Below are 144,179 nucleotides of genomic sequence, written 5' to 3' on the forward strand. Positions count from 1 at the left end.
GTTGTCCGGGATAGGGGAGGGTTTGGCCGGCCGGGATGTCCATGTCCCATTGCACTCTAGGGACTCCTGTGGCAGGCCAGGCGCATGGACACTGACACGGTTGCCAGTTGTACGGTGTTTCCTCCAACACATTGGTGCAGCTGGCTTCCGGGTTAAGCGAGCAGTGTGTCAAGAACCAGTGCGGCTTGGCAGGGTCGTGTTTGATAGGACGCATGGCTCTCGAATTTCGGCTCTCCCAAGTCCGTACAGGAGTTCCAGCGATGGGACAAGACTGTAACTACCAATTGGGGAGGAAAGGGGTCATTTAAAAAAATGGACAGGATGCAAATTGCGGCTTACGATGAAGGTTTCCAGTTTAATCCAACTCAAACTCTGAATTTAATTAAACTAATCCTGATTTTGAACTTCTTGCCTAAACTTAACCCATAAATTTGTTGAAGTTGGAGTTTGGCCTAGACATTGATCGTGAGTAATGGTTAAGGTCAGGATTGAGGGAGAGGAAGCTGATCCAAGATCTTTATTGTACCTCGGGGAAACTTCACCCCACAGTGTCTTTTAGGCCTATGTAAAACATGGCAGCCACAATCAACAAATGAGCGGACCGTAGTCAAATATTTCTACAGCCATTTGCATCAGAGGCTAATTTAACAGTTCCATGGTACTGTCTGTAAATAGTTAGAGAAACTACTCTTGCTTTTTTTTTATCTGACATTTTTTTCTTATCTGTCGTGTCACAGGCTCTACAGTTCTCGATTACGATGGCAAACTACACCTTTTATCTGTTACGTAGTTTAGCTGTGCAAATAAGCTCACCCTTTTTCTGTGTAGGTCCGGGGTGACGTTTCCCCTAGGTACAGATCTATGATCAGCTTCCCCTCCCCAATCCTAACCTTAACCATTGAAGTGGGGAAAATGCTAAACGGACTCATGATTAGCGTCTAGGGATAACTTCACCCCTACCCTTTCTGATTCAGTAAAACATGGCAGCCATGGTCAACAAGGAGAGGAACATAGTAAAATGCTCTGCTCTCACCTCAGCGACTGGGTGTGTGGAGTGGACAACGATGAAAATAAGTCTACTGTCTACCGTTATTCATTTTTATCCTTGATAGTTTTTAATATGTGTATTGTTGATTTCAATTGGCTATAGCAACTGTATAAGCTTTTCAAATGCATCTTCTATTCTGTTTATTGATTGACTTTTTCCCTCTTTTTTAAAAGTATGTCGTATGTTTGTTGGATAGAGAGAGATAGAGGTGAAAGGAGAGTGCTGAAAGAGCAGTCGAACTCATGCTGACAGCGACACATACTAGTACTGTACATGTGCTCCAGAGGCAGCAACTTGGACCGCCAGACCACCCCGGGCCACTGGACTGCTTTTATAGCATTAGGACACGTGGCACAGTTGGTAAGAGCCTGGCACTAGCAACTTCAAAGTTGTTGGTTTGATTCGAACTAGGTTTCTCTTATACTGAAAATAAAATGTATGCACTCACTATAATATAAGCTGCTTTGGATAAAAGCATCTACTTTATGGCATCAATTATATTATGACTGGTAAACTGTGTTCTAGAGGTGAACTCTCTTTAAATCAGGCTGTCTTTCCAACCTTGCACAATACAGCTTTTCTGATGAGTTTTTATGCTCTGTGTCAGAAACAGACTGGTCATAGTTCGGATCAATGCCAGATGGGCCGGTCCATCTTTAGCCCAGTGGGCCTGTTTAAATTGGGGGGTTTTGCACAGAATTATCATTATTATGGCTAATAATGTTGGAAAATGGGCTGGTATGGGGGCCTCAAGGACAAAGAATGGGCTAGTGTATTAGAAATGCCTGGGATGATCTCTGTGTTAATACTCTAATCCCTTCTGAACCCCTTCATTTCAATAGACTTGACCCCATAGAGTTCATTGAATGATATGATCTCTATGGTTAACCTTACTTTTCAGTAAACATGGACAGTAAAAATATGAATTTTGTATAACTACATAGAATTAAAATGTCAGAGTATCTCATAAGAGAAATACCTAAAGTCATGTTTTGATCTCTCACAAAAGAACAACACTACTATTTAAAAAATAATACCCAGAACAATGATTTTCATGGGCCTCTATGAAACACCGTCATATGCAAATGTCAGAGATGGGGTGTAGACAAGAGATGGGGTGTTTGCGTCCCAAATAGCACCCTACTCCCTATGGGTGCTGGCCAAATGTAGTGCACTATACAAGGGAAAGGATGCCATTTGGGACAGATTCCTAATATAATTCATTAATTTTATGCAGTTGCAAATTATGATCAATTATTATGTTGCAAATGCTTATGATAAATGATGGTGATGAATCTACTGTTGGTGGTGATGGTGATGATTGTACTGATGAAGGTGATGACTGTACAGATGATGGTGAGGATTCTACTGTTGATGGTGATGTTGATGGTTCTACTGTTGATGATTCTACTGTTGATGTTGATGATTCTACTGATGATGGGGATGTTGATGATTCTACTGTTGGTGGTGATGGTGATGATTCTACTGTTGGTGGTGATGGTGATGACTCTACTGCTGATGGTGATGTTGATCATTCTACTGCTGGTGGTGATGACTCTACTGCTGATGGAGATGTTGATGATTCTACTGTTGGTGGTGATGGTGATGACTCTACTCCTGATGGTGATGTTGATCATTCTACTGCTGGTGGTGATGACTCTACTGCTGATGGAGATGTTGATGATTCTACTGTTGGTGGTGATGGTGATGACTCTACTCCTGATGGTGATGTTGATCATTCTACTGCTGGTGGTGATGACTCTACTGCTGATGGAGATGTTGATGATTCTACTGTTGGTGGTGATGGTGATGACTCTACTGCTGATGGTGATGTTGATCATTCTACTGCTGGTGGTGGTGATGTTGATCATTCTACTGCTGATGGTGATGACTCTACTCCTGATGGTGATGTTGATCATTCTACTGCTGGTGGTGATGACTCTACTGCTGATGGAGATGTTGATGATTCTACTGTTGGTGGTGATGGTGATGACTCTACTCCTGATGGTGATGTTGATCATTCTACTGCTGGTGGTGATGACTCTACTGCTGATGGAGATGTTGATGATTCTACTGTTGGTGGTGATGGTGATGACTCTACTCCTGATGGTGATGTTGATCATTCTACTGCTGGTGGTGATGACTCTACTGCTGATGGAGATGTTGATGATTCTACTGTTGGTGGTGATGGTGATGACTCTACTGCTGATGGAGATGTTGATGATTCTACTGTTGGTGGTGATGGTGATGACTCTACTCCTGATGGTGATGTTGATCATTCTACTGCTGGTGGTGATGACTCTACTGCTGATGGAGATGTTGATGATTCTACTGTTGGTGGTGATGGTGATGACTCTACTCCTGATGGTGATGTTGATCATTCTACTGCTGGTGGTGATGACTCTACTGCTGATGGAGATGTTGATGATTCTACTGTTGGTGCTGATGGTGATGATTCTACTGCTGATGGTGATGATTCTACTGCCGATGGTGATGATTCTACTGCTGATGGTGATGTTGATGATTCTACTGCTGGTGGTGATGATTCTTCTGCTGATGGTGATGATTCTACTGCTGGTGGTGATGATTCTACTGCCGATGGTGATGATTCTACTGCTGATGGTGAGGATTCCACTGCTGATGTTTGTGATTCTACTGCTGATGGTGATGATTCTACTGCTGATGGTGAGGATTCCACTGCTGATGTTTGTGATTCTACTGGTGATGATTCTACTGTTTGTGGTGATGGTAATGATTCCACTGCTGGTGATGATGTTGATGATTCTACTGTTGGTGGTGATGGTGATTACTCTACTGCTGATGGAGATGTTGATGATTCCACTGCTGGTGGTGATGGTGATGATTCTACTGTTGGTGGTGATGGTGATGATTCCACTGCTGATGGTGATGATTCTTCTGCTGATGGTGATGATTCTACTGCTGGTGGTGATGTTTGTGATTCTACTGCTGATGGTGATGATTCTACTGCTGATGGTGAGGATTCCACTGCTGATGTTTGTGATTCTACTGCTGATGGTGATGATTCTACTCTTTGTGGTGATGGTGATGATTCCACTGCTGGTGATGATGATTCCACTGCTGATGTTTGTGATTCGACTGCTGATGGTGATGATTCTACTCTTTGTGGTGATGGTGATGATTCCACTGCTGGTGATGATGATTCCACTGCTGATGTTTGTGATTCGTCTGCTGATGGTGATGATTCTACTGCTGGTGGTGATGTTTCTGATTCTACTGCTGATGGTCATGATTCTACTGCTGGTGGTGATGGTGAGGATTCCACTGCTGATGGTGATGTTGATGATTCTACTGCTGATGGTGATTCCACTGCACGTATACACCGATATGACCAAATGCCTTTCTCACATCGATGTCAACCATATCAATATCAAATCGAATTATCGATATTGGTGCTCACCACTAGTGATAATGATGATGACGATGAGAATGACAACAATTCTAGTATCATGTCTAAATCTATTTACCTTTGGTCTGTAGGTACAAGAGGTCTGTCTTATTCACTACTCATTTGACTGTCTCTGTGTCCTTTAACACACTATAAAATATAATAAAGAAAGTGATGAATAGGTGTACTGTCAGCAACTTTATTCTGACCGGATTATAGACAGTGCTGCCTTCAGAGAGGTTCTGTTAGACCTCAGGATGAGACCCAGATGCAGACAGTTCGAAATAACAAATGTTTATTTACGAAATGGGGCAGGAAAACGACAGATCAAGGGCAAGCAGAGGTCGGTAATCCAGGGCAGAGTCCGTAATGTACAGAACAGCAGGGAGGCTCAGGGCAGGCGGGGGTCAGTAATCCAGGGTAGTCTCAAGAGGTACAGAATGGTGGGCAGGCAGAACTGTCAAAAACCAGGAGAACTAGAAAACAACACGAAACAGGCGTATGGGAAAAAACCCACTGGTAGGCTTGACGGGATAAGACGAACTGGCAACAGCCAAACAGAGAACACAGGTATAAATAATGGGGAAGATGGACAACACTTGGAGGGGGGTGGAGACAAGCACAAAGACAGGTGAAACAGATCAGGGTGTGAAAGGTTCAGATGAACAGAGAGACTCCACAGTACTACATCAGGTAAGGACATTTCACCAATACAGAGGAAAGCTAGCAGGTTCTCTTTACAAAAGTGATACCAACATAATTCATAAAATGTATCATATTTTAAGGGTGATGAGGATGACAACAATCATGTCTAAATGTATTCACCTTTGGTCTGTAGGTACAAGAGGTCTGTCTTATAAAGTCATGGACAAGAAGGCGCTGGTCCTGTTTCTCTCTGGTCAGTGTCTTCATTAAGGTTTTGTTTTGAAATCCATATTTTAGGTTTTAAGTTGACAACATTTGTCTGGCCGAATTTTCCATTTACAAGTATTTTCACATATTGAGCTGGAATGCTACAGTAGTTTTAGAAAATATCATAATTTGTTAGCTAAGAACATTTATATGTACATGTATGCTGGTCGAAATGTTACCAGCTTTTTTTGCTTGCGTCACACTCAGTGGCAATATTAGCATGCAAATCTTGGTGGGGCAAAAACAAAAAGTGGGATGAATGCCAGCAATGCCACTACACAACACTAAACAATACATGAATTGCACTATAACGGTGAAAAACGGTGCCCACAAACTGTTAGAGCCTTCATTAAGCTGTCCCAACAGCAGAGTCCCCACAGCAGTCCCAACCCCTTACCTCTGTTACACCTGGTGGAGCCAGCAGAGCTTGGCCTGGCAGCGAAACAGTTACTTCAGCCTCATTTACTGCCTTTTAAAAAAACATAGCTGATATGGCTGACTTGCTTAAACAAATGTGCTTTCTACTGACAATTGAGATGTACAAACTATAGCATAAGGGAAAGACAACCGGATAAGAGGCAATCCGTTATTTCGATTAAGATATTAACGAGCGATCGCCGACGGACGTAATCAATGTAACTATTTGTTCAGCACTTTTGAAATGTACAGCAACAGAATTCAGAACATCTGACGTTCTTACGGTTTACTCTCTGTACAACAAGTCAGAACTGTAGGATAAATAAAGGGGGTATATAAACAGACAATGAAAGCTCTTACAATATTCAATGATATCATTTCTTTAAAACAGGTTGTAGGCTACATGTGCACCACCAAGTCAGAACAGTAGGTGAAATTAAGAGGTGAAAATAGACCAAATTATTAGGGTGAGGCACATTGAACGTCGTTTGGGTCTTTGCGTGTCAGAAATAACACAATTCTATTATAGAATGTTGTGTGTGTGCTGAATTTGCACGTGCAAGCCAAGCGCCACTACTTCAAAGCTGTACAAAAAAAGTTGACAAACAAGCACACACCGGGCCACGAACGATGTGTTTACAATACCAAATTATTAGGGTGAGGCACATGGGCTACTAACAGCTTACTACACAACATACACTTAGTATTGCTTTCTTAGCTACAGTATACATATCTCCCTGGAATATTACATAATTTATGCAGCAGCATACAAGACATTTTTGGACTCACCTTGTGAAGGTGGCGCAGCGGTCCTTTTGTGGGCAAATTCTGTCATCAAACTTCGTCATTTTCTGGATTTATAGTGGGAACTCGGATAAAAACCACACAGCCACTCCATTGAATAGCAGGCTAACGTTAGTAGTTGCTTTGCAATGCTTGCAGTTAGCCACTGATTCCTTCCAAATGACTTATTGTTGAATTTACAATTTCCAACTTGTTGTGTAGTCTTTATGGCCGACGAGCACCGATACGTTTTATCTATAATTTCTCTTGATTATTTTCTAGATATGACAAGGATTAAAAAGGATTTGCCAGTAGATTGTCGACTTGATTCATGATGATGATTGCTAGCTAAGACTTTGAAAGTGTCACAAATACAGCCGTCGTGCTGAAGGGAGGACCAATACGCAGGCGGAATGTGGATGCTCATCTTTTAATTAATTAGGAAAATTAATTAGGATAATGCATACACAAAAAAAACAAGAAAACAACAACAACGACGAAGGACAGTTTCACAGGCTAAATGAACACTAGCAGTGCGAAATACAACTACCCACAAAACCCAAACCAAACACACACCTCATTATAGGACTCTCAATCAGAGGCAACTAGAAACACCTGCCTCTAATTGAGAGTCCAACACCCAAACCTAAACATAGAAAAACTAAACAGAATGTAGAAATACATACAAAAACACAAAACCTCTGCCACGTCCTGACCAAAACTAATACAATTACTCCCTCTGCTGGTCAGGACGTGACAGTACCCCCCCCCCCCTAAAGGTGCAGACCCCGACTGCACCTAAAAGAAAAGACAAAAACCCCAAACAACAAAAAATATCCCCCTAAACTAAAGGGAGGGAAGGGAGGGTGGCTGCCGTCAACGACGGCACTGTGCTACACCCCCCCTCCCCAACCCACCTATATAGGAGGCGGCTAGGGTGCGGGACGTAGACCTCGCTCCACCTTCTGCGTCACCCACTTAGGTGGCGCCCCTGGCTGCGCCCGGCTGGCAGGCGGCGATGGCTGCGCCGGGCAGACGGACCACTCTGGCTGGGCCGGAGGACAGGCGGGCCACTTTGGCTGGGCCGGAGGACCGGCGGGCCACTCTGGCTGGGCCGGAGGACCGGCGGGCCACTCTGGCTGGGCCGGAGGACCGGCGGGCCACTCTGGCAGCTCCGGGCAGACGGGCCACTCTGGCTGGGCCGGAGGACCGGCGGGCAGCTCTGGCGACTCCTGACTGGCGGGCAGCTCTGGCGACTCCTGACTGGCGGGCAGCTCTGGCGACTCCTGACTGGCGGGCAGCTCTGGTGGCTCCACACTGGCGAGGCTGGGCTGACGCACTAGATGCCTGATGCGTGGGGCTGGTACAGGACGTGCCAGCCTGGAGACACACACCTCAAGGCTAGTGCATGTAGAGGGAAACACTGGACCGTAGAGGCGCACTGGCGGTCTCGAGCGCAGGGTTGGCATCACCCCTTCAGGCTGGATGCCCACTCTCCCCTGGCACATGCGGGGCTCTGGTACTGCGCGTACCGGCCTGAAAATACCAGGCCTCACCACAGCACCTACCCCAAAGCACGGGACCTGTCCAGTCTGTTTCTGTCCAAAAAGGGTACGGGGAGCTGGCCTGGGTCTCCAATCTCGCCCCGCCAAACAGCCCTTGTGCCCCCCCCAAAAAAATTATTGGGGCTGCCTCTCGGGCTCCCTTACCCGCCGTGTTCCCCAGTCCTCGCCAGAATTCCTCCGCTGCTTGGTCCTGGTATGGTGGGTAGTTCTGTCACAAATACAGCCATCGTGCTGAAGGGAGGACCAATACGCAGGCGGAATGTGGATGCTCATCTTTTAATTAATTAGGATAACGCATACACAAAAAACAAGAAAACAACAAGAACGACGAAGGACAGTTTCACAGGCTAAATGAACACTAGCAGTGCGGAATACAACTACCCACAAAACCCAAACCAAACACACACCTAATTATAGGACTCTCAATCAGAGGCAACTAGAAACACCTGCCTCCAATTGAGAGTCCAACACCCAAAGCTAAACATAGAAAAACTAAACTAGACAGAACGTAGAAATACATACAAAAACACAAACCCTCTGCCACGTCCTGACCAAAACTAATACAATTACTCCCTCTGCTGGTCAGGACGTGTAAGATGTTGACATGATCAGTCCAATCAAAGCTACTGTACATATAACGTGATTTGAAGTAATTTCATCTGTGGTCAATGACCTTGAGTCTTCTTGTAAGGGCACTTGTAATATAACTCTATGGCAGGACACAAAGGGCTGACATTTGGGATGTCTACCCTTACTAAGCACTTAAACTTGGCGATGACGTACTGTCCCGATGAGTGACAGAACACTGAGCCAATCATGGCGCAATGCTTCTATTTTCTGCTGGCTCGCCCCACCATTGAGTTGAGGCTGAAAGCACTGAGCTAGGATGAAGCACCTGCATTTTGGAGCTGCCTTACTCAAGAAAGCAAAAGAGACCATGTGTGTATGCAGCTTTATTAACTGAATGATATATTATATTTTTTGTTACATTGTTTGCAAACTGATATGTGACACATTAATGCCAAAATAATATGCAAAACAGGCAAGCCCCCAATAAAAAATAAATATATAAAAATATTTATTTTTGCTAAAAATGTGGGGCTCAAAACAGGTGGGGCCCTGGCCTGAATGACGGATCGCCACAGGTCACACTGCATGTGTCACGTCCTGACCCTGGTAAGATGTCATTTTCTATAGTAGAGTAGGGCAGGGCATGACAGGGGATGTTTTTTTGTTCTATGTTTTCTATTTCTATGTTGGGATTGTTTGGGGTTGATCTCTAATTGGAGGCAGCTGATCCTCATTGCCTCTGATTAGAGATCATATTTAAGTAGGGGTTTTTCTCTTCCTGTTTGTGGGTGATTATATTTTCTGAGTGTGTTTGTTCTGCCTGCGTCACGGTTTGTTGTTTTGTCAGTAAGTTTATCATTGTGGTCGGACCGGATGCTGGAGTGAGTAGTCGTGCTGGACTTTGCTCCGCGGGTAATATTACATTTCACTACATTACAACGGAATGATTTGATTAGTGTAATGTTAGCTAGCTAGCTACATAGATGTCTTTGCATCAAGGATAAAGGTGTAGCTAAAGGTGTAGCTTTGAGAAACTAACTTTGAGAAACTAACAAGGTTAGCTAGCCAGCTGTATTCATTCGTTCGCGCCGTTTTCCAAACGGCGTCAACACCACAACCACTGCTAGCTAGCCAACTTTACCAACTAGCAGTACTGTAGAAACTAAATACATTACCACGGAACGATTTGATTAGTGTAATGTTGTCTCTGTATCAAAGATAAAGGTAAACGCAGCCACTGCTAGCTAGCCAACTCTACAGCTAGCAGTACTGTATCACTTTTAGTCAATAAGATTTTTGCAACGTAAGGTTAACTTTCTGAACTTTTGAGTTGTGTAGTCCACTTGTGTAGCTAGCAGGACTGACTTTGTTTTAGCTAGCCAATGTTTAATTACTTCTGCGTTATGAAAGGAACTAGACACGGACACGAATGATCCATTGGTAGTTTGTTGTAACCAAGTATTGGTGCTAACATTGTGTATTGGTGCTAACCGTGTGTTATTGGATGCTAGCATGCTAGTTAGCTACGGCGTCATAGGACACAGTGCACTGGGTGGGTTTCACGGAAGAATACTGTACCAAGTTATCTAGCTGAATAAACTAAGTTTGAGCCTATTCCTGGAAACATTGAACCACTGTAGTTTACATCAATTATAATTTCTAAAGTGGAAGTTGGAAAAGTTATATTTGAGTGTTTCAGTGAATGGTTAGTGAGGGAGGCCCTGCTCTCTCGCTTCCCCAGTTGTTTAGTTAATTTTCATTCCAATCTCCTTTGCATTAGCGTAGCCTCTCCTGTAGCCTGTCAACTATGTGTCTGTCTATCCCTGTTCTCTCCTCTCTGCACAGGCCACACAAACGCTTCACACCACATGGCCGCTGCCACTCTAACCTGGTGGTCCCAGCGCACACAACCCACGTGGAGTTCCAAGTCTCCGGCAGCCTCTGGAACTGCCGGTCTGCAGCCAACAAGGCAGAGTTCATCTCAGCCTATGCTACCCTCCAGTCCCTCGATTTCTTGGCGCTGACGGAAACATGGATTACCACAGAAAACACTGCTCCTCCTACTGCTCTCTCCTCGTCTGACCACGTGTTCTCGCATACCCCGAGAGCATCTGGTCAGCGGGGTGGTGGCACTGGAATCCTCATCTCTCCCAAGTGGACATTCTCTCTTTCTCCCCTGACCCATCTGTCTATGTCCTCCTTTGAATTCCATGCTGTCACAGTCACTAGCCCATTCAAGCTTAACATCCTTATTATTTATCGCCCTCCAGGTTCCCTTGGAGAGTTGATCAATGAGCTTGACGCCTTGATAAGTTCCTTTCCTGAGGATGGCTCACCCCTCACAATTCTGGGTGACTTTAACCTCCCTACGTCTACCTCATTTCTCTCTGCCTCCTTCTTTCCACTCCTCTCCTCTTTTGACCTCACCCTCTCACCGTCCCCCCCTACTCACAAGGCAGGCAATACTCTTGACCTCATCTTTACTAGATGCAGTGAGATTAGTAGAAGAACAGCAACTCCCCTCCAAGTCTTCGACCACTACCTTGTATCCTTTTCCCATCCTTTGACTCTCTATGTCCCCTATCCTCCCGGCCGGCTCGGTCCTCCCCTCCTGCTCCTTGGCTTGACGACTCATTGCGAGCTCACAGAACAGGGCTCCAGGCAGCCGAGCGGAAATGGAGGAAAACTATCCTCCCTGCGGACCTGGCATCTTTTCACTCCCTCCTCTCCACATTTTCTTCCTCTGTTTCTGCTTCTAAAGCCACTTTCTACCACTCTAAATTCCAAGCATCTGCCTCTAACCCTAGGAAGCTCTTTGCCACCTTCTCCTCCCTCCTGAATCCTCCCCCCCCTCCCCCCCTCCCTCTCTGCGGATGACTTTGTCAACCATTTTGAAAAGGTTGACGACATCCGATCCTCGTTTGTTAAGTCAAACGACACCGCTGGTCCTGCTCACATTGCCCTACCCTATGCTTTGACCTCTTTCTCCCCTCTCTCCAGATGAAATCTGCGACTTGTGACGGCTGGCCGCCCAAAAACCTGCCCGCTTGACCCTATCCCCTCTTCTCCAGACCATTTCTGGAGACCTTCTCCCTTACCTCACCTCGCTCATCAACTCATCCTTGACCGCTGGCTACGTCCCTTCCGTCTTCAAGAGAGCGAGAGTTGCACCCCTTCTCAAAAAACCTACACTCGATCCCTCCGATGTCAACAACTACAGACCAGTATCCCTTCTTTTCTCTCCAAATCTCTTGAGCGTGCCGTCCTTGGCCAGCTCTCTTGCCATCTCTCTCAGAATGACCTTCTTGATCCAAATCAGTCAGGTTTCAAGACTGGTCATTCAAATGAGACTGCTCTTCTCTGTGTCACGGAGGCTCTCCGCACTGCTAAAGTTAACTCTCTCTCCTCTGCTTTCATCCTTCTAGACCTATCTGCTGCCTTTGATACTGTGAACCATCAGATCCTCCTCTCCACCCTCTCTGAGTTGGGCATCTCCGGTGCGGCTCACTCTTGGATTGCATCCTACCTGACAGGTCACTCCTACCAGGTGGCGTGGCGAGAATCTGTCTCCGCACCACGTGATCTCACCACTGGTGTCCCCAGAGCTCAGTTCTAGGCCCTCTCCTATTCTCGCTATACACCAAGTCACTTGGCTCTGTCATATCCTCACATGGTCTCTCCTATCATTGCTACGCAGACAACACACAATTAATCTTCTCCTTTCCCCCTTCTGATAACCAGGTGGCGAATCGCATCTCTGCATGTCTGGCAGACATATCAGTGTGGATGACAGATCACCACCTCAAGCTGAACCTCGGCAAGACAGAGTTGCTCTTCCTCCCGGGGACGGACTGCCCGTTCCATGATCTCGCATCACAGTTGACCACTCCATTGTGTCCTCCTCCCAGAGTGCTAAGAGCCTTGGCGTGACCCTGGACAACACCCTGTCGTTCTCCGCTAACATCAAGGTGGTGACCCGATCCTGTAGGTACATGCTCTACAACATTCGCAGAGTACGTCCCTGCCTCACACAGGAAGCGGCGCAGGTCCTAATCCAGGCACTTGTCATCTCCCGTCTGGATTACTGCAACTCGCTGTTGGCGGGGCTCCCTGCCTGTGCCATTAAACCCCTACAACTCATCCAGAACGCCGCAGCCCGTCTGGTGTTCAACCTTCCCAAGTTCTCTCACGTCACCCCGCTCCTCCGCACACTCCACTGGCTTCCAGTTGAAGCTCGCTTCTGCTACAAGACCATGGTGCTTGCCTACGGAGCTGTGAGGGGAACGGCACCTCCGTACCTTCAGGCTCTGATCAGTCCCTACACCCAAAGAAGGGCATTGCGTTCATCCACCTCTGACCTGCTCGCCTCCCTACCTCTGCGGAAGCACAGTTCCCGCTCAGCCCAGTCAAAACTGTTCGCTGCTCTGGCACCCCAATGGTGGAACAAGCTCCCTCACGACGCCAGGACAGTGGAGTCAATCACCACCTTCCGGAGACACCTGAAACCCCACCTCTTTAAGGAATACCTGGGATAGGATTAAGTAATCCTTCTAACCCTCCCCCCTACCCTCCCACCCCAAAAAGATATAGATGTACTATTGTAAAGTGGTTGTTCCACTGGATATCATATGGTGAATGCACCAATTTGTAAGTCGCTCTGGATAAGGGCGTCTGCTAAATGACGTAAATGTAAGTTTCACTAACTAATAAATGTGGAACGAAACCGACGCTGCATTTTGGTCCGCTCCTTCCGTGACAGCCGTGACAGCATAGCGATCACACCGTGGCAGAAAGCACAATTGCAAGCTTAATTTTCTTGTAACATTGTAAGACAGTCAAGTGAGTTCCAAGATGCGAAGCGTAGACTTCGAGTATTTATCAAATTCGCATCGTGGACATAGCCGTGCACAGACCTTTGCGCAACATTAAAAAAGTGTGAGAAAGGACAACCCGGGTCACTCCCAAGGCTAACTGTTAAACCACTGTTACTGCAGGTTTAATTGTCCTCACTGGGTGAACCAACATGTAGATAATGTTCCTCACATAGACACTAAACTGAAAATATTAATGAGATAATGGCCTTCTCCACAGGGCTCTACACTCTCTCCTCATGCCTTGCTCATGAGTATCACTTTGTGAACATGAACAAGAACTGGACTGAAGCACAGAGATACTGCAGAGAGAAGTACACTGACCTGGCCACCATAGACAACATGGAGGATATGAACAGACTGATCAACACAGTAGACAGTGGTTATAATGGATCAGCCTGGGTAGGATTGTATAATGGTGTTAACAGCTGGAGGTGGTCTCTAGAAGATATGGACTACTATGGTGAGGGAGAGGCTGAGTTCAGGAACTGGGACAGTTCAGATGGTAAATACACTGATCAGCACTGTGTAGTGACAGGAGAGTATGGGACGTGGTGGGATGACCGTTGCATCATAAAATACCACTCGGTCTGCTACAATGGTGAGAACATGTTACTCTTTGTGTTTACAGCTCTATGTTTGTACAATCAGAACATTTAAAAATAGGAAATAACATGATCATAACTTAACAAATACTCTAACATGCATATGCAGTGACACCATATAAACATTATTGAAAACAAGTATAGATTTCTTGTGAAATATTTACCTGGATATCAAGAATGCATTCAATAATTGCAGGAAAGACAACCAACATTTCTGAGAGGTTCATCTTGTCAAATGAAAGTATGACATGGGATGAAGGGCAGAGCTACTGCAGACATCACTACACAGACTTGGCCAGTGTGAGGAACCTGGCTGAGAGCAGGAAGATAGGGAACATGGTACCGAAGGGAAACTGGGCGTGGATCGGCCTGTTCAGAGACTGGAGCTGGTCGGACCAGAGTAACTCTTCATTCAGATACTGGCATTCAGGAACACCCAATAATCGCTATGGGAACTGTGTTTCGGTGTTTGGTAAATCAGGCAAATGGGCAGACTACACATGTGAGACACAACTTCCCTTCTGCTGCTACAGTGGTGAGTTACATGATATAGTGTGTGTGTGTCACTGGCATAGCGCTGTTTCTCTGACCCCCCCCCCCCCCCCAAAAAAAACTGTAATGCATCAGCCACTCACAAAGTATAGCCTAGTGATCGCTGTCCATGCTTCTGAAATTGTGACGTCCACTCGGCTGCATATCAATAAGCTATTAAATGATGTGGTGCTAGTGCTTGTAGTTGGTGTGGATGAGTGGGCGTATAATACTAATGTCTTGAGTGTTCGAATCTCATCACAGACAACTTTTGCATTTTATTTAATTTAGAGACATACTACTTTTTAGCTACTCTGCAACTACTTAGCATGTTAGCTAACCCTTCCCCTAACCCTTTAACCTTTTAACCTAACCCTAACTTCAACCCTTAGCCTAGCTAACGTTAGCAACCAAGCGAATGTTAGAGTTAGCCACCTAGCTAAAGTTAGGCACAAGAAATTGTAACATTCGTATGGAATGGATGATGGACATCCACAAATGAATACATACCATACGAAATGTTACATATCACACTAATTAGTGTCCCAGATTTACATTTACTATGTTACGTTTACCCCTGAGTCCAGTTTGGTATTAGCCTATAGCTTTGCTTTAATGGATACATGTTTATTTTATTTCATTTTCTCATGTTAAGCCTAATGTTTGTTTCACAAAGCTATAGCCCTATGGTGTCGCAATATTGCTATTTAGAATGTTGGTTGACTGGCAATTACGTATTGGGAAATTCAAGCATTGCAGATTGTAAAATACATTTTCAATGAAACAGCATACTAATCACGAACCAATCTCTCTTTTTTTTTTTTTTAACTGTCCTGTAGGCCTATAGCCTACCTTAGCTGTCTTCTCGCTCTCTCGCAGCTTGGATAGAAAGTTTGTGCTGCATAAAACCCAATAATACAATCAGTCCACCATCAAAACAATAGCTTACTACAGATTGTTTCATTATGCAGATAGGCTCGACTGCATTATCTATAGCTACTGTCATTTCCCCTTTGACTCTACAAAAATTTTATCAACCCCTACAAAATGTAAATTCATTATAATCCAGATAATAATTCACATTTCCTGTTGCTGCAAGATTATTTTTCCTGCTGTAGCAAACTGGCTCAAATTAAGATCCTACATCTGTCTCTGTTAGTCTTAGTGAAGAAGACACAGCAGGTGGTGAGAGTGAAGCTGACCCCAAAGGACCAGAACATGGACCTGACTGATCCTGACATACAGGAAGCCATCTTGCAGCAGGTAAATCTCACCTTCTCTTCCTCTTTTGAGAGATTAGAGACACTTTAGTACAAGTGATAAGGGTTATTGCAGTATCTGGCCATAATATATACAATTTACTACACATTTACCTGTCATCTATAACGACCATTACAAGTACATCTTATGTAGTAGTTTATGTTTTTGACTACATATCACTGATGCTATGTATTATGGAGCTGTTATAAAGGCTTTATGAATGAGGAATACAGTAGTGTTAGCCAGTACTGGCTGCATAGTTGGTAGACTAGTCAGTAAACAAAATGCTGTTTATGTTCCAGATAAGGAAGGAGCTGAGGGAGAAGGGGATGTCTGATGACGTCAAACTGAGATGGAAGAAGCAGCCCGATGGAAAGAGCTTCCACAAGGAAGAAAATGAGAAGATGTAAGGAGGAGAAACTCAACCGAGTATGAAGCTGGAACTGTAAACACTATTACTGTAGACTATGGAGACTTTTCTGACCAAAATCCCATTTACAGCCCGACTAGCCAAAACCCTGAAAACAAACCCTTACTGTATCCGTTAACTGATCCCTTAACCCTAACTGTAACCCAACGTCACCTAATTTTAACCAATTTGAAAATTAAAAAATGGCTTGCACGTCAGTCAAGTCCCCTTAGTTTTTCCCTACTACTACATTAAAAAAATATATACAGTCAAAAGTTTGGACACACTGACACTCATTTCAGGGTTTTCTTTATTTTTACTATTTTCTACATTGTAGAATAATAGTGAAGACATCAAAACTATGAAATAACACATATATAGAATCATGTAGTAACCAAAAAGTGTTAAACAAATCAAAATATATTTTACATTTCACATTCTTCAGAGTAGCCACCCTTTGCCTTGATGACAGCTTTTTAATGGAAAGGCTGGAGCAACGAACCGCCCTTGCTGTCTCTGCCTTGCCGGTTCCCCTCTTTCCACTGGGATTCTCTGCCTCTAACCCTTTTACAGGGGCTGAGTCACTGGCTTACTGGTGTTCTTCCATGCCGTCCATGGGAGGGGTGCGTCACTTGAGTGGGTTGAGTCACTGACGTGGTCTTCCTGTCTGGGTTGGCGCCCCCCCTTGGGTTGTGCCATGGCGGAGATCGTTGTGGGCTATACTCGGCCTTGTCTTAGGACGGTAAGTTGGTGGTTGGAGACATCCCTCTAGTGGTGTGGGGGCTGTGCTTTGGCAAAGTGGGTGGGGTTATATCCTGCCTGTTTGGCCCTGTCCGGGGGTATCATCGGATGGGGCCACAGTGTCTCCTGACCCCTCCTGTCTCAGCCTCCAGTATTTATGCTGCAGTAGTTTATGTGTCGGGGGGCTAGGGTCAGTCTGTCACATCTGGAGTATTTCTCTTGTCTTTTCCGGTAACCTGTGTGAATTTAAATATGCTCTCTCTAATTCTCTCTTTCTCTTTCTTTCTCTCTCTCGGAGGACCTGAGCCCTAGGACCATGCCTCAGGACTACCTGGCTTGATGACTCCTTGCTGTCCCCAGTTCACCTGGCCGTGCTGCTGCTCCAGTTCCAACTGTTCTGCCTGCAGCTATGGAACCCTGACCTTTTCGCCGGATGTGCTACCTGTCCCAGACCTGTTGTCCCAGACCTGCTGGAACCCTGACCTATTCACCGGACGTGCTACCTGTCCCAGACCTGCTGTTTTCAACTCTCTAGAGACAGCAGGAGCGGTAGAGATACTCTCAAAGATCGGCTATGAAAAAGCCAACTGACACCTACTCTTGTGTTACTGACTTGTTGCACCCTCGACAACTACTATGATTATTATTATTTGACAATGCTGGTCATTTATGAACATTTGAACATCTAGGCCATGTGCTGTTATAATCTCCACCCGGCACAGCCAGAAGAGGACTGGCCACCCCTCATAGCCTGGTTCCTCTCTAGGTTTCTTCCTAGGTTTTGGCCTTTCTAGGGAGTTTTTCCTAGCCACCGTGCTTCTACACCTGCATTGCTTCCTGTTTGGGGTTTTAGGCTGGGTTTCTGTACAGCACTTTGTGATATCAGCTGATGTAAGAAGGGCTATATAAATACATTTGATTTGATTTACCCCACAAGCCATAAGACTCCTGAGCATCTAGTCAAATGGCTACCCAGACTATTCGCATTGCCCCCCCCCCCCACACCACGCTCTAAAGGCATCTATGCATAGTCACTTTAATTAACTCTACATCGTACATGCACATGCTACCTCAACTAACCGGTGCCCCCGCACATTGACTGTGTACCGGCACCCCCCGGGTGTATGTATGTATGTATGTATGTATGTATGTATGTATGTATGTATATACACACACACACACACACATATATATAAATACTTTTTTTTTACTGGTGCTCTTTAATTCCTTGCTACTTTTATCTCTTATTCTTATCCGTATTTTTTTTAACTGCACTGTCGATTAGGGGCTCGTAAGTAAGCATTTCACTGTAAGGTCTACACCTGCTGTATTCAACGCTTGTGACTAATACATTGTTTTTGATTTGTGTCTTCCTTTCCTGTGGTGGTCCTCATGAGAGCCAGTATCATTGCGCTTGGTTTTTGCGACTGAACTTGAAGAAACTTTCAAAGTTCTTAAAGTGATGATGGACTGTCGTTTCTCTTTGCTTATTTGAGTTGTTCTTGCCATAATATGGACTTGGTCTTTTACCAAATAGGGCCATCTTCTGTATACCACCCCTACCTTGTCACAATACAACTGATTGGCTCAAACGCATTAAGAAGGATAGAAATTCCACAAATTAACTTTTAACAAAGCACACCTGTTAATTGAACTGCATTCCAGGTGACTACCTCTTGAAGCTGGTTGAGAGAATGCCAATAGTGTGCAAAGCTGTCATCAAATCAAATCAAATTTTTCTGCGTCATTTTTGGACAGATTTTTGCAATGTTACGTAGATGGAAAAAAGCTGTCCTTGAAACAGTCTTGATATGTTCTTCAAAAGAGAGATCAGGGTCCAGAGTAACGCCGAGGTCCTTCACAGTTTTATTTGAGACGACTGTACAACCATCCAGATTAATTGTCAGATTCAAAAGAAGATCTCTTTGTTTCTTGGGACCTAGAACAAGCATCTCTGTTTTGTCCGAGTTTAAGAGTAGAAAGTTTTCCGCCATCCACTTCCTTATGTCTGAGACACAGGCTTCTAGCGAGGGCAATTTTGGGGCTTCACCATGTTTCATTGAAATGTACAGCTGTGTGTCATCCGCATAGCAGTGAAATTTAATATTATGTTTTCGACTGACATCCCCAAGAGGTAAAATATATAGTGAAAACAATACTGGTCCTAAAACGGAACGTTGAGGAGGACTGAAATTTACAGTTGATTTGTCAGAGGACAAACCATTCACAGAGACGAACTGATATCTTTCCGACAGATAAGACCTAAACCAGGCCAGAACTTGTCCATGTAGACCAATTTGGGTTTCCAATCTCTCCAAAAGAATGTGGTGATCGATGGTATCAAAAGCAGCACTAAGATCTAGGAGCACGAGGACAGACGCAGAACCTCGGTCTGACGTCATTAAAAGGTCATTTACCACCTTCACAAGTGCAGTCTCAGTGCTATGATGGGGTCTAAAACCAGACTGAAGTGTTTCGTATACATTGTTTGTCTTCAGGAAGGCAGTGAGTTGCTGCGCAACAGCTTTTTCAATTTTTTTTGAGAGGAATGAAAGATTCGATATAGGCCGATAGTTTTTTATAATTTCTGGGTCAAGATTTGGCTTTTTCAAGAGAGGCTTTATTACTGCCACTTTTAGTGAGTTTGGTACACATCCGGTGGATAGAGAGCCGTTTATTATGTTCAACATAGGAGGGCCAAGCACAGAAAGCAACTCTTTCAGTAGTTTAGTTGGAATAGGTTCCAGTATGCAGCTTGAAGGTTTAGAGGCCATGATTATTTTCATCATTGTGTCAAGAGATATAGTACTAAAACACTTTAGTGTCTCCCTTGATCCTAGGTCCTGGCAGGGTTGTGCAGACTCAGGACAACAGAGCTTTGGAGGAATACGCAGATTTAAAGAGGAGTCTGTAATTTGCTTTCTAATGGTCATGATCTTTTCCTCAAAGAAGTTAATGAATTCATCACTGCTGAAGTGAGAGCCATCCTCTCCTGGGGAATGCTGCTTATTAGTTAACTTTGCGACGGTATCAAAAATAAATTTCGGATTGTTCTTATTTTCCTCAATTAAGTTGGAAAAATAGGATGATCGAGCAGCAGTGAGGGCTCTTCGATACTGCACGGTACTGTCTTTCCAAGCTAGTCGGAAGACTTCCAGTTTGGTGTGGCGCCATTTCCATTCCAATTTTCTGGAAGCTTGCTACAGAGCTCGTGTATTTTCTGTATACCAGGGAGCTAGTTTCTTATGACAAATGTTTTTAGATTTTAGGGGTGCAACAGGGTAGAAGCTGTTGATAAGCCTCTTGGACCTAGACTTGGCGCTCCGGTACCGCTTGCCGTGTGGTAGCAGAGAGAACAGTCTATGACTAGGGTGGCTGGAATCTTTGACAATATTTAGGGCCTTCCTCTTAACCGCCTGGTATAGAGGTCCTGGATGGCAGGAAGCTTGGCCCCAGTGATGTACTGGGCTGTTCGCACTACCCTCTGTAGTGCCTTGCGGTCGGAGGCCGAGCAGTTGCCATACGAGGCAGAGATGCAACCAGTCAGGATGCTCTCGATGGTGCAGCTGTAGAACCTTTTGAGGATCTGAGGACCCATGACAAATTTTTTCGGTCTCCTGAGGGGGAATAGATTTTGTCATGCCCGCTTCACGACTGTCTTGGTGTGCTTGGACCATGTTAGTTTGTTGGTGATGTGGACACCAAGGACCTGCTCCACTGCAGCCCTGTCGATGAGAATGGGGGCGTGCTTGGTCTTCTTTTTCCTCTAGTTCACAATCATCTCCTTTGTCGTGATCACGTTGAGGGTGAGGTTGTTGTCCTGGCACCACATGGCCAGGTCTCTGACCTCCTCCCTATAGGCTGTCTCATTGTTGTCGGTGATCAGGCCTACCACTGTTGTGCCATTGGCAAATTTAATGATGGTGTTGGAGTCGTGCCTGGCCGTGCAGTCATGAGTGAACAGGGAGTACAGGAGGGGGATGGGCATGCACCCCTGGGGGGCACGTGTGTTGAGGATCAGCATGGCGGATGTGTTGTTGCCTACCCAATCCACACACTGACATTTCCCACCTGGACAAAAGCAACACCTGTGTGAGAATGCTATTCATTGACTACAGCTCAGCGTTCAACTCCATAGGGCCCTCAAAGCTCCTCAATAAACTACGGACTCTGGGATTAAACACCTCCCTCTGCAACTGGATCCTGGACTTCGACGGGCCACCCCCAGGTGGAAAGGTTAGTGCGGTATGCAAATTGGAGTGGGTCTAGGGTTTCTGGGATGATGATGGTGTTGATATGAGCCATGACCAGCCTTTCAAAGCACTTTATGGCTACAGATGTGAGTGCTACGGGTCAGTAGTCATTTAGGCAGGTTAACTTAGTGTTCTTGGGCACATGCACTATGGTGGTCTGTATTACAGACTCGGACAGGGAGAGGTTGAAAATGTCAGTAAAGACACTTGCTAGTTGGTCTGCGCATGCACGCAGTACACCTCCTGGTAATCCATCTGACCTTGCGGCCTTGTGAATGTTGACCTGTGTAAAGGTCTTACTCACATCGGCTGCGGAGAGCGTGATCACAGTCTTCTGGTACAGCTGGTGCTCTCATGCACGTTTTAGTGTTATTTGCCTCGAGGCGAGCATAGAAGTAGTTTAGCTCGTCCGGTAGGCTCGTGTCACTGGGCAGCTCTCGGCTGGGCTTCCCTTTGTAGTCTGAAATGGTTTGCAGGCCCTGCCACATCCGACGAGCGTCAGTGCCGATGTTTTACAACTCGATCTTAGTCCTGTATTGACACTTTGCTTGTTTGATGGTTCGTCGGAGGGCATAGCGGGATTTCTTATCAGCTTCCAGGTTAGAGTCCCGCTCCTTGAAAGCCGCAGCTCTAGCCTTTAGCTCAGTGCGGATGCTGCCTGTAATCCATGGAGTTACCTCTGCTGCAGAGGATAAGTTCATTAGAGTTAACAGCCTCAGAAATTGCAGCCCAAATAAATGCTTCACAGAGTTCAAGTAAGACACATCTCAACATCAACTGTTCATAGGAGGGTGCGTGAATCAGGCCCTCATGGTTGAATTGCTGCAAAGAAACCACTACTAAAGGAATAAGAAGAAGAGACTTGCTTGGGCCAAGAAACACGAGCAATGGACATTGTCTTTGTTGAGACGCAGAGTAGGTGAACGGATGATCTCCGTATGTGTGGTTCCGACCGTGAAGCATGAAGGAAGGAGGTGTGATGGTACTGGTGACACTGTCTGATTTTATTTAGAAATCAAGGCACACTTAACCAGCATGGCTACCACATTATTCTGCAGCGATACACCATCCCATCTGGTTTGTGCTTAGTGCATGCTATTCAATCGATCACTGCCCGCACCTGCTCGCCCATCCAGCATCACTACTCTGGACGGCTCTGACTTAGAATACATGGACAACTACAAATACCTAGGTGTCTGGTTAGACTGTAAACTCTCCTTCCAGACTCACATTAAGCATCTCCAATCCTAAATTAAATCTAGAATCAGCTTCATATATCGCAACAAAGCGTCCTTCACTCATGCTGCCAAACATACCCTCGTAAAACTGTCCATCCTACCGATCCTCGACTTCGGTGATGTCATCTATAAAATAGCCTCCAACACTCTACTCAACAAATTGGATGCAGTCTATCACAGTGCCATCCGTTTTGTCACCAAAACCCCATACACTACCCACCACTGCGGCCTGTACGCTCTCGTTGGTTGGCCTTCGCTTCATACTCGTCGCCAAACCCACTGGCTACAGGTCATCTACAAGTCTCTGCTAGGTAAAGCCCCGCCTAATCTCAGCTCACTGGTCACCATAGCAGCACCTACTCGTAGCACGCGCTCCAGCAGGTATATCTCACTGGTCACCCCCAAAGCCAATTCCTCCTTTGGTCGTCTTTCCTTCCAGTTCTCTGCTGCCAATGACTGGAACGAACTGCAAAAATCACTGAAGCTGGTGACTCATATCTCCCTCACTAGCTTCAAGCACCAGCTGTCAGAGCAACTCACAGATCACTGCACCTGTACATAGCCCATCTATAAACAGCCCATCTATCTACCTAACTCTTCCCTATACTGTATTTATTTATTTATCTTGCACCTTTGCAGCCGAGTATCTCTACTTGCACATTTATCATCTGCACTCCTACCGTTCCAGTCTTTAATTGCTATATTGTAATTACTTCGCCACCATGGCCTATTTATTGCCTTAACTCCCTTATCTTACCTCTTTTGCACTCACTGTATATAGACTTTTTGCTTTCTTTTGTTCTTCTGTATTGTTGACTCTATGTTTTGTTTATTCCATGTGTAACTCTGTATTGTTGTATGTGTGGAATTGCTATGCTTTATCTTGGCCAGGTCGCAGTTGCAAATGAGAACTTGTTCTCAACTAGCCTACCTGGTTAAATAAAGGTGAAATAAATAAAATAAAAGTGGGACCAAAAACACACCTCCAGGCTATGTAAGGGCTATTTGACCAAGAAGGAGAGTGATGGTGCTATATCAGGTGACCTGGCCTCCACAATCAGCCGATCTCAACCCAATTGAGATGGTTTGGGATGAGTTGGATTGCAGAGTGAAGGAAAGCAGCTAACAAATGCTCAGCATATGTGGGAACTCCTTCAAGACTGTTGGAAAAAGATTATTCATGAAGCTGGTTGAGAGAATGCCAAGAGTGTGCAAAGCTGTCATTAAGGCATAGGGTGTCTACTATAAAATATATACTGCTCAAAAAAATAAAGGGAACACTTAAACAACACATCCTAGATCTGAATGAATGAAATAATCTTATTAAATACTTTTTTCTTTACATAGTTGAATGTGCTGATAACAAAATCACACAAAAATAATCAATGGAAACCCAATTTATCAACCCATGGAGGTCTGGATTTGGAGTCACACTCAAAATTAAAGTGGAAAATCACACTACAGGCTGATCCAACTTTGATGTAATGTCCTTAAAACAAGTCAAAATGAGGCTCAGTAGTGTGTGTGGCCTCCACGTGCCTGTATGACCTCCCTACAACGCCTGGGCATGCTCCTGATGAGGTGGCGGATGGTCTCCTGAGGGATCTCCTCCCAGACCTGGACTAAAGCATCCGCCAACTCCTGGACAGTCTGTGGTGCAACGTGGCGCTGGTGGATGGAGCGAGACATGATGTCCCAGATGTGCTCAATTAGATTCAAGTCTGGGGAACGGGCGGGCCAGTCCATAGCATCAATGCCTTCCTCTTGCAGTAACTGCTGACACACTCCAGCCACATGAGGTCTAGCATTGTCTTGCATTAGGAGGAACCCAGGGCCAAACGCACCAGCATATGGTCTCACAAGGGGTCTGAGGATCTCATCTCGGTACCTAATGGCAGTCAGGCTACCTCTGGCGAGCACATGGAGGGCTGTGCGGCTCCCCAAAGAAATGCCACCCCACACCATGACTGACCCACCGCCAAATCGGTCATGCTGGAGGATGTTGCAGGCAGCAGAACGTTCTCCACGGCGTCTCCAGACTCTGTCACGTCTGTCACATGTGCTCAGTGTGAACCTGCTTTCATCTGTGAAGAGCACAGGGCGCCAGTGGCGAATTTGCCAATCTTGGTGTTCTCTGACAAATGCCAAACGTCCTGCACGGTGTTGGGCTGTAAGCACAACCCCCACCTGTGGACGTCGGGCCCTCATACCACCCTCATGGAGTCTGTTTCTGACCGTTTGAGCAGGCACATGCACATTTGTGGCCTGCTGGAGGTCATTTTGCAGGGCTTTGGCAGTGCTTCTCCTGCTCCTCCTTGCACAAAGGCGGAGATAGCGGTCCTGCTGCTGGGTTGTTGCCCTCCTACGGCCTCCTCCACGTCTCCTGATGTACTGGCCTGTCTCCTGGTAGCGCCTCCATGCTCTGGACACTACGCTGACAGACAGAGCAAACCTTCTTGCCACAGCTCGCATTGATGTGCCATCCTGGATGAGCTGCACTACCTGAGCCACTTGTGTGGGTTGTAGACTCCGTCTCATGCTACCACTAGAGTGAAAGCACCGCCAGCATTCAAAAGTGACCAAAACATCAGCCAGGAAGCATAGGAACTGAGAAGTGGTCTGTGGTCCCCACCTGCAGAACCACTCCTTTATTGGGGGTGTCTTGCTAATTGCCTATAATTTCCACCTGTTGTCTATTTCATTTGCACAACAGCATGTGAAATTTATTGTCAATCAGTGTTGCTTCCTAAGTGGACAGTTTGATTTCACAGAAGTGTGATTGACTTGGAGTTACATTGTGTTGTTTAAGTGTTCCCTTTATTTTTTGGAGCAGTGTATTTTGATTTGTTTAACACTTTCTTAGTTACTACATGATTCCATATGTGTTATTTCAAAGTTCATGTCTTTACTAATATTCTACAATGTAGAAAATAGTAAAAATAAAGAAAAATCCTTGAATGAGTAGGTGTGTTTAAACTTTTGACTGGTATTGTATATATTCTTTGTATCATCTTCTTTATACTCAGTAGCGAACAACAGTTAAATATTATTACTGACACATATCAAATTGCATCTGCATTGTTTTCACACTTATTGTTCAAACTAGAATTGCAATTAATGTCTAAATGTTTCAGCTTTCTTGTTATTGATTCAATCTATTTCTTTTTTTAGTTTTTTTTTCTCAGTTTCTAAATGTAAACTATCATAACATGAAAAGTGTGTGTTTTTATTTACATTCTGTGGGTTAAAGGGTAAATGGATGCATCTCTGTGTTACGCTCGTTGATGGAAGGATTGGACCAAGGTGCAGCGTGGTAGGTGTACATCTTAACTTATTAACAGAACAACGAAAAAAAAACAACAGAATACAAACAAAACGTAAAGTTCTGGGCTGCTTACAGGCAGCTAACCAAAAACAAGATACCACAAACAATAGGTGGGAAAAGGCTGCCTAAATATGATCCCCAATCAGAGACAACGATAGACAGCTGCCTCTGATTGGGAACAATATCAGGCCAACTTAGAAATAAAGAAACTAGAATGCCCACCCTAGTCACACCCCGACCTAACCAAAATAGAGAATAAAGGATCTCCAAGGTCAGGGCGTGACACTCGTGTTTATTCAAGTAGATTTAATGGGCACAGTCGGCATAGGGAGAAAATGCGTAACTTAATGATTTATATGTAATTTATCGATTCATTATGTCATTGATTGGTTGATTGTAATATTCCTAATATTATTCATGATTGATCCATTTCTTCATTATAATTTGAATTATGGTTAACTAAACCAATTCATTCTTACAATACTATTATTTTAGTTTTATTATATAAAACAGAGTTTTACTATAAAACATGTTAACAAATGTGTGTATGTACACTACATTACTGGCACTATGTGGACACTTTCTCAACAAATCTCTCATTCCAAAATCATGGCTATTAATATATTCCCCCCCTTTGCTGCTATAACAGCCTCCACTATGCTGGGAAGGCTTTCCACGAGATGTTGGAACATTGCTGTGGCGACTTGCTTCCATTCCGTCACGAGCATTAGTGAGGTCGGGCACTGATGTTGGTTTGCAGTTGAGCATTTCAATTCAGCCCAAAGGTGTTCGATGGGGTTGAGGTCAGGGCTCTGTGCAGGCCAGTCAAGTTCTTACACACCGATGTCAACAAACCATTTCTGTATGGACCTCACTTTGTGCATGGGGGTATTGTCATTCTGAAACACGAAAGGGCCTTCCCCAAACTGTTGCCACCATGTTGGAAGCACAGAATCGTCTAGAATGTCATTGTATGCTATAGCGTTAAGATTTCCCTTCACTGGAACTAAGGGGCCTGGCCTGAACCATGAAAAACAGCCCCAGACCATTATTCCTCCTCCACCAAACTTTACAGTTGGCACTATGCATTGGGGAAGGTAGCTTTCTCCTGGCATCTGCCAAACCCAGATTTGTCCGCTTGTGTGGCCTACCACTTCGCAGCTGTTGCTCCTAGATGTTTCCACTTCACGATAACAGCACTTACAGTTGACTGGGGCAGCTTTAACAGGGCAGAAATTTGACAAACTGACATGTTGGAAAGGTGGCATCCTATGACGGTGCCACGTTGAAAGTCACTGAGCTCTTCAGTAAGGGCATTCTACTTCCAATGTTTGTCTGGAGATCGCATGGCTGTGTGCTTGATTTTATACACCTGTCAGCAACAGGAGTGCCTGAAATAGACAAATCCACTCATTTGAAGAGGTGTCCACATACTTTTGTGTGTGTATATATAAACTCAGCAAAAAAAGAGACGTCCCTTTTTTAGGACCCTGTCTTTCAAAGACAAGTCGTAAAAATCGAAATAACTTCACAGATCTTCATTGTAAAGGGTTTAAACACTGTTTCTCATGCTTGTTCAATGAACCATAAACAATTAATGAACATGCATCTGTGGAATGGTTGTTAAGACACTAACAGCTTACTGACGGTAGGCAATTAAGGTCACAGTTATGAAAACTTAGGACACTAAAGAGGCCTTTCTACTGACTCTGTAAAATATCAAAACAAAGATGCCCAGGGTCCCTGCTCATCTGCATGAATGTGCCTTAGGCATGCTGCAAGAAGGCATGAGGACTGCAGATGTGGCCATGGCAATAAATTGCAATGTCCATACTGTGAGATGCCTAAGACAGCGCTGCAGGGATACAGGACGGACAGCTGATCGTCCTTGCAGTATCAGTACAGCCGAACATCACACCTGCGGGACAGGTACAGAATGGCAACAACTCCCCGAGTTACACCAGGAACACACAATCCCTCCATCAGTGCTCAGACTGTCCGCAATAGGCTGAGAGAGGCTGGACTGAGGGCTTGCAGGCTTGTTGTAAGGCAGGTCCTCACCAGACATCACCGGCAACAATGTCGCCTATGGGCACAAACCCACCGTTGCTGGACCAGACAGGACTGGCAAAATGTGCTCTTCACTGATGAGTCGCGGTTTTGTCTCACCAGGGGTGATGGTCAGATGTGTTTATCGTCGAAGGAATGAGCGTTACACCAAGGCCTGTACTCTGGAACGGGATCAATTTGGAGGTGGAGGGTTCATCATGGTCTGGGGTGGTGTGCCACAGCATCATTGGACTGAGCTTGTTGTCATTGCAGGCAATAACAATGCTGTCCCTCATGTGGTACCCTTCCTGCAGGCTCATCCTGACATGACCCTCCAGCATGACAATGCCACCAGCCATACTGCTCGTTCTGTTCGTGATTTCCTGCAAGACAGGAAAGTCAGTGTTCTGCCATGGCCAACAAAGAGCCCTGATCTCAATCCCATTGAAATGGCTAGGGCCATTCCCACCAGAAATGTCTGTGAACTTGCAGGTGCCTTGGTGGAAGAGTGTGGTAACATCTGGCAAATCTGGTGCATCCACGAGGAGGAGATGCACTCTAGTACTTAGTATCTGGTGTGGCCACCAGCTGCATTAACTGTTACTTTGATTTTGACCCATCCTTTTACCCCCCCCATGGCCCTTCTAGCCATATCTGTTTAGAACAACATAAAGTAAGCAAAAATGCCCAGTCATCAAGCTAGGTAAGAGATTGTTATTAAATATGTTTAAGTGATTGATAAGACTGAACTAGAACAATGATAATTAAATTATCAATATTGTGTTGCACCTTTAACCAATAGCCTAACAAATGAACAACTCTTACAAATAAACTATCAAGAGTTTGATTGTCTTCATTAAGACATCCTTTACATCAAATGTCAGCCAGACCGCCCAGCAAACCCGAGCCACCTACACATCCGACCCTCGCCAGTCTAGTAAATAACTCAACTTCCTTCCCATCTTTGTTTTTTATGTCCCAAGGAAAGGTTTGGAAAACAAAAAAGTTTGATAAAAACACACCTACACATTAACAATACATCCTTCATATAATTATTCTCATAGGTGTGTGTGGTGTAGCGGTCTAAGGCACTGCATCTCAGTGCAAGAGGTGTCACTATAGTACCTGGTTCAAATCCAGGTTACATCACATCTGGCTGTGATTTGGAGTCCCATAGGGTGTAGTCTGGGTTTGGCTGGAGTAAGCCGTCATTGTAAATATGAATTTGTTCTTAACTGACTTGCCTAGTTAAAAAAAAAAGGTCTAATAGTGATGAAGAGCTCTTTTTACTTGCACACAATATAGCTGGGTCACCCCGTCCTGCCCCTAGGGTCCACCATCCTGCTACGCCCCAAACCAACACACTCCACTCAGCTTTAGGAAACATTCATTATAGGTTTCAGCTATGTTAGTCCAAGGCCAGAGTGACAACCAACATTACGGCAGACCCCGAGGGCCAGGACTAAGCAGCCCAGCAGCTAGGGATCACTTAAATAGGTATCTCCCCTGACGTGGGCATGTTTCCAATACAGACTCCTTTTGTCGTACAGTATTCTATATAAGGAATCCAGACCTTATGAAAGTTGCACAGTATACACTTAATCTTTTAATAAATCCAATCTAGTGATACATAACTTGACATGTCTTCCATCCATTTTGGGATGATAACCAACCTTCCAATGAATGGCAAAGCGTTTCTTAACCACTATAAATGCCAGGTTACACAGTCTCCAGCATCAACATTTCCAAGCAAACAAAAACAAGGGGAAGGGAGAATCTGTAGACATGCTGAGATAAAAGAACATACTCTTTGCCAGATTTCAGCCAGCCTTCACAAGTCCATAACATAAGCAAATATGTCCCCTTTTGTGTTTTACACCTCCAGCAGAATAATTACATTTCTGAGTACATGATACTCAGTTTCATTGGCATATAGTACGTTCTACGGATGGTCTTAAAGTGCAGAAATGTATGTCTGAAATTAAATGAACATGACAGAGCATTGTAACATATCTGTATCCAGTCATCATCATCAATAGCGTCTCAAAGGCTTCCTCACATTTTTGTTTTACATGTTTTGTGTCATTGGGAAAAGCCTCTCAACACTTCATACAGTTTGGAAATCAACTTTAGAGGCTTGTCAGACGGTCTTAAAATATTTTCAATCTTTGAAGCGTCTTGCTTGTCCAGTGTTTCCTGCACAGAGAAAATAAAGTCCTGTATCTGCAAAAAATCACCTCAGCTCCATCACAGACTGGTCTTCCCTGGCTACCTGACCCTGATGAGACCCTTGTCACCATCTGATCCCGCTTAGATGAGGCATGACAAAGACTTACATTGGGGTACATTTATACATTTTATATATACCAGGAATAGAATCAACGGTTAAACAATTGAAATTACCATTATTCCCAGATCCCAGACTAGCCTACCCATCAACTCAAGATGGAACTGTATTTATTCACTGATTGTTGTAATATACTGCAAAATTCACCTGAGATCTCTAGACTAGTCTTCCATGGCTGTCTGACCCTGCAGGGACACCTGTCACCATCTGATCCTGCTAAGACATGATGAGCATAGTATTGTGTACTGACTGTGCACCATGACAGTGCAGCCTGTAGAGCTGTTTATACCGTGTCAGTGTGAAAAGTAGGGAATAACCTTCGGAAACTGACAGATCAATAACGTTACATTGCTGTACTGACTAATAAAAACATACAATGCGCTGAAAAAACATCACAATATCTGTCGTCAATCATTTGGCCACTGGTTTCATCGTTTCATTCAAGTCTACTGTGATTTAGACAAAAAAAGCTAGCTAGCTAACGTTAGCCAACTTTTGGCTAGCTCTGCTAACTAATGGTACATCATTTAATGTACTTCTGTTGACATGGGACATAACAAAAGCTACAAAACATTTTCAAACAAACAACAGCTGTTAGATACTGCTACCCTACAGATAGCTAGAGGCTAGCTAGAGCTGAACTGGCTGTGGTAGATAGTAGCTAGCTAACTAGCTGCTAGCAGTTCATTCACTTCAGTCAAGAGATGATGAAACATTAGCTAATGTAACATGCCAGTTACACTACTAGCCTCACTGAGAATATTATTATTTCTGTCAAACAGCAGTTACCTTGCCAGCTAGATCAGTCAACTAAGGAGTAGCCAGTTTCTGTTCTGTTTGTTTTTACGACTCTGAGAAAAAAGTGCAACACAGACAGAAGCTGCCTCTGTTCATCTCTCATTTGCTGCTCCTATATCCCAGCCTTTCAAAAGCTTTGCCTTCATACATGCTGTCTGCATGCTCTGTGTTGTCTGTGCGGACCGAAATCCAGCTAGCTGTTCCCAGAAAACAGCCTACCCAACCGCTCTGAGGCTTTTGCATGGTCGTAAAGCATACCGGAACCACGTTTTGTATCACACTGCAATGATAAAACAGTGCAATTATAAAAAACCCAGTGAAAATTGCGCCCCTGTCCATAAGATTAATATGGTTTGATTTTTGGTCCTGTTTTCAAACTTAATTCGATAAAAATACATTAAGAAACATCATTTTTAGCCCCATCGGTCTTTGAACTGAGGCTTATCAATCAAACATTTAAGTAAAATACATTAATACATGTTTTTTCTTTGGAACACACACACACACACACACACACACACACACACACACACACACACACACACACACACACACACACACACACACACACACACACACACACACACACACACACACACACACACACACACACACACACACACACACACACACACACACACACTACTCTCAGTCTACACCCCCCTGCTCCAGTATAAAGTGTGACAGTGAATTGATGTCAGTCACTGTAGGATTACACTGCAGCACCAGAGTAACCATGCTATCCTGTCCTGGGAACACCTGGGATAGGCTCTCCCTAATCCTGGAGGTCTCTTCGGCACTCCTCTTCACCCCCAGCCCCAGACCACCGGGTCCAGCCCTAGCCTGCCCATTCCCCCTGGCCTGGCTGGGCTCTGGCTCCACAACGACCCCTGGTGTCCAGTCACGGAACTGAATGACCTCTGTCTGGGCCCTTGGAGCTCGGGGAGAGTGGAAGGAGGATGACAAGCCTGCAAATGAGTGACTGCCTGGGACAAGAGGCCTGAGAAAAGAGAGAGACAGAGAGGAATGTATACCTACTAAAGGGTGATTGTGTTTCCTGATTTGGCATTGTTTTAGATGATTCATGCATAGTTCATGGTAGTACGAGTTGGGATGATGGTTCATTGTTTAGCTAGCTACATGTCTAAACAAAAGACTCCACTATGCAAGTAACCATCTCACGGTACCGTTTACACCTTCTGTATCCTGCACATTTGACAAATAAACTCAGATTTTATCTGATATAGTGTATGTTTACCATAGAGGGTAATGTGAAGAACAACATGACCTGCACCAAAATCAGATTAGGATATAGGCCAAGGACTAGATAAAGCGTATTTTTGCTACTACTTTCACCACTTTTAATCTTGATCTTTGGTTGTTTACTACACTGTAAGGCTTAACCTGTTGGGGGTAGGGGGCAGTATTGACACGGCCGGATAAAAAACGTACCCGATTTAATCTGGTTACTACTCCTGCCCAGTAACTAGAATATGCATATAATTATTGGCTTTGGATAGAAAACACCCTAAAGTTTCTAAAACTGTTTGAATGGTGTCTGTGAGTATAACAGAACTCATATGGCAGGCAAAAACCTGAGAGGATTCTATATGGGAAGTGGCCTGTCTGACAAGTTGTTGTTCATCTGGGCTCTTTTTATTGAAGACTGAGGATCTTTGCTCTAACGTGACACTTCCTACGGCTCCCATAGGCTCTCAGAGCCCGGGAAAAAGCTGAACGATATCGAGGCAGCCTCTGGCTGAAACACATTATCGCTTTTGGCAAGTGGCCGATCAGAGTACTATGGGCTTAGGCGCGTGCCCGAGTCGACCCCATGCTTTATTTTCTTTCGTCTGTTTACCTAAATGCAGATTCCCGGTCGGAATATTATCGCTTTTTTACGAGAAAAATTGCATAAAAATGGATTTTAAACAGCGGTTGACATGCTTCAAAGTACGGTAATGGAATATTTTGCATTTTTTTGTCACGAAATGCGCCATGCTCGTAACCCTTATTTACCCTTTCGGATAGTGTCTTGAACGCACGAACAAAACGCCGCTATTTGGATATAACTATGGATTATTTGGGACCAAACCAACATTTGTTATTGAAGTAGAAGTCCTGGTGAGTGCTAAACTTGCTGGGTGTCTAAATAGCTAGCCCTGTGATGCCGGGCTATCTACTGAGAATATTGCAAAATGGGCTTTCACCGAAAAGCTATTTTAAAATCGGACATATCGAGTGCATAGAGGAGTTCTGTATCTATAAATCTTAAAATAATTGTTATGCTTTTTGTGAACGTTTATCGTGAGTAATTTAGTAAATTCACCGGAAGTTTGCGGGGGGTATGCTAGTTCTGAACGTCACATGCTAATGTAAAAAGCTGTTTTTTGATATAAATATGAACTTGATTGAACAAAACATGCATGTATTGTATAACATAATGTCCTAGGTGTGTCATCTGATGAAGATCATCAAAGGTTAGTGCTGCATTTAGCTGTCTTCTGGGTTTTTGTGACATTATATGCTAGCTTGAAAAATGGGTGTCTGATTATTTCTGGCTGGGTACTCTGCTGACATAATCTAATGTTTTGCTTTCGTTGTAAAGCCTTTTTGAAATCGGACAGTGTGGTTAGATTAACGAGAGTCTTGTCTTTAAAATGGTGTAAAATAGTCATATGTTTGAGAAATTGAAGTAATAGCATTTCTAAGGTATTTGAATAACGCGCCACAGGATTCCACTGGCTGTTACGTAGGTGGGACGATTTCGTCCCGCCGGCCCTAGAGAAGTTAAGAGTATGTGCATGATGCTGAATGGGTGTAGACAAAGAAGAGCTCTCCAGTAGGTGTACCAAAAACATTCACAGGCCATTTTCTCAAAAGTGGTAGGGATATGGAATGTCAAACCAAATTGACCACGGGCATTACGATCAAGACGCATGCAGCTTTGCTCCGAACTGATGATTACTTGGAGCAGCCAGCTGTGGGCAGGATTAAAATAAACCCAACCCATGGAAAACTGTTACGGTACCCTTCATTCTGTTACGGTACCCTTCATTCTGTTACGGTACCCTTCATTCTGTTACGGTACCCTTCGTTCTGTTACGGTACCCTTCGTTCTGTTACGGTACCCTTCGTTCTGTTACGGTACCCTTCGTTCTGTTACGGTACGCTTCGTTCTGTTACGGTACGCTTCGTTCTGTTACGGCACCCTTCGTTCTGTTACGGTACCCTTCATTCTGTTACGGTACCCTTCATTCTGTTACGGTACCCTTCGTTCTGTTACGGTACCCTTCGTTCTGTTACGGTACCCTTCGTTCTGTGACATCCCATTTTTTCCTCTCATCTCGCAAATCTACATTTTGGTCAAGACTGACTTTACCACCAAAATTATTCTATTGACACATTGTAGTACATTTTAATACTAGAATGTTTCTGACAGATATAGATGCCAAATACACACATTTCAAAACGAGAAGTTGCTTTTTAGGAGCAGAAACTCTTTAATATGGGAGAAATTAAGAGAGTAAGAAAGAATCATGGTGTGTGTGTGCGTGTATGGGTTTGTGTGTGTATGAGTGTATGTGTGTGTATGGCTCTATGTGTGTTTGTTACCTGTGCTGGGAGTGTAGGAAGTCATCTAGGTGGGGTCCTCCTCGGCCCAGCGGATCATCCGGTACCATAAAGTGATCCCCCACAAACGTGTATTGGAGGAGTCTGGGTTATAAACAGAAACTGAGGTTACGGACGGATATGAGACCAATTTGACTAGATCAATTTCAAATCAAAGGGGTGTTGGTTCATACACAAGGTTTACCTTAGTGGTCAAATCCACTAAGGTAGTGACAAAGATATTGTTGCACTCTTACGTTAGGCAAAAATCTATCCAAAATGTATTTATGAAAATGTTTCTGATTTCTTTAGACAATTCCTAACATACTAAATTACAAAACATATTTCATGCCCATTGTATCTTCTCCTCCATCTCTTTCTTTCTTTCACCTTTTCTTGATGATTTCTCTCCAAACATGAGACTCATCCAGCAGGTCTCTGAGGTTGTCGTTTGTCACGATCACTCCATCCGTCTTCTGGGCCAGCTGCAGCATGAACCTGCAGAGAAGAGAGGGATGAACGAAGAGAGGGATGAAGGAAGAGAGGGATGAAGGAAGAGTATAAAGGGGAGGTCACTTCATCTGTTTAGATAATATTCACAAGCCTTCTACTGTAAATTTATAATTGTAACAAACTGAAATAACGTTAATTAGTCTCTTACTGCAGCTGTCTGGTGAATGTGACAATAACAATTTTCTTTTTTTAAATAATACTTTTTTATAAGCTGTTTATACACTGTTTTTTGCTGTTTATAAGTAGACCTTAAAGTTTATAAGCAGTTTATAAGCAGACATTCAGATAAAGTTTATAAGCTGTTCAAAGGTAGATATTTTCTGATAAAGTTTGTAAGCGGTTTACAAACAAGGTATATATATATATATATAAATAAATAAATAAGATCAGTTTACAAGCAGATCTATTGTATGACAGAGGAGAGCGACTAGAACAACCTGTCGTCGTATGAGTTGATCCTCTTCCCTTGGACTTCTCTGGAGGGGGTGTAGGAGAGCAGACCCAGGTTCTGGAGCTCACTAAGGTAGTGCTGCTCTGAAAACAACACAGACACACCAAACTCTCCTTTATGAACGTAGTTCACACAGTCACACACATTTACCACCATTAATCAATGACTTAGGGGCTAAACAGGGTTGGGGGTCTATTCTAAAGAAAAATACATATACATTCTTCCTGAAGTAACTTAATTGAAAACTGAATTGATAAAACTGATGACATGAAAGAGCTAGGTGGATGTGAAGTCTGGGCTTCCAGACAGACATATAGTGTTACCTTTGCCCCGGTGGTCTCTCTTCTGCCTCCACTGGGGCAGGAAGGTACTGATTCTGCGATGCCCGCGGTTCCAGAAGTGTTGCACGGCCAGGGCGATGCCTCGGCACGAAAAGAAATGGCCCAGCCCGTGACTATAGAGGGGGAGTGGGATAAAACGTAATTAAGTGAATCAGCCCATGACTATACAGCAGGAGTGGGATAAAACCTAATTAAATACGGTATAATGTTTGATACTTTGTATAGTTCAGTATGTGCTTTCAATCATGTAAACTATATCTAGCTGTCAGTTAGAGCATAGTATTACCACTAAATCAGTTGTGGATTCAAGTACTGCAGGGGCCACACAGGTATGTATGCTGCTGCTCTTTCTACACTGCTTTCAATGAAAGCGTTAACATTGTCATGACTGTCCTGATCAGGTCAGGGTACAGGAGACCACCACCCTACAGATTATCTCCCAAAACCCCAACAGACGAGGAGAGATCTAGGGGTCTGAAGATGTGGGGGTTTTATGACCCCTCACGCCATAATAAACCTTAGGCCACTGAGAAATTCCTTTGTCCTCTCACTATGGAGAACTGGCCTCAGAACATTAAAACATGCAATAAAGGGACTTTGGAACAATGGTTTCCGTCAGCCACAATGGTGGTCATAACGAGAGGTGGAATATGAAAATGTATGTAACTTTTGAATTGTTATTAAAGGTTAAGAGATGACGTTATTATGAAAACATTGTACCTTTAAGAGTTTTCCCAGTATATGCCTGATGTTTATACATTGTACGTTGTGTGGAAAATATCCAAATCAAAGAGAATGTTTTGGTAAAGATGAGATGTGAAGGTAGTGTCTAAAATAGGATTTTAGTCAAATCTAGGCCTTGCCCCTTTACTTGGTCCGCCCAGAGAATTGCCCTAAAGGCGGTTACGCCCACTTCTGACCCTAGGGTATAAGACAGGAGAGTGAAGAATTAACATAGGAGACTAAGTGACCCCAAGCTGCAGCTAAGGTCCAACAAAGTCAACGAACCCCAAAACGAAACACAAGGTTGAAGACAAAGAAATATTTTTCTACACGAGCTACGGACGAGTAGCTGTGTCTAAGCGGGTGAATTCAAGCCGAACCACACTCTCCATTGAATCGTGGTATATACACCGTTCGAGTCCGAAGCTGTGAGCTCTGAGCTACAGAGCTGTCTGTCCTCAGAAGACCCCTTTCAGATCAAGGGCGAGGGATCAGACCACTTAGCCAAGAAGGACACTGACATCGTAAGGACAACCAGAGAGTTGCGCCGGAGAAGTGCGTCATTGAGAAGCCTAAACGACACACGCGGAGCTTCCCACCTGAGACCTCCAACACGTAATTACATCATTATATTCTGACCCATAAGAGCGGCAGTTCGGGGCAAGGCTAGGTTTAAATAAGCATGGCTGACAAATGAACCCAAATGTATATTTCTCTCGTGTACTTTCTTGATTTCTCTCTCTTTTAAATCCCCATTTTGGGTAACACGCGCCATAGTGTGTTGGCCCGTTATACTAAGTCCTAATCAATATCTAGACTGTGTTTTGTGTATTTTTATCATAATTTTATCTTGCTAGTAAATAAATAATCAACTAAGATTGGTGTGGTAAACTCATTGGTGAAGCCCGGGTCCGTGCAGATTCCCGGATTATGCGACGTTCAGAATGAGACTGTAGAGGAAATTGATTAATTTAGCAACTGTTCTAAAATCGATATTCTGATATCCTTTGAGTTAATTTGGGAAATAGAAACTCAATCAAAATACTGTTCCCATGGTGCCCCAGGTTGATGAGTTAATAATTGCTTGATTCATCGCTTAATTCATTTAATCACGCAATTATAAACCGTTAATCATTCGATGAGCATCAGTCGTCACATTAACTAATACAACGTCACGACAACATAAATAACTAAATTAATGATTGAATGAATAACCGCAACATTTTGCCTGCTATTCTTGTCTGTGGTTACATTTTCTACATATTTTTTTAACCCTTCATCTGCTCACCTCTTGTTCTCACATTCCCTCGTACTCACCTCTCTTGTTCTCACATTCCCTCGCACTCACCTCTCTTGTTCTCACATTCCCTCGCACTCACCTCTCTTGTTCTCACATTCCCTCGTACTCACTTCTCTTGTTCTCACATTCCCTTGTACTCACCTCATGGCAACGTTGCTCCCATCGATAATGACCATCCTGAGTCCCGGGTCTCCTGGTTGGTCGGTCAGCTTGAGGTCAAATGGAGTCTGGAGGCCTTCCATGAAGCGCTGTTGCCCTGTCACCACAGCCCCTGCTGCCATGGTCGGGAGACCTCGTCTATCAACAGCCTCTGCTGTTAGAGCTGGGAGATCCCTTCCCTCTGCTGCTAGGGGAAAGAGACCACGTTTCTCCTTCGCTCTGGTTGCTGAGGAGTTATTCATGGTAAGGGTGGGGGGTATGGTGGTCTGGGGTTGATGGGGAAATAAGAGAGGGTAGGTGGGTTGTGCGAGTAATGTGTTGGGGTAGGTGGGTTGTGGGAGTAATGTGTTTGGGTAGGTGGGTTGTGGGAGTAATGTGTTGGGGTAGGTGGGTTGTGGGGGTAGTGTGTTGGGGTAGGTGGGCTGAGGCGGCCCTCTGACCAAAGGGGGGCTGGCTCGATGGGGGGTGTGTGTCTGTGTGGGATTCTTCTGGTGACTGTGGGTCAGGAACGGAACCTGGTTTGTAATGGCATTCCATTGAGCCAGATCTGGTTCAACCTTATTGGTACCATCGACGATTCGGTTCGGCACGGTCACTCCTCCTACCTCATCGGTCTTCCTTTCACTCTTTCCTTTCACACTCTTTCTTTCTTCTCCTCTCTTCTCAGTAACAGTGGACTGCGGTACTGGTGCCTCCATCTCTCTACCTCTCTCCTCCTCCCTGTCTCCTGCTCTGTCCTTTCTCTGTAGCTCTGAGACAACCTCATCCACCTCTCTTGGTTCATCTCGTACCTGGTCCTGGGAAGCAGCTTCTGTCTCTCTGGCTCCCTCCCTCTGTAGCTCCAGGAGTAGCTGGCGTGTGGACAGTTCAGGTAACATACTGTACACTTCTGCGACCTTCTCCTCTGTGTATCCACAACTGGCTGCGGCCCTCTTCACAACTCCCAGGACAAAATCCTCCTCGTTCCCCCCTTCGCCTCCCTCCATGCCGCCCTCACCCCTCTCCCTGCCTTCCTCCAGTGAATCCTCAGACAGGTTAATGGTAGACCCTCCACTCTCCCTGCCTTTTCTCCCCTCCTCTCTACTCCTCGCCCCTTCTTCCACACCTCCCTCCAGCTCCACTCCCATCCCTCCATCTATACGGCTTCTCTTTCCTCTCACTCCTTTACCTTCCCTCTCCTCCACTTCTGTGTGCTCCATCTCCACTGGGCAGTTCATGGCCAGACCGGTCCTGTCATGTTCTTGCTGGACCAGGTCCAGGATCTGGGATGCTTCTCTGGGTCCAGTCTGGGCCAGGACCCTCATTACCACATCTTCTGCATAGCCCATAGCCGTGAAGAACTTCAGCAAGAGCCCAAACTCCTCCCTACTCCCTACTGACAACAACATCTCCCCCTGTCCTTCCTCCCCCTGTTCCTCATCCTCTACCTCCTGTTGGGAACTTCCTTGCCCCTCCTCCTCGGTTTGAAGGAAAGAGTGGAAGATGGGAAGTTGAGGTGCTGCGTCTTTCCCTATCCCTCCCTGTGACCAATCTTTGCTCATCTCTCTTTCTTGTACATGTAAGGTAGTTAACGTCTTTTGTTGAGAAAGCTGCCCAATATTCCGGAGACCAGGGTCTTGGTTGTGGGTGGAATTTATGGGAGGTTTGCTCCTTGATGTGGAAATCCCCTGCATTCCCTCTATGTCCCTAGCCTCTCCAGCTCTGGTCCCTACTCTGGTATCCATAAGTGTTAGTATGTCCAAGCCTGACTGGCTGTCCCATCGTCTCTGGCTATCAGTGTCCATTAGACCCACTCTGTCTCTAGACCCCACAAGGCTGAGGTTCGAGCCCCCAGGACGGGGGTTGGATCCCAGCCCAGACTCCCTCACCAGATCCAGTAGAGTCTCCTTCACCACCCCTGGTAGCACCAGCAGATCCAGAGTGTGCCTGTCCTCCCATCTCTCCACCAGGGATTTGAAGGCCCGACGGGAATCCAGGGTCTCGCCTGATCCTCTGTCGCCAGGCTCGGTTCTTCGTCCCTGGGTGCCCTCGTAGTTCTTCACCAGGTCTGTGATGAGGGAATAGGCCCTGACCACTGGTTCTGCCAGTCCTGAGATGAGCAGGAAGCCTGGGGAACCCACCTGGAGGAAAGGAAATGGGAAGAAATGGAGATAATCTTAACTTTAGCCTTATTCTTGCCATCTCTCTAAAGAGACTTAGGGGCTCCCGAGTTGCGCTGCGGTCCAAGGCACTGCATCTCAGTGCTAGAGGCGTCAATACAGACCCTGGTTAGATTCCAGGCTGTTTCACAACCGGCCGTGATTGGGAGTCCCATAGGGCGACGCACAATTGGCCCAGCATTGTCCTGGTTAAGGTTTGGCCGGGGTAGGCCGTCATTGTAAATAAGAATTTGTTCTTAACCTGTTAGGGCTAGGGGGCAGTATTTGCACGGCTGGATAAAAAAAATGTACCCGATTTAATCTGGTTACTAATCCTACCCAGTAACTAGAATATGCATATACTTATTATATATGGATAGAAAACACTCTAAAGTTTCTAAAACTGTTTGAATGGTGTCTGTGAGTATAACAGAACTCATTTGGCAGGCAAAACCCTGAGACATTTTCTGACAGGAAGTGGATACCTGATGTGTTGTATTACCTTTAAACCTATGCCATTGAAAAACACAGGGGCTGAGGAATATTTTGGCACTTCCTATTGCTTCCACTAGATGTCACCAGCCTTTACAAAGTGTTTTGAGTCTTCTGGAGGGAGATCTGACCGAACAAGAGCCATGGAACGATGATGGCCCATTAGACACCTGGCGCGCGAGTTCATGTTGGGTACCCTCGTTCCAATACGTTATAAAAGAGAATGCATTCGTCCACCTTGAATATTATTCATGTTCTGGTTAAAAAAGGCCCTAATGATTTATGCTATACAACGTTTGACATGTTTGAACGAACGTAAATATATTTTTTCCCCTCGTTCATGACGAGAAGTCCGGCTGGCTTAGATCATGTGCTAACAAGACGGAGATTTTTGGACATAAATGATGAGCTTTTTTGAACAAAACTACATTCGTTATGGACCTGTGATACCTGGAAGTGACATCTGATGAAGAGAATCAAAGGTAATGGATTATTTACATAGTATTTTCGATTTTAGATCTCCCCAACATGACGTCTAGTCTGTATCGCAACGCGTATTTTTCTGGGCGCAGTGCTCAGATTATTGCAAAGTGTGATTTCCCAGTAAGGTTATTTTTAAATCTGGCAAGTTGATTGCGTTCAAGAGATGTAAATCTATAATTCTTTAAATGACAATATAATATTTTACCAATGTTTTCTAATTTTAATTATTTAATTTGTGGTACTGACTTGACTGCCGGTTATTGGAGGGAAACGATTTCCTCAACATCAATGCCATAGTAAAACGCTGTTTTTGGATATAAATATGAACTTGATAGAACTAAAAATGCATGCATTGTCTAACATAATGTCCTAGGAGTGTCATCTGATGGAGATTGTAAAAGGTTAGTGCATCATTTTAGCTGGTTTTATGGTTTTGGTGACCCTGTCTTTGAATTGACAAAACATTACACACAACTCTTGTAAATGTACTGTCCTAACATACTCTAAATTTATGCTTTCGCCGTAAAACCTTTTTGAAATCGTAAAACGTGGTTAGATTAAGGAGATGTTTATCTTTCAAAGGGTGTAAAATAGTTGTATGTTTGAAAAATGTGAATTTTGACATTTATTTGGATTCAAATTTGCCGCTCTTGAAATGCACCTGCTGTTGATGGAGTGCACCACGGGTGGGACGCTTGCGTCCCACCTAGCCCATAGAGGTTAAAACCTGTTGTGGATAGGGGGCAGAATTTTCACGGCCGGATGAAAAAAAACGTACCCGATTTAATCTGGTTACTACTCTTGCCCAGAAACTAGAATATGCATATAATTAGTAGATTTTGATAGAAAACACTCTACAGTTTCTAAAACTGTTTGAATGGTGTCTGTGAGTATAACAGAACTGATATCATAAGGTGAATGCACCAATTTGTAAGTCGCTCTGGATAAGAGCGTCTGCTAAATGACGTAAATGTAAATGTAAACTCATATGGCAGGCAAAAACATGAGAAGATTCCAAGCAGGAAGTGGCCTGTCTGCGAATTTGTAGTCCTTCTGTTGCATCTCTATCGAAACTACAGTATCTGAGCTGTTACGTGACACTTTCTAAGGCTTCCATTGGCTCTCTAAAGCCTTCAGAAACCGGATTGAGGCGTCTCCTGTCTCTGGGCAGATAACAGGAGCACAGTTTGTCAGTGGACTGCCTGGTGACAGAGAGATTGGAGATGCGCATTCATGAGATCACACCATTTTTTATTTTCCTCTTTGAATGAATACAACATTGTCCGGTTGGAATATTATCGCTATTTTACCAGAAAAATAGCATAAAAATAGATTTTAAACAGCGTTTGACATGCTTCTAAGTACGGTAATGGAACATTTGGATTTTTTTTGTCTCGAAATGCGCTCGCGCATTACCCTTTGGATAGTGACCTGAACGCACGAACAAAACTGAGGTATTTGCACATAACTCTGGTTTATTTGGAACAAAAACAACATTTGTTGTGGAAGTAGCAGTCCTGGGAATGCATTCTGACGAAGAACAGCAAAGGTAATCCAATTTTTCTAATACTAATTCTGAGTTTAGTGAGCCCCGAAGTTGGCGGGTGTCTGAATAGCTAGCCGTAAGGGCTGAGCTATGTACTCAGAATATTGCAAAATGTGCTTTTGCCGAAAAGCTATTTTAAAATCTGACATAGCAATTGCATAAAGGAGTTCTGTATCTATAATGCTTAAAATAATTGTTATGTATTTTGTCAACGTTTATCATGAGTAATTTAGTAAATTCACCGGAAGTTTTGGGTGGGAATGCTAGTTCTGAACATCACATGCTAATGTAAAAAGCTGTTTTTTGATATAAATATGAACTTGATTCAACAAAACATGCATGTATTGTATAACATAATGTCCTAGGAGTGTCATCTGATGAAGATCATCAAAGGTTAGTGCTGCATTTAGCTGTGTTTTGGGTTTTTGTGACATATATGCTTGCTTTGAAAATGGCTGTGTGATTATTTTTGGCTGGGTACTCTCCTAACATAATCTAATGTTTTGCTTTCGCTGTAAAGCCTTTTTGAAATCGGACAATGTGGTTGGATTAACGAGAGTCTTATCTTTCAAATGGTGTAAAATAGTCATATGTTTGAGAAATTGAAGTTACAGCATTTAAGGTTTTTTGTATTTCGCGCCACGCTCTACCATTGGATATTGGTGAGGCGTTCCGCTAGCTAAATAAAGGTTAAATAAAAAATAAAATAAAGATTCAAACCCACAACCTCCTTCCTCTCCTCTAATGTGCCTAGTCTTCCCTTACATCATCCATCTGATCAACTTAGTGTGTGTGTGTGTGTGTGTGTGTGTGCAGCCTGTATGTGTGTGTGTTGTCTATTTGTCTATTCTTACCAGTATGTAAGCAGAGGTGTTTCTGATCAGACACTCCATGAAAAGCCCTCGGGCTCCACAGAACACACAGTGAAGGACACCTGGATATGGAACCTCCTGCTGGGCCTCCTGGTTCACAACTCCCTTCACAAACAACTGGAGGAGAGAGAATGAGAGAGAGGAGGAAGTGGGGAGAGAGAGAGATTTAATACTATATTATGTTACAACATACAGTAAGTTTTGGAGTTTTCCCTGGTCAGATGACGTGATCAGAAAAACCGCATGGCCCAAGTTGTGACAGATATAGAAAATGACCACCTTGCATTACTGCAAAACACACAAGGTTAACCTCAACCTCAAAACATGTTAACATATTATTGTTGTTTTTAACTCCAAACAATGTTAAGAGCCATTTCTTACTTTGGCAGCCACAGCGTCCTTCCTCACTCCTTTTAGTCTGAGCCAGATCTGTCCATCATGGGGTAACACAGCATCTTCCTCTCTACCGATCGTAAAGGACACCCCAAATATCCTCTCCACTGAGGGATGGAAGGACCGCAGGGCACCACGGAGCGCTCCGGAACACGCAAACTCATCCTCCACCTGCTCCTCTCTTCTTCCATCATCACTCCATCCTTCTCTCATTCTTACAGACATTGGAGAGAGATGGCTTAGGGCAGAGGCCATGGTACTGGGTAGATGTCAGAACTCACTGAGATGGTGGGGAGGGTGGGAAAGAGAGAAAGAGAGGGGGGAGGGAGAGAGAGAACGAGAGACAATACACATGGAATTTTTTACATGCAAATAAAGCATTTTGATATTGAATTTTAAAATTGAGAGAGAAGACACCGAGAGAGTGAACCATGTCTGTTTATTTAAAATAAAATATGAATAACTTAATATATTTATTATTATTTTCTAGATTATGTGTGAAATTAGAAACACAAGCATTTCGCTGTGAATACATCTACAAATCTGTGAACCCGAACAATAAACTTTGATTTGCCCATGTCAGCCAATGACAACCATATCAGCATAGATCTATAGGTCAACGAGATGAGAGATTTGGAAGGATGGCCTCGCAAGACTCATCTATGTAATTAAGCAGTATTCATAACCCAAGTGGGACATTGGTATTTACCACATACGACTGGGAAAACCCCACTTGAACGCCCCTCCAACTGGTAATTACCAGTGATGACCCGTTATGCAGGGCAGGTGGCCCCACCTGTTTAGCTAAAATAATAATAAATTATATATATATATATATATATAATATATATATATATATATATATATATATATACACACACACACACATATTGTTGAACATATCGGAATCGGCTGATATTAGCTAAAAATGCCAGCATCGGCATCGACCCGCTGTCTAATTTAACGCCGATGTGCAGATAATGGAATTCATTGCCCTTGACAATCAACCGTTCTCTGTCGTGGGTGATGTTGGCTTTCGCAGACTGGTCGAGCACCAAGTGCGCTATTTTACAGATGTTGCCCTACCGGAGTTACACAGTAATAGCGTCACTGCTATTAGCTTCACGACTGACATTTGGACCAGCAATATCAGCCCCATGAGCATGCTGAGTCCGACAGCACAGTGGGTTGTCGAGGATTTCGTACTGAGGAAAGTCATATTGTATGCTCATGAATGTGCTGGTTGTCATACCACTGCTGCCATTTCAATGGCATTTGAGAACATGTTTGAAACTTGGAAACATGAACACACTAGCTGACTCCATTCAAACAACTGACTTGAGAAAAAAGCTCATCAACTGCGCCTGCAGCAGATGTGATACCCTCTGTCATGGCATTGAAACGCCTGCTCAACAAAACTGCTGACACAGGCTGTGAACAAGCGATTCGGTGGCATTCTCTACTGTGTCGCCACCATGCTCGATGCTATGTACAAGGACTGCAACTTCGATGCAGACAAGAAACAGGGTTTACGTGAAAATGTTACATACACAGCTGAACAAGATGGAAACGCACACAGTGACAGTGTGCACCGAGGAAGAGAGGCCACGGACAGACAGAGCTGAAACTTCACTGCTTGACATGTATGATGAAATCCTGGATGAGAATGAAACAAATGAACAAATGAACAACGAAACAGCACAGCAAGTAAGTGAAAGAAATAGGTTTTGATTATGTTTTACTGGTAATGGGGACATACGTAAATGCCAACAAAATAACATTTTGGTCAGTGTAATGTGTGTGTGTGTGTGTAACCTTTATTTAACAAGGCAAGTCAGTTAAGAACAAATTCTTATTTACAATGATGGCCTACCCCGGCCAACGCTGGGACAATTGTGCGCCGCCCTATGGGACTCCCAATGACGGCCGGATGTGATACAGCCTGGATTTGAACGAGGGACTGTAGTGACACCTCTTGCACTGAGATGCAGTGCCTTAACACACACACATGGACGCAGTGGTCTAACTATTTAACCAGAATGCTTAAAAGGCCGCTATAATTGTTTATATCGGTTATCGCTATTGGTATTGTTTTTTTTGGCAAGGAAAATATCACATATCGGTATCGGCCAAAAATGTCATATCGGTGCATCACTAATATATATATACAGTAACAGTCAAAAGTTTGGACACACCTACTCATTCCAGATTTTCTTTATTCTTTGTATTTTCTACATTGTAGAATTATAGTGAAGACACCAAAACTACAAAATAACTCATGTTGTAACCAAAAAAAGGGTTAAACAAATCAAAATATATTTTATATTTGAGAATCTTCAAAGTAGCCACCCTTTACCTTGATGACAGCTTTGCACACTCTTGGCATTCTCTCAACCAGCTTCAAGAGGTAGTCACCTGGAATGCATTTCAATTAACAGGTGTGCCTTGTTAAAGGTAAATTTGTGGAATTTCTATCCTTCTTAATGCGTTTGAGCCAATCAGTTGTGTTGTGACAAGGTAGGGGTGGTATACAGAAGATAGCCCTATTTGGTAAAAGACCAAGTCCATATTATGGCAATAACAGCTCAAATAAGCAAAGAAACTACAGTCCATCATTACTTTAAGACAGTCAATTCCGAAAACTTCAAGAACTTTGAAAGTTTCTTCAAGTGCAGTCGCAAAAACCATCAAGCACTATGATGAAACTGGCTCTCATGAGGACCGCCACAGGAAAGGAAGACCCCGAGTTACTGGGTGGCTAGGAACACATTTATTTGAGCTGCTGACACTCCTAGGACATCAGATGACACTCCTAGGACATTATGTTATACAATACATGCATGTTTTGTTCAATCAAGTTCATATTTATATCAAAAACCAGCTTTTTACATTAGCATGTGACGTTCAGAACTAGCATACCCCCCGCAAACTTCCGGTGAATTTATTAAATTACTCACGATAAACGTTCACAAAAAGCATAACAATTATTTTAAGATTTATAGATACAGAACTCCTCTATGCACTCGATATGTCCGATTTTAAAATAGCTTTTCGGTGAAAGCACATTTTGCAATATTCTAAGTAGATAGCCCGGCATCACAGGGATAGCTATTTAGACACGCAGCAAGTTTAGCACTCACCAAAGTCAGATTTACTATAAGAAAAATGTTATTACCTTTGCTGTTCTTCGTTAGAATTCACTCCCAGGACTGCTACTTCAATAACAAATGTTGGTTTGGTCCCAAATAATCCATAGTTATATCCAAACAGCGGAGTTTTATTTGTGCGTTCAAGACACTATCCGAAAGGGTAAAGAAGGGTGACGAGCACGACGCATTTCGTGACAAAAAAATTCTAAATATTCCATTACCGTACTTCGAAGCATGTCAACCGCTGTTTAAAATCAATTTTTATGCCATTTTTCTCGTAAAAAAAGTGATAATATTCCGACCGGGAATCTGCGTTTAGGTAAAAAGACGAAAGAAAATAAAGCATGGGGTCGACTCGTGCCTAAGCCCATTGTCCTCTGATCGGCCACTTGCCAAAAGCGATAATGTGTTTCAGCTTGGGGCTGCCTCGATATCATTCAGCTTTTTCCCGGGCTCTGAGAGCCTATGGGAGCCGTAGGAAGTGTCACGTTACAGCAAAGATCCTCAGTCTTCAAAAAACAGAGACAAGAAGAACAAGATCTTGACAGAGAGGGCACTTCCTGTAAGGAATCTTCTCAGGTTTTTGCCTGCCATATGAGTTCTGTTATACTCACAGACACCATTCAAACAGTTTTAGAAACTTTAGGGTGTTTTCTATCCAGAGCCAATAATTATATGCATATTCTAGTTACTGGGCAGGAGTAGTAACCAGATTAAATCGGGTACGTTTTTTATCCGGCCGTGTCAATACTGCCCCCTACCCCCAACAGGTTAAAGATCAGTGTGGCAGACGTGTTGCTGCCTACTCTTACTACCTGGGGGCAGCCCGTCAGGAAGTCCAGGATCCATTTGCAGAGGGAGGTGTTTAGTCCCAGAGTCCTTAGCTTAGTGATGAGCTTTGTGGGCACTATGGTGTTGAACACATAGGTGTTCCTTTTGTCCAGGTGGGAAAGGGCAGTGTGGAGTGCGATTGAATCATCTGTGGATCTGTTGGGGCGAATTGGAGTTGGTCTATGGTGTCCGGGAGGATGCTGTTGTGAGCCATGACCAGCCTTTCAAAGCACTTCATGGCTACTGACGTGAGTGCTACGGGGCAGTAATCATATAGGCAGCTTACCTTCGCTTCCTTGGGAACAGGGACTATGGTGGTCTGCATGAAACATGTAGGTATTACAGACTCGGTCAAGGAGAGGTTGACAATGTCAGTGAAGACACTTGACAATTGTTCCGCGCATGCTTTGAGTGCGCACCCTGGTAATCCGTCTGGCCCAGCGTCTTTGTGAATGTTGACCTGTTTAAAGGTTTTGTTCACATCGGCTACCGAGAGCATTATCACACAGTCATCCAGAACAGCTGGTGCTCTTGTGCATGCTTTAGTGTTGCTTGCCTCAAAGTGAGCATTAAAGGCATTTAGCTCGTCTGGTAGGCTTGCGTCACTGGGCAGCTCACGTCTGGGTTTCCCTTTGTAGTCCGTAATAGTTTTCAAGCCCTGCCACATCCGACGAGCGTCAGAGCCGGTGTAGTAGGATTCAATCATCATCCTGTATTGACACCTTGCTTGTTTGATGGTTCGTCTGAGGGCATAGCACTATTTCATATAAGTGTCCAGATTAGTCTCCCGTTCCTTGAAAGCGGCAGCTCTAGCCTTTAGCTCGATGTGGATGTTGCCTGTAATCCACGGCTTCTGGTTGGGATATGTACGTACAGTCACAGTGGGGACGTCGTCGTCAATGCACTTAGTGATGAAGCCGATGACTGAGGTGGTGTACTCCTCAATGCCATTGGATGAATCCCGGAACATATTCCAGTCTGTGCTAGCAATACAGTCCTGTAGTGTAGCGTCCGCGTCATCTGACCACTTCCGTATTGAGCGAGTCACAGCTTTACTTCCTGCTTTAGTTTTTGCTTGTAAGCAGGAATCAGGAGGATAGAATTATGGTCAGATTTGCCAAATGGAGGGCCGGGGAGAGCTTTGTATGCATCTCTGTGTGTGGAGTAAAGGTGGTCTAAGATTTTTTCTCCCTCTGGTTGCACATATGACATGCCGGTAAAAATTTGGTAAAACTATTTAAGATTGCGTGCATTAAAGTCCCCGGCCAATAGGAGCGCTGCTTCTGGGTGAGCATTTTCTTCTTCTCTACCAGACGTTGCGTCTCTGTTCTGCCGGTGCATGGAAAATCCCGCCAGCTCTATATTATCTGTATCTTCATTCAGCCACGTCTCGGTGAAACATAAGATATTACAGTTTTTAATGTCCCGTAGGTAAGATATTCTTAATCGTAGGTCGTCAATTATATTTTCCAATGTTTGCACATTAGCAAGAACAACGGATGGTAGTGGGAGTTTACCCGCTCGCCTACGGATTCTCAGAAGGCTGCCTGATCTGCCGGCCCCTTTTCCTGCATCATTTCTTCAAGCAAATGACGGGTATCAGGGCCTTTTCCAGTGAAAGCAGTATATCCTTTTCGTCGGACTCATTAAAGGAAAAAGTTTATTTTAGTCTGCAGTGAGTAATCGCTGTTCTGATGTCCAGAAGTTATTTTAGGTCATAAGAGATGGTAGCAGCAACATTATGTACAAAATAAGTAAAAAAATAAGTTACACAAAAAAGACTAACAAAATAGCACAATTGGTTGGGAGAATGTAAAATGTCAACCATGTTCTTCGGAGCCATCTATAACTCTAAGTGTAATACAAAGTGCATGTTGTGTAGTAAGCTGTTAGTAGCCCATGTGCCTCACCCTAATAATTTGGTCAATTTTTGTTTGCCCCACAAAGATTTACATGCTAACATCGCCACTGGTAATTACAAGTGGGAAAGTCATTCCTGAGCTCCTGGAATCAGGAGGATAGAATTATGGTCATATTTGCCAAATGGAGGGAGGGGGAGAGCTTTGTATGCATCTCTGTGTGTGGAGCAGTGATGCCAACTTCGCAATTTTGTTGCTAGATTTAGGACCTTTTCAGACTACCCTGGCAACTTTTTTTTCAAACAGCACCTAGCAACAAATGTAGCTACTTTAAAAAATGTATTTGGAACTTTTAGCAACTTTTGAAAAGTGACTCAAACGCTAAAATGCACGCATTTTCCCTCTAAATGACACAAAAAACATTTTTTTCTGTCACAACACATGTGCCTGGCTGCAAAAGTGCATTGTGAGTGACATCAACAGCAGGCGCTCAGCTCGTGCACAGGCAGCAGCAGGCCAGCAGCAATTTCAGCAAATTGCAAATCAGTAGCATGGGTTCGACGAGCCAAACCCAATGAATATAGTTGGTCACGAATGTTTGATCTTGAACAGAACTTACAACATCAATCAACCTTGTTTCAATCAAAATTGTACAGCCAGAAGTACAGAAAATAGTGGGAGTCTGTACCTGAACAAATGTCAAATCATATGTTTTGCATAGATGGCTAGTCAATTTGAGTAACGTTATTCTACGTAATGACGCAGTTTTACGTTATCACGCAATGACATCACAACGTCATTTAGCAACTTTTAGCAACAAATCAACCTGCCTCTAGCAACTTACCCTGAAAGTTAGTTGGCAACACTGGTGTGGAGTAAAGGTGGTCTAGGATTGTTTTCCCTCTGGTTGCACATGTGACATGCTGGTAAAAATTTGGTAAAACTGATTTAAGTTTGCCTGCATTAAAGTCCCCTGCATTAATCACAAGTGGGAAAGTCGTTTATCATTCCTGAGCTCCTGTTGGCTTCACGTTCATGAGGAAAAAGGGCATGATTGTGTGCAACATTATTGTGTTAAAGTGCTTTTGAAGTCGGAACAATTCATCAACCAATAAGATTTTAGGTAGCTTGTTAATCTAGCTAACGTTGCTAATAATACAATTAGCTAGCTTGCTTAACATTGACAATATGGTCTAGCTAAATTATCCATATCGATAAGGTTGTAGTTGTCAAAACCGAATTTGTTGTCATCTTTTGGTTGTAAAGGTGTGTGGTGAAACGTCACAACTCGGGCAAAACAATTTTGTTTCCCACATGTAACTCTGAATTGGAGTATCTTTAAATTGAAACTTTTTTTGATGTCACATACTAAGGAAATTACCTCGATAACAGCATTTTCGGCAGTTAAATAAAACAAAACATTATTTATAAAAAGCAATCTAACAGTTTATGAAAATTATAATTTGTTTACATCCATGAAAATGTATTTTTAGTTTATCTTTGACCCAGCTTGTTGATGGCCATTAGCCAATCGCCGTTTCTCAACGAGTTCAAACCACGTGAATGCATCCAATTGTTATTTACACCTTAAATAATAAGGCCTACCACCACTTGGTTATGAACGCAGAATTATAACAGGCACTAACACACTCTCCAAACACAGTATCGTTCACAACAACAGCTATACTAGTTTATTTAATTTACAAAGTTAATTGTAGGCTATATTTAAATAATATTATGAACAAACTCAACAAAATAATTCTCTAACCTCATTCATCCTTTTCCCGAAGTTGCTTCTCTCAGTTTCGATTTCTAGTATTTGAATAACTTGGTTTTGCCTTCTGCAATCACAGAACAATGCAGTCCAAAGTTCACAAGTACCGGTGAACACAAAAAAACGTTGTGAACGAGCGGCAGCAAAGGTAGGTAATATTATACAAGAAAGTTTGTGAATTGAGCGACAGAGTTGGGCTACTGTAGAAAGTACTGTCTGAAATTATGTGGGCTTTAAAACAGACACTATACAGACACAACAACATAAAGGCTGGAGTATCTGCGACATACGTAATCATGTAGGCAGAGTAACACGCACGATTTAAATGGGTTATTATCGGTAATATCACCGACAGTTTCCTTTTAAAACTTTATTAAATATCTTTGGTGCTTTCGAATTATGTGTTGTTGACCTACATAAATATCAGATTCGAAGTGACTGAACACACTTGTACATAACATCAACATGCTGTCGTAAAATCCCTAACTTTGACAGAACATAAATGCGCAGATACACCAGGCTGTACGATAAAAGAAAAAACGAGAATTAACAGTCGTCACTAGTTACCACATCCACAAAGTTACAAACCCTGCCTATTTCTACAATTTATCTCCTTAGATCTTTACTTCGAAAAACCTTACCTTAACTCTAACCGTAACCACACTGCTAACCGTATGCCTAACCATAACGTTAAATTAGGACCAAAAAGCACATTTTTGATTTCATGAATTTTTACGATATCTTCAATATTTACTTTGTAGCTGTGCTGTCTAGCGGAAACCAAAATAAACCGAGCGATCAGGGAAATTCCATTTACGTCACGTGCAACATAAAAACTTCCCTTTCCATAGATCGGTGGTACCGCTGTAAACTAAAATTAACTTCGTCTTGTAATTAATTATTTGCTACAATCTAGTAGTCAGTCAATAATAATGGTTGTCAGCTGAAGTAGCCTAAGGCCATAACAATACATAATTGGTACATAATCATAATTTGCCTAAAATAGGCTATGTAGTGGAATTTCAAACTATTATTCAAAAAAAGAAACGTTATTTTCAAAACACACCGCATTAGGAAATGTTTCTAAAATTGCTCCATATAATAAAAACATGTCATTGTCAATGATTCGAAGAAAAGGCTATTTAGCTTACTAAAACATTTTACAACTGTGACTAATCAGGTTATCTTCACCTTCACTCTATTTCGCAGCCAGGTGAGGCACCCCTGCTCTGTCACTCAATCAGCGCGTCATCCTCTGATTCTGCAAACTCTTGATGGGAAGTGAAAGAAGTTTATGAGAAGTACACCGCCATTAGAAAAGATATCTCGCAGAAAATGAACTGACATATTTTTAACACAACCGGTTTGATCATTTTCGCTGCTATTTCATTGCAAAATAGTGTTTTTAATAACACCCATTGTTATAAAGAGCATGAAAACTACAAAGGTAAGCATGGTTCTGTTTGGTTCTGTGATTTTTTTCTTATTTTTATTGAATGGTAGATTACAATTGAGGAAGTTAAGAGTACGAAGGAAAATACCATTATAGTTGAGAGATTGAGTCTTTACTCTCTCTCTCTTTCAATTAAATACAATTCAAAGGGCTTCATTGGCATGGGAAACATAATGTTTACATTGCCAAAGCAAGTTAAATAGATAATAAACAAAGTGAAATAAACAATCCAAAATTAACAGTAAACATTACACTCACAAAAGTTTAAAAGGAATAAAGACATTTCCAATGTCATATTAGTGTTATAACGATGTGCAAATAGTTAAAGTACAAAAGGGAAAATAAATAAACATAAATATGGGTTGTATTTACAATAGTGTTTGTTCTTCACTGGTTGCCCATTTGTTGTGGCAACAGGTCACAAATCTTGCTGCTGTGATCGAACACTGAGGTATTTCATCCAATAGATATGGGAGTTGATCAAAATTGGATTTGTTTCTTTCTCTCTCGCTCGCTCTCCCTCCTTTGTCTATTTTCTATTTCTGGCTTTAGGGTATTCTTTATGGTTTTCTGTTCTTCTCACTTTGGCACACTAGCTACAGTAAATCAGTTACTTTGTGCAGTATTGTAGCCTACATTCTGTACATTCTATTGTACACCATCACACATGCTGTAACAATCCATTGTTTCACTTGTGGTTTAGTTGCAGTATATCTCCTTGGCCTCCTGGTGAAAGATGGAACTGTCCAGTTGTCCGGCTCCGTTGCTGATTGGTGATGACAGACTGCAGAACTGGTGTGTGATTGGCTCAGGAGGGTTTGGACAGATCCACAAGGCCAGACATGTAGAGTGGGGGTTGGACGTGGCCATCAAGTTGTTGCATTATGATGACGGGTAAGTATTGTCTATTTCACAACTTTGCATAAAAGTACTTTCTTGAGTTGAGTGCATATTCATATTGTAGCGTCCATAGTTAACCCAACACCTATTGATCTCATCAAGGGGTTCGGATCTCTTGGTGTAACGACTGTTATTTGACCTGGGTTCAAGTATTGGCCCAGGCAAATCCCACATTTTCCTCAATAACATGTTGCCTATATCTCTGACAATTATTTTGTCCCTCCACACATACACCTCTACCTACCTACCCATCACACACACACACACACACACACACACACACACACACACACACACACACACACACACACACACACACACACACACACACACACACACACACACACACACACACACACCTACCTCTACCTACCCATCACACACACACATACACACCAGCTCCAGCTCATCTCTGCTCAGAGAGGCAGACCTAATGCGCCAGGGGGGGAGCTCATATGTCCTCAGGATCCTAGGGGTGTACCAGGGACGGCCCCCAAGCTCCGGCCTCTCCACCCACTTGGGGCTGGTCATGGAGGTAAATAATACCTACTGTGAATAAGTCTGACTTAGTGACTCAGAACATGCATGGGTGGTAATTAGGAGCATATACAATGTGTGGGTATTTATTATTTTATTTATAATATTTCTACAGTTTATGGAGAGGGGGTCCCTGGCGACCCTCCAGGAACGTCTCTCCGGCCCCCCACCCTGGCCCCTGTCCTTCCGCCTGGCCCACCAGGTGGCTCTGGGCATGAACTTTCTCCACCATCTCGATCCGCCCCTACTGCACCTGGATCTCAAGCCCAGTAACGTGCTGCTGGATGACAGCCTCCATGCCAAGGCAAGTCCCAGGCTCCTTGGTTTGATACAGTACCAGTCAAAAGTTTGGACCACCTATACATTAAAGGGTTTTTCTTTATTTTTGACTATTTTCTACATTGTAGAATAGTAGTGAAGACATCAAAACTATGAAATAACACATATGGACTCATGTAGTAACCAAAAAACAAATCTAAATATATTTTATATTTAAGGTTCTTCAAAGTAGCCACCCTTTGCCTTGATGACAGCTTTGCACACTTTTCGCATTCTCTCAACCAGCTTCATTAGGTAGTCACCTGGAATGCTTTTACAACAATCTTGAAGGAGTTTCCACATATGCTGAGCACTTGTTGGCTGCTTTTGCTTTACTCTGCGGTCCAAGTCATCCCAAACCATCTCAATTTGGTTGAGGTCGGGTGATTGTGGGGGCCAGGTCATCTGATGTAGCACTCCATCACTCTCCTTCTTGGTCAAATAGCCCTTCCAAATCAAATCCAATTTTAACCTGTTGAGGACCTGGTGAAAAATAGTTGATTGTTTGAGAAATTGAAATTATTAGATTCTTGCAGTTTTGAATTTCCCGCCATGGTCTCTTGACAATAAATCCCATTTTAAATCCCATTTATTGTCAAGAGACCATGGCGGGAAATTCAAAACTGCAAGAATCGAATAATTTCAATTTCTCAAACAATCAACTATTTTTCACCATTTGAAAGATAAACATCTCCTAAATCCAACCACATTGTCCGATTTCAAAGAGGCTTTACGGCGAAAGCATAAAGTTAGGTTATGTTAGGAGAGTACATTGAAAATAGCTGTGTGTAATGTTTTGTCAATTCAAAGACAGGCGTCACCAAAAGCAGATAACCAGCTAAAATTATGCACTAACCTTTGACAATCTTCATCAGATGACACTCCTAGGACATTATGTTATACAATACATGCATTTTTTGTTCCATCAAGTTCATATTTATATCCAAAAACAGCATTTTACAGTAGCGGTGAAATTCAGAATTTTTTTTCCCTCAAATGCTTGCGGTGAATCAGCGTTACAATTTACAAAATTACTATTTGAAAACATTGGTAAATTATAATATTGTCATTCAAAGAATTATAGATTAACATCTCGTAAATGCTACCGCATTGCCAGATTTCAAAATAACTTTACTGGGAAATCACACTTTGCAATAAACGGGGTGCTATGCTAAGAACAATAGGCTAGGATATACAGGTTAGCACCATCTAATATCAATAATACTATTGTAAATAAAACCTTACCTTTGATTATCTTCATCAGAAGGCACTTCCAGGGATCCCAGGTCCACAACAAATGTGGTTTCTTTCGACAAAGTTCATAATTTATGTCCAAATAACTCCAAGTTGTTCCATGTTGTTAGGCTTCTCAAAATGTAGGGGGGGGGGGGAGTCACGACGAAAAGTAAAAAAAAAAATCTATTTACGTTCGTTCAAACATGTCAAACGTTAAGAATACATTCTTATTTACAATGACTGCCTACCAAAAGGCAAAAGGCCTCCTGCAGGGATGGGGGCTGGGATTAAAAATAAATAAAAATATAGGACAAAACACACATCACGATAAGCGAGACAACACAACACTACATAAAGAGAGACCTAAGACAACAACATAGCATGGCAGCATCACATGACAACTCAGCATGGTAGCAACATGACAATAACATGGTAGCAACACAACATGGCAGCAGCACAAAACAGGGTACAAACACTATTGGGCACAGACAACAGCACAAAGGGCAAGAAGGTAGAGACAACAATACGTCATGCAAAGCAGTCACAACTGTCAGTAAGAGTGTCCATGATTGAGTCTTTGAATGAAGAGATTGAGATTAAACTGTCCAGTTTGAATGTTTGTTGCAGCTCATTCCAGTTGCTAGCTGCAGCAAACTGAAAAGACGAGCGACCCAGGGATGTGTGTGTTTTGGGGACCTTTAACAGAATGTGACTGGCAGAACAGGTGTTGTATGTGGAGGACGAGGGCTGCAATAGATATCTCAGATAGGGGGGAGTGAGGCCTAAGAGGGTTTTATAAATAAGCATCAACCAGTGGGGTCTTGCGACGGGTATACAGAGATGACCAGTGGTAGTATAGAGTGCAGTGGTGTGTCCTATATGGAGCATTGGAGGCAAATCTGATGGCCGAATGGTAAAGAACATCTAGCCGCTCAAGAGCACCCTTACCTGCCGATCTATAAATTACGTCCCCGTAATCTAGCATGGGTAAGATAGTCATCTGAATCAGGGTTAGTTTGGGAGCTGGGGTGAAAGAGGAGCAATTACGATAGAGGGAACCAAGTCGAGATTTAACTTTAGCCTGCGGCTTTGATATGTGCTGAGAGAAGGACAGCGCACCGTCTAGCCATACTCCCAAGTACTTGCATGAGGTGACTACCTCAAGCTCTAAACCCTCAGAGGTAGTAATCACACCTGTGGGAAGAGGAGCATTCTTCTTACCAAACCACATGAACTTTGTTTTGGAGGTGTTCAGAACAAGGTTAAGGGCAGAGAAAGCTTGTTGGACACAGCTTTGTTGTAGAGCATTTAACACAAAATCCAGGGGCCAGCTGAGTATAAGACTGTATTATCTGCATAAATGGATGAGAGATCTTCCTCAAATCAAATCAAATTAAATGTATTTGTCACATACACATGGTTAGCAGGTGTTAATGCAAGTGTAGCGAAATGCTTGTGCTTCTAGTTCCGACCATGCAGTAATATCTAACAAGTAATCTACCAATTCCACAACAACTACCTTGTACACACAAGTGTAAAGGAATGAATACGAATATGTACATAAAAATATATAAATGAGCGATGGCCGAACGGCGTAGGCAAGATGTAATAGATGGTATGGAGTACAGTATATACATATGAGATGAGTATCGTAGGGTATGAAAACATATAAAGTGGCATTTTTTAAGGTGGCTAGTGATACATTACATCAGGATGGCATAGAGTACAGTATATACATATGAGATGAGTAATGTAGGTTATGAAAACATTATATAAAGTGGCATTGTTTAAAGTGGTTAGTGATACATCTATTACATCAAGATGGCAAGATGCAGTAGATGGTATAGCGTACAGTATATACATATACTGTAAACATTTTCTAATATAAATAATATAAAGTGGCAAGTGATAAATTGATTACATCAATTTTCCCATTATTAAAGTGGCTAGAGATGAGTCAGTATGTTGGCAGCAGCCACTCAATGTTAGTGATGGCTGTTTAACAGTCTGATGGCCTTGAGATAGAAGCTGTTTTTCAGTCTCTCGGTTCCAGCTTTGATGCACCTGTACTGACCTCGCCTTCTGTCCTTGCTGTCCTTGATGATCTTTTTGGCCTTCCTGTGACATCGGATTGTGTAGGTGTCCAGGAGGGCAGGTAGTTTGCACCCGGGGATGCGTTGAGGAATGTTATTGATTTAAATATTGTATAAGAGAGATTTGAACAATGGAGCTAGCAAGCTTGTAGTCCTAAAAATGGAAATGTGTAACAGAGATGACCAGTTTACAGAGTAGTATATTTATTTACATTAGTGTGTAACAGTTGTTTATTTCTGGTATGTGGCTTTGCTATTCGTAGTGTAGTATTGTTAAACTTGTGAAGCAATGGAACAGTGAATTCAGGGTTTATGAACTTGTTGTGCCAGTGGTGGAGAAGTAAGAGTGGCGCAGACCCTCTACTACTTCATATTGCTAGAGATCCATGTTACAGGATCATTCTAATGGTCTTTATATTTTACATATACACGTGAAAGTGTTATTGGTTGTGATTTCATGATTTTCATCGTGATAATTTAGGGGTTTTCCACTTTTTTTAAACTTCTTACATCTAGACGTTCCGCTAGCGGAACACCACTCCAATATCCAATGATAGGGCGTGGCGCGAAATACAAACTCCTGGAAAATCCGAAAACTTAAATTTTTCAAACATATGACTATTTTACACCATTTTAAAGACAACACTCTCCTTTATCTAACCACACTGTCCGATTTCAAAAATGCTTTACAACGAAAGCAAAACATTAGATTATGTCAGGAGAGTACCCAGCCAGAAATAATCAGACACACATTTTTCAAGCTAGCATATAATGTCACAAAAACCAAAACCACAGCTAAATGCAGCACTAACCTTTGATGATCTTCATCAGATGACACTCCTAGGACATTATGTTATACAATACATGCATGGAAAGTTCAATCAAGTTCATATTTATATCAAAAAACAGCTTTTTACATTAGCATGTGACATTCAGAACTAGCATTCCCACCGAACACTTCCGGTGAATTTACTAAATTACTCACGATAAACGTTCACAAAAAACAAAACAATTATTTTAAGAATTATAGATACAGAACTCCTTTATGCAATCGCGGTGTCCGATTTTAAAATAGCTTTTCGGTGAAAGCACATTTTGCAATATTCTGAGTAGATAGCCTGGCCATCACAGGCTAGCTATTTTGACACCCACCAAGTTTGGTACTCACCAAACTCAGATTTACTATAAGAAAAATTGGATTACCTTTGCTGTTCTTCATCAGAATGCACTCCCAGGACTGCTACTTCAATAACAAATGTTGGTTTGGTTCCAAATAATCCATAGTTATATCCAAATAGCGGCGTTTTGTTAGTGCGTTCAAGACACTATCCGAAGGGTAACGAAGGGTGACGCGCCGGCGCGTATCGTGACAAAAAAATTCAAAATATTCCATTACCGTACTTCGAAGCATGTCAAACTCTGTTTAAAATCAATTTTTATGCGATTTTTCTCGTAAAATAGCGATAATATTCCGACCGGGAGACGTCGTTTTCGTTCAAAGACTGAAAATGTAAAATGGCCTCTTCACGTGCATGCGTGCGCCCGTTTCATTGTTCTCAGATCGACCACTATCCAAATGCGCTACTGTTTTTCAGCCAGAGACTGCAGAGTCATCATTCAACGTTCTGGCGCCTTCTGAGAGCCTATGGGAGCCTTACAAAGTGTCACGTTACAGCAGAGATCCTCTGTTTTCAATAAAGAGGCTAAAGAAGGCCAAGAAATGGTCAGAGAGGGCACTTCCTGTTTGGAATCTTCTCAAGTTTTGGCCTGCCATATGAGTTCTGTTATACTCACAGACACCATTCAAACAATTTTAGAAACTTTAGGGTGTTTTCTATCCAAATCAAGCAATTATATGCATATTCTAGTTTCTGGGCAGGAGTAATAAACAGATTAAATCGGGTACGTTTTTTATCCGGCCGTGAAAATACTGCCCCCTATCCATAACAGGTTAAATAATTATGATTAGATCCACCATTGAGCACAAAAACAACACTTGTTAAAGAATATTTCACATAGAAATAACATCTGTCAGACAAACCATGCCTGACAACATGATCCAAAATACATATTTTACATGTCAGATTAAATACCACTGTGTGTGTCAACAACATACGTGTGTGTGTGTGTGTGTGTGAGTGAGAGAGAAAAGTATATTGCATGTGCTTTCCAATAGGTTATACCGGCACATCTCCTCGTGAGACAGGTTAGTTTTACCCTACTGATGATGAAAACTATAAATTCCACTAGATTTCCAACTAAGGAAGTCTCTAGCCTTACAGCATTGTGTCAGGTTCACTGTTGCCCTCCTTACACACTTGAACATAAAACAAGTATTGATTACATTCTTGGCAAATGCTTTCTGGAGAGCCTTCCGGTTATGGGCGGAGCAGCTGCCGTACCAGGCGGTGATACAACCCGACAGGATGCTCTCGATTGTGCATCTGTAAAAGTTTGTGAGTATTTTTGGTGACAAGCTGAATTTCTTCAGCCTCCTGAGGTTGAAGAGGTGCTGCTGCGCCTTCTTCACCACGCTGTCTGTGTGGGTGGACCATTTCAGTTTGTCCGTGATGTGTATGCCGAGGAACTTAAAACTCTCCACCCTCTCCACTACTGTCCCGTCAATGTAGATAGGGGGCTGCTCCCTCTGCTGTTTCCTGAAGTCCACGATCATCTCTTTTTGTTTTGTTGACATTGAGTGCGAGGTTATTTTCCTGACACCACACTCCGAGGGCCCTCACCTCCTCCCTGTAGGCCGTCTCGTCGTTGTTGGTAATCAAGCCTACCACTGTAGTGTCGTCTGCAAACTTGATGATTGAGTTGGATGCGTGCATGGCCACGCAATCGTGGGTGAACAGGGAGTACAGGAGAGGGCTGAGAACGCACCCTTGTGGGGACCCAGTGTTGAGGATCAGCGGGGTGGAGATGATGTTACCTACCCTCACCACCTGGGGATGGCCCGTCAGGAAGTCCAGGACCCAGTTGCACAGGGCGGGGTCGAGACCCAGGGTCTCGAGCTTAATGACGAGTTTGGAGGGTACTATGGTGTTAAATGCTGAGCTTTAATCGATGAACAGCATTCTTACATAGGTATTCCTCTTGTCCAGATGGGTTAGGGCAGTGTGCAGTGTGATGGCGATTGCGTCGTCTGTGGACCTATTGGGTCGGTAAGCAAATTGGAGTGGGTCTAGGTAGGGTGGAGGGATATGGTCCTTGACTAGTCTCTCAAAGCACTTCATGATGACGGAAGTGAGTGCTACAGGGCGGTTTTCATTTAGCTCAGTTACCTTAGCTTTCTTGGGAACAGGAACAATGGTGGCCCTCTTGAAGCATGTGGGGACAACAGACTGGGATAAGGATGGATTGAATATGTCTGTAAACACACCAGCCAGCTGGTCTGCGCATGCTAGGACCAGCCAGGGATGCCGTCTGGGCCTGCAGCCTTGCGAGGGTTAACACGTTTAAATGTTTTACTCACGTTGGCTGCAGTGAAGGAGAGTCTGCAGGTTTTGGTAGCGGGCCGTGTTAGTGGCACTGTATTATCCTCAAAACGAGCAAAAAAGTTGTTTAGTCTGTCTGGGAGCAAGGCATCGTGGTCCGCGACGGGGCTGATTTTTCTTTTGTAGTCCGCGATTGACTGTAGACCCTGCCACATACCTCTCGTGTCTGAGCCGTTGAATTGCGACTCCACTTTGTCTCTGTACTGACGCTTAGCTTGTTTGATTGCCTTGCGGAGGGAATAGCTACACTGTTTGTATTCGGTCATGTTTCCGGTCACTTTGCCCTGATTAAAAGCAGTGGTTCGCACGTTCAGTTTTGCGCGAATGCTGCCATCAATCCACGGTTTCTGGTTGGGGAATGTTTTAATAGACGCTGTTGGTACGACATCACCGATGCACTTGTTAATGAACTCACACACCGAGTCAGCGTATTTGTCAATGTTGTTGTTCGCAGCAATGCGGAACATATCCCAGTCCACGTGATCGAAGCAATCTTGAAGCACGGAATCCGATTGGTCCTACTGCCTGAGCTATGTTGTTGATGTAAATTGAGAAGAGCGTGGGGCCTAGGATTGAGCCTAGGCAGTGGCTGAGACAGCATATTGTCTGACTTTATACACTGCACTCAGAGACACCAATACTCCTTAACCAGCCCACAAGAATGGAATGGTCTACCGTATCAAAAGCTTTGGCCAAGTCAATAAAAATAGCAGCACAATATTGCTTAGAATCAAGGGCAATGGTGACATCATTGAGGACCTTTAAGGTTGCAGTGACACATCCATAATCTAAGCGGAAACCAGATTGCATACCCGAGAGAATACTATAGACATCAAGAGAGCTAGCCAGTTCATTTTTGACAAGTTTTTCCAACACTTTTGATAAACAGGGCAAAATAGAAATAGGCCTATAACAGTTAGGATCAGCTTGATCTCCCCCTTTAAATAAAGGACAAACTGTGGCTGCCTTCCAAGCAATGGGAACCTCCCCAGAGAGGAGAGACAGGTTAAAAAGGTCAGAGAGAGGCTTGGCGGTTATAGGGGCAGCAACCTTAAAGAAGAAAGAGTCTAAACCATCTGATCCAGATGTTTTTTTGGGGGTCAAGTTTAAGGAGCTTCTTTAGCACCTCGGACTCAGTGACCACCTGCAGGGTGAAACTTTGTAGCGGTAAAGGGGAAAAAGAGGGAGGAGCATCGGGGCTTTTAAAAAAAAAAAATTATTTCACCTTTATTTAACCAGGTCGGCCAGTTGACACCAAGTTCTCATTTACAACTGTGACCTGGCCAAAATAAAGCAAAGCAGTGCGACAAAAACAACAACACAGAGTTACACATAAACAAACGTACAGTCAATAACACAATATAAAAATCTATATACAGTGTGTGCAAATGTAGAAGAGTAGGGAGGTAAGGCAATAAATAAGCCATAGAGGCAAAATAATTACAATTTAGCATTAACACTCGAGTGATAGATGTGCAGATGATGATGTGCAAGTAGAGATACTGGGGTGCAAAAGAGCAAGAAGATAAATAACAATATGGGGATGAGCTAGTTGGGTGTGCTATTTACAGATTGTCTGTGTACAGGTACAGTGATCGGTAAGCTGCTCTGACAGCTGATGTTTAAAGTTGGAGAGGGAGATATAGGTCTCCAGCTTCAGTGATTTTTGCATTTCGTTCCAGTCATTGGCAGCAGAGAACTGGAAGGAATGTTGGCCAAAGGAAGTACCTAGCAAAGACTTATAGATGACCTGGAGCCAGTGGGTTTTTGCGACGAATATGTAGCGAGGGCTAGCCAACAAGGGCATACAGGTTGCAGTGCTGGGTAGTATATGGGGCTTTGGTGACAAAATGGATGGTACTGTGATAGACTACAGCCAGTTTGCTGAGTAGAGTGTTGGAGGCTATTTTGTAAATGACATAGCCGAAGTCAAGGATCGGTAGGATAGTCAGTTTTACGAGGGTATGTTTGGCAGCATGAGTGAAGGAGGCTTTGTTGCGAAATAGGAATCCGATTCTAGATTTAATTTTGGATTGGAGATACTTAATGTGAGTCTGGAAGGAGAGTTTACAGTTTAACCAGACACCTAGGTATTTGTAGTTGTCCACATATTCTAAGTCAGAACTGTCCAGAGTAGTGATGCTAGTCGGGTGGGCAGGTGCGGGCAGCAATCGGTTGAAGAGCATGCATTTAGTTTTACTAGCATTTAAAAGCCGTTGGAGGCCACGGAAGGAGTGTTGCATGGCATTGAGGCTAGTTGCATTGGAAGGGGTGGTTGATGAGGAAATGTTGAACAGGCAATCAGGCATTGCTGTGTCAAATAGGAATCCTAACTTAATGAAGTCGTGATTAAAAAGCTCAGCCGTGTGCTTCTTGTCAGTAACAACCACATCATCAACATTAAGGGACATGGGCAGCTGTGAGGAGGAGGGTTTATTCTCCAGGTATTTAACCTTTTTCCAGAACTTCTTGGGGTTAGACCCACAGAGAGAAAACTGCTCCTTAACCTCTATGGGCTAGGTGGGACGCTTGCGTCCCACCTACTCAACAGCCACTTTTTTCCTGTGGCGCGATTTTCAAAACCTTAAAAATCCTATTACTTCAATTTCTCAAACATATGACTATTTTACAGCTATTTAAAGACAATACTCTCGTTAATCTAACCACACTGTCCGATTTCAAAAAGGCTTTACAACGAAAGCAAAACATTAGATTATGTCAGCAGAGTACCAAGCCAGAAATAATCAGACACCCATTTTTCAAGCCAGCATATAATGTCACCAAAACCCAGAAGACAGCTAAATGCAGCACTCACCTTTGATGATCTTCATCAGATGACAACCCTAGGACATTATGTTATACAATACATGCATGTTTTGTTCAATCAAGTTCATATTTATATCAAAAACCATCTTTTTACATTAGCATGTGACGTTCAGAACTAGCATACCCCCCGCAAACTTCCGGGGAATTCGCTAACATTTTACTAAATTACTCACGATAAACGTTCACAAAAAGCATAACAATTATTTTAAGAATTATAGATACAGACCTCCTCTATGCACTCGATATGTCCGATTTTAAAATAGCTTTTTGGTGAAAGCACATTTTGCAATATTCTAAGTACATAGCCCAGGCATCACGGGCTCGCTATTTAGACACCCGGCAAGTTTAGCACTCACCATAATCATATTTACTATTATAAAAGTTTGATTACCTTTTGTTGTCTTCGTCAGAATGCACTCCCAGGACTGCTACTTCAATAACAAATGTTGGTTTGGTCCAAAATAATCCATCGTTATATCCGAATAGCGGCGTTTTGTTCGTGCGTTCCAGACACTATCCGAAATGGTAAAGAAGTGTTGCGCGCATGGCGCAATTCGTGACAATAAAATTCTAAATATTCCATTACCTTACTTCGAAGCATGTCAACCACTGTTTAAAATCAATTTTTACGCCATTTTTCTCGTAGAAAAGCGATAATATTCCGACAGGGAATCTCCTTTTCGGCAAACAGAGGAAAAAATCACAAAGGCGGGGGCGGTCGGGTCACGCGCATAAGCCCAGAGTCCCTTGATCGGCCACTTGAGAAAGGCGATAATGTGTTTCAGCCTGGGGCTGGAATGACGACATTCTGTTTTTTCCCGGGCTCTGAGAGCCTATGGAAGACGTGGGAAGTGTCACGTTAGAGCAGAGATCCTTAGTAAAAGATAGAGATGGAAAAGAAGTTCAAGAAATGGTCAGACAGGCCACTTCCTGTAAAGGAATCTCTCAGGTTTTGACCTGCCATTTGAGTTCTGTTATACTCACAGACACCATTCAAACAGTTTTAGAAACTTTAGGGTGTTTTCTATCCATATGTAATAAGTATATGCATATTCTAGTTACTGGGTAGGAGTGGTAACCAGATTAAATCGGGTATGTTTTTTATCCAGCCGTGTCAATACTGCCCCCTAGCCCTAACAGGCTAAAGTAACTAACTTTGGCCTTCCAGATAGCCTGAGTGCACTTATTTCCCATTTGCCTGAACAAGAGCCAGTCAGCCTGAGTATGCATGTGCCGAGCCTTTCGCCAAATGCAATTCTTAACTTTTTATTTATGTATTTTACATTTTTGTATAATTTTTCATTTTTATTTAATTTAAATGTTTTACTTTTTACCCCTTTTTCTCCAAAATGTTGTGGTATCCAATTGGTAGCTACAGTCTTGTCTCATCGCTGCAACTCCCGTACGGACTCGGGAGAGGCGAAGGTCGAGAGCCATGCTTCCTCCGAAACACGACCCAGCCAAACCGCTGTGCTTCTTGACGCAATGCCAGTTTAACCCAGAAGCCAGCCATACCAATGTGTCGGAGGAAACACCATACACCTGGCGACCGTGTCAGCGTGTATGCGCCCGCCACAGGAGTCCAAATGCAATTCTTGAGTTGGTGTAACTCAGCAAGATCACGATCGAACCAGGGGCTGAACCTGTATTTAATTCAAATTTTCATTATGGGGTTGTGTTTGTTAATAATATCACTGAAAATATCAAAAAAGAAGGTCCAAGCGTCTTCGACAGAGGGGATCAAGCTGATTCCAATTTACAGAGGCCAGGTCATGAAGGAAGTTTTTTAGCAAGCGTCTGACAAATCAGGACAAGCCGTTTCACTGAGCAGCCATTACGAACACAGGCTGTAAAACAGTGATCACTAAGGTCATTACAGAAAACATCAGACTGATACCTGTAAGGATTATTTGTGAGGATAACATCGAGGAGAGTAGCCTTTTCTTGGTGTTTGGAGTCATACCTTGAGGGATTGGTAATAATCTGAGAAAGAGTTAGGGAGTCCCAATGCTTTAGGACTTGGTCAGGTGGTTTAAGTATGTCCCAGTTTAGATCACCTAGCAGGACAAATTCAGACTTAGTGTAAGGAGCCAGCAGAGAGCTTAGGGCAGATAGGGTACAGGCCGGTGCTGATGGAGGACGATAGCACCCAGTCAACAAAGAGCTATTTGAAAGTTGAATGCTTAAAACCAGCAAATAAAATTGTTTGGGGACAGACTTGGTGGAGACAACAGAGCACTGAAGGTGATCCTTGGTAAAGATTGCCACTCCCCCACCTTTGGAAGATCTGTCTTGCCGTAAAGGTTATAACCAGAAAGGTTAACATCAGTATTCAAAACACTCTTCCTTAACCACGTCTTAGTAATGACCAACACATCTGGATTGGAGCTGTGAAGCCACACTTTCAATTGATACATTTTAGGAAATAAACTTCTAGTGTTAACGTACAGAAAACCCAGGCTTTTACGAGAGCAGAAATTCTTGAAACACTAATCAGAGCACAAGTCAGAATTGGGGCTAGAAACAGTAGATGGGCCAGGGTGTACATGCACATTTCCAGATATCATCAACAGTAATACAATCAAGGTACAACAGAGGACAGGGAGAACTCTGCAGTGCTGATTTATGACATTTGAATGTGCATTAGATTGTAACAAGATCATATTATACAGCAATTTCATCAGGTAATGCAGAGGAGGTGTACACAGAGGAGGTTATACACAGCCTGGAGGTGTGTTTTGGGTCATTGTCCTGTTGAAAAACAAATGATAGTCCCACTAAGTGCAAACCAGATGGGATGGCGTATTGCTGCAGAATGCAGAGACAGCCATGCTGGTTAAATGTGCCTTGAATTAAAAATAAATCACTGACAGTGTCACCAGCAAGCACCCCCACACCATCACACCTCCTCCTCCATGCTTCACGGTGGGAACCAAACATGTGGAGATCTTCCGTTTACCTACTCTGCGTCTCAAAAAGACACAGCGGTTGGAACCAAAAATCGCAAATTTGGACTCGTCAGACCAAAGGACAGATTTCCACCGGTCTAATGTCCATTTCTCGTGTTTCTTGGCCCAAGCAAGTCTCTTCTTCTTATTGGTGTCCTTTAGTAGTGGTTTCTTTACAGCAACCATGAAGGCCTGATTCACACAGTCTCCTCTGAACAGTTGATGTTGAGGTGTGTCTGTTACTCTGTGTAGCATTCATTTGGGCTGCAATCTGAGGTGCAGTTAATTGCCGATTTCTGAGGCTGGTAACTTATCCTCTGCAGCAGAGGTAACTCTGGGTCTTCCTTTCCTGTGGCGGTCCTCATTAGAGCCAGTTTCATCATAGTGCTTGATGGTTTTTGCGACTGCACTTGAAGAAACTTTCAAAGTTTTTAACATTTTCAGAATTCACTGACCTTCATGTCTTAAATTAATGATGGACTGTCATTTCTCTTTGCTTATTTGGGCTCCCAAGTAGCGCAGCTGTCTAAGGCACTGCATCTCTGCATCTCAGTGTTAGAGGCGTCACTACAGACCTTGGTTCGATTCCAGGCTGTATCACAACCGGCCTTGATTGGGAGTCCCATAGGGCGGCGCACAATTGGCCCAGAGTCGCCCGGGTTAGGGTTTGGCCGGGGTAGACCGTCATTGTAAATAAGATTTGTTCTTAACTGACTTGCCTAGTTAAATAAATAGTGCTATCTTCTATATACTAACACTACCTTGTCACAACACAGCTGATTGGCTCAAAGGAAATTCCACAAATTAACTTTTAACAAGGCACACCTGTTAATTGCAATGCATTCCAGATGATGACCTCATGAAGCTGGTTGTGAGAATGCCAAGAGTGTGCAAAGCTGGCGTCAAGGCAAAGGGTGGCTACTTTGAAGAATCTGAAATATAAAATATATTTTGATTGAACACTTTTTTAACATTTTTTTCTACGTGATTCCATATGTTTTATTTCATAGTTTTCATGTATAATGAAAACTATTTCACATGTATAATACATACTTGTACATCTGTGAAATAGGACAAGTATAAGCACCCACCAAAGAATAATTATTACACTTGTGTTGTTGAATGTTGATCCCAACTCCCGAGTCTGTCTCCTGATTCTATTCTGTCAGCATTCACTCGGTCATTCTGAAAGTTTTTCTCCTAATGCCAGAAATGCAAACGACGATGTGGTCGTCGATGGAGCTGCCCAAAAATGTTTCCAGCCAACGGGAAAACCAGAACCTCTTCAATTTGAGCCAGATTGACAGCGCTCTGACCCAATGAGAATGGGGCGGGGGGGGGGGGGGGGGGGGGGGGGCACCAAGAGTGGCCAATCATATTCAGGGTCGGCTGGTGCAGAGATATGTCCCCCCCATGCCCCTCCCTTGGCAATTTCACCAATGATTGTGATATTATTCTCTCTTTCTCCTCTCTCCTCTCTCTCCAGCTGACAGATTTCGGCCTAGCCAGGGTTTACCACAGCATTTCCAAAGCGAACAGGAACGACACGGGAGAGGACGGCGGAACATTAAGTTACATGCCACCAGAGGCTTTTGACATGACATACAAGCCCACCCACGCCTCGGATATCTACAGGTAAGTATACACCATTGATACAATTGACATTTCACTGTTTCTCAAGGCATCATTCAGGATAATAAAACAGTTTACAGCAGGTATAGAACGTGCAGCGAAATGCTTGTGAACTGAATGGATACATATAGTGCCTTCAGAAAGTTTTCACACTCGTAGATTTTTTTCCACATTATGTTGTGTTACAGCCTTAAAATGGACTACATTGAGATTTTGTGTCACTGGCCTACACACAAAGTGGAATTATGTTTTTCAAAAGGTTTACAAATTCATAAAAAATGAAAAGCTGAAATGTCTTGAGTCAAGAAGTATTCAACCCCTTTGTTATGGCAAGCCTAAATAAGTTCAGGAGTAAAAATTAGCTTACAAAGTCATATAAGTCATACACTGTGAGTGAGTGTTTTAAAATAATTTTTGGATGACTACCTCATCTGTTAATTAAACTTTGGATGGTGTATGAACACACCCAGTCACTACAAAGATACAGGCATCCTTCCTAACTCGGGGAGGAAGGAAACCGCTCAGGGATTTCACCATGAGGTCAATGGTGATTTATAAAACAGGTACAGAGTTTAATGGGAAAGGGGGATCCCTAGTCAGTTGCATTCAACCAAAATGTGTCTTTCGCATTTAACCCAACCCCTCTGAATCAGAGAGGTGCGGGGGGCTGCCTTAATCGACGTCCATGTTATAGGTGCCCAGGGAGCAGTTGTTGTGGGAGTTAACTGCATTGCTCAAGAGCAGAACGACAGTATTTTCCACCTTGCCAGCTTGGGATTCGAACAAGCAACCGCTATGCTACCTGCCGCTCTTCAATGGCTGTAATAAGAGAACTGAGGAGGGATCAAGAACATTGTTGTTACTCCACAATACTAATCTAATTGACTGAGTGAAAAGAAGGAAGCCTATACAATATTCCAAAACATGCATCCTGTTTGCAACAAGGCACTAAAGTAATACTGCAATAAATGTGGCAAAGCAATTCACTTTTTGTCCTGAATACAAAGTGTTATGTTTGCGGTGTTAGGTTCTAAATAAACAGATTAAAACTCACGGATTCTTAATAAAGCTCAAACCAAGTTTATTCACGCACTGGGTCATATACAGTCTTATACAGCTGCATAAGAGAAAGACATATTTCCACCAGTGGCATTATGTATATCCCAATTTGGGTGGAGTCTCCTCCTTCTGCCTAAACATTACATCTTTATTGCATGTCAGGAAGTTAAGTAATGCGGGCAATAAACTGTTCCTTCTCCCTTAATCTGACCTGATCTCGGCCCCCTTCCTCACTAAACCACATCTCTCCATGCTTATCAGTGCCTGTAAACATATGATTGCCTTTCCTTTACTCAGCACATTCTAAGCTTAATTGCCTCCACTATATACATTCCTCCTACAGATAACCATTAACTTCTGGTGTAGAAACCAGACTATGGCACTCAATATTCCAATAGGATACCTGATAATTAACAATATTTCAAGTTTAGAGTCAGAACTCATCAGGGGCAAATACAATACAACACATTACTGAATACCACTCTCCATATTTTCAAGCATAGTGGTGACTGCATCATGTTATGGATATGCTTGTAATCGTTAAGGACTGGTGAGTTTCAGGATAAAAAAACCTGAAATTGAGCTAAGCACAGGCAAAATCCGATAGGAAAACCTGTTTCAGCCTGCTTCCACCAGACACTGGGAGATGAATTAATCTTTCAGCAGGACAATAACCTAAAACACAGGGCCAAATATACACTGGAGTTGCTTACCAAGAAGACAGTGAATGTTCCTGAGTGGCCGAGTTACAGTTTTGACTTCAATCTGCTTGAAAATCTATGGCAAGACCTGAAAATAGCTGTCTCGCAATGATCAACAACCAATTTGACACAGCTTGAAGAATTTGGAAATTAATAATGGGCAAATGTTACACAATCCAAATGTGTGGAAAGCTCTTAGAGACTTACCCAGAAAGACTCACAGTTATAATCGCTGCCAAAGGTGATTCTAAAATGTATTGACTCAGGGTCTTGAATACTTATCCAATCAAGATATTTTTGTTTTGAAAATTAATATTATTGTTGTGATTCCATTTTTTTACAAAGGTTAAGAATGTTTCTTCCAAGTTGACATTACAGAGTATTTTGTGTAGATCGTTGACAAGAAATGACAATTAAATCATTTTAATCCCACTTTGTAACTCAACAAAATGCGGAAAAAACTTTGTGATGGCACTGTAGTAGGAGAAAGATACGTTACATGGCTATCATGATGATTATTGTTCTCTTTCTAACAGCTATGGCATACTCCTGTGGTCCATCATCACAGGCAAAGAGCCATATCCTAGTGAGTGACTAGTCCTAACACACAAACATAAATACATTTACCCATCAAAGATATACCCACTTCCCTCGAATTCACAACCCTCCCTCTCCTCCTCCTCCCCTCCCCCTAGACGCCCGGTCCAGTTTGGTGCGGTTCCGGATCCCACAGGGGGATAGACCCTCTCTGGATGCGTTGGACAGGGACCAGGTCGAAGGGCTGGGGGAACTGGTGGAGCTCATGGAGAGATGCTGGGATACAAAGCCCACCCTGAGACCCACATTCCTGCGTAAGACAAGAGCCTGGAGGGGAGTGGATATGTTACAAATAAAATTTGTGCAATATGTTATGATTTTTTTTTGTGCTTATGATCCCGAAGTACATCTTTAACCCATATTTTCTTGTGACCCATGGCTCTATTTTTTTGGTGTTCAGACTGCCTTGCTGTGACAGAGAAGATGTACGAGAAACACAAACAAGGGATAAATGATGCCGTCCATCAAGTGCAGAAAAAACTGGTACTGAAGATGACCCTGTCATTCGAAGCTTTCAGTACCGTAACAGTACTAGTCAACTTTATTAAACAACTATGTCTACCTCGCAATCTAACTCCCACCTCTGTCTGTCTGTCTGTCTGTCTGTCTGTCTGTCTGTCTGTCTGTCTGTCTGTCTGTCTGTCTGTCTGTCTGTCTGTCTGTCTGTCTGTCTGTCTGTCTCTCTCTCTCTCTCTAGGACTCAGAGAGTGATCAGAGTATTACATCCGCTGTTGCTGCCCTGCATATCTCACAGCCATCAGGTACAACCCTTTATAACTCGATACATTTGCCAAAAATCTTAAATTACCACTGCAGTTATCATTCATTTATTCATTCACCTTTCACAGGAATTCCAAAACACAAAGTGAAAATCTCTGATCGTGTAAAGAGTGAACCTCCCCCAACACAGGTATGTGATGTATGGTGAATTTGGCCTTTAACACTGGTCAGTTTTGAATTTTCCTCAGTAATGGTTATGGTTAGGATTGGGGGAGGGGACGCTGATCCTAAATCAGTACCTAGGGGAAAACTTCCCCCCGGAACCAGGTATGGGTCTAAAGTTAATAATTTGATATATTTTGCACCAGATGCTCAAATAGGAAAATGGAAAATTGGTTTCTGATAAATATAAATACAAATAAATAAATATTATACAAACATTACACAGGACCTATTTTCTTCTTCCTATATTCAAGGAAAAACATCTTGTGTATGAGAAAACAGAGTGGCCTACACAGAGTAACATGAGTCTACATTCTTATGTAACATGTAACATAACAGTTGTGACATGGTGGTGTTATGGGTATTGTTAGGTTCTAAATAGAGTAAAACACATGGGCGCTTAGTAAAGCTCAAACCAAGTTTATTCACCCACTGTGTCACACAGCTGCATAAGACCAAGACATATTCACACAAGCGCTGGTATTTAAACCTTTCTTCCTAACATCACTGAACAGCCAATACATCTCTGTTGCTAGACAGAACTTTAGTGATATCTGTTCTTCCTCACCTTATCTGACCTGACCTCAGCGACTTGTACCAGACTGTGGCCCTTTTCCTTTCCGTAGGATCCCTGATGTCTAACAATAGCATATTCGGACAGAATGTAAACGTTCTACATTCCCCTCAGTGACATGAATAAGGATATTTCATATTTTCAAGTTTCGAAGTCAGAACACATCTGTATAATCGACCAAAGGTAAAAAACTTGACTTCCTGTTCTTGTGTTTGCTACAGGAAACGGCTGGTAGTTTGACCTCAAAACAGAAATATAAAGGTATACGCAAGGAAGTTGTCGTGGGTGGTCGCCTGGTAACCAACAAGGGCTTGTCATGGGAGGTTATCTGGTAACCAATGAGGGAAACATTTCTGGCCCTTAATGTTTGAATCCAAAATGTATTATCCTTTCACAAGATTCTTGTGATTTTTTTGCCCCTCATAGAGTATCCATCCGTTCAGCACACACCCCTGCCAATGAGATGGCCAGATGCAGATCCGGTCACTTCTTCAACCAATCACAAACCAAAGATGTTCCCCCCTGTATCCAATCATGACTGCAAAACAACAGCTTCCCGCTCTGCATCTAATCAAAGTTCAGCAGTCAATTTTCAGGTACAGAGTCATGTTTCTGTATGGAAACGTGTTCCCAAAATAACCGTTATATAATAATAGAATAGTGAAGTGAACACTCTGCTGAATCATTGAAACCAATGTCATGACTAAAGCTCAGGTCATAGGCTACAATGTGACCAAGTACTAAACTTTAGACATAGGAGTTACCACAGCCATTCTCAGAGATACCTAACTCTACTGAGCTAGGCAAATCAGCTTTTATTTTTCGTGCACCTCATTTGTGGAACAATCTTCGAAATGTTCTTCTTTTCTTTCTGCTTACATTTTGTATTTACATTTTGATGTGTGTATTTTCTATACTTTATGTAATTTAAGGCTCATCTGTAAAGAGACCTTGGTCTCAGTATGACTCCCTGATAAAATAAATAAAAATGATAATATTTACTCTCTAATTTCTCCTTTCAGCGCCTGTGTTCCGCTCCAGTTACCCCATCCAATTATCCCACAGGTATTACTTTCAGTCTATTTACATTCTATGTGTCTATTGGTTAAAGGTAAAGTCCACCCAGTTACATATCGGTCTCCTTACCCTGGAAGCAGTGACTTCAGTGCCTTCAGAAAGTATTCAGACACCTTGACTTTTTCCACATTTTGTTACGTTACAGCCTTATTCTAAAATGTATTATTAAACAATCCTCAGCAATCTACAAACAGTACCCCATAATAACAAAGCGAAAACTGTTTTTTAGAAATTTCAGCAAATGTATTAAAAATAATAAACAGGAATAGCTTATTTACATAAGTATTCAGACCTTTGCTATGAGACTCGAAATTGAACTCCGTTGCATCCTGTTTCCATTGATTATCCTTGATGTTTCTAAAACTTGATTGGAGTCCAGCTGTGGTAATTTAAATTGATTGGTCATTATTTGGAAAGGCGCACACACCGGTCTATATAAGGTCCCACAGTTAACAGTGCATGTCAGAGCAAAATCCAAGCCACCAGGTCGAAGGAATTGTCTGTAGAGCTCCAAGACAGGATTGTCTTGAGGCACAGATCTGGGGAAGGGTACCAAAACATTTCTGCAGCATTGAAGGTCCCCAAGAACACAGTGGCCTCCATCATTCTTAAATGGAAGAAATTTGGAACCACCAAGGCTCTTCCAAGAGCTGGCCATCCGGCCAAACTGAGCAATCGGTGGAGAAGGGCCTTGGTCAGGAAGGTGACCAAGAACCCGACGGCCATTCTGACAGAGCTCTAGAGTTCCTCTGTGAAGATGGGAGAAACTTCCAGAAGGACAACCATCTCTGAAGCACTCCAGCAATAAAGCCTTTATGGTAGAGTGGCCAGACGGAAGCCACTCCTCAGTAAAAGGCACATGGCAGCCCGCTTTGAGTTTGCCAAAGGGTACCTAAAGACTCTCAGACTATGGGATACGAGATTCTCTGGTTTGATGAAACCAAGATTGAACTCTGGTCTGAATGCCACGTGTCATACCTGGAGGAAACCTGGCCCCATCCCTACGGTGAAGCATGGTGGTGGTAGCATCATGCTGTGGGGATGTTTTTCAGTTAGTCAGAATTGAGGGAAAGATGAACGAAGAAAAGTACAGAGAGATCCTTGATGAAAACCTGCTCCAGAGTGCTTAGGACCTCAGACTGGGGTGAAGGTTCACCTTCCAACAGGACAACGATCCTAAGCACACAGCCAAAACAACTCAGGAGTGGTTTCGAGACAAGTCTCTGAATGTCCTTGAGTGGCCCCTGCCAGAGCCCAGACTTGATCCCGTTCAAACATTTCTGGAGAGACCTTAAAATTGATGTGCAGCAACGCTCCCCATACAACCTGACAGAGCTTGGGAGGATCTCCAGATAAGAATGGGAGAAACTCCCCAAATACAGGTGTGCCAAGCTTGTAGCATCATACCCAAGAAGACTTGATGCTGTAATCACTGCCAAAGGTGCTTCAACAAAGTACTGAGTAAAGGGTCTGAATACTTATGTAAATGTGATATTTCCGTTTTTTATTTGTAATAAAAATGCTAACATTTCTAAAAACCTCTTTTGCTTTGTCATTATGGGGTATTGTGTGTAGATTGAGGGAAAAAAACTATTTAATACATTTTTGAATAAGGCTGTAACGCAACGAAATGCGAAAAAAGTCAAGGGGTCTGAATTCTTTCTGAAGGCACTGCATGGACAACGTATGACAGGAATCCATGCTTTGGTTTAGTTTCTCTGGCACTGTTTACACGTGGTAACATTTTAGCATTTGTGGCACAAATACCATTCAAGTCATGAGACCGATATTAGTATTTTCCGCGCATTATGTTCAAATCATCTATAAGTTACTTTTTTGAGCTTCACTATCAATTTAGAATCTTTCGGGTGATTTGGAAATGATGCGAGAAAAATGCTAATATCGGTACCATGACTTGAATGGGATTTGTGACACAAATGCTAAAGCATTAGCATGTGGAAACAGTGCCAGGGAAACTAAACCAAAGCATGGATTGCTGTCATACCTTGTCCATAGACTGCTTGCAAGGTAAAGAAACCAATACGCCATTTTGTAATTTGGGTGAACCATCCCTTTAAGAGGTGTTTAAAATATCTGGCTTTTTCCCAAGTCTTTCCATGCTTCTAAGTGTCAGAAGGAAGCATTCCCTTTTTTTGAAGACTTTTCGAAAAGAAAGAAATGAGTGACAATTGAGATATAGCTGGGTGAATATCAAAAGTATTTCCTTTATTACTTGCCTCCTAAGCACGCATTGGAGGAGAAGGTCTGAGGGGAGAGACATGGGACCTTCTTTTCCAATGCTTATTGTGGATGACGTGAGGAATCAAGGACAGACTATTAAGATACACCCATAACCTCTTTCTCATCCAGGGGGATTCTCCATCAACATGAGCAATGTGGAAGGACTGCAGTTTGGTGACAATAACTACATGTTCATCGGGTCGCCACAACTCAGTAAACGCCACAGAAACCCCACAGCCCCATCTAGAGTTAACTACGCACCAGTGAAGCCAAGAAACCCTAAAGCTCCAGAGCCATGGTGAAGTCGCCAACACTCCCAGCCCTATGCCCGTGTACAAATCTCTGCCAGAGACCGAGGTTCACTCTTTGTCTCTCATCTTAACCTGTCAGCCCCTCTGTTTCTAGTCTGTCTGTAATAAAAACACAATATATTGAGATTCACTCTCCTTAAAAAAAAAAAGAAACCATAAATGATAATTCTCTTTTTTTATTACTTCTTTGTAACATTTTGAATGATGAAATCCTGTGCAGCTAGAGAGCATGGATTGATCCATCTTTGTCCTTTTTATTCTGTTACATTTGCCCATGAGGGACTGGTCTGCACTGACGTCCTAAAGAAACTATCTTTAATATCTTTGCATTAAAAAAAGTTCTCAATTTGTTGAGCTTCAGGGAAGTCAGTAAAAAGCTCAGCTTTACGGAATGACCATCAGTGTTTTCATCTGTCCTACCACTAGAACAAGTCTATTTTTCCCTTTTATAATGTTTGTTGTGTTTTTGTAACCCTTATCCAAAGAGACAATAGAATTTATGAATAGATTGGCGTTCCAATGACATTGATATGACGTATGTATGGTTCATACAGTTGAAGTCAGAAGTTTACATACACTTCGGTTGTAGTCATTAAAACTTGTTTTTCAAATTTCTTGTTAACAAACTATAGTTTTGGCACATTGGTTAAGACATCTACTTTGTGCATGACACAAGTCATTTTTCCAACAATTGTTTACAGACAGATTATTTCACTTATAATTTACTATATCACAATTCCAGTGTGTCAGAAGTTTACATACACTAAGTTGACTGTGCCTTTAAACAGCTTGGAAAATCCCCAAAATTATGTCATGGCTTTAGAAGCTTCTGATAGGCTAATTGACATCATTTGAGTGAATTGGAGGTGTACCTGTAGATGTATTTCTAGGCCTAAAAAAAGTATCTATATCCACAGTAAAACGAGTCCTATATCGACATAACCTGAAAGGCCGCTCAGCAAGGAAGAAGCCACTGCTCCAAAACTGCCATAAAAAGCCAGACTACGGTTTGCAACTGCACATGGGGACAAAGATCATACTTTTTGGAGAAATATCCTCTGGTCTGATGAAACAAACATAGAACTGTTTGGCCATAATGACCATTGTTATATTTGGAGGAAAAAGGGGGAGGCTTGCAAGCCAAAGATCACCATCCCAACTGTGAAGCACAGGGGTGGGAGCATCATGTTGTGGGGGTGCTTTGCTGCAGGAGGGACTGGTGCACTTCACAAAATGGATGGTGTCATGAGGAAGGAAAATGATGGTGATATATTGAAGCAACATCTCAAGACATCAGTCAGGAAGTTAAAGCTTGGTCGCAAATGGGTTTTCCAAATGGACAATGACTCCAAGAATACTTCCAAAGTTGTAGCAAAATGGCTTAAGGACAACAAAGTCAAGGTATTGGAGTGGCCATCACAAAGCCCTGACCTCTATGCTATAGAAAATTTGTGGGCAGAATTGAAAAGCGTGTGCGAGCAAGGAGGTCTACAAACCTGACTCAGTTACAGCAGCTCTGTCAGGAGGAATGGGCCAAAATTCACACAACTTATTGTGGGAAGCTTGTGTAAGGCTACCCAAAACGTTTAAAGGCAATGCTACCAAATACTAATTGAGTGTATGTAAACTGCTGACCCCCTGGGAATGTGATGAAAGAAATAAAAGCTGAAATAAATAATTCTCTCTACTATTATTCTGACATTTCACATTCTAAAAAATAAAATGGTGATCCTAACTGACCTAAAACAGGGCATTTTTACTAGGATTAAATGTTAGGAATTGTGAAAAACTGAGTTTAAATGTATTTGGCTATGTAAACTTCCGACTTCAACTGTATATCAGTACATATTAACCTTATAATCTTATATTAACACTTCAATAAACACACACATCTTTAAAGAATGAACCAACACCCCGTCCTATATATTCTTACATGCCTCCACTCGGTATTCAAGCAGCGAGAGAAATTGGTTGTGACAGTGTACGGTATGAAACTCATAGGTTCCTGGCAACACACACACACACCTCGCCAAAAATACCATCTGCCACCGGATCCACCAGGGCGAACTGCAGGAGTCCTTACCCAGACTCCTCCACTCGAAGCGTTGAAGGTGTCCGCACTATTTACAGCACTAACAGATGCACAGCTTTGGAGAAGGTGGAAGTATCCCTTAATTACTGATTCAGGGTTAGATTTTATGTAATCTCCCTAACGGTTGAGGTTAGCATAGGGAGCATAGAATCATAGAATCTGATCCTAGATCTGTGGTAAGGTCAACTTCTATTATACAGTTACAGGGTTACCCTTATGATTACATTTGTGATCTGGGCCTGCATTCATAAAGTATATCAGAGTAGGGGGGTGGGGTGGTTCGATGCTAGCTGCCCACCTGTCGTCATCATCTGGCTCCAAGTAGCATTCCTCGGCGACGAGGCCATACCCCAAAACTGTACAATAAAATGCCAGATTACATTCTATCCCTGTTGTTCATTCAGTTAAGCCTGTACTCGATTGAACTTTACCTACAAAGATTCCACTGTCTTTTATTACCTTTAGATCAATTATTATTATTATTATTATGTCATTATTAGCATTTCATGCATCAAAGGAAGTTGAATACAATACACAATACATAACTACACAAGCATGACACCTACTGTACAATCTACAGTATTCATAAGCTGGAGCAGTGTATAGAAAAAAGTGTAATGCAAAATGGTACCATTCAGGATTTTGTAATACAAACTCCTCCTCCTTTGTCATACAAACTCCTCCTCTGTAATACAAACTCCTCCTCCTTTGTAATACAAACTCCTCTTCCTTTGTAATACAAACTCCTCCTCCTTTGTAATACAAACTCCTCCTCCTTTGTTATACAAACTCCTCCTCAGTCTGTCTTGTCCTCTCTCTTTCACGTCCAATCCTTTCTCTATCTCTCTCTCGCTCACGTCCTCTCTGTCAATCACATCACTCACTTGCTTACCCATCTTTTATTCTCTCATTCCTATCTCCCCACATTCCTCCCCCTCTTCTCTCCCTCCCCCCCCTTAACCCTCCCTCCCTCCCTGCCTCCCTCCTTACAAAGGAAACACCAGAAACCCAGAGAAGGTGGAGTATTTCCACCCCCCCATCAGGTTCCCTCTCTCCAGTTTGAGATAAGCCTTGTCTCCTCTCTCCATGGTGACCAGGCCAGCGTTGGTGGCTGCTTCCCTGGTCACGTCTTGGTCCCCAGCAAAGGCTGAGATGATCGGATGTCCATTTAAAACCAGACTCACCTGAAAGAAAGGGATAGAGGGAGGGGGAGGGGAAAGGGAGGTGGAGGGGTAGAGGGAGAGAGAGCGATATAGAATAGAGAGAGAGATAGAGGGGGCAGGAGACAAGGAACAAGATTAATCATGGTCTTTCGAATTACCTTACCTTCCTATGCACACCCTGACATTGTTTTGTATAGGGCATCAACTTTGTATTTGTGTCCTCGTGTTTGTCTCACCTGAATGGTCTGTCGGTTATAGACCTTGACCACGTTGAAACAGAAACTATAGACTCCTGTTCTAGGCGCCACGAAGATGCTCCGTGCTGGATCAAAATGGCTGCCCACATTCACAAGGATCTGAGAGAGAGGGAAAGAGAGAGACGGAGAGGGGTGGGGGGAGAAGAAGTAAAAGAGAGAGAGAGAGAGAGAGAGAGACGGAGAGGGGTGGGGGGAGAAAGAAGTAAAAGAGAGAGCGAGACAGAGAGACGGAGAGGGGTGGGGGAGAAGAAGTAAAAGAGAGAAAGAGAGACAGAGAGAGACGGAGAGGGGTGGGGGAGAAGAAGTAAGCGAGAGAAAGTCAGAGAGAAAGAGAGAGCGGGCGGAGGCAGAGAGAAAGAGAGAGATGGAGAATCAGTTGGTGTAGCAGTTTACCTTAAGCTCTCATTGATGTACAGTTGGTGGTGAAATTCGTCACTCACTTTTGGCTAATATAGGTATTCAGTATCCTGGATGTTAATGTTTTATTGTCACACTCACTAACCTGGTCAAAATATATGGTCATAGTACGGTTGCTCATCTCCGAGGGTTCGTGGTTGGTGTTCCTGACAGCGGAAAACGCCACTCGACCAGTCCCCGACCGCACCGACATCCCCAGAGCGTTACCCGACGGTTCCGATGAGGGGGTGGAGTCACAAACCACCAGGCACTTCCCCTCCAACACGATTGGCTCAGTGTCATTCTGAGCCCTGGCCCCCGGGGGACCAAATTGGAGGAACAGAATTAGTCCAAGGAACAAGGTGTGGCTTACGGACATTATGGGACCGGGCAAAGATGAACAAGGAAGCGGAAGGCAGGGCATATTGTCTGAAATGGTTGTGAACTCTTGGGTGTTCTGGGGATGTTAGTTTATCTGTTTTCACAATTGAAAATGTCAGTTTCCACACACAGTTTCAGTAAAAAAACTATCCTTTGTGAAGATATGACAAATTCCAGTGAACCAATGTCTGTCTTCGCAGTCTTCTTGTCTCAACCACACAGTAATCCGCTAAATCACAGTTTAAATCCTTCCAGGGTCAATTGATCCAAACCTACTGAATCTGAATAGTGGATGGTAGATGCCCGATCCCTTGGAACCCACCTTTGGGCTGTGGCTTTGATCCAACCCCTCTTGCAGCCAAGTTTGTCCAGGTCCCCAACCTGTGTTACCAGATTAGTAACACACGTCTGAGTTTTCCAAATGAACAGGTATGCATCTCTCTCTGTCTCTCTGTCAGTTGGGAGCTGTGGAGTCGTGTGGTCAGGTGGTCCTCCCCAACCTTGACCCTGTAGTAGATAAATATATGCACTTGCTGTGGTCATCTAATACATTATGAACAACAGTATCCTAGATTATACAACAGCTGGGTTTAATCCTGGATGCTGATTGGTAAAACCACATTCCAGCCGGTGTTTATTCCACAAACTACCACCGGCTAAATCTATGATGTTAAAATGCCTATTTGCTCTGTTCCATCTCACTGCACAATCCATCAGCCCAGTCAGAGAAGTTATAAACTTGATCTCCACTATGAAAAGCATCTAGACATTATCTCCCATTTCTGTTAGACTAACATTTAGTTTTCAACAGTGCAGATTTGTATTAACCTTGCTTTCTGTCTCTCCGACATATGTAAAATTGTTTCAATATCAAACTTCAATCTCCAGCTGTCCCATAGTAATGAACGTGTCGGGAGTTGGGACGAGACAGACAGGCAGGCAGCTTTTCTCAGCCAGTCAAAGTCATGAATAAGCTGGCATCATTTTTATGGATACAGTGCATTTGGAAAGTATTCAGACCCCTTGACCACATTTTTTTGTTTTTTTTTGCAAAAAAAAGAATAAACGGAAATATCACATTTACATAAGTATTCAGACCCTTTACTCAGTACTTTGTTGAAACACCTTTGGCAGCGATTACAGCCTCAAGCCTTCTTGTGTATGACGCTACAAGCTTGGCACACCTGTATTTGGGGAGTTTCTTCCATTCTTCTCTGCAGATCCTCTCAAACTCTGCAGATCCTCTGCACAGCTATTTTCAGGTCTCTCCAGAGATGTTAGATCGGGTTCAAATCCGGGCTCTGGCTGGGCCACTCAAAGACATTCAGAGACTTGTCCCGAAGCCACTCCTGCGTTGTCTTGGCTGTGGAAGTTGAATCTTCGCCCCAGTCTGAGGTCCTGAGAACTCTAGAGCAGGGATTCATCAAGGATCTCTCTGTACTTTGCTCCATTCGTCTTTCCCTCGATCCTGACTAGTCTCCCAGTTCCTGCCGCTGAAAAACATCCCCAAAGCATGATGCTACCACCACCATGCTTCACCATAGAGATGATATTGGCCAGGTGATGAGCGGTGCCTGGTTTCTTCCAGACGAGACACTTGGCATTCAGGGCAAAGAGTTCAATCTTGGTTTCATCAGACCAGAGAATCTTGTTTCTCATGGTCTAAGCATCCTTTAGCTGCCATGGGGCAAACTTTTACTGAGGAGTGGCTTCCGTCTGGCCACTCTACCATAAAGGCCTGATTGGTGGAGTGCTGCAGAGATGGCTGTCCTTCTGGAAGGTTCTCCCATTTCCACAGAGGAACTCTGGAGCTATGTCAGAGTGACCATTGGGTTCTTGGTCACCTCCCTGACCAAGGCCCTTCTCCCCCGATTGCTCAGTTTGACTCGGTGGCCAGCTCTAGGAAGAGTCTTGGTGGTTCCAATCTTCTTCCATTTAAGAATAATAGAGGCAACTGTGTTCTTGGGGACTTTCAATGCTACAGACAGGTCTTTGTACCCAGATCTGTGCCAGAACACAATCCTGTCTCGGGAGCTCTACAGATCAATTCCTTCGACCTCATGGCTTGGTTTTTGCTCTGACATGCACTGTCAACTGTGGGACCTTATATAGACAGGTGTGTGTCTTTCCAAATCATGTCCAATGAATTGAACTTCCCACAGGTGGACTCCAATCATCTCAAGGATGATCTTTGGAAACAGGATGCACCTGAGCTCAATTTTGAGTCTTATAGCAAAGGGTCTGAATACTTTTATAAATAAGGTATTTCTGTTTTTTTTTAATTATACATTTCCAAAAAAAAATGTTTTTGCTTCGTCATTATGGGGTATTGTGTGTAGATTGATGAGGGAAAAAATGTATTGAATCCATTTTAGAATAAGGCTGTAACGTATCAAAATGTGGAAAAAGTGAAGCCGGTGTTTGGAGGATACAGTATATTGGCACAGTTTGCCGACCCTCGACTTCGTCTCGGGCCTAACAACACCCGTGCCAACATATCCTCCAAACACCGGCTTCTCTGGCATTATCACTTAAATAACCGTTCAGAAGAGAGATTGACAATGGACACTGATTTACAGAGGAAGGTAGTCTATATTCTTAGAATCATAGTATTCTAAACTAACCCTGGAAGCAGGCCAAAATGAAATGCATTGATCTAGTTTATAGTTTGATGTCAGGGTTAAGTAATGATATTAAAGCAGCTTCTAAGGAGTAGCGTCTACTGTACAAGTTGTATAGATGGAGATAGAAGTGAGAGATGCGGAGGAGAGAAGGAGGAGGTTGAAGAAGAAATGAGCTAATGGATTGGCTTGAAGAGAGAGAGGGGGAGGGAGCGAGGTGGCTGAGGCTATCGAAGCCATCTGGACACAGGAAGAGGGGAGGCATTGAGGAGGAGAGGGAAGAAGAGGAGAGGAGGGGGGAGGAGAGGAATGCATCATCACTACTGAGCAACCATCTGTGGGATACACACTCCCGTCACAGACACACATGCGCATACACACACACACACACACAATTGTGCATGTATTCAAGCATGTAGGCAATTCCATATATTAATGTATATATGAAATTGCACCAAACTGCATCCAATGGTCTATATTAGTAATGTCCTTGGAACTTAATGGATTGTAAAGTTAATATTTGAATGACTGACTCCACCGTAGAAGTACATTGTCAAAAAGCATATGTTTAAAAAAGGTACAAATGTTCATTCTTAGAGAAGGCTACTTGCACCTTGGGGAAAAGTCTCTTTATTCACAAAGTGAGATTATTACAGAAAGATGTTAATCAAACAGAGCAGTAAAGTGACAGAAATATGCTATTATGATAATAACAATAATGTCTTCAAAAACATTCCCCCCACATTACCAATTTTGATCAAATTAAGGATAAAACATTGGGAATTAAAACTTTACAACAGTTGAAATCTAAATTTTAAATCTTACCTTTGCAATAACTGTATTTCTATGTTTTCATGTAGCAATGAGGAAGTTACTCCTTTTTCTGTTCCTTTTCTCTCACTTTTCCCTCCCTGTCTCGCATTCTCTCACTCTCACATGCTCTCTACCCCCCAACCTCTCGCTCTCTCACACCTCTCTCCCTCCTTTCCTCACTCTCGTTTCCCTCTCTCTAACCCTGCCCTCTTTCATATCTCTCTCCCTCCTTTCTAACCCTGCCCTCTTTCTCTCTCAGGGAACCCCGGTGTTCAAACCGACGTGTAATCGTATCACGAGCATCACATACAATGTCTGTTTGCTTTTTTTCCTACCTGTTCCAAACTCCTCCCTCTCTTCCCTTTTCTCTCTATCCTCTCATATCCTTTCTTTCTTTCTCCTCAAAATGTAGAAAGCTAGTAAGAAAACAATCTCAAGGTGATTTTTAGTTACACCTGTTGCACATTAAGCTATGAAATATAAGAATCAATTCTACCAAATCTGGATACAAAATCATCATTTAACTTTTATGCTTATGTCATTGCCAAGTTCTGATTGATCTTAGATATGCATGATTGGTTCTGTCCATCAACGCAGGTAGTATTTTTCAGAAGTATCTCTCAAAGTCAACTGTCAGATAACAGTCTCAGAAGTGTAGCGAAACAGAGCCAACAGATGATTGACGGCTCCTCCCAGCCAGCGCCAGGGCCGCGGGCGGGACCTTAGACCTCACAATTTCCTGTATAGGCCCCGCCTCCCCTTCCACAGAACAGATAACCAATGGGGCGGTGTTCTTCCCGTCGTCATGGAGACAGGGGTTAAAATACGGATACAGTGTCTCAGTGAAGCCGCATCCCCTGTAACTATAAATATGAGCCTTCGCCTCCATGTTGTAAAAGGAGACCAATCCCTCCTCGAAATCCACAAACACCCCAACCTTCCGCGGCTTCTTTCTCAGGTGAAGGGGGACAGATGGCCCGGCGCACGCGCTAAGATGGCTGCCTTTCCTCCGGCACACAGCCCAGTAGCCTTGGTCCGGCCTCACCGTGACACTCCCCTTCCTGTTGACAGACTCTTTAGCCACGCCCACATCCCAGTCTGTCTTGTCGCCCACCTGAAGGGCAGACAGCAGTTCAATTTGAAATGTTTCCTCTCCCTGCACTGTAATGTTGAGAGGGAGAGTCATGCCTATTCTCATATAATGTTCATAGGATTTTTGGTTGCGACAAAGCTCACGTTGGTTAGTTTAGATTAGTTTGCTTTTTAAATCATTACCTACCTGGACTACCCAGTAGCGCCTCCCGGTGGCAAAGCCTTGCTTTCCCAGCACACAGACGCAGGAGTCAAACCTCCGAGGGTCAGCAGGAAGGGAGTGGTTCTGCTGGTATCCCAGACTCACCTGCTTCCCATCGGAGGACAGGACGAGCCACGAGGCGGCTGTGACTGGATCCAGAGTGACGTCCACTGTGGAAAGTCAAAGTTATTGTACGTAAGTTATGTGAGTTATATGTAAGATTATGACTCAAGGTATGTACTTGAGTCATAATCTCATTTACACAATAATGTATCAATTGATTAATTGATTGGTTAATTTATTGACTGATTAAATGATTCATTCATTCATTCGTTCATTTACACACACAAGCATAGACTCACCTGCATATTTCTGGGTTCTCCTCAGCTCTGGAATAAGAATGAATAAGTGTTAACAATAAAAATACAATAAAAACCTTGTTGCCCTAGTTACAACATGAGTAATATCCTCTCTAGGACATATGGGACGGTAGCGTCCCACCTCGCCAACAGCCAGTGAAATAGCAGAGCGCCAAATTCAAAACAACAAAAATCTCATAATTCAAATTTCTCACACATACAAGTATTATACACCATTTTAAAGATAATCTTCTCATTAATCCAACCACATTGTCCGATTTCAAAAAGGCTTTACGGCGAAAGCATAGCATTAGATTATGTTAGGACAGCACCTAGACAAGAAATGGCTGTGTGGTTTATTCCAAGCAAGGAGAGGCATCACAAAAACTAGAAATACAGCTAGAATTAATCACTAACCTTTGATGATCTTCATCAGATGGCACTCATAGGACTTCATGTTACATAATACATGTATATTTTGCTCGATAACGTTCATATTTATATCCCCAAAAAACATTTTATATTGGCATGTAATGTTCAGAAATGTTTTGCCTCCAAAACTTCCTGTGAATGAGCACATCAATTTACAGAAATACTCATCATAATCTTTGATAAAAGATACAAGTGTTATGCACAGAATTTTAGATAAACTTCTCCTGCAACCGCTGTGTCAGATTTCAAAAAAGCTTTACGGCGAAAGCAAACTTTGCAATAATCTGAGTACAGCGCTCAGACATCAAAACAAGCCATACAGATACCCGCCATTTTGGAGTCAACAGAAGTCAGAAATAACATTATAAATATTCACCTACCTTTGATGATCTTCATTAGAATGCACTCCCAGGAATCCTAGTTCCACAATAAATGTTTGTTTTGTTCGATAAAGTTCATCTTTATGTCCAAATAGCTCCATTTTGTTTGCGCGTTTAGTCCAGCACTCCAAATTCACTAAGCGTGCGAGTTTAGTCCAGACGAAAAGTCAAAATAGTTCCATTACAGTTTGTAGAAATAGGTTTTTGCCTGCCATATGAGTTCTGTAATACTCACAGACATCATTCAAACTGTTTTAGAAACTTCAGAGTGTTTTCTATCCATATCTACTAATTCTATGCATATTCTAGCTTTTGTGCCTGAGTAGCAGGCATTTTACTTTGGGCATGTTTTTCATCCAAGCTACTCAATAATGCCCCCCTTTCCTAGAGAAGATATAGCACATAAGGACAGCAGTAAAAATACTAACCCGCTTCACATAATCTCTTTTCGAAGTCTCTGCAGGTGTCCACAAGCTGAGACATAGCAGCCCTCACAGTGTCCACACATAGATCGGAGTATACACTGATCTCAGACCAGTCCTTGGTGGGTGGAGGAGTGGAGAGAGAGGGAAAACTCTACAAAAGAGTATAACATTACATTTAAATGAATTAAATTAGATTCAAATGTATTTATCCCCTCAGAGTGGAAATTAAGAAAGGCAGGGTCATTGTACAACATCACATGTTATATCAATGTGTCAGTATTAAGATAAATGACACTGACCTGTAGGAAGTGGAGATGGTCCTCTGTGTGTGAGAGCTGCTCCAGCTCAGTGCTTCTTCTCTGTAGTTCAATGATTTCCCGCTCCAGCTCATTGATGAGCCCTTCAGCGCGCCTCTCTGCTGCTTTCTGCTTCTCCTCAATCACCTCGATGAGCTCAGCCTGGCTTCTCTCGATGGAGCACACCAGTTCGCTAAAGACTAGTACACTGCCCTCAATTTCTTTTTCAGCACTTATCTACAAGACCAAACAAAAGAAAGAATAATTGAAAATTAAAGGCAATGCTTGTGAATGAATTGTCTTGCTAATGCACTGTATATTCATAAAAAAAAACATATTGATTAAATAAAACTGCAGAGGACCCCGAGTTGACCCCTGGAGTACCCCACATAGATGAAAACAATAACAGTCAGGATGCTTATCATAAGAACTCACTCTACTGAAAAAGTGTCCGATCCTTACGAGGTTATTAAAGGTGCTACATGTAGAATGTTTCACCCATGTGGAAGCTAGGTGAATTGCAACAGCTCTTCAGCTGGATATAAACAAATCTTCCCCCTCCCCTGCATTCCATTTCCCCGCAACAAAGTGGAGAGGTTAGTGCTATCCGACGTCCCAAGGATCCCAGATAGCATGGTGAAGACTACTTTAATTTCAAACAAGCATAAAAACAATATTTTGGGTTATTGAAAATATATTTCACAGTGATTTAGATAGTATAATGATTGCCTACACTATTCAGTCCTTGTGTTCTCACCTAAACTGAAATTGAGTGAAGAGTGCCAAATTCTAGCAACCAGGAAATGACAGAGTGATTTCTACATTGGCCGCTTGCCCCAGTCTTCCGTTGTTCGTTGTACTTGTGGCGGAGATGACTATGCCTTTTAGTGACGCCGATGTAAGAGAGGGAGGGTGAAGTTTTCCCATCTTGAGAACAGAAGCCAGTCTGGCTTTTGTTGTCAAATAGAGAGTGTATATTTTAGAATTTTGTGTTGGCCCAAAATCATTTTCGGTTGAAAAAATATTGTGAAACACTATCATTCAACTATTACTGCAGATGTATTATTGACATTTTCTTAAATTACAATGCAAATATTCTACATGTAGCTCCTTTAAAAAACAGTTTGAAATATTACAAATTCAGAAGATCCAGAGTTGAGCCTTGGGGTACCCCACAACAGTCAGGATGCTTATCCTAAGAACTCACTCTGCTGAGCTCCACTGAGTGTTTGATCTCATCCATCTTCCTCAGTCTGTCCTGAACCATCTTCAACAAATCTCCTTCAGTCTTCTTCATCTGAGTCTGTAAAGAAAAAAACTGTAGGACTGGTCTGCTAAACTTTGATACAAGAAACAATTTGGTAACACTATATTTAAAGACTGCAGGCATTATGTTTTATTATGAACTAAGTGGTTCAAACCCTGAATGCTGATTGGCTGACCAAGGGTATGACAAAATAATTATTTTTCCTGCTCTAATTACATTGTTAAGCAATTTATAATAGCAATAAGGCACCTCAGGGGGTTATGGTATTTTTTACATTTTAGTCATTTAGCAGACACTCTTATACAGAGCGACTTACAGTACTGAATGCATACATTTCATTTCATGCAGTTTTTTTTTTGTACTGGCCCCCCGTGGGAATCGAACCTACAACCCTGGCATTGCTCACACCATGCAGGCGTTGCAAACACCATGCTCTACCAACTGAGCCACAGGGAAGACTAAGGGCTGTATCCAGGCACTCCGAGTTGCGTCGTGCCAAAGAACAGGCCTTAGTCGTGGTATATTGGCCATATACCATACCCCCTCGGGCATTTTTGAGTAAACAATATGTAAAGCTTATTATACAGTACCAGTCATAAGTTTGGACACACCTACTCATTCAAGGGTTTTTCTTTATTTATACTATGTCCTACATTGTAGAATAATAGCGAAGACATCAGAACTATGAAATAACATATATGTAGTAACCAAAAAAGTGTTAAACAAATCAAAATCTATTTTATATTTGAGATTCTTCAAAGTAGCCACCCTTTGCCTTGATGACAGCTATGCACACTCTTGGCATTCTCTCAACCAGCATCATGAGGTAGTCACCTCGAATGCGTTTCAATTAACATGTGTGCCTTATTAAAAGTACATTTGTGGAATTTCTTTCCTTCTTAATGAGTTTGAGCCAATCATTTGTGTCGTGACAAGGTAGGGGTGGTATACAGAAGATAGCCCTATTTGGTAAAAGACCAAGTTCATATTATGGCAAGAAAAGCTCAAACAAGCAAAATAGAAATGACAGTCCATCATGACTTTAAGACATGAAGGTCAGGCAATCTGGAACATTTCAAGAACTTTTAAAGTTTCTTCAAGTACAGTTGCAAAAACCATCAAGCGCTATGATGAAACTGGCTCTCATGAGGACCCCCACAGGAATGGAAGACCCAGAGTTAGCTCTGCTGCAGAGGATAATCAACAAGCTAAGGACCCTGGGACTAAACATCTCTCTCTGCAACTGGATCGTGGACTTCCTGACTGGCCGCCCCCAGGTGGTAAGGGTAGGTAACAACAAATCCGCCACGCTGATCCATAACACAGGGGCCCCTCAGGGGTGCGTGCTCAGTCCCCTCTTGTACTCCCTGTTCACTCATGACTGCACGGCCAGGCATGACTCCAACACCATCATTAAGTTTGCAGATGACACAGTGGTAGGCCTGATCACTGACAATGATGAGACAGCCTATTGGGAGGAGGTCAGAGACCTGGCCGTGTGGTGCCAGGACAACAACCTCTCCCTCAACGTGATCAAGACAAAGGAGATGATTGTGGACTACAGGAAAAGGAGGACCGAGCACATCCCCATTCTCATCGATGGGGCTGTAGTGAAGCAGGCCAACAAACTAACATGGTCCAAGCACACCAAGACAGTCATGAAGAGGGCACGACAAAACATATTCCCCTTCAGGAGACTGAAAAGATTTGGCATGGGTCCTCAGATCCTCAAAAGGTTCTACAGCTGCACCGTCACGAGCATCCTGACAGGTTGCATCACTGCCTGGTATGGCAACTGCTCAGCCTCTGACCGCAAGGCACAACAGAGGGGAGTGTGCATGGCCCAGTACATCACTGGGGCAAAGATTCCTGCCATCCAGAACCTCTATACCAGGCGGTGTCGGAGGAAGGCCCTGAAAATTGTCAAAGACTCCAGCCACCCTAGTCATAGACTGTTCTCTTTGCTACTGCATGGCAAGCGGTACTGGAGCGCCAAGTCTAGGTCCAAGACTCCTGAACATCTAATCAAATGGCTACCAAGACTATTTACATTGCCCCCCTCTTTTACGCCGCTGATACTCTGTTATTTTCTATGCATAGTCACTTTAATAACTCTACCTACATGTACATATTACCTCAATTAACTCGACTAACCGGTGCCTCCATACATTTTCTCTGTACCGGTACCCCCTGTATATAGACTATTGTTATTTTACTGCTGCTCTTTAATTACTTTTCCTTTTATTTCTTATTCTTAACCATGTTTTTTTAAACTGCATTGTTTGTTAGGGGCTTGTAAGTAAGCATTTCACTTGTTGTATTCGGCACATGTGACTAATACAATTTGATTTGATTCAAAAAGTTCAGTGGAGTTACCAGCCTCATAAATTGCGACCTAAATAAATGCTTCAGAGTTCACACATCTCAGCATCAACTGTTCAGAGGACACTGTGAATTAGGCCTTTATGGTCGAATTGCTGCAAAGTGTAAGATTCTGGGTTAAACTTGGAACATTGTTATACACAGAAGTATAGTATCTAAGGAAGTGAAAGAGACTGGTTTTTACATCAGAAGTTAATGGTTATCTGTAGAAGCCAGATGGCTTTGGAATGTGTTGGGTGGACAGGAGGAAGTCACAGGATTGCTATAGGGGATACGGGTGGAGATCTTTGGATTAGGCCTAAAGAGGGTTGAGGTCAGGTCAGATTCCCTTAAGGGAGAAACAATGGTTTATTATCCTATCACTTTGTCTTCCTGTCGGACCATAACAGATGTAAGGATTGGAGAGAAGGATGAGTGCCTAAATTGGAGTATATATACTTGTGGTGGTGGAAACGTGTTGTTTGAATGCAGCTGTATTGACCCTCTGGGCAGAATAAACTTGGTTAAGCTTTCATAAATGTCTGTTGAGGTTTTACTCTGAGAATTAGAACCTAACAAAAGAAACCAGTACTAAAGTACACCAATAAGAAGAATAGACTTGCTTGGGCCAAGAAACACGAGCAATGGACATTAGACCGGTGCAAATCTGTCCTTTGGTCTGATGAGTCCAAATTTGAGATTTTTGGTTCCAACCACCGTGTGATCGTGAGACGCAGAGTAGGTGAATGGATGATCTCTGCGTGTGTGGTTTCCACTGTGAAGCACAGAGGAGTAGGTGTGATGGAGTGGGGGTGCTTTGCCAGTGACACTGTCAGTGATTTATTTAGAATTCAAGGCACACTTAACCAGTATGGCTACCACATCATTCTGCAGCGATAGGCCATCCCTTCTGGTTTGCGTTTAGTGGGACTATCATTTGTTTTTCAACAGGACAATGAACCTAACACACCTCCAGGCTGTGTAAGGGCTATTTGACCAAGAAGGAGAGTGATGGAGCTGCATCAGATGACCTGGCCTCCACAAGCACCCGACCTCAACCCAATTGAGATGGTTTGGGATGAGTTGGACCGCAGAGTGAAGGAAAACCTGCCAACAAGTGCTCAGCATATGTGGGAACTCCTTCAAGACTGTTGGAAAAGCAGTCCAGGTGAAGCTGGTTGAGAGAATGCCAAGTGTGCAAAGCTGTCATCAAGGTAAAGGGTGGCCACTTTGAAGACTCTCAAATATAAAATATATTTTGATTTGTTGAACACTTTTTTGGTTACCATGATTCCATGTGTTATTTCATAGTTTTGATGTCTTCACTATTATTCTTCAATGTAGAAAATAGTAAAAATAAAGAAAAACCCTTGAATGAGTAGGTGTCCAAACTTATGACTGGTACTTTGTGTTATGCTTCCCTATGTAGGACATGTTCAACTTACCCTCATCTTCTTGTTCTCTCTCTCCATAGGGATAGTGTTGTGGCCCTTGTGGTCAGTCTCATTGCATCTCACACACACCGGTGTCTGGTCGTTCCTGCAGTACAGCTCCAGGGGCCTCTCATGCTTCCGGCACAGGCCTCGCGTGGCGAAGGTTGCTGGGTCCGTCAGCCTGTGCCTCTGGAGGGCCGGCTCTCTCTGGTGAGGCCCCAGGTGGTTCTCGCAGTACGACCCCTGACATACCAGACAGGACTTAACAGCTCTCTGCTTCGTCCCGGTACAGACATCGCAGGAAACTGCATCGGGCTCAGGACCGAGCCCTGGTGAACACTGTGACGCTAATACTCCTATATCTTGATAATCGCCTTCATCTGCCTGCTGGGCTTTGACCTTTAAAATATATATCATATAAATAATAATATAATAGTATAATATATACACCTAATATATGCCATACATCACCTTTAGGGACCTCTGGAAGTGCTCAGTGATGTCCTTAAAAGCGCGATTGATGCGTAGCTCTGGCCGACGGAGGAAGCTTTCCTTGCAGAGGGGGCACTCGAAGCGCTCGCGGGTGTCCCAGTAGCCTTTGATGCAGGTCAGGCAGAAGTTGTGACCGCACGGGATGGACACGGGGTTGGTGAAGATGTCCAGGCAGATACAGCACTGGAACTGCTCCTCTGACATGAGGGAAGCCATGCCTTCAACAAGACAGAATCGACTCTTTTTAACAGAGCATTTCACCACTTTTCATCATACATATTTTCACAAATGTAGACACCAGAGGAGGCTGGTGAGGGCTCATAATAATTAATGGAATGGAGTTAATGGAAGGGTATCAAATACATGGAAACTAGGTGATGTGTTTGAGACCATTCCATTGATTCCTTTGCAGCCATTACTATGAGCCTATCCTCCCCCATTTAAAGTGCCACCACTGGTAGAAACTGTTATGGTGCTGGAGAGTGAATGTTTAAAGTAGTGCAGTGTCCCTTTAAGTACAGGAATCCTAAAGGCTTGGAATGTAATTTAGTGTGTTTGATTACCCCAAGGACGGAGAGAAAGAAGTCAAGGGAGAGTAATATGAAACAAAGCAGATGCTTTTATACAAAGGGAAGCCATGCCTTTGGAAGAAGTTACAAGAATCAGGAACCAAGTAAACAAACATTTTCTCTTTTACATCACCTTTTATGTATCTTTTTGCATATGTTCAATTATGTTAAATGAACCTGGACCAGTTTCTTTATTTGCATAAGATGTGTTCTTCTGGGACTACTAAACAACAACCAAATGAACCTGACAGGAACATTTACTGGAGCTGACATTTGTGTCATCATAGTCTCATGTTGCTTCCAAAATCACGTCGTTGTCACGCCTGTTTAGGGAGGCCTGGTTCTCGACAAGGTTAGTGTCAAACCATAAACGGGTTTTGTAGCACACAAACTCTAACCTCAGAAAAACAAAACAAACCAGTTCCTCATTGTCACATGACAGCAATGTACTTTTCCCTAGTTTTCTCCTACAGTGACTCAACAGTGTTTGGATCACGCCCTGTGAAATTGCTCAACAGTTCTTCTATTCTTGTTCTTTAATTATTTTTTTTTTACATGTTACCAACAATGAAATGCTGCTGAGCAGGTGCAGGAATGACAGTGCAGGAAATACAAACAGTCTAATGTATGAGTTTTGTATAATTTCAGCTAGTGTAGCATGCTTCATAACAAGTCAATCTCTTTCAAGAATGCGTATATACATATTTCTATACCATATCTGTTGTAGAGGATTGGATTGCACAAAGAATGTATGATTTATTGTATCATTTTCAAGGAGGTGATACAATTGTGCATTGAGTAAAATTGCTTAAAATGTATCAGCTTCAAGACTTGGTAAAATGTAGGCTACATAATTAAAGTTATTTACATAATGGTCATTATCCTATAATATATAGAATAATAATATGCTATATTATGCAATAGTCTTCATTGATGTGACTCACCTGTGAGTAATCAGAACCAGGTAAGCAGAAAAAAAGTGTTTAGTCCGGTCCTATTCAACACAGGTGTGTTCAGTGTGTTGAGATACAGGTGAGCTCTTCCTGTTATAGGTGGAGACATGGTGATATTCAACCACACCTATCCAATCAGAGAATAGCCCCACCCACATCTGCACATTTTTTTAACTGTGTTTTGTATGTTTCCTGCATATGTACGAAGATGTTCAAATAAACCTAAACCTACACCCTCACTGCTCTGGTAGGAGCTGTCCTTAATGTATATATTACTATAGAAGAAAAAAAAAAACAATCACAATTGAAATAGTCATCCTTTATTAGAATTAAAAACTGTGACCTTCTAAACCCCACCCACCTTTGTCGTGACTGTTCTGGGTGAGAGTTAATGTTAAAGTATGTGTTGATATAGAAACAAAAACAATCACAAGTGAAGTAGTCATCCTTTATTAGAATTTGCTTCAAAATTACAACGATCAACACCAATTCCAGCAATTTTTTAAATTTGTAATTACATGTTCTTAATGAATATAATTACATCATTATAATTATTTAAAAACCAAGAGGGACAAAATGGAAATACAATTGATACTTTTTGGACCACAATGAAAATAACAATAATTTTTAAAAAAGTAAAACTTTTTTGTGTTATCCTCAATGATTTTAAACGCATTTTGTCCACATGTGTGGTTGTATTGTGTTGTTAAATTGTCAAATAAATCTTAGCAAATCAATAATTTAACTACACACATTAACACACTAAAATGACACAGTTCACACAATATGTCAGATTAAATCTAAAGTTAGTATAAAAAAGCCAAAAGTTTATAAGTAACGCACAGTGCATTTGGACATGCATACGTATTCAGAACCTTTACTCAGTACTTTGTTGAAGCACCTTTGGCAGCGATTACAGCCTCGAGTCTTCTTCGGTATGACGCTACAAGCTTCACACACCTGCTTTTGGGGAGTTTCTCCCATTCTTCTTTGCAGATCCTCTCAAGCTCTGTCAGGTTCTTTGGGGAGTGTCGCTGCAATGTTATTTTCAGGTCTCTCCAGAGATGCTAGATCGGGTTCATGTCCGGGCTCTGGCTGGGACACTCAAGGACATTCAGAGACTTGTCCTGAAGCCACTTCTGCGTTGTCTTGGCTGTGTGCATAGGGTCGTTGTCCTGTTTGAAGTTGAATCTTCGCCCCAGTCTGAGTTCCTGAGCACTCTGGAGAAGGCTTTCAAGGAACTCTATGTACTTTGCTCCGTTCATCTTTCCCTCAATCCTGACAAGTCTCCCAGTACCTGCCGCTGAACAACATCCCCACAGCATGATGCTGCCACCACCATGCTTCACCGTAGTAATGGTGCCAGGTTTGCTCCAGACATGATTCTTGGCATTCTGGCCAAAGAATTCAATCTTGCTTATGTCAGACCAGGGAAACTTGTTTCCCATGTTCAGAGTGGATTGCATTTGGCATTTGGCAAACTCAAAGTGGGATGTAATGTGCCTTTTACTGAGGAGTGGTTTCCATCTGCCCACTCTACCATAAAGGCCTGATTGGTGGAGTGCTGCAGAAATTGTTGTCCTCCCATCTCCACAGAGGAACTCCGGAGCTATGTCAGAGTGACCACTGGGTTCTTGGTCACCTCCCGGACCAAGGCCCTTCTCCACCAATTGCTCAGTTTGGCTGGGCGGCCAGCTCTAGGAAGAGTCTTTGTGGTTCCAATCTTCTTCCATTTAAGAATGAAGGAGGCCACTGTGTTCTTGGGGACCTTCAACACTGCAGGTATTTTTTGGAACCCTTCCCCAGATCTGTGCCTCGACACAATCCTGTCTCGGAGTTCTACAGACAATTCCTTCAACCTGCTCTGACATGCACTTATATAAACAGGTGTGTGCCTTTCCAAATCATGTCCAATGAATTGAATTTCCCAGAGGTGGACTCCAATCACGTTGTAGAAACATCTCAAGGATGATCAATGGAAACAGGAAGCACCTCAGCTCAATTTCGTGTCTGATAGCAAAGGGTCTGAATACTTTTGTAAATAAGGTATTTCTGTTTTTTTTTCTAAAATATAAATTAGCAAACAATTCTGAAAACCTGTTTTTGCTTTGTCATTACGGGGTATTGTGTGTAAATTGATGAGGATTTTTTTTCCAATCCATTTTAGATTATGGCTGTAATGTAACAAAATGTGGAAAAAGTCAAGGGGTCTGAATACATTCCAAATGGACTGTATGTGATCAGCCATCATTTTACAGTGTTAGAGCTGTCTTTTCTCCACCTTCTTTTCTATCCACCTGTTCATTCTTAATGAGTACAAGGGCATATAATATATCATGCATGAAATGTAATACATAATACATAGATGTTAACAAAATGATTATCTAAACGTATTTTTTTTAAATCATTGAATTCAATTTTATTTATTTATTTAACTTGGCAGTTAAGAACAAATTCTTATTTACAATGACAGTCTACCACGGCCAAACCCTAACCCGGACAACGCTGGACCAATTGTATGCTGCCCAATCACGGTCGGGTTGTGATACAGCCTGGGATCAAACCAGGGTCTGTAGTGATGCCTCTAGCACTGAGATGCAGTGCCATAGACCGCTGTGCCACTTGGTCCCCCATCAGGCTGCTCCTTCCATCTCAGTTTGACGTCACCAGACATCCCCTTCTCCCTCAGCTCCTTCTTCTCTCTTTGTCATAACTGGTATTCTCTCCTGCTTTTTCTTCTTTTGGGGATCTCTCTTTTATCCCTTGTGGAAGATCTTTCAATTTTTTACCTTTATTTAACTGGGCAAGTAAGTTAAGAACAAATTCTTATTTACAATGACGTCCTACCCCGGCCAAACCCTCCCCTAACCTGGACAACACTGGGCCAATTGTGCGCCGGCCGTTTGAACCCGGTTCTGTAGTGACGCCTCTAGCACTGCGATCCAGTGTCTTAGACCGCTGCGCCACTCGGTCCCCCATCAGGCTGCTCCTTCCATCTCAGTTTGATGTCATTAGACATCCCTTTCTCCCTCAGCTCCTTCTTTATCTCAGGAACAGAAAGAGGTGAAATACAGCATATTATAAACCGAGTGGTTCGAGCCCTGAATGCTGATTGGCTGACAGCTGTGTAATGTCAGAACCTATACCAGGGGTATGACAAAACATTTATTTTTACTGCTGTAATTGCATTGGTAACCAGTTTATAATAGCATTAAGGCACCTAGGGGGTTTGTGATATATGGCCAATATACCACGGGTAAGGGCTGTTTCCAGCCTAAGAACAGCCCTTAGCCGTGTTATATTGGCCATATACCACACTCCCTCGGGCCTTATTGCTTAAATATGCAATGTCAGAATATGCTATGATATGTTTTAATATAATAAGTAAGAGATAATCAACGAGGGACTATGGAAAATTATGATTATTATTATTGTTATATTTTCGATTGAAAATAATGAACGGCATGGAAAGTGTGTTCCACGACGTGCTAGCGGAGGGGAACTGACCTTCCATGGAGTTGCATTCTTTTCCAGAGAAGGCATATCATAGAGCATCTATGATCCAAACAAGAGCCAGGCAGAGACAAGACCTGGTACCTTTGGTTATTTGAATTATCTAATGCAAAATGGTTGTCCACATTTAATTTTCCAGAGCCAACAACACGAGTAAGCAAATCAGACAACCTCATAGTAGAAAAGTTTACCTATTCAATCGTTTAGCTTGTAGTATTCTATGCGAGAAAATAATATTCCTCTCACATGATGCGAGTGCCGCACAGGGAGAGAAATATGCATGCCCAGTCATTGTACATTCTTAATGCAGTCGCAAAAAGAAAAAAATATTGAAAGCAGTTTTGATGGCCACTGTTAGAAGAGGAGGATCATAGAGCTTTCTAGTGTCATTAAGCTACACTTTGATAGGTTATGATTATTTTAACCATTAGCGCTACATAGTCAAAAAGGTTAATTGTTAATATTTTTCTTATTTTCTAAGATATCAATGCCAAACTTAACATGGTTCATCATGGTAATGTCTTTGATGACCCTATAAGTCGGAAGGCCATTGTAAAGTGGATTTACAAAGGAAGTAAATGGACATGTAAAATCTGATTTCCTGGTTATGGGCTTCAAAAAAAAGAAGACACCTGTACCATGTCAGATGTAGAGTTTTCATCCCAATATTACACTTTATATACATCACAGAAGACTGAAATATAACAAAATCTTTTGACATAGAAACACCAGATTCTTTTTTTTACCCAGGGTGCATTCAGCAAGACGCAACATTTTGGAACATTCAGATAGAAATAGTCTATGTAGAACAAACACCTCTCTCACATGTAGAATAGGGCAACGTTCGAAAATGTTGGGCAACTAAATGTGGCCCTGTGTTTTATATTGTATGACATCACATTTTGTTTTTATTTTAGTTTCTGCATACGTATACCAATATATTAAAATCAATCTAAACCCTCACAGTTCTGGTCAGCTTGGCAAACAAGACGAACTGGCAACAGACAAACAGAGGACACAGGTATAAGTACATAGGGGATATGGGGAAGATGGGCGACACCTGGAGGGGGTGGAGACAAGCACAAAGACAGGTGAAACATCAGGGCGTGACAAGTGTATTTTCTTTACCCCATTTTATCCCTGAATTAGGTCCCTTGGCTTATCTTTGCAACTCCTCAATGGGCTTGGGAGAGGCGAAGGTCAAGTCATGCATCCTCCGAAACATGACCTGCCTGGCCGCCTACTTCTTAACACACTGCTCGCTTAGTCTGGATGTCAGCCAAACTAATGTGTCAGAGAAAACACCATTAGACTGACGATGGGTGTCACAAGGAATAGCTAGAGCATGATGAGCCAAGGAAAGCTCCACCGGCCGGGGTTTTGTCTAGTTTAATTTTTCTATGTTGTGTTCTAGTTTCTTTTTTCTATGTTGGGGTTTTCGTATGATTCCCAATTAGATTCCCATCGTTGTCTCTAATTGGGGATCATATTTAAGTAGTTGTTTAGTTAGTGCATGTTGCACCTCTGTCATCACGGTTTTGTTTATAGTTTATTGTTTGTCTTGCAAAGTTTCACATTAAAATAAAAGATGTGGAACGATACCCACGCTGCGCTTTGGTCTCCTTCCTACGACGAACATGACAGAATCAGAGAAATGATGCTACCCTCTGCCTATTGGCTACTTAGGTTGTTAAAGCCTGTCTCAAAATACAAAACTGCCCCTTTAAGACAAAAAAAAACCTCTTTATCTAACTTGCTTTTCAAAGATGTCTAGAAATGTACACGTTTTGTGCTCTTGTAGGAAGCAATCACTAATCTACTGCTGACTACAAATTATCTATAATTGTGCTAATAACTCACTAACTAGCAAAGGATATGAACAAAATGTGCACATGTGGCTACATGCAGCTCTTGCTTTGATCTCAAAACAAGCGCATCTACTCACGACCACAGCTTTAAACACAGTCCAGTTCAAAGTAAATGGCACAATTGTCTATTTGCATATAGGCCTACTGCAGTTCTGATTGGTTATGCCACACCGGTCTGTGCAGAGTACTGTCTGTGGGCTGAAGGGCTGAATTGTGTGCAATATTATCCTACTCCCATGTATTCTGCCTTCAACAAAATCTCTTGCATAGTTTGTTTTGTCTCGGTATGTTGCATTGAAAGTGGCTAATATTGCGTTCATTCGATCACAATTGCCACAGTAAAAGGAAACGTTGATAGTGTTAACTAACAGGGAAAACTGTCGAAAGTTGAGTGAAGTGCAATCTCATGCTTCTCTTCATGGGCAGGGGAGCTGCACAGCAGTCTCGGGCTACTGCACGCATGTGCAGGAACACAGTTTAGAGGGAACATTGTTCAGGACCCTAAATTGTTATGGCTGAAAGGGATATTCAATATCTGCTTTTTTTAATATGTACCCATCACCAATAGATGCCCTTCTTTGCTGTGCAACCTCCCTGGTCTTAGTGGTTGAATCTGTGTTTGAAATGCACTGCTAGACCTTAGGGACCTTACAGATAATCGTATGTGTGGGATACAGAGATGAGGTAGTCATTCAAAAATAATTTGAATTATTAATATTATACTATTATTGCGTCAATACAGTTTATTATATGACTTGTTAAACACATTTTTACTCCTGAACTTATTTATGCTTGCAATAACCTATGGTTGAAGACTTTAAAATAAATAATAATTTGAAAAAAATGCCAAAAACATTATTCCACTTTGACATTATGGGGTAGTGTGTGTAGGTCACTGACCAAATAATCTACATTTAACCCATTTAAAATTCAGTCTGTAACACAACAAAATGTGTAAAAAGTAATGGGGTGTGAATATTTTCTGAAGGCAGTGTACATATTGAATGTTGGTGTTATTTGGACTTATGGTTCATGAGAAGAAGTTTTTCAAATGTTGCCCAAAATGCCCGTATAGAAATGTAATTTTAAATCACAAAATAAATATGTGCACGACACATGCTTAATTGAATACTGACAGAGCCTTTGCTAATGATATTACAGTGTAATTCAGATTGCCCCTTTAAATGGTAATTCCTATGTCATTACCATGTTGTTACTACAATTAATACTAAGTAGTTACATAGGTGTAAGGGTTAGTTTATTATTATAGATTATTTTATTTATATATATATATATATATATATATATATATATATATATATATATATATATATTCTTTTAACAATACAAAACATCCACAAACAACAGCATACAGATTCTCGCAAACATCCATAACATCACACCTGCCCAGACCCACCTGCTCACACCCCCATCTCCAGCGCCCGCATCACTCTCCGCCACATGACCTCAAACTGCACCATTTTGTCGCCCACACATCTATCAGCATTTAGATAATAAAGCATTTTACCTTTCCATTGGGTTAACGATGGAGGATTTGTTGATTTCTAGTTTTAAGTCTATTTTTTTTCAAGATGATTGACGAGAAAAGTATCATCCAACCCATCGGGTATCTCATTGCACCCTCATATGTCATGTCTTAAAATATGTAGACAGATGGATTAAAAGTAAATGGACATTGTTGTTTTAGATTCTCATTCGCATCTGTGATAGAATGTTACTTCAGGTTTGCAAACTAGTGAACGTCAAGCAGTCATGCTGGGGTTCAAGCTATTGCCACACAGCACCACCATTAGGACAAATTGGACACATCCTTCCTAGGATTAGCTGCTTCTGCACTCCTGACCACACTTGCCAAATATCAGAACTCAAAACGTGTAGATAGGTTATTCGGTGCCAAACGAGTGGCATTTTAAGTGTTTTTAACAAAATGTAAAATGTATCACGGCGGACATTATGGTTTTTTGAGGCAAATGTGTTTATTGTGAGGAGCGTACCTATACACCAAATTTCAGGACTCTAGGGGGTGGGACCTTTCAAAGTTTGAATCTTCAATCGCTTATTGTAGTGCCACCATGTCGCTAATTGGCATGGTATTGCATGAGAGCGTGTGGACTATGGGCCTTTTCTATCATGCCAAGTTGCACCCTCCTAGGCATTACCATCTCACAGGAATTTGCATGTTAATTATCCTTGACAGAAGAACCGGTTCAAAAATAATCAACACCAACAAATACAAAAGGGTTTCACCTAGTTTCATCAGCAGCAGCAGCATCAGCACCAGCATCATAATAATCCTAATAATAATAATAATACATAAATCAGCAATATTCATATGCAAACAGTTGAATGTCTGCATACTGAAGTTACTCAGAAGATATTAACCTATTAAGTAGCAGAGAGATTGACTCCATTGCATGGTTAGTGTCGGAGGCTTCATTCAACCACCTGTCTCCTGTCTCCGGCACCGATTTGAGTTCACTTCAAGCACTGAGTAAGACTCATAACAATTAATAAGAGTGGGGTAAAATTTTGGTTCAAGTCATTCACTGCAAATAGAGTTAAAATCTATTATGAATCTATAAAAACATTAGAAATATTTTCATTGGTCTATATTTACACATAGAAATCAGTAAAGACAACAACATTAAAGTTCAAGGAAAACAAAATTAAATTCAAATTCAAAGATATGAACGGTTGATTTGGTCTGGTCTGTGGAGTGATGTCTCCCGCTTGGTGTGTGTGTCTGGTGTTGTCTCGGTCAAGGGTTGCAACTCCTCTATGCAGAGGTCCTTTAGAGGACTGAGATGCAAAGTCACCCTCCAAACGACGCGTTACAGTATCTTTCCACTTACACAGGTGAAACAAAATGGCCACCGCTGCCGTGACTCCAAGTCATCCATCAGAGATTCCTAATGACCAGTCATTTCCCTAGCCTCACTCACCATGCTGATAGGCTTGCTTACCATGGTAATAGGCACTCCCCGTATTAGCCTATCAAATACCAGTGGCCAGTGATGAACACGGCAACCAAAGTGAGCTGGGTCACCTATGTTCGCCAGAAGACTGTGTTAGCCCTCTAAGCTAAAGCCTATAGTTTCGGCATTAGGCAGCCAACATCGGGTGTTGATTGAAAAAACACTGTGCTCCAGGGTGAAGTTTCCCCTAGGTACAAATCTAGTATCAGTGTCCCCTCCCGCAATCCTAACCTTAACCATTAGTGGGGAAAATGCTAAACTGACCAAGGATCAAAGTCTATGGGTAGCTTCATCCTATACTTTCCACTGTCCCTCCCTGAGACTGAGGACAGGCCGATGAGAGGTCAAAGTGAATCAGGCCCAAACGATGAAAACAGAACCATTATGCGCCAGAGGGCCTGAAAATAAAGGAGAATGAAAGAGAGACTGAAGAAGAAGAGGAGAAAAGGAGAGGGGGGATTAAGGAAGTGGAGGAAAGATTCTGCCCCCTAGAGTCATTGGATTATACATTCCCTAATACACAGCTTCAGTCATTCTAAATGGGACGCTAGTATTTATATTTATATTGGAACCAATTGTCTGGCTGGTCTGAGCTCCCATTGGTCAGTCAGAGCTGAAGTGGGAGGAACTAAACTGATGCAGGCAGCTCAGGTGCTGGCATCAAGTCATGACACGGTCACACGGATTCCACATTACCTCATAGTCACACCCATTGCCTTGTTAGTGTACACACCTAGAACAGTACTGGATGCATCATTTGATTTCTGATGTGTAAGGGCCTAGGGCTTTGTGCTTGTGTTCCTGCAATGAACTTCAGTTAATCAGTATTATTATACTCTGCCCTCCCTGCTTGGCTGTGTGTGTGTGTGTGTGTTCATCTTTAATGTGACGCATTCCTCTTGTCAGGTCCGTTTGGGTGTGTCGTCATGGCCAGGAAACATTGCCCCTTGGACTGTATGGGCACGCCCCTGAAAAAAACATTCAGGCAGGAAAGGGTTATACAAAACAAATAACCATGACTGGTTTTGTGGTGAATGCTGTCACTGTGAGTCAGGTTTCAGACAGACAGACAGACAGACAGACAGACAGACAGACAGACAGACAGACAGACAGACAGACAGACAGACAGACAGACAGACAGACAGACAGACAGACAGACAGACAGACAGACAGACAGACAGACAGACAGACAGACAGACAGACAGACAGACAGACAGACAGACAGACAGACAGACAGACAGACAGCACACGAGACAGAGTGGTTGACTGACTTGAGAATAACTGCATTGATACCGTGAACATGTAAACGAACTGACTCAACTTGTTGTTGACAGCTTCAGTGCAAGGCACAGTATGATTGAATCAGAGCAAGGCTCAGTGTGATTGAATCAGTGCAAGGCACAGTATGATTGAATCAGAGCAAGGCTCAGTGTGATTGAATCAGTGCAAGGCACAGTATGATTGAATCAGTGCAAGGCACAGTATGATTGAATCAGTGCAAGGCACAGTATGATTGAATCAGTGCAAGGCACAGTATGATTGAATTAGTGCAAGGCACAGTATGATTGAATCAGTGCAAGGCACAGTATGATTGAATTAGTGCAAGGCACAGTATGATTGAATCAGTGCAAGGCACAGTATGATTGAATCAGTGCAAGGCACAGTATGATTGAATCAGTGCAAGGCTCGGTATGATTGAATCAGTGCAAGGCTTGGTATGATTGAATCAGTGCAAGGCTCAGTATGACTGAATCAGAGCAAGGCTCAGTATGACTGAATCAGAGCAAGGCTCAGTATGACTGAATCAGAGCAAGGCTCAGTATGACTGAATCAGTGCAAGGCACAGTATGACTGAATCAGAGCAAGGCTCAGTATGACTGAATCAGTGCAAGGCACAGTATGATTGAATCAGTGCAAGGCACAGTATGATTGAATCAGTGCAAGGCACAGTATGACTGAATCAGAGCAAGGCTCAGTATGATTGAATCAGAGCAAGGCTCAGTATGACTGAATCAGTGCAAGGCACAGTATGATTGAATCAGTGCAAGGCACAGTATGATTGAATCAGTGCAAGGCACAGTATGATTGAATCAGTGCAAGGCACAGTATGATTGAATCAGTGCAAGGCACAGTATGATTGAATCAGTGCAAGGCACAGTATGATTGAATCAGTGCAAGGCACAGTATGATTGAATCAGTGCAAGGCACAGTATGATTGAATCAGTGCAAGGCACAGTATGATTGAACCGGAGGGACAGTAGTTATATGCTTGAACTGTCATTTTGTGTGGATGAAGACGTGACATTGAATAGGCTTACACTGTCTCTTTCTTTTATTCCAATGGTGGCACAAGTTAGACAAATAGTTTTTAGGATATTATAATCCGTAAATTGCAAAGCAATGCCAGGGGTGTTGTGGTGTAGTAACTGAGAAATAATCTCTACGTTTTTGTTCTAGTAGTGCTACACAGGTGTGTCTTTTTACCTCGGAAAACAAGGGTCTATTCAAGGGGTTAACTGTAAGAATGAAGCTTGACTCATTTGTCGGTGTAACTGTGTTTGGAGAACAATCAGATACGAAAGATAATTAACAATAATTATTACCTGGATTATTAAATGATAAAGAACACTTTTTTGTATTGTTGTCATAGCCCAATTGTTCTCATATTACACTTCTTGTCTTGCTAATATGTCATTGGCGTCCACTCAAAACTGACTTCTCTCAGTGATCATTATGGATTGTTTAATGCCAAACTATGGTTGCATCCCATATGGCACCCTATTCCATATATAGTGCACTACTTTTTGCCAGGGCCAATAGGGTTATTGTCAAAAGTAGTGCACTATATTGGGAATGGTGTGCAATTTATAACAGTGTGCAATTTGTGACTCACATTATGGGTTCCTTTTTTCTCCCCAGAGATGGATTCCCCTACCAGTCTGTCATCAGAGAAGAAGTTCCAGAGATGGCTTCCCCTACCAGTCTGTCATCAGAGAAGAAGTTCCAGAGATGGCTTCCCCCACCAGTCTGTTATCAGAGAAGAAGTTCCAGAGATGGCTTCCCCTACCAGTCTGTCATCAGAGAAGAAGTTCCAGAGATGGCTTCCCCTACCAGTCTGTCATCAGAGAAGAAGTTCCAGAGATGGCTTCCCCTACCAGTCTGTCATCAGAGAAGAAGTTCCAGAGATGGCTTCCCCTACCAGTCTGTCATCAGAGAAGAAGTTCCAGAGATGGCTTCCCCTACCAGTCTGTTATCAGAGAAGAAGTTCCAGTGTTCTGTCTGTCTGGATGTGTGTATTGACACGGTCACGGCCCCTTGTGGCCACACCTTCTGCATGGGCTGTTTCAGAGAGCTCTGGAAGAAAAGTTACACGTGTAAGTGGCCAACCTGTGAGAGAACCACAAATTAGCCTCAACGTGGAATTCAAAGAAATCGCTGATCAGTTGAAGAGGACTCGAGATGGCGTCTCAACCATAACTGCCGCCAAGCCTGGTGAAGTAGCCTGCGATGTCTGTACCAGATGAAGCTCAAGGCCCTGAAATCCTGCCTGGTGTGTTTGACCTCTTACCGTGAGATTTACCTGGAGCCTCATCAGAGAGTTGCTATGCTGAAGGGTCCACAAGCTGATCGACCCAGTGGAGAACTTGGAGGACAAGATGTGTAAGAAGCACGAGAGGCTGCTGGAGATGTTCTGTAAGAGAGACCAGACAGTCAGTTTTACATCGAGACAGAAATAAAGTCTCCTCGTGGAACGGATGAATTTGTTTTTGCCTGTCATCAATAATGACAAACCACCTACCGTAATTTCCGGACTATTAAGCGCACCTGAATATAAGCCGCACCCACTGAATTAAAAAAATATATATTATTTTGAACATAAATAAGCCGCACATGTCTATAAGCTGCAGGTGCCTACCGGTACATTGAAACAAATGAACTTTACACAGGCTTTAACGAAACACGGCTTGTAACAAAAATAAATAGGCTTTAACGAAACACGGCTTGTAACAAAAATAAATAGGCTTTAACGAAACACGGCTTGTAACAAAAATAAATAGGCTTTAACGAAACACGGCTTGTAACAAAAAATAAAAAATTTGCAGTAAGCTTTAGTTGTCTTTTTGCACTGAGTCAATTCCTAACTCTGCTGTTTCTAAACAGTAAACAAAAAAGTTGTTTGACCTTAACCCGTTCGGCAATTTCATTGGTCTAATGAAAGCTTCATGCAGCCAAAAAACTGAGCACGTCACAGAATGTGTTTTTTTGAAAAAAAAAAAAAACATTAAAGCGGGAAAAATCCATATATTACCCGCGTCATTGTTTAAGCCGCGAGGTTCAAAGCCTGGGAAAAAAGTTGCGGCTTATAGTCCGGAATTTACGGTAATACTGACAACTTAGATGGAAAGCTGCTGAGGATAGTAGAGGAATATGTTGCCACTCCTATTTCTCATATCTTCAATCTCAGCCTGGATATTTCTTTTGCTCCATCAGACCTGGAGGCAACTAAAATAATTCTGCTACCCAAGAATGGTAAAGCTGATTCAAATATTCAACTAATTGTCAAGCTTTGAAAATTTGAATCAGCTGTGTAGTGTTAGGGCAAAAACCAAAACATGCATCCCTTGTGGAGCCCGAGGACAGAGTTTGGGAAACCCTGGTTTAAGTCTAGTGGAAAATCATAAGTAAAATATAATAGCTCCCCTATAGGCAGGTAGCCTAGTGGTTAGAGCATTGGGCCAGTAACTGAAAGGTTGCTGGATTGAATCCCTGAGCTGACAAGGTAAAAATCTGTCATTCTGCCCCTGAACAAGGCAGTTAACCCACTGTTCCCCGGTAGAATTAAAAAAAATAGGCCAATCAGTGTCATTCTTTATGGCCTCTAGTTTCTGTGCGGCAAAAAAATCTATGCTTGAGTTACCCTAACCTTAACCCTCTTCCTATCCTTCTCAGGTGGGGGACAAGACCTACTGGGTTCTAGGTGTGGTCAGAGAGCCGTCAAAAGGAAGGGTATGATAACCTCAACCCCAGAAAACGGCTACCGGACCGTGAGGCTGAAAGGAGGGGACGAGTACCGTGCCATCGAATCCCTCCTTCTCTCTCTCGGACGGAGAAGCCCTCGAAGAAAATGACTGGTCATTAGGAGTGTCTGATGTATAATTTGGATTCAAGGTGGGTGTGTTTGTGGATTATAAGGAAGAGTTGGTGTCCTTTTATGATGCGGTGGCCAAGGCTCATATCTGTTATTTTAATGGGTGCTTCCTCAGTCCCAGTGTTAATGATGATGGTAAAATCTCAGCCCTATTGGTCATCTCCTGTGTCAATCATGAAGTGTAGGTTTCTGATTTGCCTAAAACCATACCTCAGGCCCAGTGGGCGTGCTTGTTTTACACTACCCTGTGGCCTGGGTAGGTGGAGATTTCACTTCAGGACCAATGGAATGGTCTCAATTTAGCCCCATTGGTCATCTTCCCTGTCAATCATGAAGAGCAGGTTTCTGATTTGCTTCTATCCATGAATCAGTCCCAGTGGGCGCGCTCATTTTGCATCACCGGTGGCCTGGGTGGGTGGAGACTTCACTTAAGGACCAATGGAATAGTGTGCTAACTCCACCCACACGGGGCACCAGGCGATGCAAAACGAATGCAGCTATTGTTAGTGATGGTTAAACGTCAGCCCCATTGGTCATTTCCCCTGTCAATCATGACGGATAGATTTCTGAAGAAGGCTACCAGAACTTTCTGTTGAGTGTGAGAACATGTCAAATACACCATGTGATAAAAGAAACAATTAATTAAATATTTTGATTGACGATGCCCTAAATCTTGACTAGTTGTCTATAAATGATCAAATGTATTGTTTTAATATTATAATACATAAGCAATATGAAAAGTATTGCTGCAAACTTTTATCAGGCCTCAAACAAAAACTGTCCCGGATAAAGGTTTGCAGCAATACTTTTCATATTACTTATATATTAGGATATTAAAATACTCAATGTGAATAAATGTTTGGCAATATTGCGTTTATGTGCTTCTTCTTCTTCGCTATTATGGCGGTCCGCAAACAAATGATGTATGTGGATACCGCCACATAATGTATTGGATGTGTATCAGCCTACTATTCTGTAGCAGGAATTCATTAAACTTTGTGAAGATAATTGCCCTACCAACAAACCCTGCACCCATTAAAACCTCACCACTTGTTGATGTGCTTATTTACTTTAAGGTCATGCCTTTCCTTCCATCTGTGTGTAACATACTGGTTTCCATCCACCCAGAGCTAGAGTTTCCATGTGTTTTGCATAGACCTACTGGTGCTGAGAGCTCAGCTGCATTCAGAGACCTGAGAGGATATTTCTTTCATCCCAAATGGAACCCTATTCCCTTTATGGTGCACTCTATTTGACCAGGGCTCTGCTGTAGGGAACATGGAGCCATTTTAGAATCAAACAGGGCTCTGGTCAAAACCAGTGCACTATATACTGTGGGAAAAGGATGGCATTTGGGACTTGATTCTTTTCTAAAAGGAACATGGATATTACCACATACTTGTTTAAAGGGGCCATTTGGGATTACAACAACAAACACTTGTTTAATGTCATATTCAAAGGCCTCAAATTACAGGTGATAGTATTATTACGTCTTATCAGTCAGTGAACCATGCCAGGAATGCTCAACAAATGCTACATTCTCAGGTCACAATTACAATATTTGTATACAAAGCCTTCAGATAGTATTCACACCCTTTGACTTTTTCCACATTTTGTTGTGTTACCAAGTGGGATAAAATTGATTTAATTGTAATTTTTTGTCAACGATCTACACAAAATACTATGTCAAAATACAAGAAAAATTGTAACATTTGTAAAAATAATCTTGATTAGGTAAGTATTCAACCCCCTGATTCAATGCATGCTAGAATCAACTTTGGCAGCGATTGTCACGAGTGCTATCTTCGTATTCCCTGTCATAGATCAGCCAAGGCGCAGCGTGCCGGTAGTTCCACATAATTTATTTAGTGAACCCGAACAAAACAGGAAACAGGTGAATACTGAAACAACCGTGACGTTCTGGAGCTGCACACACACAGCTGCACAAAAACAAGATCCCACGAAAACACAGGGAAAAACAGGCTGCCTAAGTATGGCTTCCAATCAGAGACAACGAATGACAGCTACCTCTGATTGGAAACCATACCTGGCCAAAACATAGAACACAAAACATAGAATGCAAAACATAGAATGCCCACCCACCTATCACACCCTGACCTAACTAAACAGAGAAAATACAGCTCTCCTAGGTCAGAGTGTGACAGCGATTACAGCTGTGAATCTTTCTGTATAAATCTCTAAGACATTTGCACACCTGGACTGTACAATATTTGCACATTACTTTTTTTATTTATTCTTCAAGCTCTGTCAAGTTGGTTGTTGTAGACACTATAACTCTAAAGGCCCACTGAAGAAGAGCTACTGTATGCTGAAGGTCAGGTTGAACTTGTATACTATTGACTGGAAAATATGTCTTAGAAATTGCATGTTAACTCAATCAGGGAAAACTAACTTATTTGCTTGAACAAGGTGATTTGTTTCAGCAGTGCAAGTTTCCCTTGTCCAGGTGGCCCCTTTATATGCATACACACGCGCACGCACATGCACGCACGCAAGCACATGCCAGGCACACACACACACACAACTTACACACAGAGACGGTGAAGGTTGTAGTTGCCCCTTGACACTGATCTTGGGTTAGTTTTGCATTTCCCTCACAAATTGTTAAGGTTAGGATTGAGGGAGGGGAAACTGATCCTAGATCTGTACCTAGGGTAAACTTCACTCCGGAGCCTAATGCTCACATACAGGTGGGTGAATAAGGGAGAAGGAAACCATGTGACATCTAATGTTTGCATTTTTCCATGTCAGAGAAACAACCCCATTGTAAAGAGAGAGTGAAAGGGAAAGAAAGAAGGAGAGAGAGGAGGACGACACAGCACTCTCTGGGTCAAAAACTTCTTACAACAGGTAACAAGTAAAAAAAAAAATGTTGTATTTGTTTTATTTGACCTTTATTTATCTATCCAGGAAGAAGTCCCTTGAAGACCTCAATTTGTCCTTTTATCACCTGAATGTAGGGAATAAAAAAAACATTGTTGTTCATAGTTATTAGTTATTTTGAAAAAGGGGAAGTTTAATATATCACAAAATGGAGAAATGATTCTTTCAATACTATTTATTTAATGTTTAAATTACTGTGTATTGCAGATATGGAAGGGAGGGCTCTCATCCTGGTACTCTCAGGTCAGTGTGTGTGTGTGTGGCAGTGTATCTCTGTGGTATTACTGAATCATACACAGAACTGCATTTCTCCACAGGGCTGTGCACCCTCTCCTCCTGCCTCACTCGCGAATACCACTATGTTAGCAGCCCTAAAACCTGGACTGAAGCACAGAGATACTGCAGAGAGAAGTACACAGACCTGGCCACCATAGAAAACATGGAGGATATGAAGAGGCTGATCAACACTGTGGACATTGGTTATAATGGATCAGTCTGGATAGGGTTGGAGAAGGGAGATATCATGGTGTGGCAGTGGTCTCTGGCAAACAGAGATTACTATGGGGAAGAAGGAACTGGGTTCAGGAAGTGGAGTGAAGGAGAGCCTGATAATGGTATGGGGAGAGTTGAAGAAGAATGCGCTGTAATGAATGAGAATGGTCAATGGCATGACATGCCATTCAACTTTAAATTGTCTGTCTACTGCTATGACGGTGAGAGTTACTGTTTTCATGCTTTTCTACTTCCAAGTTTCTTAAGACACACCAGACCTGGGTTAGATAAATAATACTGAGTTTGTGTCTGTATTTAAAAAATTCGTATTTCAAGTGAAGAGGTTCATTCCAAAACACTATATATTCATTTTCAGAAATGTTGGTAAATTCTTTTATATTTTAAATTGGTATTTGTTTTATTAAGGATCCTCATTAGCTGCCAAGACAGCAGCTACTCTTCCTGGGGTCCAGCATCATTAAGGCAGTTATATACACCTTTTACAGACATGTATTTGTTTGAAATCTATCACTTGATGGTTTCAAATCACTACATATCTGCCTCACCTTGAGATAAATAAGTATTAGTGCTAAGTTTTACACAAATTACTACATTGTTTATAAACAAATGATACATTTGTGCAGGGCCAGGTTAATTGTCATGTCCTGACCAGTAAAAGGGGTTATTTGTCATTATATATGATCAGGGCGTGGCAGTGGGGTGCTTGTTTTGTGTGTTTCAGTGTTTTTGGTTTATGTTCTATGTTATCTATTTCTATGTTGGGTTTTTTGCAATGACCTCCAATTAGAGGCAGCTGGTTGTCGTTGTCTCTAATTGGAGGCCATATTTAGTTGGGTTTGTTTTCTCTTGTGTTTTGTGGGTGGTTGTTTCCAGTATAGTCTGTGCACCTTACTGGACTGTTTTTGTTGTTTGTTTTGTTTAAGTGTTTTTCTCTAATAAAGAAGATGATCACTATACCCGCTGCGTTTTGGTCCACTTAATATGACGCTTATGACAGAACCACCAAAGAAGGACCAAGCAGCGGAGGAAGGAGCAGCAGGAGAGCTATTTGGAGTCATGGACATGGGAGGAGATCCTCGATGGTAAGGGTCCATGGAGCCAGGCTGGGGAGTACCAGCGCCCGAAGGAGGAGCTGGAGGAAGCAAAGAGGGAACGACGGAGGTATGAAGCATTATATCCTCCATTTCAGGAGGTGAGGAGGCAGCCCCCCCCCCCAAAAAATGGGGGGGGGGGGGGCATACGGGGAGTTGGGCTAAGTCAGGGGGAGCCCTGACCTAACTTCTCGGGCGTACAGGAGAAAGCCGTGGAGCAAAAAGGAGCCAGTCAAAGAATCAAGCGAGGAGCTTGACGTGAGATTCCGGAGAGAGGTACTGGCGGAAAGGGCACGAAGGAGCACCTGTGCTTACTATGGGGAGCGACAGATCAAGCAAGCACCATGTGATGCGGAGATACGCACGGTATCGCCAGTGCGCAGCTACAGCCCGGTGCGCTTGGTGAAAGCTCCTCACAGGTGTCATGCTAGAGCCAGCATCGAGCCAGGACCGGTGATGCAAGTTGCAAGCATCAGACCGCCGGTGAGGGTTCATGGCCCAGTGTATCCTGCTCCTGCTCCTCGTACTCTTCCTCCAGTGCGTCAGCCCAGTCCAGTACGTCCTGTTCCTGCTCTCCGCACTAGCCTTGAGGTGCGTGTTACTAGTCTGGCGCCTCCAAAGCCAGCCCCATTCATCAGGCCTCCAGTGCGTCTGCCCAGTCCGGTACGTCCTGTTCCTGCTCCTCGCACTAGCCCTGTGGTGCGTGTTACTGTTCTGGCGCCTCCAAAGCCAGCCCCACGCATCAGGCCTCCAGTGCGCCTGCCCAGCCCAGTACATCCTGTTCCTGCTCCTCGCACTAGCCCTGTGGTGCGGGTTACTAGTCTGGCGCCTCCTAAGCCAGTCCCACGCATCAGGCCTCCAGTGCGCAGTCCCAGTCCAGAGCTTCCGGCGACAGTTCCCCGTCCGGTGCTTCCGGCGATGTCCTACAGTCCGGAGCCGACAGAGACGGCCTACAGTCCAGAGATGGCCTACAGTCCGGAGCCGACAGAGACGCCCCTCAGCCCTGAGTCTCCAGCGACGCCCCTCAGCCCTGAGTCTCCAGCGACGCCCCTCAGCCCTGAGTCTCCAGCGACGCCCCTCAGCCCTGAGTCTCCAGCGACGCCCCTCAGCCCGGAGTCTCCAGCGACGCCCCTCAGCCCGGAGTCTCCAGCGACGCCCCTCAGCCCGGAGTCTCCAGCGACGCCGCGCAGCCCAGAGTTTTCAGAATGGGGACTAAGCCCGGAGCCAGAGCCACCTCCGTTGTTGGAGGATTGGGGGGGGGGGGGTGTAGCACGGGAGCCGTCGTTGACGGTGGCAACCCTCCCTTCCATCCCTTTAAGTTTGGGGTTGTTTAGTGGGGTTTTTGTTTAAGGTGCATTCAGGGTCTGCACCTTTGCGGGGGGGGGGGGGGTATTTTTTTTTAAAGGGGTTATTTGTCATTATAGTTGGTCAGGGCGTGGCAGGGGGGTGTTTTGTGTGTCACCCGGTCGGAATATTATCGCTATTTTACGAGAAAAATCGCATAAAAATTGATTTTAAACAGCGTTTGACATGCTTCGAAGTACGGTAATAGAATATTTGGACATTTTTTGTCACGATACGCGCCGGCGCATCACCCTTCGGATAGTGTCTTGAACGCAAGAACAAACGGAGCTATTTGGATATAACTATGGATTATTTGGAACCAAACCAACATTTGTTGTTGAAGTAGAAGTCCTGGGAGTGCATTCGGACGAAGAACAGCAAAGGTAATCCAAGTTTTCTTATAGTAAATCTGAGTTTGGTGAGTGCCAAACTTGGTGGGTGTCAAAATAGCTAGCCATGATGGCCGGGCTATCTACTCAGAATATTGCAAAATGTGCTTTCACCGAAAAGCTATTTTAAAATCGGACATAGCGATTGCATAAAGGAGTTCTGTATCTATAATTCTTAAAATAATTGTTATGTTTTTTGTGAACGTTTATCGTGTGTAATTTAGTAAATTCACCGGAAGTTTCGGTGGGTATGCTAGTTCTGAACATCACATGCTAATGTAAAAAGTTGTTTTTTGATATAAATATGAACTTGATTGAACAAAACATGCATGTATTGTATAACATAATGTCCTAGGAGTGTCATCTGATGAAGATCATCAAAGGTTAGTGCTGCATTTAGCTGTGGTTTTGGTTTTTGTGACATTATATGCTAGCTTGAAAAATGGGTGTGTGATTATTTCTGGCTGGGTACTCTCCTGACATAATCTAATGTTTTGCTTTCGTTGTAAAGCCTTTAAAATTGGACAATGTGGTTAGATAAAGGAGAGTATTGTCTTTAAAATGGTGTAAAATAGTCATATGTTTGAAAAATTGAAGTTTTGGGATTTTTGAGGACTTTGTAATTCGCGCCACGCCCTATCATTGGATATTGGAGCGGTGTTCCGCTAGCGGAACATCTAGATGTAAGAGGTTTTTAACAAAAGTAAAGAAGATGATCACTATACCCACTGCGTTTTGGTCCACTCAATACGACGCTTATGACATTAATGTAGGGACTTACAAGGGCTAAAGCCCCAGGGCCCAAGCCCCTGGGCCCGAGCCCATAGGGGCCCCATGAGAAAAGAAAATGTAATCCACAATTGTTGTTTTATCTCAAGCACATACATGTAACTGCCAAAAAAGTGTTTCCTTTATTTTGGCAGTTACCGGTATGGGAAAGCTGTGATTTGGGCAGCATGAGTGCCATATATAGTATACAGCTTGTTGTGTTGTGGCAATAGCCATATAATCCATTGAAGGGTTTTGGAACCTCTATTTGACCGTTAAACTCATGGGTACACTAGCAATGGCTGCCAGTCCTGACTTGAATGGCAACTGCCATGTATGGATTATATTTCTATGGTTGGTTGCAGCTGTCAGTTTGCCTTTTGCAAATTTTTAAATACGTCGGAGGAAAACATTTACAATTTGGAAAGCAAATGTGTACTGCTGTAGAGAAAAGTCTAATCTGTCCAGTTTTTGGCGAATAGCAACACTGTTTTCCAAGGTATCTTATCTTGAGATGTGCTCGTCATGGCAATAGCCTATCGGCCATCACCCGTAAGAAGCCTATGGCTTCATCTTCATCATTGGGTGAGTCAGTGTGCCACTTGAACGTTTATTTTGTATTTTGTAGCTAACTGTAGCCTATAATGTAAATATATATTTCCTCCTAATATTGTACAGTCTGTCTATTGCTTCATTGGATATTGTTTGAATTCAAGACAACAACACTGTCACACCCTGATCTGTTTCACCTCTCTTTGTGCTTGTCTCCACCCCCTTCCAGGTAATCACCCATCTTCCCCATTATCCCCAGGGTATTTATACCTATGTTCTCCGTTTGTCTGTTGCCAGTTTGTCTTGTCTCGTCAAGCTTCACAGCACTTTCGCCGTACTCCTGTTTTTCTCCAGTTCCTGTTTTTCTCTAGTTCCTGTTTTCTAGTTTTCCCGGTTTTGAGCATTCTGCCTAATCTGACCCTGAGCCTGCCTGCCATTTTGTACCTTGTGACACCGCCTTGGATTACTGACCTCTGCCTGCCCTGACCCTATGCCTGCATGCCATTCTGTACCTTTTGGACTCTGTTCTGGATAACTAACCTCTGTCTGCCCTTGACCTGTCATTTGACTGCCCCCTGTTTTTGTAATAAACTTTTGTTACTTCGAAACTGTCTGCATCTGGGTCTTCTCCTGAGCCGTGATAGTACAAACTGGTCATGATGGACCCAGCAGACTCGGGCCAGCTCCACAACACTGTCTCCTCCCAAGGAGCCACCATTGGAAGGCACGAGGAGTTGCTTCGTGGTCTTATGGAAGGGTTCCAGACCTTGGCCAAACGCTATGACCGAGCGTTGAACACATTGCTGGAGCAATTCTGTGGGTTGTCTGTCAGGCTGCCTACCACGATGGTAATCTTCCAGCCCCTCAGTAACCCGGCTGTTAGTAGCGTGGCCACCCCGGTCACCCCGGTTTCCCGAGAACCCCACTTACCTCCCCCGGAACGCGTCGCTGGAGAGTCGGGAACCTGTCGGGCGTTTCTCGCTCAGTGTTCTCTCATCATTGAGCTGCAGCCCTCCTCCTTCCCCTCGGACCGCTCAAACATAGCGCACCTCATCACGCTGATGTCCGGGCTGCGGCAGTGTGGGAACAACAGTTGGCAGTATGCTTCAGTCTGGAGGAGTTCGTGGAGGAGGTTAAGAAGGTTTTCGATGCTCCATTGTCCGGGAGAGAGGCTGCCTGGAAGTTAATCCAGCTTCGGCAAGACTCCCGCAGTGTGGCAGATTATGCGGTGGATTTCCGCACGTTGGCAGCTGAGTGCCTTGAACCCGGAATCGCTGTTCAACACATTCCTGCACGGAGAATTGGAGGAAGTTAAGGACGAGCTAGCTGCCCGGGAACTACTGACGGATCTCGACTCGCTCATCACCTTGACCTTCCGGATCGATGGGTGGCTATGGGAATGTAGGAAAGAGAGGAGGTCTGATTCCACTCACCCGCCCAAGGATTCCACCTCACCTCCAAGGCATCCTGGAAGTCCCCGTCTCTGTTGCCGAAAGAACCCGAGGCTACCCGAGTTCCCCCGAGAGTCTCCGCAGTCTGCCGATTCACCTCTTCCCGAGCCGATGCAACTAGGCAGAGCTAGGCTGTCTCCAGCCAAACGTCAACACAGGCTTCAAACGAAGAGTTGCCTGTATTGCGGGACTACTGGTCATTTTGTGTTCTCCTGTCCACTAAAAGACCAGGCTCACCGGTAGGGGCGAGTACTCTGGTGGGCCATACCGATAACTTTTTCTCTCCACTTAATCACACCCCTTTCCATGCAATCCTGCTGTGGGGGAACCAGTCGAAATCTCTCCGGGTACTCATCGACTCTGGGGCCGATGAGAGTTTTATGGACACTACCATGGCGTCCGAGCTGGGCACCCCAACTCAGCCCCTCTCCATTCCCATGGACATTAGAGTGCTGGACGGGCGCTATATAGGCCGGGTCATCCACAATACCACCCCCATCAACCTACGAGTTTCAGGGAACCACAGCGAGGCTATCCAATTCATGCTAAAGTCTCCTCAGGTTCCCATGTTATTGGGATTATCTTGGCTCCAGCGACACAATCCCCTTATTGACTGGACTGCTGGTGCCATCGTGGGCTGGAGCCTGTTCTGCCACGCCCATTGCCTGAAATCAGTGCAGCCTGCTCCGGGACATCTTCCCTGGGGCTCGGAAGTTTCCCCGGACCTCCAAGAGGTTTTCAGTAAGGCCCGAACCCTACAACTGTGGGGTCAACCTTCTCCCAGGTACCACACTGCCCTGGGGACGAGTATACTCTTTGTCGGGTCTGGAAACCAAGGCTATGGAGACCTACATCGAGGACTCCCTAGCTGCAGGGTGTATCTGTCCTTCTGCCTCCCCACCAGTGCAGGGTTCTTCTTTGTTGAGAAGAGGGACAAAACCTTGCGTCCGTGCATCAACTACCGGGGCCTCAACGACATCCCGGTGAAGAACCGCTACATGCTACCACTCACCGCCTCAGCCTTCGAGCCACTCCAGGATCCCATTGTTTTCTCCAAGCTGGACATGCAGAACACCTACCACCTGGTGCGGATACAGGAAGGGGACGAGTGGAAGTCTGCCTTCAACATGGCCAGGGGTCACTATGAATATCTGGTCATGCAATTTGGTCCTATCAATGCTCTAGCTGTGTTCCAGGCCCTGGATAACCTGTCTGGGCTAGGGGGCAGTATTTTCACGGCAGGATAAAAAAACGTACCCGATTTAAACTGGTTACTACTCTTTCCCAGAAACGAGAATATGCCTGTGGGGAATATGCCTGTGGGGTTATGTAGCACTTTCTAAGGCTTCCACTGGCTCTCTAAAGCGTTCAGAAAGTGGATTGACACGTCTCCTGTCTCCGGGCAGATAACAGGAGCACAGTCTCTGAGTGGAGACTGTGCACGTTCACGAGACCTCGCCATTTTTTCTCTTCCTTTTTGAATGAATACAGCATTATCCGGTTGGAATATTATCACTATTTTACGAGAAAAATACCATAAAAATGTATTTTAAACAGCATTTGACATGCTTCTAAGTACGGTAAAGGAACATTTTTTATTTTTTTGTCTCGAAATGCGCTCGCGCGTTACCCTTTGCATAGTGACCTGAACGCACAAACAAAACGGGGATATTTACACATAACTATGGATTATTTGGAACAAAAACAACATTTGTTGTGGAAGTAGCAGTCCTGGGAGTGCATTCTGACGAAGAACAGCAAAGGTAATCCAATGTTTCTAATAGTAATTCTGAGTTTAGGTTGCCCCAAACTTGGCGGGTGTCAAATTAGCTAGCCGTGATGGCTGAGCTATATACTCAGAATACTGCAAAATGTGCTTTCGCCAAAAAGCTATTTTAAAATCTGACATAGCGATTGGATAAAAGAGTTCTGTATCTATAATTCTTAAAATAATTGTTATCAAATCAAATCAAATTTATTTATATAGCCCTTCGTACATCAGCTGATATCTCAAAGTGCTGTACAGAAACCCAGCCTAAAACCCCAAACAGCAAGCAATGCATGTGAAAGAAGCACGGTGGCTAGGAAAAACTCCCTAGGAAAAACTCCCTAGAAAGGCCAAAAACCTTGGAAGAAACCTAGAGAGGAACCAGGATTTGAGGGGTGGCCAGTTCTCTTCTGGCTGTGCAGGGTGGATATTATAACAGAACATGGTCAATGTTCATAAATGACCAGCATGGTCAAATAATAATAATCATAGTAGTTGTCGAGGGTGCAACAAGCACATCCGGTGAACAGGTCAGGGTTCCATAGCCGCAGGCAGAACAGTTGAAACTGGAGCAGCAGCACGGCCAGGTGGACTGGGGACAGCAAGGAGTCATCATACCAGGTAGTCCTGAGGCATGGTCCTAGGGCTCAGGTCCTCCGAGAGAAAAACAGAAAGAGAGAAAGAGAGAATTAGAGAGAGCATATTTAAATTCACACAGGACACCGGATAAGACAAGAGAAATACTCCAGATGTAACAGACTGACCCTAGCCCCCCGACACATAAACTACTGCAGAATAAATACTGGAGGCTGAGACAGGAGGGATCAGAAGACACTGTGGCCCCAATACGTTATGTATTTTGTCAACGTTTATCATGAGTAATTTAGTAAATTCACCGGAAGTTTTGGGTGGGAACGCTAGTTCTGAACATCACATGCTAATGTAAAAAGCAGTTTTTTGATATAAATATGAACTTGATTGAACAAAACATGCATGTATTGTATAACATAATTTCCTAGGAGTGTCATCTGATGAAGATCATCAAAGGTTAGTGCTGCATTTAGCTGTGTTTTGGGTATTTGTGACATATATGCTTGCTTGAAAAATGGCTGTGTGGTTATTTGTGGCTATGTACTCTCCTAACATAATCTACTGTTTTGCTTTCGCTGTAAAGTCTTTTTGAAATCGGACAATGTGGTTGAATTAACGAGAGTCTTATCTTTCAAATGGTGTAAAATAGTCATATGTTTGAAATATTGAAATTATTGCATTTGAGGTATTTGTATTTCGCGCCACGCGATTCCACTGGCTGTTGAATAGGGACGCTAACGAATAGAGCCGTGATAAACACAAAAAAACTGCCCGAATCCTATGAATACAGCAATATGAGATCTGTTACAGATCTGCGATCTGACATTTGACATTATGGTCCTTTAGCAGACGCACTTATCCAGAGCGATTTACAATTAGTCCATTCATCTTAAGGTCGCTAGGTGAGACAACCACATATCACAGTCAAATGTACAGGATACGAATATTCCATTCCAGCTAAACAATGGATATATAGATTTTTGCAACAAAATCCCTTTTAACACACACCTAAAATCTATGAATTAAAAATATGACAACAGTAATATTTTACACACAAATGAAGGTCCCATAAGCAATAATTTCGGATGATTGTGAAACATTTCTGAAATGTTTTTAAAATGGTTGTATATAGTGTTTTGGAACAAAACTCTTCAAGTATATTTTCACTTACATAGTCTAAAACATCGGTTTGAATGAAGTATCCAACTACTTTTTATATATATATATAAAAAAATATATATATATATAATGAAAGGAACTCAATTAAATCTGCACTATTTTCAAATTAACTGTATCCTAACAAAAAATCTGCCAATCTCAAATATTTCAGATAAAAACAATATTAAGGTTAATAATAACGAGTTGATGACCTGGAGAGAGGCTCAGCTCTACTGCAGGAAGCACCACACAGATCTGCCTAGTGTGAAGAACCAGAGAGAGAACAATGTGTTACAGAACCTAGTGCTTGGCAGTGGTCTGATGTGGATCGGCCTGTTCAGAGACTCCTGGAAGTGGTCAGACCAGAGTGACTCCTCGTTCAGATACTGGGGTCCCAACCAGCCCATTAATCGCTTAGGGAATCAGAACTGTACTGCAGTATGGGAAGGAGTATGGACAGAACATCCTTGTATGTATAGGATTCCCTTTGTTTGTTATGGAGGTGAGTCTTCATTTATTTTACTTAAGTGATCTCTTAAGTATCTTTACATCATGGCCTACTATAGTATGGGCAACATTTGTAAAATGCATTGTGATAAATGTAACGTTTGCTGTCAAGGTTACCTCTCACTGTAACAATAAACATGACACGTCTGTGTATTTCTATGCTCCTCCCCCCAGTGAAGAAGACACAGCAGATGGTAAGAGTGAGGCTGACCACAAAGGAACAGAACATGGACCTGACTGATCCTGACATGCATGAGGCCATCTTGCAGCAGGTGAGTCTCCCACTCTTCGTGAAATAAGCTCTTTCCCCATTACAGTTATATTATGAGCGGAGCATAGCATAGCATAGTTATACTGTATTCCGTTTCTTTGTGTTCCTGAGATAAAGAAGGATCTGAGGGAAAACGGGATGTCTGATGACGTCAAACTGAGATGGAAGGAGCAGCCCGATGGAAACATATTCCGCAAGGAAAAAAAGATGGATCTCCAAAAGAAGAAAATGAAGGAGAGAATACCAGTTATGACAAAGAGAGAACTCTAAACTTGGAGAATTATATTTCTTATTTTCTGGGAAGTTCTATATATTAATTTACCTGATTTTGAGTTTTGTAGGTCTCCAACTATATTGAATTTGCATATTTATATAAGGAATAATAGATACTATCCTTAAATATATAACCCGTATTTGGTGAAACTGCCTCATCCTTTTGTGATATTACAACAAGAAAGAAGTTACTTCAAACAACGAACACTGTTTTTCCCCCTCAGACATCATTGAAGGCGCGAAAGAACTCTGTTTCATCACAACAGCACAAAAACAATAGCAAGGCGCTGGGGTGAACTATGGCGTGGTTTCACCAAATGTTGATTCTAGCTTTAAGTAATACACTGCTAAAAAATAAAGTTTAGAACATGTATTAGTTGCCTGTGTAACATTATATGCTGTAGTACTCATTAAGAATGAACCGTTTTGTTTCAATTGATGATGATATGAGTATATGTTTAAATACATATACCTTATCGCTACAATACATATACTGAATTGTAGCGACCTTAACCAACACCTACTGTAGCAAACTCGTCAAGAGATTCAGATCTCTTGGCGTAACAGCTAAGGTGTTTGTTTGAACTTAGCTAGAGCCTGGTTTGAGTCCTGGTCGGGGCTACCCCCCTGGAATTTGCTTCAGTATGTAAATTATGTAGGTGAAATATCTAGCAACGATATAAATCATGTTTGAAAATGTTTATAATCATGTTTCTAAAGTAGTTATAAAATAAATGTCAGTTGAACATTAACTCTGGGCAGACAAATCCCTGATGGTCTGACTGTGAAGGATTGGGCCTCTAACCTGCTCTGTGCTCAGTCTCCTTTTTTGGTTGCAGATAGAACCCTTCCAGGCAGATCCCTTTTGGGTTCCCCTTCTACAGAGGGTTCTACCTGGAACCCAAAAGGGTTCTATCTGGAACCAAAAAGGGTTCTACCTTGAACCAAAAAGGATTATTCTATGGGGATGGCCGAAGAACCATTTTGGAACCATATTTTCTAAGATTGTAGGGGAAACACAGGTTTTTCAGTCATCATTCAACACCCCACGTTAGCAGCCTAATGCCTATACGATAGGGTTGAGCTCAGAGGGATAACACAATCTTATAGCAAATACAGATGACTAGAGTTCAACCCCAGGTGGTCACCTTGGTAGCTGTATTAATCAGTGGCCACTGGTATTTGCTAGGCAAATTGAGGGAGTGCACCCTGCCATGGTGAGCGAGGCTGATGGATGACTTGGAGTCACGGCAGCGACGGCCATTGTGTTTCACCTGTGGAAATTTAAAGAAACTGTAAAAGGTCATTTGGAGGGTTACTTTGCATCTCAGCCCTCTAAAGACTATTTGCAGAGAGGAGAGGCAACCACTGACCGAGACAACACCAGACAGACACAGCAAACGGGAGAGCTCAGTCGACAGACCAGAGAACCAGAGAGAGAGCAGACCATCTCAACAGGTCAATATCTTTGAATTTGATGTACATTTTATGAATCTAAACTGAATTATCTAAACTGAGTAATCAATCAAACTGGGGGAAAAAAAGATTTGTTTGTTGCTTGAAATTGTTATTGAACTTAAGCCTTAATCTTAAATATGCTTGTTTTTTTACTGAGTGATTTCTATAACTAAATATGGACCAAAGAAAATATTTGAAAGATTTGACCTCTAATTGAATTCAATAAATTGGAGTGATAGTTTTCCCAATTTGTACCCCAAACATGTAATTGCTTTTTAACCCCAAGAGGAATTATGAGTCTTTAGTGCTTGAAGTGGGCTGAAGTAGGTGCCGGTACTGTCAATATTTAGGTGTCGAAACAATATTTTTAAGGCGATATTCTATAATGGTGCCGGTACTTAAGGAGTTGAAAATTTGAGGTGTGGAACTCAGTACCATGACCCAAATTAAGCACGGGTCTTAGAAATGTAATAGTATAGCAGTGTTGCTTTCGTCCCTCTCCTTGCCCCAAGGAGTTAAAATTAAAACCCTCATACTACCGACTTAGAGGATATGATTGACTTAGAGGATATGATTGACTGTTGACAGTGCAGTTGTCTGTGTTCCTTGTCTTGATTGGCTTTGGTTAGGATTGGCCAGCCTGTGGGTAACGCAGGATGTATGTTTTTCTGCAGGGAGACAGAGAAATAGCAAAAAAATAACACGCAATAATGACACTACATGAATGCATAATAAAGTTATTAACTGCTATAATATTCATAAATTGCAATATCTTTCCTGGCTGAGTTCATGAAGGACCTGAATACAGAGGAGGCACCCTCAAACTTGCCTGTTGTTATACTTGACCATAGAGTTTGCTAGATGGCACATCAGACATCAGACATCATGTTACCCCTGTTGTAACTTACATTGCCCTGAACATTTTGATTGTGACATCATTTATAATCTCACAATGGGCCTGGCATTGTTTACGGACATATTCAATCAATCCCTATCCCAGTCTGTTGTCCTCACATGCTTCAAGGTGGCCAACATTGTTCCTGTTCCCAAGAAAGCTAAGGTAACTGAACTAAATGACTATCGCCCCGTAGCACTCCCCTCTGTCATCATGAAGTGCTTTGAGAGACTAGTCAAGGATCATATCACCTCCACCCTACCTGATACCCAAGACCCACTCCAATTTGCTTACCGCCCCAATAGGTCCACTGACAATGCAATCGCCATCACACTGCAGACTGCCCTATCCCATCTGGACAAGAAGAATACATATGTAAGAATGCTGTTCATTGACTACAGCTCAGCATTTAACACCATAGTACCCTCCAACCTCGTCATTAAGCTCGAGACCCTGGGTCTCGACCCCGGCCTGTGCAACTGCTTCCTGGACTTTCTGACGGGCCGTCCCCAGGTGGTGAAGGTAGGAAACAACATCTCCACCCCACTGATCCTCAACACTGGGGCCCCACAAGGGTGCATTCTCAGCCCTCTCCTGTACTCCCTGTTCACCCATGACTGCGTGGCCATGCATGCTTCCAACTCAATCATCAAGTTTGCAGACGACACTACAGTGGTAGGCCTGATTACCAACAACGACGAGACAGCCTACAGGGAGGAGGTGAGGGCCCTCCGAGTGTGGTGTCAGGAAAATAACCTCTCACTCAACGTCAACAAAACAAAAGAGATGATCGTGGACTTCAGGAAACAGCAAAGGGAGCACCCCCCCATTTACATCGACAGGACAGTAGTGGAGAAGGTGGCAAGTTTCAAGTTCCTCGGCGTACACATCATGGACAAACTGAAATGGTCTACCCACACAGACAGCGTGGTGAAGAAGGCGCAGCAGCGCCTCTTCAACCTCAGGAAGCTGAATAAATTTGGCGAGGTCAGTACAGGTGCATCAAAGCTGGGACAGAGAGTCTGAAAAACAGCTTCTATCTCAAGGCCATCAGACTGTTAAACAGCCATCACTAACATAGAGAGGCTGCTGCCAACATACAGACTCAAATCTCTGGCCACTTAAATAAATGGACTTAATAAAGGTATCACTAGTCACTTTAAATAACGCCACTTTAATAATGTTTACATATCATACATTACTCATCTCATATGTATATACTGTATTCTATACCATCTACTGCATCTTGCCTATGCACGATAAACACAGATGATGTCATTGGAAACACGTATGTTCCTCTACCTTTTTTACTTTAAACATAGAAACGCCACTTTTCACATATGCTGATGTTGGTGTGGTGCTGGAGATGATGAATATGAAGTTGAAAAATTATTACATTTCCTTTAAATAGTGTAGTTATTCTTGGGCAAATCTTAAAAAGTATTTATTTGAATCAAGGTTTCTTTGGAGATATAATATGAAGCTATACATACTGTATCCTCAGAGGGTATCGGTGATTTTGACCAGATGGACAAATCACCTGCAGAAATGAAGCACCTTATGAACTCACCTATGGTTATAACTGGTTATAACTAGGTATGATCGTGTGAAGAGGCGTCTCCGGGATGCTGGCCTTCTAGGCAGAGTTGCAAAGAAAAAGCCATATCAGACTGGCCAATAAAAAGAAAAGATTAAGATGGGCAAAAGAACACAGACACAGGACAGACGAACTCTGCCTAGGAGGCCAGCATCCCGGAGTCGCTTCTTCACTGTTGATGTTGAAACTGGCGTTTTGCGGGTACTATTTAATGAAGCTGCCAGTTGAGGACTTGTGAGGCGTTTGTTTCTCAAACTAGACAGTCTAATGTACTTGTCCTCTTGCTCAGTTGTGCACCGGGACCTCCGACTCCTCTTTTTATTCTGGTTAGAGCCAGTTTGCGCTGTTCTGGGAAGGGAGTAGTACACAGCGTTGTATGAGATCTTCAGTGTCTTGGCAATTTATCGCATGGAATAGCCTTCATTGCTCAGAACAAGAATAGACTGACGAGTTTCAGATGAAAGTTATTGTTTCTGGCCATTTTGAGCCTGTAATCGAGCCCACAAATGCTGATGCTCCAGATACTCAAGTCTAAAGAAGGACAGTTTTATTGCTTCTTTAATCAGAACAACAGTTTTTAGCTGTGCTAACATAATTGCAAAAGGGGTTTCTAAGGATCAATTAGCCTTTTAAAATGATAAACTTGGATTAGCTAACACAACGTACCATTGGAACACAGGAGTTATGGTTGCTGATAATGGGTATCTGTACAACTATGTAGACATTCCATTAAAAATCAGCCGTTTCCAGCTACAATAGTCATTTACAACATTAACAATGTCTACACTGTATTTCTGATCAATTTGATATTATTTTAATGGACCAAAAATTTGCATTTCTTTCAAAAACAAGGACAACTCTATGTGACCCCAAACTTTTGAATGCTAGTGTAGATAGAAAGCTATTCCTTTAATTTCAACATTTAAATATTTTTTCCAAAATCATTTTGGAGCAAATTCTATATGTAAGTGGTACATTTTCAAAACTCTTAGCACATAACTCAATTGATAACACACATATTCCAGTGTGAAAGCTGATAGATATGAATATGTATTGAATGTGAGAGTGATTAGGTTCAGTCGACAATAGAAAATGCGTTTAGAGTTTTGAAATGAAGGATTTTGATGATTTGTTTAGATTTCTGTGCTAAGAGTTGTGACAATTATGCACGTACTTGCACCAAAGATATTGAATGAAAAAACTGTATATGGCATATAAGTTGTAAGTCCCTGTTAGCAACCACTAATGTAAGAAATATATGCAATATCTATAATAAATATATCTATACTATAAAATGACTTATTTTCATTATATTTTATTTAATAATCCCTTTTATATTCCATTAGTGGAAACACTGTCAGTCAGACGATGGGGTGGAGAACCCTTCTCTTACTAACAGGTCAGTACAGTAATAGTGTGTGTGTGTGTGTGTGTGTGTGTGTGTGTGAGTGTGTGTTTGCGTGCGTGCGTGTGTGCGTGCGTGTGCGTAAATTATATGTCTGTTTGTGCAAGTTATAGTTCTCTGTTGTTAGCTCTGGATGGAGGTTTGTGACCGTGTAAACAATAGATAATTATGCACTAAATGATAGTTTTGTTCACAGGGCTGTTTTTACCCTCTCCATGCCTCCCTCATCAGTACCACTTTGTGAACATGGACAAGAACTGGGCTGAAGCGCAAGCCTACTGCAGAGATAAGTACACTGACCTGGCCACCATAGACAACATGGAGGATATGAACAAATTGCTGAACTTAGAACATTTTGGTGATTACAATAATACTGTTTGGATAGGGCTGTATGATGATGTTAACAGCTGGAGGTGGTCTCTGGAAGACAGTGACTACTACAGTGAGGGAGGGGCTGAGTTTAGAAACTGGCAGATCGGACAACCTGATAATGTGAACAGTAATGAACACTGCGTGGTCATGACAGAGGGTGGGGAGTGGCAGGATGAGGATTGCAACGAGAAACCTCCCTTCATCTGCTACACCTCCATCGGTGAGAAAGGTGTTTTTCATTGCTGTATTTCAACTATAATATAATGCTGCATATTCAAACATGCATACCATATACACTGATGAGCACAACTACAAGTATAGCCTCAGTGTAGTCAAGTCAAGTTTTTTTTTAATGTAAAGTGTAGACTAAGAAAATATTGGCAACACTTCATTTTAAGGGGTCCTTATTACAGTGTAATGACATGTGTAATAACACTAACAAGTCATTGTAATAATTCAGATTTACACTGTAAAAACAACATGTTACTGGTGGTAATTGCAGTCTGTAAATACAGAGGTGTAACAACACATGTGTTTTAACATGCTTGTTACCATGCTTGTTTTCCAGTGAATTCTCCAATTCAGTGTTTTGTTTTTTCTCAGTAACAACCGTCACAAGGTTATAATCTCTCGTGGACAGATGTGCCGGGTGTCCAAGATTAGAAAGGTTGGAGGCTCAATAGGCTCTAATTACCTAACCGTGAATGTGCACGCTTCAAAATTTCCATTCACTGTTGCTAGCTAGCAGTTTCCCCTCCAAAAGCGTATCATCTGGGTTAACTGGTTGAGTTTCCAAAAACAGATCAGATATAAGACAACGTCACTGACTGGGGTCTACCAATGCGGGTGTCATCCGACATTATAATTACAAAATGTACTTTATAATTAATGTGTATGTTACCCATTATGACAACCTGAACCTCCTTGCCATCCAAGTAGGAGGATAAACCCACAAGTACACCACAGAGTACATATAATATCTGCATAAGTACAACGTAAATACTAGATGTTACACAGGATTTAGATCGTTAAAATGAAGTGCCCCCCTCAAGATGGATACTTACTTGCAATGAATGTGTACTTATAAAGTACATTACCCATCCTAACAGCTTCTGGCCTTCCCTGTAGCTCAGTTGGTAGAGCATGGTGTTTGCAACGCCAGGGTTGTGGGTTCGCTTCCCACGGGGGGCCAGCACAGAAAAAAATTTATGAAATTGTATGCATTCACTACTGTAAGTCGCTCTGGATAAGAGCGTCTGCTAAATGACTAAAATGTAAAATGTAAAATGTCTGTAAGCACCATGCAAGTGGGAGGAAAAACACAGTAGTACACCACAGAGTACATATCAAATCAAATGTTATTTGTCACATGCTTTGTAAACGACAAGTGTAGACTAACAGTGAAATGTTTACTTGCCTAAGTGCAATGTACAAGTAGGTGTTACACAGGATTTAGCTAGTTAAAATGAAGTGTATCTTGAGGGGTATGTAATTATTGCGTATCTTCATAGCACACTACCTACATATATAGTTACCTATGAGAAATGACCATATACTTACTTACTACTCATTACTAAGTGAAAACAAACAAAAGATGAGCTCCTACTTTTAGTTAACTTTATGGCAACAAGAATAGCCTTTAGTTCAAGAATGGCTTTTTTTTCCCTTTTAAGATTATCACCTCTCACTTCCGGTTATTTGAAAATGAAATAATCTAAAAAATATCAACATTTTTTACCCTTTTTTCTCTCCAATTGGTAGTTACAGTCCTGTCCCATCGCTGCAAGTCCCGTACGGACTCGGGAGAGGTGAAGGTCGAGAGCCGTGCATCCTCCGAAACACAACCCAGCCAAGCTTCTTGACACAACGTCCGCTTAACCTGAAAGCCAGCCACACCAATGTGTCGGAGGAAGCACCATACACCTGGTGACCGTGTCAGTGTGCATTGTGCACGGCCCGCCACAGGAGTCGCTAGTGTGCGATGGGACAGGCCAAACCTTCCCCTAACCCGGACGACACTGGGCCACCCCATGGATTGTGCACCGCCCCATGGATCTCCCGGTCACGGCCGGCTGCGACAGAGCCTGGACTCGAGCCAGGTTCTCTAGTGGCACAGTTAGCACTGTGATGCAGTGCCTTAGACCACCGCGCCACTCGGGAGCCCTTTCTCCCATTTTTAACATTGCACGTTACATCTGTTTCTTGTAAGCATGTTCCCATCCTGGAGTCTGTGGGAATCTGTGGAAGAGAATTTTGCAAAGACACTCTACAATTAGCCTACAAGCTAAGCTAACTAGCTATCATCATAGACGGTATAGAATCCTTCCTCCAATATCTCTACTGTCATTATTATAATGATTTCTATCATTTAGGGTTTAGGCCTATAGCTAGGACTAGCTGCCTAGTTGTTGTGTTTTCCAGCTAGCATTATACTAATAAATGGTACATGCTAACGTTAATAAGCTAGCTAGTGTTTACAATGAAAAGGAACTACTCGTATGTGTGTTGACACAACTAGCTAGCTAACATTAACGCTCTGGGTGTGTCTCACGTAATAGCATTGGGTACGGATACCCTGAGGACAAGGTTCAGGGAAGATAAGACCATTGAGTTCAGTTAGCTAGCTATTTGTCAGCTTTAGGTAGCTAGCTATCTAACGTTAGCTGTCAAGGCATGGAAAGTTTATTCTGTAGATGTTAACTAAGTTAGAGAGCTAACTAGCTAACCTAGTTGGTAAGCCTACAAAAACGGCAGCTAACATTTGTTTGCTAGCTAGCTAGTTTTTGGAATTCTGCTGGACGATTTAGCATAGGTAACATTGGTTGGTTAGCCAGCATTTGCCAACTAGCAAACAATCGTTAGCTAGCTAGCCAACACTAACTTCCTAGCGCTATACTAAATCGTCCAGCACAATTTATGTATCCAAAAAGCAAAATTAATTTCATGGAAAACCTACCTTCTCTTTCCTGTATGGATGTTTTAGTCTCCTCTACAACACATTGTTTCTTTTCCAGAAATCTCTTATCTCTGGATTTTGCACACAACCTTCTTCTCGACCCCGGTTCTTTGCGCACTGTCGCTATGAGTCAATGGGCTTGTTCAACATTGCAGCTGACAGTGCAGGTGACTGCTGACTGACCGATCTACAAATAACTTTTCATCATAAATAACTACTCATTATTATTTGTTGATCAGTCACTCAGTCACAATTTTCCCATAAAAAATTATGATTTTGATCCTCTTGAACACGAGCATTTTCACACAAATTGTGGGCATGTTCTGGGTTGTCCTTGTTTCGAGCACGTTGCGCAGATGGGCAGATCTTGACGTGGTGCCTTAATTCCTTGGAAAAATAAATAAGTGCACCAATACATCCCATCCAAAGGTAAGAACGTATTTCAACCGTGAAACCCTTGCAACATTACATGATGAAATAAGAGGTTGTCTAATTAACCATTTATAAACCATTCTTAATAGGCTTACAATTTGGCAAGCACTGAAGGATTATCTCACAATTTTAGCCGTAACTGTTTATTAACGGGTTAAATTTCAGTAGACACTCTTATCCAGAGCAACTAGGGTTAAGTGCTTTGCTCAACGAGAGATTCTTCACCTAGTTGGCCTTGGGATTAAAACCAGCGACCTTACGGTTACAGGCACAACGCTCTTAACCACTAGTGTTTGATTGATGCTTATCAAAGTAATTCACCTATTGTCAAGCCCCACTCTTTTTAGCTTCACGCACCGTGAAATGACTTAGCAATAAAAAAAAAGAAAACCGTTATAACAAAATCATAATAACAGATATTACATTTGTAAGAAGCATGGTAACAAACATTTGTTGTTACACCTCTGTAATACGGACTGCAATTACCACCAGTTACATGTTGTGGGTGCACCGCAACTATGAAATGTTACAATTAATTACAATACCTTAAAATGAAGTGTTACCAAAATACCCATCCATCATGATTTCAAAATCCTACCCCTATTTGCAGGTGAGACAACAAACAGGTCAACATTTATTTTCGTTAATGAACCAATAAAAACCTCCAGTGAAGCTCAGAGTTACTGCAGAGAGTACCACACAGACCTGGCCAGTGTGAGGAACCAGACTGAGAACCAGGAGATACAGAAGATGGTGTCTAAGGGTAGTAAAGTGTGGATCGGCCTGTTCAGAGACTCCTGGAAGTGGTCGGATGGGAGTGACTCCTCCTTCAGGCACTGGAAGCCTACACAACCCAATAACAATGGAGGGGTTCAGTCCTGTGGTGCTGCAGTGTACAAAGAAGGACAATCGTGGACGGACAGATGGTTTGATTGGAATTGTAACGACAGACATCCCTTTGTTTGCTCCAGTGGTGAGTTACTTTAAACTCCTCTACTAAAAAAGCAGTGTTTCCCAGTCCTGGCCCTGGGGACCCAAAGGGGTGTACAATTTTCTTTGAAAACTCACCTGTTTCAAATAATCAAAGGCTTAATTATGAGTTTAATTAGTTGAATCAAGTGTGTTAGGGCTCGGGCAAAAACAAAAATGGGCACCCTTTTGGGTTCCCACGACCAAGATTGGGAAACACTGAGTAACAACTGGATTGCTTGTAAAAAACAAAACAAAGAACAACCCTATTTTCTCCCATTTGTGGTCTTGAGTGTTTAGGTCTACACCAGTGGAGTGTATTCATGAATGCCAAGGGAAGCCAGCCTTCCCCAAAAAATTGACCAAGAAAAAAACGAAAAGACATACAAAATAATGTGTCTTTCGTCTCTCTGTTTCATCAATTTCCTTCAATTTGCAAGAGTCTGATTGTACTGTATCTCACTCGGGAAAGCATCCAAGTGAACGAAATAGCGCCCCTCTGTCTTAACATGTGAGGCCATCTATCTGATGCTCTCTGGTCAAAAAGAGTATGACATTGTTGCAGCCCGTAGCATTGAATGCAAGGGAAGCCAGTGAGCTTTTGGTCTCCCTTGATAACAAAAATAATAGCCAATCAGCGTTGATCTAAACTGAGTGAGCTCAGATGTGAATGGTCCTGGTGCACCCCAAAAATGTTTCAAGGGAAGCCAGTTTGGAATTGGCTTCACACCAATCACATCAGACGCCAACAGTCATTGACTGAAAAATGTTAATTGTTGTGTCGTTTCCCTCTGGTGGCTAGCTAGCTAGCTAAAATCATCCCTTTCCTAAATTAGCCATGGATGGAGATAGGGATTTGGACTTGTGGTTTTACTTAATTCTCCGTTCTGGCCAATGAGTATAACGTCATTTCTGATCCAACCATAAATTCATACATTAATTCAAATCAAATTTTATTGGTCACATACACGTGATTAGCAGATGTTATTATGGGTGTAGTGAAATGCTTGTAATTGTGCCCCTGGACTGAGGATGGAAGTTCAACATGTAGCTAGATGTAGTAGGCTAATGTTAACAAGCTGGCCTAGCGCATAATTACCCATGAAAGAAAGTTGGGCTAGCCAGCAAGCATTTTAGCCAGATAGCATAGGACAACAAAAACTTAAAGCGTGTACTGTATGACAGTCATAGACCGTTTAGGCAACATGAAAGAGGAGGATGGCATTGGTGTTTCTCTACAAGTAGGGTGAATTAACATGTTTTTTCTACTTGCATGCATACACGAATACACACACACACACAGAAATCAGTAAAATTGACAGCCACATCATATTTAGCTTACGTTGATTGGACTAAATAATTTTTAGCATATTTTGTCACTGTATTAGACTAAGCATAGGTGATGTTGAAATTGAAATGATGCTGGCATAATGAAGGCAGCACCTGCATTCTTTGCCACTTGCGGTAACTCTGTGTGTTCTAAATCAATAGTTGTTTAGTAGCCCGAAAATGTTGGAAACATTAACTTACATGACCTACAGCATGGTCAAGCATCTTTTTTTTACATGCAATATGTTATCTCGACTTTACCAGACAGATGTTGCTCTCTAGTTTTGTGATGAAACAAATGTGTGGTTGAATGTATTCTGCCAAAGTGTCTTCTTTTTTGTCTCGGCCTTTCTATGACAGCATATTTGATTACTGTCATTCATATTCCATTCACCCAGTTCAATGTAACAGCAATAGGTTTAGGCTACTACATGATACTCACATTTTCCCTATAACCATCATGAGGTTGCTACAACCTAGTCTATGAATGAAAGTTTACAATGTAGGTGCACATAGGTCTGTCCAGTGACACATGGACAGACAGTCACAGATTCAATACCGCCTTGCACACTCTTGCTTGCATCTATCTGATATAGGGTGTAACCATTAGTTCAACCGTCGCAAAAGAGAGTTTCTATTGGACAAATTCAGGTATGTTTATCACCGTTTTGTTCCGTTTGCTTCCTTTTAAGAAACGTTTTTCAACAAGAATGAATACACCCCTGATTTCAAATAAACACATCTGTCACTTTCATAGCAGCCACACTGTATTTCTTCTTGCATCTATGCACTCTCCTCCTCTCACCTCTTCCCTTCGCTTGTGGACTTCAAAGTACAACACAGCAGTTGTATGTGACCAGGTGAAAAACCTTTCCAATCCAAACCATATCATAACGGTTACACACAGCCTACATTGTTGTCACCATATTAACTAAAGTAATGTTATAGTCAACATAGCTAATAGAACTAACGTGTTAGTGAACCTGCTACAATCATGCAGTAATGTTACAGTGTACAGTTAGTAAGCAGTTCAGCCCTTACTCTCTCTTGCTATTTCTCTCTTGCTTCTTCTTCAATTTGGAAGAAATTAATTTGTTCAAAACTGTCAACTACTCACCACATTTTATGCACTGCAGTGCTAGCTAGCTTTAGCTATGCTTTCAGTAATAGTTTCATTCTCTGATCCTTTGATTGGGTGGACAACATGTCAGTTCATGCTAATAGAGCTCTGAAAGTTTGGAGGATGTCCTCCGGAAGTTGACATCATTACTGTGTAAGTCTATGAAGGGGGTGAGAACAATGAGCCTCCTAGGTTTTGTATTGAAGTCAATGTACCCAGAGGAGGACAAAAGCTAGCTGTCCTCTGGCTACACCATGGTGCTACCCTACAGATTGCTGTTGAGGCTACTGTAGACCTTCATTGCAAAATAGTGTGTTTTAATCAATTATTTGCTGACGTGATTATATTTAGTATAGTCTTATCTAAAAAGGGTAATTTTTTTATGTTTTACAAACACATTTTTATGAAATTCACTGTCCTCCCCTTCCTCCTCTGAGGAGCCTCCACTGAGAGCAAACAACGTAATTAACACAACACAATTAACACAATATGGCTTTTTTCCCGGTGATTTTACCTACGCACCGCTACTGGTCTACACAATGTTAATATAACGTTCCCTTCATTTTACTTTGCAACATGCACTGCGATCAACATGACAAACATTTTATCCACGTATCTGTGTATTTCTATGCTCCTCCCCCCAGTAAAGAAGACACAGCAGGTTGTGAGAGTGAAGCTGACCCCAAAGGACCAGAACATGGTGCTGACTGATATTGTCGTGCAAGAGGCCATCTTGCAACAGGTGAATCTCACGTCATACCAATTATCTCCGTAAGGCACACAGAGGGGTGGCATGCAGCCTCGAGGTTAGAGCAGTGGGCCAGTAACTGAAAGGTAGCTGGTTTGAATACTGTAGCCGACTTGGTGAAAAATCTGTTGAGCAAGGCACTTAACCGTCATTTCTACAGGGGCGCTGTACAATGGTGAACCTGGCTGTGAACCCACTCCCTGCAGGTGTCTCAGGGGGAGTTGGGATAATAGAAAAACATTTCCATTACACACTTGTGTGTAACAGGACAAATATATTCACCCCCATAATACTTATTAAGTATATTATTTATTTACTATATTTCTATAGCCTAGCATGGCATATCCTAGCATATTATACTAAAGACTCTTTCTGTTCCACAGATAAAGAAGGAGCTGAGAGGTAAGGGGATGCCTGATGACATCAAACTAATATGGAAGGAGCAGCTCAATGAAAAGATATTTCACAAGGAAGAAAATAAGGATTCCCAGAAGAAGGAGAGGAAAGACGTCATGACAAAGTTAGAATTCTAAATTGGGGAAAGGTCTCATTCATATATATATATATATTCATATATATATATTCATATATATACAGTTGTAGTAAGACGTTTACATACACTTAGGTTGGAGTCATTAAAACGTATTTTTCAACCACTCCACAAATTTCTTGTTAACAAACTATGGTTTTGGCAAGTCCGTTAGGACATCTACTTTGTGCATGACACAAAGCTAGCTACTTCAGTGGATATTGAACACATTTCTACCAGCAAATGAACACATTTCTAGCGGCAAATGTGCTAAATGATTACCATGCTAAAAGAAGGGATAATCAACTCAGGGCTCAATGTGTTCTCTGGAAAATGTGTGGAAGGTCAGTTCCACTCTGCTAGTGTGTTGTGGAACACACTTTCCAGGTAGTTTTCCATAGAACGCATAGCCCCTCGTTGATTATCCCTTTCATAATACACACTGCAGAATGCCTTTCAAGCCAATCAAAAATGTGTTTTCAGCAATGCTGTGGTATATACATATACATAACATGTGTATACATCTATGTATATGTATAAGTAATATGTGTGACCATTTTATTTATGTACTTGTTTGCAGTGATTAGATTTTGAAGTTGTATGTGTGACCATTTTATATATTCCCCCCAAAAAGAAACACATTTTTAGCATTTATTAGTAGGGGGTGCTAGCTACATTACAGTGTATGCTGTCATACTCATTAAAAACGGTTTTGTTTCAGTTGATGATGGATCAGAACCTAATTTGACATACTGGTATGATAAATGTTCATATACTATATTGTAGCAACCTTAAACAACACCTAGAGACCTCGTCAAGAGGTTCGGACTTCTGGGCATAACGGCTAAGGTGTTGGGTTGACATTTGCTAGACCCAGATTTCAGTCCTAGTCTGGGCTACCCCCTCCCCCCCTCTCCCCTCAGTATGTTAATTATGTAGGTTAAATAGGTATCAACTATATAAATCCTGTTTGAATTTTTTTAAGAAACATGTTAGTAAAGTAGTAATTGAATAAACTTCCTGCCATGTTTGAGGCACCATCGTAACTCTGCCACGTAAGCCAGACATGGAAAAACTGAGCCTCAATAACACATAATTTGCCACTTTCGCAATGCCCTCGCCTGTTGTCTCCGACACCCTATATAGCCTAATAAACTCCTCGTGAGGGACAAGGTCATGGTCAACATAATGCAGTCAGACACTCTCCTGTTCAGCACCAGAGACATCTTGATTACCATCAACAATTACTGAAAATTGTACAATAGGAAGAGACCTAATCTCATCTGCAATGCCTCGAATGACTGTATTGGCCATGATATTCAGAATTTCATTCTGTGCTTTGGGGCCTGTGTACATTGTGGTACACTCTGTTAACCACTTCAGTAAAATGGGATCATCCTCTTCTGCCCTAAGTTTCAAAAGCTGGTATAAATCCCCCCTGTCATCCGTGTGGCCTCTGGCGTGTGGCCTCTGGCGCGCCGAACTAAAAATGTTCATCAAGCAATGCCTTGCGTCCTCCTGCTTGAAAACACCTGGTCCTGCCGTGGCTGTGACAGTGTCCTCTGAAGTCTCTCTCCCTGGCTCTTTCCCTTTCAACACCCTCACTGACTCACAGTCTGTCTCCTAGAAAATAAATAAGGTGTTTGCCACACTCCTAACTACCGGTACCCAAAACTACATAATTAATCAGCAATACCATTGCCTTAAACAAATCTTAGCTCAGTCACCAGTTTAAGCGAGAGAGAACCTTTCATAATGTTGCCAAACAAAGACAAACTTAACTGAGACTCCCTGTCTCTGCCAGTCTATCCCCAGCTCTGCTGCCTGCTCTGCCTAATGACATCATTGTGAAACATTTCCATTAGCATTTCACTTCTTTCTTATGAACATTTGATCAACTAGTCTTTGAAATATTAGGCTAGCAGGGTTCTTAATTTGCATTTTGGTGTACTGAAAAATACTCTGATGTCTGTCTTTTTTCTACCTGTCTGGCTACACACACTCACACACACACACACACACACACACACACACACACACACACACACACACACACACACACACACACACACACACACACACACACAGAAACACACACACACACACAGTGTGCAGGTTATTTACAGTAGGAGATGGGCTTCTATCATCTATATTCTATCATTCTATAATGGGCTTCGATCTAAAAGGTAGCTAGCCTGTTAAGGATAGGGGGCAGTATTTTCACGGCCGGATAAAAAACATACCCGATTAAAACTGGTTACTACTCTTGCCCAGAAATGAGAATATGCATATTATTAGTAGATTTGGATAGGAAACACTCTGAAGTTTCTAAAACTGTTTGAATGGTGTCTGTGAGTATAACAGAACTCATATGGCAGGCAAAAACCTGAGAAAATTCCAAGCAGGAAGTGGACTGTCTGAGAATTGTAGCTATTCTTTTGATTCTCTATCGAAACTACAGTATCTGTGGGGTTACGTGGCACTTTCCAAGGCTTCCATTGGCTGTCTAAAGCCTTCAGAAAGCGGATTGAGCCGTCTCCTGTCTCTGGGCAGAGTATAGTAACGCAGTTTCTCAGTGGTCTGCCTGGTGACAAAGAGATTGGATATGCGCGTTCCTGCGAGCACGCTGTTTTTTCTTTTCCTCTTTGAATGAATACACTATTGTCCGGTTGGAATATTATCGCTATTTTACGAGAAAAATACCATAAAAATTGATTTTAAACAGCGTTTGACATGCTTCTAAGTACGGTAATGGAACATTTTGACTTTTTTTGTCTCGAAATGCGCTCGCACGTTACCCTTTGGATAGTGACCTGAACGCAGGAACAAAACGGAGGTATTTGGACATAACTATGGATTATTTGGAACAAAAACAACATTTCTTGTGGAAGTAGCAGTCCTGGGAGTGCATTCTGACGAAGATCAGCAAAGGTAATATAATATTTCTAATACTAATTCTGAGTTTAGTTTGCCCCGAACTTGGCGGGTGTCAAAATAGCTCACCGTGATGGCTGAGCTATGTTCTCAGAATATTGAAAAATGTGCTTTCACCGAGAAGCTATTTTAAAATCTGACACCGCGATTGCATAAAGGAGTTCTGTATCTATAATTCTTAACCTGTTATGGCTAGGGGGCAGTATTTTCACGGCGGGATAAAAAACGTACCCGATTTAATCTGGTTACTACTCCTGCCCAGTAACTAGAATATGCATATAATTATTGGCTTTGGACAGAAAACACTCCAAAGTTTCTAAAACTGTTTGAATGGTGTCTGTGAGTATAACAGAACTCAAATGGCAGGTCAAAACCTGAGAGATTCCTTTACAGGAAGTGGCCTGTCTGACCATTTCTTGAACTTCTTTGCCATCTCTATCTTTTACAAAGGATCTCTGCTCTAACGTGACACTTCCTACGTATTCCATGGGCGCTCAGAGCCCGGGAAAAACCTGAATGTCGTCATCCCAGCCCCAGGCTGAAACACATTATCGCCTTTCTCAAGTGGCGGATCAAGGGACTGTGGGCTTAGGTGCGTGCCCTGGCCGCCCCCGTCGTTGTATTTTTTTCCTCTGTTTGCCGAAAAGGAGATTCCCGGTCGGAATATTATCGCTTTTTTACGAGATAAATTGCATAAAAATTGATTTTAAACAGCGGTTGACATGCTTCGAAGTACGGTAATGGAATATTTAGAATTTTTTTGTCACGAATTGCGCCATGCGCACGACCCTGATATACCATTTCGGATAGTTTCTGGAACGCACGAACAAAACGCCGCTATTCGGATATAACGATGGATTATTTGGGACCAAACCAACATTTGTTATTGAAGTAGCAGTCCTGGGAGTGCATTCTGACGAAGACAACAAAAGGTAATCAAACTTTTATAATAGTAAATCTGATTTTGGTGAAGGCTAAACTTGCCGGGTGTCTAAATAGCTAGCCCGTGATGGCTGGGCTATGTACTTAGAATATTGCAAAATGTGCTTTCACCAAAAAGCTATTTTAAAATCGGACATATCGAGTGCATAGAGGAGTTCTGTATCTATAATTCTTAAAATAATTGTTATGCTTTTTGTGAACCTTTATCGTGAGTAATTTAGTAAATTGTTAGTAAATTCCCCGGAAGTTTGCGGGGGGTATGCTAGTTCTGAACGTCACATGCTAATGTAAAAAGCAGTTTTTAGATATAAATATGAACTTGATTGAACAAAACATGCATGTATTGTATAACAATGTCCTAGGTGTGTCATCTGATGAAGATCATAAAAGGTTAGTGCAGAATTTAGCTGTCTTCTGGGTTTTTGTGACATTATATGCTAGCTTGAAAAATGGGTGTCTGATTATTTCTGGCTGGGTACTCTGCTGACATAATCTAATGTTTTGCTTTCGCTGTAAAGCCTTTTTGAAATTGGACAGTGTGGTTAGATAAAGGAGAGTCTTGTCTTTAAAATGCTGTGAAATAGTCATATGTTTGAAAAATTGAAGTTTTTGTATTTTTGAGGAATTTGTAATTCGCGCCACGCCTATCATTGGATATTGGAGCAGGTGTTCCGCTAGCGGAACGTCTAGATGTAAGAGGTTAAAATAATTATGTATTTTGTCAACGTTTATGAGTAATTTTGTAAATTCACCGGAAGTTTTTGGTAGGAATACATGTTCTGAACATCACACGCCAATGTGAAAAGCTGTTTTTGGATATAAATATGAACTTGATTGAACAAAACATACATGTATTGTATAACGTAATGTCCTAGGAGTGTCATCTGATGAAGTTCATCAAAGGTTAGTGCTTCATTTAGCTGTGTTTTGGGGTTTTATTGACATGTATGCTTGCTTGGATAATGGCTGTGTGATTATTTTTGGTTTATGTACTCTCCTAACATAATCTAATGTTTTGCTTTCACTGTAAAGCCTTTTTGAAATGTGGTTAGTTTAACGAGAGTCTTATCTTTAAAATGGTGTAAAATAGTTGATTGTTTGAGAAAATTGAATTGTGGTATTTTAGTAGTTTTTGTATTTCGCGCCATGCGATTCCATTGGCTGTCGGCTAGGGGTCCCGCTGGCGGAACGGCATTCCGCTAGCGGAACGCCTGTCCACAACAGGCTAGCTAGTCAGCTAGCAAATGAGAAACGGATTGCAGTGACAAGGTTTGACAGCTGTATGAGTTCACCATTTACACAACGTATGCTGCAACCTTTTGCAATTTTAATATAGTTTCTGTTTTATATTGGCTGGCTTCCAACAATAGCTGAATTTGCAGAGCTAGCGAGCACCAATTCTGTTTCTGTGGTATTTGCTTTAATCTTTGCTCTCGTCAGTTTACTCCATGATCGGCACACGGGTGCTTCAAAGTCCCCCAGCGACAATTTAGCTTTTGCAACGAGACCATTAAAGATTTTTTTATTTTTTATTTTTTATTTCACCTTTATTTAACCAGGTAGGCTTGTTGAAAACAAGTTCTCATTTGCAACTGCGACCTGACCAAGATAAAGCATAGCAGTTAGACACATACAACACAGAGTTACACATGGAATGAACAAAACATACAGTCAATAATACAGTAGAAAAAAAAGAAAACAAAAAGTCTATATACAGTAAGTGCAAATGAGGTAAAATAAGGGAATTAAGGCAATAAATAGGCCATGGTGGCAAAGTAATTACAATATGGCAATTAAACACTGGAATGGTAGATGTGCAAAAGATGGATGTGTGCAAGTAGAGATACTGGGGTGCAAAAGGAGCAGAATAAATAAATAAATAAATACAGTATGGGGATAAGATAGATAGATGGGCTGTATACAGATGGGCTATGAACAGGTGCAGTGATCTGTGAGCTGCTCTGACAGCTAGTGCTTAAAGCTAGTGAGGGAGATGGGAATCTCCAGCTTCAGAGATTTTTGCAGTTCGTTCCAGTCATTGGCAGCAGAGAACTGGAAGGAAAGGCAACCAAAGGAGGAATTGGCTTTGGGGGTGACCAGTGAGATATACCTGCTGGAGCGTGTGCTATGAGTGGGTGCTGCTATGGTGACCAGCGAGCTGAGATATTTAAGACAATGGTAGAAGAGTGTAGTTGTCACGTCCTGACCAGTATAAGGGTTAATTGTTATTGTAGTTTGGTCAGGACGTGGCAGAGGGTATTTGTTTTATGTGGTTCGGGGTGGTGTTTTATTTAGTAGGGCATTTGATTTATGTATTCCGGGGTTTTTGGGCACTGTTTTATATTCATGTATTTCTATGTTTAATCTAGTGAGTCTGGTTCTATGTTTAGTTAATTGGGGTGGGGACTCTCAATTGAAGGCAGGTGTTGTCTATTTGTCTTTGATTGAGAGTTCTATATAATAGGGGGTGTTTGTAATTTGTGGGAAATTGTTTCTTGTTTAGCGTGTGTGAGCCTGACAAGACTGTTGTGTTGATCGTGAGTTAGTTTTTGTTTATTATTTTTGGTGTTCACTTTTGAGTTAAATAAACGTCAAGATGAGCATCCACATACCTGCTGCATTTTGGTCCTCCTTTCCCGACGACAACCGTGACAGTAGTTCTTTTCAGTTTGGAGTTCAGTTTATTGCTGACCTTATCATAGGGACATTAAAAGCACTACAGCTGCATGCTGATCTTGGAATAAACTGACGATAGCAAAGATTCCATCTTTGTCGACGCCACATAAATGGAATAGGTACAAGCTAGCTTGCTAGCTAATGTTTGCTTTAGTTTGCTCGCTAGCTCTGCAAATCCAGCTATTGTGTGTGTGTGAATCCTGCCAAAAAAAAACAAAATCACTATGGTGCTATTGACTAGATTAACCTCACGTTAGTTATGTGCATTGAGTGCCTTTCAGACGGTAGACATGATCCCTCTGTTACCTTGCCAGTTAAGGAACACTACGTTCAAATCAAATTAAAGGTTATTTGTCACGTGCGCCGAATACAACAGGTGTAGACCTTACAGTGAAATGCTTACTTACAGGCTCTAACCAATAGTGCAAAAAAGGTATTAGGTGAACAAAAGGTATGTAAAGAAATAAAACAGTAAAAAGACAGGCTATATACAGTAGTGAGGCTATAAAAGTAGCGAGGCTACGTACAGACACCGGTTAGTCAGGCTGATTGGGGTAGTATGTACATGTAGATATGGTTAAAGTGACAATGCATATACGATGAACAGAGAGTAGCAGTAGCGTAAAAGAGGGGTTGGCGGGTGGTGGGTGGCGGGATACAATGCAGATAGCCCAGTTAGCCAATGTGCGGGGGCACTGAGCACTGTTGAGCACTGTTACATCAAACCATTGTGAGGCAAAGGGTGGGGGGGGGTCGCAATCTTTTGAAACTTAAAAACGCACTATTAAGTGTCTATAATCAGCACAAGTGCTTTCATTGTGTATTATTAATATTATTGAAATGATATAGTTACGTTTACAGTGATATATTGGGGGGGGAAATCCTATTTTTCCCAGGATGGGAGGGTCGTGTCCCCCCGGGATTTCCGCCTATGTATGAGGCTCCCGGCCCTGTGTCCTCTGTACCTGCATCTCTTTCTCTTGTCAATGGCGGGGATTTCGGCCTTGTCCGGTGTCTGAAGTACATCCTGTGTGTCCTGCTTGTTGAAGAAAAAATCTTTGTCTAATCCGAGGTGAGTAATCGCTGTCCTGATATCCATAAGCTCTTTTTTTGCAGTAAGATATGGTGGCAGAAACATTATGTACAAAATAAGTTACAAATAACGCGGAAAAAAACACATAATAGCACAATTGGTTAGTTGCCCGTAAAACGGCTGCATTGACTGTATGCAAAAATAGTGTTTAACATTATTTTTTAATGACTACCTCATCTCTGTAGCACACACAAACATTTATCCGTAAGTTCCCTCAGTCGAGCAGTGAATTTCAAACACAGATTTAACCACAAAGGCAAGAGCGGTTTTCCAATGCCTCGTAAAGAAGGGCACCTATTGGTAGATTGGTAAAATATGTATACACTACCGGTCAAAAGTTTTAGAACCCCTACTCATTCAAGGGTTTTTCTTAATTTTTACTATTTTCTACATTGTAGAATAATAGTGAAGACATTAAGATTATGATATAACACATGGAATCATGTAGTAACCAAAATTAAAATATATTTGATATTTTTCAAATAACCACCCTTTGCCTTTGTCACGACTACTGCCGAGGGTGGTTCCTCTCCCTGTTCGGGTGGCGCTCGGCGGTCGTCGTCACCGGCCTACTAGCTGCCATCGATCCCCTTTTCGTTTTTCTGTTAGTTATGTCTATTAGTTGCACCTGTGTTCATTTAGGTAATTAGTGGTGTTATTTAAGCCCGCCTGTCCACCTGTTCTGTGTGCGGGCTTGTTACGTGTTTTCACTGTGTTTGTGTAGTGTATCGTGTTGTTGGACTTTGGATTTTTGTTACGCCCTGTTGTATTTGGGCATATTTCTCTTTTGTGGTACTTATTAAATATATATTGTACTAAACATTTTTCTGCCTCCTGCGCCTGACTCCACACCCACGACGTCCAAGCGTTACAGCCTTGATGACATCTTTGCACACTCTTGGCA

General features: G+C 42.5%; 5 protein-coding genes and 1 long non-coding RNA gene across 12 annotated transcripts; 4 read left to right on the forward strand and 2 right to left on the reverse strand.

The window, feature by feature from the left end:
* The first annotated feature begins 13,339 nt into the window (after positions 1-13,339).
* On the forward strand, positions 13,340-15,576 carry LOC106577986 (C-type mannose receptor 2). Its single transcript, XM_082964585.1, has 3 exons — positions 13,340-14,250; positions 14,343-14,733; positions 15,569-15,576. The coding sequence occupies exons 1-3, from the start codon at positions 13,798-13,800 to the stop codon at positions 15,574-15,576; spliced, it is 852 nt and encodes a 283-aa protein (XP_082820711.1). The 5' UTR covers positions 13,340-13,797.
* Positions 15,577-15,665: 89 nt separating this feature from the next.
* Positions 15,666-25,592, forward strand: LOC145861785 (uncharacterized). The gene is made up of 2 exons (XR_014381440.1): positions 15,666-15,992; positions 16,292-25,592. It is a non-coding gene; the product is annotated as an uncharacterized LOC145861785 (long non-coding RNA).
* A 3,995-nt stretch (positions 25,593-29,587) lies between these two features.
* On the reverse strand, positions 29,588-52,029 carry khnyn (KH and NYN domain containing). The gene is made up of 9 exons (XM_014156402.3): positions 51,780-52,029; positions 44,161-44,452; positions 43,762-43,896; positions 38,231-40,368; positions 36,049-36,179; positions 35,712-35,808; positions 35,152-35,259; positions 34,765-34,866; positions 29,588-32,149 (listed from the first exon to the last, which is right to left on the reverse strand). The coding sequence occupies exons 2-9, from the start codon at positions 44,425-44,427 to the stop codon at positions 31,798-31,800; spliced, it is 3,330 nt and encodes a 1,109-aa protein (XP_014011877.1). The 5' UTR covers positions 44,428-44,452; positions 51,780-52,029; the 3' UTR covers positions 29,588-31,797.
* Positions 51,674-77,126, forward strand: ripk3 (receptor-interacting serine-threonine kinase 3). Of its 3 annotated transcripts, XM_014156393.3 has the most exons (15): positions 51,674-51,933; positions 52,995-53,232; positions 53,942-54,132; positions 54,538-54,673; positions 54,791-54,979; positions 69,083-69,231; positions 71,525-71,574; positions 71,684-71,839; positions 71,986-72,068; positions 72,283-72,346; positions 72,434-72,495; positions 73,323-73,362; positions 73,528-73,697; positions 74,124-74,166; positions 76,549-77,126. In XM_014156393.3, the coding sequence occupies exons 3-15, from the start codon at positions 53,975-53,977 to the stop codon at positions 76,719-76,721; spliced, it is 1,473 nt and encodes a 490-aa protein (XP_014011868.1). In that variant the 5' UTR covers positions 51,674-51,933; positions 52,995-53,232; positions 53,942-53,974; the 3' UTR covers positions 76,722-77,126.
* A 2,116-nt stretch (positions 77,127-79,242) lies between these two features.
* LOC106577930 (cerebellin-1) lies at positions 79,243-94,818 on the reverse strand. 4 transcript variants are annotated; one of them, XM_045701507.2, is made up of 11 exons: positions 94,706-94,818; positions 93,172-93,410; positions 92,713-93,084; positions 88,847-88,942; positions 87,643-87,876; positions 87,347-87,494; positions 86,110-86,136; positions 85,733-85,917; positions 84,466-85,567; positions 80,745-81,526; positions 80,219-80,341 (listed from the first exon to the last, which is right to left on the reverse strand). In XM_045701507.2, exons 2-9 carry the CDS (start codon positions 93,406-93,408, stop codon positions 85,100-85,102), a joined length of 1,767 nt encoding a protein of 588 aa, XP_045557463.1. In that variant the 5' UTR covers positions 93,409-93,410; positions 94,706-94,818; the 3' UTR covers positions 80,219-80,341; positions 80,745-81,526; positions 84,466-85,099. The 4 variants fall into 4 exon arrangements, with proteins under 4 accessions (XP_045557464.2, XP_045557463.1, XP_045557459.1 ...); XM_045701503.2 differs by having other exon boundaries at positions 92,713-93,099; positions 94,706-94,817; XM_045701505.2 differs by lacking the exons at positions 80,219-80,341; positions 80,745-81,526 and adding an exon at positions 81,552-83,880 and having other exon boundaries at positions 92,713-93,099; positions 94,706-94,817.
* Positions 94,819-111,300: 16,482 nt separating this feature from the next.
* Positions 111,301-122,572, forward strand: LOC106577929 (C-type mannose receptor 2). 2 transcript variants are annotated; one of them, XM_082965264.1, is made up of 4 exons: positions 111,301-111,857; positions 120,942-121,271; positions 121,451-121,548; positions 121,659-122,572. In XM_082965264.1, the coding sequence occupies exons 1-4, from the start codon at positions 111,584-111,586 to the stop codon at positions 121,815-121,817; spliced, it is 861 nt and encodes a 286-aa protein (XP_082821390.1). In that variant the 5' UTR covers positions 111,301-111,583; the 3' UTR covers positions 121,818-122,572. The 2 variants fall into 2 exon arrangements, with proteins under 2 accessions (XP_082821390.1, XP_082821391.1); XM_082965265.1 differs by having other exon boundaries at positions 121,665-122,572.
* The last annotated feature ends 21,607 nt before the right edge of the window (positions 122,573-144,179 follow it).

Source organism: Salmo salar, chromosome 18 (genome assembly GCF_965601325.2).
Source record: "Salmo salar chromosome 18, fSalSal1, whole genome shotgun sequence".
NCBI classification, from domain to species: Eukaryota; Metazoa; Chordata; class Actinopteri; order Salmoniformes; family Salmonidae; genus Salmo; species Salmo salar.

Excerpts from the sequence above, each read along its gene's own strand:
- khnyn (XM_014156402.3), bottom strand. The coding sequence starts at position 44,427 with ATGGCCTCTGCCCTAAGCCATCTCTCTCCAATGTCTGTAAGAATGAGA. Across the intron at positions 36,180-38,230 it reads GGGAGCAACGTTGCCATGAG|TCACGGGCTGGGCCATTTCT; the intron begins GTGAGTACAAGG and ends CCCCCTCTATAG. Across the intron at positions 35,809-36,048 it reads GAGAGACCACCGGGGCAAAG|AGCAGCACTACCTTAGTGAG; the intron begins GTAACACTATAT and ends TGTTGTTTTCAG.
- ripk3 (XM_014156393.3), top strand. The coding sequence starts at position 53,975 with ATGGAACTGTCCAGTTGTCCGGCTCCGTTGCTGATTGGTGATGACAGA. Across the intron at positions 54,674-54,790 it reads ACTTGGGGCTGGTCATGGAG|TTTATGGAGAGGGGGTCCCT; the intron begins GTAAATAATACC and ends ATATTTCTACAG. Across the intron at positions 72,069-72,282 it reads ATCAAGTGCAGAAAAAACTG|GACTCAGAGAGTGATCAGAG; the intron begins GTACTGAAGATG and ends CTCTCTCTCTAG.
- LOC106577930 (XM_045701503.2), bottom strand. The coding sequence starts at position 93,408 with ATGGCTTCCCTCATGTCAGAGGAGCAGTTCCAGTGCTGTATCTGCCTG. Across the intron at positions 88,943-92,712 it reads GAGAGAACAAGAAGATGAGG|ACTCAGATGAAGAAGACTGA; the intron begins GTAAGTTGAACA and ends TTTTCTTTACAG. Across the intron at positions 87,495-87,642 it reads ACCATCTCCACTTCCTACAG|AGTTTTCCCTCTCTCTCCAC; the intron begins GTCAGTGTCATT and ends ACTCTTTTGTAG.
- LOC106577929 (XM_082965264.1), top strand. The coding sequence starts at position 111,584 with ATGGAGGATATGAAGAGGCTGATCAACACTGTGGACATTGGTTATAAT. Across the intron at positions 111,858-120,941 it reads GTCTGTCTACTGCTATGACG|ATAAAAACAATATTAAGGTT; the intron begins GTGAGAGTTACT and ends CAAATATTTCAG. Across the intron at positions 121,549-121,658 it reads ATGAGGCCATCTTGCAGCAG|ATAAAGAAGGATCTGAGGGA; the intron begins GTGAGTCTCCCA and ends TGTGTTCCTGAG.
- LOC106577986 (XM_082964585.1), top strand. The coding sequence starts at position 13,798 with ATGGCCTTCTCCACAGGGCTCTACACTCTCTCCTCATGCCTTGCTCAT. Across the intron at positions 14,251-14,342 it reads GTTTGTACAATCAGAACATT|ATTTCTTGTGAAATATTTAC; the intron begins TAAAAATAGGAA and ends AAACAAGTATAG.